Source organism: Pelobates fuscus, chromosome 8 (assembly GCF_036172605.1).
Source record: "Pelobates fuscus isolate aPelFus1 chromosome 8, aPelFus1.pri, whole genome shotgun sequence".
Classification (NCBI taxonomy): domain Eukaryota; kingdom Metazoa; phylum Chordata; class Amphibia; order Anura; family Pelobatidae; genus Pelobates; species Pelobates fuscus.
In genome coordinates, this window is record NC_086324.1 from 8,680,924 (window position 1) to 8,825,102 (window position 144,179).

The 144,179-nt window shown below is 43.5% G+C and overlaps 6 protein-coding genes across 10 annotated transcripts; 2 read left to right on the forward strand and 4 right to left on the reverse strand.

Annotated features, from left to right (window-relative positions):
* Window positions 1-333: 333 nt before the first annotated feature.
* On the reverse strand, window positions 334-10,828 carry NIFK (nucleolar protein interacting with the FHA domain of MKI67). The gene is made up of 6 exons (XM_063428533.1): window positions 10,694-10,828; window positions 4,963-5,091; window positions 4,145-4,253; window positions 1,933-2,144; window positions 1,036-1,092; window positions 334-954 (listed from the first exon to the last, which is right to left on the reverse strand). Exons 1-6 carry the CDS (start codon window positions 10,799-10,801, stop codon window positions 754-756), a joined length of 816 nt encoding a protein of 271 aa, XP_063284603.1. The 5' UTR covers window positions 10,802-10,828; the 3' UTR covers window positions 334-753.
* A 20,250-nt stretch (window positions 10,829-31,078) lies between these two features.
* On the forward strand, window positions 31,079-51,762 carry LOC134571124 (uncharacterized). 2 transcript variants are annotated; one of them, XM_063429225.1, is made up of 10 exons: window positions 31,130-31,145; window positions 35,381-35,578; window positions 37,888-38,009; window positions 41,624-41,879; window positions 42,356-42,435; window positions 43,717-43,795; window positions 45,285-45,325; window positions 45,734-45,854; window positions 46,253-46,439; window positions 50,069-51,762. In XM_063429225.1, exons 4-10 carry the CDS (start codon window positions 41,678-41,680, stop codon window positions 50,679-50,681), a joined length of 1,323 nt encoding a protein of 440 aa, XP_063285295.1. In that variant the 5' UTR covers window positions 31,130-31,145; window positions 35,381-35,578; window positions 37,888-38,009; window positions 41,624-41,677; the 3' UTR covers window positions 50,682-51,762. The 2 variants fall into 2 exon arrangements, with proteins under 2 accessions (XP_063285297.1, XP_063285295.1); XM_063429227.1 differs by lacking the exon at window positions 35,381-35,578 and having other exon boundaries at window positions 31,079-31,145.
* Window positions 51,763-54,493: 2,731 nt separating this feature from the next.
* EPB41L5 (erythrocyte membrane protein band 4.1 like 5) lies at window positions 54,494-101,395 on the reverse strand. Of its 4 annotated transcripts, none has more exons than XM_063429229.1 (26): window positions 101,337-101,395; window positions 94,798-94,984; window positions 86,361-86,465; window positions 84,619-84,661; window positions 82,661-82,739; window positions 79,928-79,972; window positions 79,484-79,536; window positions 77,440-77,560; window positions 76,678-76,765; window positions 75,411-75,499; window positions 74,187-74,256; window positions 73,717-73,886; window positions 73,370-73,482; window positions 71,941-71,968; window positions 71,680-71,722; window positions 71,019-71,134; window positions 65,373-65,539; window positions 64,698-64,759; window positions 64,121-64,252; window positions 63,916-63,977; window positions 63,305-63,400; window positions 62,636-62,717; window positions 62,027-62,104; window positions 61,910-61,951; window positions 58,214-58,347; window positions 54,494-57,092 (listed from the first exon to the last, which is right to left on the reverse strand). In XM_063429229.1, exons 2-26 carry the CDS (start codon window positions 94,975-94,977, stop codon window positions 57,035-57,037), a joined length of 2,256 nt encoding a protein of 751 aa, XP_063285299.1. In that variant the 5' UTR covers window positions 94,978-94,984; window positions 101,337-101,395; the 3' UTR covers window positions 54,494-57,034. The 4 variants fall into 4 exon arrangements, with proteins under 4 accessions (XP_063285299.1, XP_063285298.1, XP_063285300.1 ...); XM_063429228.1 differs by having other exon boundaries at window positions 64,662-64,759; XM_063429230.1 differs by lacking the exon at window positions 63,305-63,400 and having other exon boundaries at window positions 64,662-64,759.
* Window positions 101,396-113,201: 11,806 nt separating this feature from the next.
* On the forward strand, window positions 113,202-116,879 carry TMEM177 (transmembrane protein 177). Its single transcript, XM_063428534.1, has 2 exons — window positions 113,202-113,263; window positions 115,766-116,879. The coding sequence occupies exon 2, from the start codon at window positions 115,777-115,779 to the stop codon at window positions 116,710-116,712; it is 936 nt and encodes a 311-aa protein (XP_063284604.1). The 5' UTR covers window positions 113,202-113,263; window positions 115,766-115,776; the 3' UTR covers window positions 116,713-116,879.
* Window positions 116,880-120,310: 3,431 nt separating this feature from the next.
* LOC134570768 (fibrinogen-like protein 1-like protein) lies at window positions 120,311-121,524 on the reverse strand. Its single transcript, XM_063428736.1, has 2 exons — window positions 121,371-121,524; window positions 120,311-120,980 (listed from the first exon to the last, which is right to left on the reverse strand). Exons 1-2 carry the CDS (start codon window positions 121,522-121,524, stop codon window positions 120,331-120,333), a joined length of 804 nt encoding a protein of 267 aa, XP_063284806.1. The 3' UTR covers window positions 120,311-120,330.
* An 11,248-nt stretch (window positions 121,525-132,772) lies between these two features.
* LOC134570769 (fibrinogen-like protein 1-like protein) lies at window positions 132,773-136,483 on the reverse strand. Its single transcript, XM_063428737.1, has 3 exons — window positions 136,441-136,483; window positions 135,162-135,346; window positions 132,773-133,473 (listed from the first exon to the last, which is right to left on the reverse strand). Exons 2-3 carry the CDS (start codon window positions 135,343-135,345, stop codon window positions 132,773-132,775), a joined length of 885 nt encoding a protein of 294 aa, XP_063284807.1. The 5' UTR covers window position 135,346; window positions 136,441-136,483.
* Between the last annotated feature and the right edge of the window lie 7,696 nt (window positions 136,484-144,179).

Genomic DNA, 144,179 nt, shown 5'->3' on the forward strand with positions numbered 1-144,179 from the left:
CCAAGCCAGAGAGTCTAACTCTCACCAATTTTAGGCAGACTGTTGCTAAAAATATATAATGTTCATATAACCATTACTGTAACATGCACACTTCAAAACACAACTTGACTTTCCAGATTGACTTTTGAAATCCTGGGTGAATGGACGTTATTTAGGACAAACACACAAAAAAAATGTTTTGCTTGTGTCTGATCTGAAAGAAACAAAAACACCAGACATTGGGAGAGTAATAGGGGAGGATGGGTGGATTAGAGATATAGGAATGGAATGCATAAAAATAATTAGATTCACATCAAAGTAATTTCCAGGAGGAATTTATGTTCATTTTACAAACAGATCAGAGGAATCACGGCTTTACATGGTTAAGCATATTTCCCTGCAACACAAAAGATATACATTTTCTTTATTAGAATGTATATATTGTACAGAGATCACCGCAGCGATCGCATAATTCGAGCTAAAAATAGACGAGAAAGGTTAATAGCTTTCCTAATAGATTCACTGTATCCCAAGTTCTATTTCCCAAACGCAGAGTTTATAGTATCCGGTGATCAGATGAAGGCACCCACGAATCAATACAATGAGCACAATGCGTGAACTGGATTAATTTGGGGTTCAGTACCGGCTGCCATGAAAGCCGGTGTAGAAGGAAGAGCGATGGGCTGTAATGGGGGGAATATGACGATGCACAAGGAATTGGCTGTACAGATCAGTCTGTTCAAGGTGTTAGTCAATGGTTAATACTCGATAACACTAATTTTTGGGGACTTTCTTTTTCTTGATCTTCATTTTTTTCTCCGGTTTTGCCAGTTTTGGTTTTGTTTTCTTTTGTGGCAATGATTTAGTTTGCGGCATCTTTAGCACGATTTCGTCATCTTCACTTTGATCCTCATTCTCCAATCGCACAGACTTCCTTCTCTCTAAGATGGAGGGAGTACACACAGGCGTGGCGTCCTAAATGTAAATAAAGGCACTTAGTACTGCGACAAGCAGAGGTCTGCCAGTTCCGTAACGGATAGAGTGGTATTTACTTACCTGACTATTTACAGAAAGGTCCAACGTCCGGTCCAGATTCTGCTTCTTCTGCGCAGCCTGCAAAATAAAACGTGAGTAAAGTATGAAACTTGCCATTTATTAAAAAATGTATTCAGAAATGAGAAAAGCAATTCCAAGACTGGATTGAGAAAGATCTCTCTCACAATGAGTCAGAGATTGACCGGTGCAGGGGGCCCTTCCTTGGAATCACTGTGTCGGTAGACAATGTTATTTGTGCAGTGCAGCCAAGAAGCACATGGCCTCTTGTTCCAGATTGTAGGAAGCCACTAACAGCATGCAGGAGGGAATAAACTGCCCCATATTTTCTGACCAAATCAGTTTCTAATGATTGCATAAAGCGATGTATGCAGAGGTCACAATAAAACATGTCTAGGCATGCCGTATACAAAATGCCGGGGAACAGGAATTATTTACACAAGGCCTAGAGAAAAAGCAATTTGAGGTAGAAATGGCTTCTTTTTGATCCGTGACAATCCTGCTGGCACAACACACAATTCTCTATTCTCATCAAGACTCTAGGCAGCTTTGCCATCATTCCTCACTTGGACACAAGTAGCGCCCTGACTGTCTGCTCTCTATCGGGAAACGAAGAATTCCAATGGATCACAGCATAATATGGGAAAGCGGAAAATTCTCCAGGCTCTGCTAGAACCAGGATGAAGCATGCAGTTTGCATATTTACTGTTTCACATGAATAAGGACAGCTGGACAAAAGGAAGGATTTCCTCTAAGTGGGGGTAAGAAATATAGGATTTCATTACCTGAATTTTATTTAACTTTTTTGGACAGAATAGTTATCTTTCCTTTGGTTGCATACATGCAGAAATAGAGCCACATAAACAAAACAATCACATAATAAAAAAAATCCAAACATACAAATCCTGGGAAGTCGTAGTCTATGCCCTTCTGCGCTAAACGTTTCCTCAGTCGCGTCTCCTTTTCCAATAACCTGGACTCCATTTTGGTTTGCTCCTCAAGGCTCCATTTCCGGTTGTAGCGTGTGACGGCTGGTAGTGAAGGCTTCTTAAAGATCGTTTCACTTCCTATAAACAGCCTGGGGGGGACTTTCTCGGGTGGTATGAATTCACCTAGTAACAAAATTTAAAAAGCCCACATGAAACTTGAAAGAAAAATCAAAGTCCAATAAAGCAGGGAAGGGATAAATAAAATCCTACGTTTATGTAAAGAATAAAGTGTCTTCATTACGTCACTGCGAGTGTCAGATGCATTACCCAGAGATTAATGGCGAATCAGGATGTTACAACTGTATAAAACCAATTAAAGGAGCACTATAGTCAAAATATAAAAAGCAAGAAAGACAGGTCCCCTAGCCTACTTCCTTGCTTTTATATTAATTTCCCCTTAAAATTTTTTTTTTTTTGAGTGATAATCTAAACTTTTTTCCGTTCCAGCGCCAAGATCCTCGGCAGGCCGCGCACTCCTTTTCTCTGGGAGAAGCGTCATAGCGATCTGATGTGCATGCGTGGCTTCGCGCTGCACCAATCACATTCTTCATAGAGCGGCATGCGTGTTTGCGAGCTGACTGACAGCTCAGCACGCTGTCTATGCCCGCCCCCCTCCTAAGCCCAGTTTGTGTGTACAAACATTGTGTATGTATGTATATATATACATACATATACATACATATACATACATATATACATACATACACACACACACACACACACACATATATACATACATATACACTGTTTGTATAACACAAAAATAAAAAAAATGAACACTATCCATCCCTCCTCCCTATCCACCAATTTTCCTGTTTGAATTCGCCAGAATGCAGCCGGCAGGACAATTTCGAATTTTGCCTCGCATGTAATGCGCATTCAAATTTTGGAAAATTATTATTAAATATATATATATATTTTTTTAAAAGGTGCACATTAGATTTAAGTAAATACGGTATTTTCCCACTACTTAGTAAATAGCTGCAGGAGAGCTGATTGAGAAGTGAAGATAGTCGTGCCAATTCCATTAGCTTTGTGGAGGTAACGAAACCAGAAGCAAGCCTCACCAGTGTTTTGGCACGGACTTATGAAAGTGCCTATTTCCACTGAAATTGACAGATCCCAGATACACAAAAGCATTTCACTACGCTGCGATTCCTTGTGTGCTTGAGTGTCGGTGGCAAAATCTATCTAGAATTTAAAGGGACATTATAGTTACCAGAACAAATACAGCTTGGTGCACGGCACACAGCTGAATGCAGTTGTTTTGGTGTCTATAGCCTGTCCCTGCAGGCCTTTTTGTTGTATACACTGCTGTTTTCATTGCTGCCTCGAGACACCTCCAGTGGCAGTCAGACAGCTGCTAGAGGACCTTCGTGGGTCACACCAGCATAGTGCATGGAGACGCTGAACATATTCCAAAGAGATGCAATGATTCAATGCATCTCTATGAGGAGATTGCTGATAGGTCAGAGTGGCTTCACCAGATCATCAGAATTGACAATCTCAGCCAATCCAATGCTTTCCTATTCTGTCAGCCGGGGCAGGGCCTGCTAGAAGCTGGTATTTTACTGTATTTAGCAGGAGGGGCGGGGGGGGGGGGGGGGAGAGAGGGGGTGGCAGGGGAGTAAATCATGGTTTTACACATTTTACATCATGCACATTTGTGTTCCTTCCTGACCCTATAGGGTTAGGGTTCCTTTAAACATTAAACAGAAATCTAGATTCCAAATTAAAAACCAAATAAACTTGGATGATGGGGAAAATCGCTTTGCATTACAGATCAGGCAAGTGATATCTGATGGAATTCCAACCAATACTCTGAAGACTTAACAGTTTGACTTCGTAATCAACCTAACGGCTGAGCTATATCCACAAATGTCTGACCGCAATGTGAAACATCCATAGCAGCCTGGTTACAGCAGGTCTAAGTATTTATTGAAAATGGAAGAAATCCCCAATGATTTAGGCTGCAGTTACTACTGGCATTTAGTGTGCCCCTTTATACTACTTATAATGCACCGTTCTTATTTTGCAATATATCTATGTCTATATATAGCCGTACAATTTCAGCCAGAAACACTTGCGAATTTAAGAAAATGTACAAGTGAAAAAATACTTACATTTTAAAAGTCGTTCACAAAACAGGTAATTGTTCATCGTACTTGCAACAATTTTAGCAACTTCATCACATTCAAATTCCACAAAACCGTATCCTTTGCTTCCTCCGGTCTGAAATGAAAGGCCGTCAATACCATTAACAGTGTTTTCAGCTCAGCAGAGTGCACCGACCACTTACAGTCTCCAACAGACAAACCTACCTTCAATCTGAAGCACAGGACATTCTGTACAAATTATATGCATAAAAAAGACAGCAAACTCAATAACTGGGCTCAACGACAAACATCTAATCCATCGCTGGAGAATTTTACAAAAAAATAATATGATCTCACGTGTTTATATCAACAGATTACTGATTGCATCGTTTGGCTTGTGTTCTTGCTCAGTGCACGTTTGTCACAAAAGGTGACAAGTCAAAGGGACAATAAGCAAAAATGAAACTTGGCTTAAAGGGACACTATAGTTGCCAAAACAGGTTTATCTTAATGAAGCAGTTTTGGTGTATAGATCATGTCCCTGCAGTCTCACTGCTCAATTCTCAGCCATTTACAAGTTAAATCACTTTGCTTATGCAGCCATTGAGCTGAAGCGGTGGGTGCCTATAGTGGTCCTTTAAGCTAAAGTTGTTTTGTTGAATATAGGGTCCCTTTAATTAAGTTGTGTTGGTGTATACATGAAGCTCTGTCCCTTTAAATAAAACTATACTTTTCTCTCCCTGAAGTTGCTGCAGTTGTAGACCGCTTTGTGCAGTTAGAGACTACAAAACACAACGCACCATATATGCAGTGAATGACATAACTTCTAAAATGAATTGACATACCTTCTTACTGCGGGAGAGGCGTAATCGTGTGACTGTGCCAAACTGATCGAAATATTCCCTGAGCTGCGGCTCATGGAGAATTTTGGGAATATGGCCGAGATAAATGACTCCAGGGGTGATCGATTCCACCTGTAAGATGGGAGAAAGCCAGGAGCCATGCGTTTAGCTGCAGAGGAGACTATTAATCCTAATTAAGTCATTAACAAAACATTTAGTAAATTTAGTGTTTAAAACAGGCGTCCAACACGCGTTATAATGGACACACATTTAATGATGCAATAAAGATGTTACAGCAGGCAGAGTCTTATGGTATTAAACTGAAACTGCAAATTATTAGAGGGTGCATGAATCAGTGTGATGAGAGTGAGCGTTTGGGGTCTGGCATGCAGTATAACATGGAATAAGCTAGAAACGCAAGCATACAGCAAAGGGCAGACATCGTCTGTGATACCGACAGTGGGAATAAGAAACAGTAACGTGTATAGAAACAGTGACGCCGGGCCAGGTTGGCACTTATATGTGTTAATGTCAATATGTGAAATGTGTAAACTTGCAGTATAAAGAATTCAACTCTGCAAGTACTGTGTCCACACATACAGGGAACTGACAACACTAGCAAAAAGGAGCGATATATAGTAATTGGGCAGAAAGAGTATCTCACAGTAAACAAGGGGCAGTAAGGAGGGTGGGTACACGGGGTAACGCTGACAGTGAGGAGGGGGCTACACGGGGTAACGCTGACAGTGAGGAGGGGGCTACACGGGGTAACGCTGACAGTGAGGAGGGGGCTACACGGGGTAACGCTGACAGTGAGGAGGGGGCTACACGGGGTAACGCTGACAGTGAGGAGGGGGCTACACGGGGTAACGCTGACAGTGAGGAGGGGGCTACACGGGGTAACGCTGACAGTGAGGAGGGGGCTACACGGGGTAACGCTGACAGTGAGGAGGGGGCTACACGGGGTAACGCTGACAGTGAGGAGGGGGCTACACGGGGTAACGCTGACAGTGAGGAGGGGGCTACACGGGGTAACGCTGACAGTGAGGAGGGGGCTACACGGGGTAACGCTGACAGTGAGGAGGGGGCTACACGGGGTAACGCTGACAGTGAGGAGGGGGCTACACGAGGTAACGCTGACAGTGACGAGGGGGGCACACGAGGTAACGCTGACAGTGACGAGGGGGGCACACGAGGTAACGCTGACAGTGACGAGGGGGGCACACGAGGTAACGCTGACAGTGACGAGGGGGGCACACGAGGTAACGCTGACAGTGACGAGGGGGGCACACGAGGTAACGCTGACAGTGACGAGGGGGGCACACGAGGTAACGCTGACAGTGACGAGGGGGGCACACGAGGTAACGCTGACAGTGACGAGGGGGGCACACGAGGTAACGCTGACAGTGACGAGGGGGGCACACGAGGTAACGCTGACAGTGACGAGGGGGGCACACGAGGTAACGCTGACAGTGACGAGGGGGCTACACGGGGTAACGCTGACAGTGACGAGGGGGCTACACGGGGTAACGCTGACAGTGACGAGGGGGCTACACGGGGTAACGCTGACAGTGACGAGGGGGCTACACGGGGTAACGCTGACAGTGACGAGGGGGCTACACGGGGTAACGCTGACAGTGACGAGGGGGCTACACGGGGTAACGCTGACAGTGACGAGGGGGCTACACGGGGTAACGCTGACAGTGACGAGGGGGCTACACGGGGTAACGCTGACAGTGACGAGGGGGCTACACGGGGTAACGCTGACAGTGACGAGGGGGCTACACGGGGTAACGCTGACAGTGACGAGGGGGCTACACGGGGTAACGCTGACAGTGACGAGGGGGCTACACGGGGTAACGCTGACAGTGACGAGGGGGCTACACGGGGTAACGCTGACAGTGACGAGGGGGCTACACGGGGTAACGCTGACAGTGACGAGGGGCTACACGGGGTAACGCTGACAGTGACGAGGGGGCTACACGGGGTAACGCTGACAGTGACGAGGGGGCTACACGGGGTAACGCTGACAGTGACGAGGGGGGCATACGAGGTAACGCTGACAGTGACGAGGGGGCTACACGGGGTAACGCTGACAGTGACGAGGGGGCTACACGGGGTAACGCTGACAGTGACGAGGGGGCTACACGGGGTAACGCTGACAGTGACGAGGGGGCAACACGGGGTAACGCTGACAGTGACGAGGGGGCTACACGGGGTAACGCTGACAGTGACGAGGGGGCTACACGGGGTAACGCTGACAGTGACGAGGGGGCTACACGGGGTAACGCTGACAGTGACGAGGGGGCTACACGGGGTAACGCTGACAGTGACGAGGGGGCTACACGGGGTAACGCTGACAGTGACGAGGGGGCTACACGGGGTAACGCTGACAGTGACGAGGGGGCTACACGGGGTAACGCTGACAGTGACGAGGGGGCTACACGGGGTAACGCTGACAGTGACGAGGGGGCTACACGGGGTAACGCTGACAGTGACGAGGGGGCTACACGGGGTAACGCTGACAGTGACGAGGGGGCTACACGGGGTAACGCTGACAGTGACGAGGGGGCTACACGGGGTAACGCTGACAGTGACGAGGGGGCTACACGGGGTAACGCTGACAGTGACGAGGGGGCTACACGGGGTAACGCTGACAGTGACGAGGGGGCTACACGGGGTAACGCTGACAGTGACGAGGGGGCTACACGGGGTAACGCTGACAGTGACGAGGGGGCTACACGGGGTAACGCTGACAGTGACGAGGGGGCTACACGGGGTAACGCTGACAGTGACGAGGGGGCTACACGGGGTAACGCTGACAGCGACGAGGGGGCTACACGGGGTAACGCTGACAGCGACGAGGGGGCTACACGGGGTAACGCTGACAGCGACGAGGGGGCTACACGGGGTAACGCTGACAGCGACGAGGGGGCTACACGGGGTAACGCTGACAGCGACGAGGGGGCTACACGGGGTAACGCTGACAGCGACGAGGGGGCTACACGGGGTAACGCTGACAGCGACGAGGGGGCTACACGGGGTAACGCTGACAGCGACGAGGGGGCTACACGGGGTAACGCTGACAGCGACGAGGGGGCTACACGGGGTAACGCTGACAGCGACGAGGGGGCTACACGGGGTAACGCTGACAGCGACGAGGGGGCTACACGGGGTAACGCTGACAGCGACGAGGGGGCTACACGGGGTAACGCTGACAGCGACGAGGGGGCTACACGGGGTAACGCTGACAGCGACGAGGGGGCTACACGGGGTAACGCTGACAGCGACGAGGGGGCTACACGGGGTAACGCTGACAGCGACGAGGGGGCTACACGGGGTAACGCTGACAGCGACGAGGGGGCTACACGGGGTAACGCTGACAGCGACGAGGGGGCTACACGGGGTAACGCTGACAGCGACGAGGGGGCTACACGGGGTAACGCTGACAGCGACGAGGGGGCTACACGGGGTAACGCTGACAGCGACGAGGGGGCTACACGGGGTAACGCTGACAGCGACGAGGGGGCTACACGGGGTAACGCTGACAGCGACGAGGGGGCTACACGGGGTAACGCTGACAGCGACGAGGGGGCTACACGGGGTAACGCTGACAGCGACGAGGGGGCTACACGGGGTAACGCTGACAGCGACGAGGGGGCTACACGGGGTAACGCTGACAGCGACGAGGGGGCTACACGGGGTAACGCTGACAGCGACGAGGGGGCTACACGGGGTAACGCTGACAGCGACGAGGGGGCTACACGGGGTAACGCTGACAGCGACGAGGGGGCTACACGGGGTAACGCTGACAGCGACGAGGGGGCTACACGGGGTAACGCTGACAGCGACGAGGGGGCTACACGGGGTAACGCTGACAGCGACGAGGGGGCTACACGGGGTAACGCTGACAGCGACGAGGGGGCTACACGGGGTAACGCTGACAGTGACGAGGGGGCTACACGGGGTAACGCTGACAGTGACGAGGGGGCTACACGGGGTAACGCTGACAGTGACGAGGGGGCTACACGGGGTAACGCTGACAGTGACGAGGGGGCTACACGGGGTAACGCTGACAGTGACGAGGGGGCTACACGGGGTAACGCTGACAGTGACGAGGGGGCTACACGGGGTAACGCTGAAAGTGAGGAGGGGGCTACACGGGGTAACACTGACAGTGACGAGGGGGTACACGGGGTAACACTGACAGCGAGGCGGGGGCTACACGGGGTAACACTGACAGCGAGGAGGGGGCTACACGGGGTAACACTGACAGTGAGGAGGGGGGGCACACGGGGTAACACTGACAGTGAGGAGGGGGCACACGGGGTAACACTGACAGCGAGGAGGGGGCACACGGGGTAACACTGACAGCGAGGAGGGGGCACACGGGGTAACACTGACAGTGAGGAGGGGGCTACACGGGGTACCACTGACAGTGAGGAGGGGGCTACACGGGGTACCACTGACAGTGAGGAGGGGGGCTACACGGGGTAACACTGACAGTGAGGAGGGGGCACACGGGGTAACACTGACAGCGAGGAGGGGGCTACACGGGGTAACACTGACAGCGAGGAGGGGGCTACACGGGGTAACACTGACAGTGAGGAGGGGGCTACACGGGGTAACACTGACAGCGAGGAGGGGGCTGCACGGGGTAACACTGACAGCGAGGAGGGGGCTACACGGGGTAACACTGACAGTGAGGAGGGGGGCTACACGGGGTAACACTGACAGTGAGGAGGGGGCTACACGGGGTAACACTGACAGTGAGGAGGGGGCACACGGGTAACACTGACAGTGAGGAGGGGGCTACACGGGGTAACACTGACAGTGAGGAGGGGGCACACGGGTAACACTGACAGTGAGGAGGGGGCTACACGGGGTAACGCTGACAGTGAGGAGGGGGGCACACGGGTAACACTGACAGTGAGGAGGGGGCACACGGGTAACACTGACAGTGAGGAGGGGGCTACACGGGGTAACACTGACAGTGAGGAGGGGGCTACACGGGGTAACACTGACAGTGAGGAGGGGGCTACACGGGGTACCACTGACAGTGAGGAGGGGGCTACACGGGGTAACACTGAAAGTGAGGAGGGGGCTACACGGGGTAACGCTGACAGTGAGGAGGGGGCTACACGGGGTAACACTGACAGTGAGGAGGGGGCACACGGGGTAACACTGACAGTGAGGAGGGGGCACACGGGGTAACACTGACAGTGAGGAGGGGGCTACACGGGGTACCACTGACAGTGAGGAGGGGGCTACACGGGGTAACACTGAAAGTGAGGAGGGGGCTACACGGGGTAACGCTGACAGTGAGGAGGGGGCTACACGGGGTAACACTGACAGTGAGGAGGGGGCACACGGGGTAACACTGACAGTGAGGAGGGGGCACACGGGGTAACACTGACAGTGAGGAGGGGGCTACACGGGGTAACACTGACAGTGAGGAGGGGGGGCACACGGGGTAACACTGACAGTGAGGAGGGGGCACACGGGTAACACTGACAGTGAGGAGGGGGCTACACGGGGTAACACTGACAGTGAGGAGGGGGCACACGGGTAACGCTGACAGTGAGGAGGGGGCTACACGGGGTAACACTGACAGTGAGGAGGGGGCTACACGGGGTAACACTGACAGTGAGGAGGGGGCTACACGGGGTAACGCGGACAGTGAGGAGGGGGTGATTATTGGGGTACATATTATTGATGCGGACAGGGATGGTACCTTCGATTTCTGCCGAATATTCTGCACTTTCCGCTTGAAATCCTCCTGCAGTTCGGGCTCCAGAGACAGGAGAGGGGCCACGACATCCGCACCGTCCGCCATATTCATCTCACTGCGTGCGGGGACCACGTGGAACTAACCGGAAACAGCGCCACCTGCCGCCTGCAATACACCGGAAACAGCGCCGCCTGCAGACTGTAATACACCGGAAACAGCGCCACCTGCCGCCTACAGACTGTAATACACCGGAAACAGCGCCACCTGCCGCCTGCAGACTGCAATACACCGGAAACAGCGCCACCTGCCGCCTGCAGACTGTAATACACCGGAAACAGCGCCACCTGCCGCCTACAGACTGTAATACACCGGAAACAGCGCCACCTGCCGCCTGCAGACTGCAATACACCGGAAACAGCGCCACCTGCCGCCTGCAGACTGTAATACACCGGAAACAGCGCCACCTGCCGCCTGCAGACTGTAATACACCGGAAACAGCGCCACCTACAGCCTGCAGACTGTAATACACCGGAAACAGCGCCACCTACCGCCTGCAGACTGTAATACACCGGAAACAGCGCCACCTACCGCCTGCAGACTGTAATACACCGGAAACAGCGCCACCTGCCGCCTGCAGACTGCAATACACCGGAAACAGCGCCACCTGCTGCCTGCAGACTGTAATACACCGGAAACAGCGCCACCTGCCGCCTGCAGACTGTAATACACCGGAAACAGCGCCACCTGCCGCCTGCAGACTGTAATACACCGGAAACAGCGCCACCTGCCGCCTGCAGACTGTAATACACCGGAAACAGCGCCACCTACCGCCTGCAGACTGTAATACACCGGAAACAGCGCCACCTGCGGCCTGCAGACTGTAATACACCGGAAACAGCACCACCTACCGCCTGCAGACTGTAATACACCGGAAACAGCGCCGCCTGCCAACTGCAGACTGCAATACACCGGAAACAGCACCACCTACCGCCTGCAGACTGTAATACACCGGAAACAGCACCACCTGCTGCCTGCAGACTGTAATACACCGGAAACAGCGCCACCTGCCGCCTGCAGACTGTAATACACCGGAAACAGCGCCACCTGCCGCCTGCAGACTGTAATACACCGGAAACAGCGCCACCTGCCGCCTGCAGACTGTAATACACCGGAAACAGCGCCACCTACCGCCTGCAGACTGTAATACACCGGAAACAGCGCCACCTGCGGCCTGCAGACTGTAATACACCGGAAACAGCGCCGCCTGCCAACTGCAGACTGCAATACACCGGAAACAGCACCACCTACCGCCTGCAGACTGTAATACACCGGAAACAGCACCACCTGCTGCCTGCAGACTGTAATACACCGGAAACAGCGCCACCTGCCGCCTGCAGACTGTAATACACCGGAAACAGCGCCACCTGCCGCCTGCAGACTGTAATACACCGGAAACAGCGCCACCTACCGCCTGCAGACTGTAATACACCGGAAACAGCGCCACCTGCGGCCTGCAGACTGTAATACACCGGAAACAGCACCACCTACCGCCTGCAGACTGTAATACACCGGAAACAGCGCCGCCTGCCAACTGCAGACTGCAATACACCGGAAACAGCACCACCTACCGCCTGCAGACTGTAATACACCGGAAACAGCACCACCTGCTGCCTGCAGACTGTAATACACCGGAAACAGAGCCACCTGCCGCCTGCAGACTGTAATACACCGGAAACAGCGCCACCTACCGCCTGCAGACTGTAATACCCCGGAAACAGCGCCACCTGCCGCCTGCAGACTGTAATACCCCGGAAACAGAGCCACCTGCCGCCTGCAGACTGTAATACACCGGAAACAGCGCCACCTGCCGCCTGCAGACTGTAATACACCGGAAACAGAGCCACCTGCCGCCTGCAGACTGTAATACACCGGAAACAGCGCCACCTACCGCCTGCAGACTGTAATACACCGGAAACAGCGCCACCTACCGCCTGCAGACTGTAATACACCGGAAACAGAGCCACCTGCCGCCTGCAGACTGTAATACAGCGGAAACAGCGCCACCTACCGCCTGCAGACTGTAATACCCCGGAAACAGAGCCACCTGCCGCCTGCAGACTGTAAGACACCGGAAACAGCGCCACCTGCCGCCTGCAGACTGTAATACACCGGAAACAGCGCCACCTACCGCCTGCAGACTGTAATACACCGGAAACAGAGCCACCTGCCGCCTGCAGACTGTAATACACCGGAAACAGCGCCACCTACCGCCTGCAGACTGTAATACACCGGAAACAGAGCCACCTGCCGCCTGCAGACTGTAATTCACCGGAAACAGCGCCACCTACCGCCTGCAGACTGTAATACACCGGAAACAGCGCCACCTGCCGCCTGCAGACTGTAATACACCGGAAACAGAGCCACCTGCCGCCTGCAGACTGTAATGCACCGGAAACAGCGCCACCTACCGCCTGCAGACTGTAATACACCGGAAACAGCGCCACCTGCTGCCTGCAGACTGTAATACACCGGAAACAGCGCCACCTGCAGACTGTAATACACCGGAAACAGCGCCACCTACCGCCTGCAGACTGTAATACACCGGAAACAGCGCCACCTACCGCCTGCAGACTGTAACACACCGGAAACATCGCCGCCTGCCGCCTGCAGACTGTAATACACCGGAAACAGCGCTGCCTACAGCCTGCAGACTGTAATACACCGGAAACAGCGCCACCTGCCGCCTGCAGACTGTAACACACCGGAAACAGCGCCACCTGCCGACTGCAGACTGTAATACACCGGAAACAGCGCCGCCTACCGTCTGCAGACTGTAATACACCGGAAACAGCGCCACCTACCGCCTGCAGACTGTAACACACCGGAAACAGCGCCACCTACCGCCTGCAGACTGTAACACACCGGAAACATCGCCGCCTGCCGCCTGCAGACTGTAATACACCGGAAACAGCGCTGCCTACAGCCTGCAGACTGTAATACACCGGAAACAGCGCTGCCTACAGCCTGCAGACTGTAACACACCGGAAACAGCGCCGCCTGCAGACTGCAATACACCGGAAACAGCGCCACCTGCCGCCTGCAGACTGTAATACACCGGAAACAGCGCCACCTGCCGCCTGCAGACTGTAATACACTGGAAACAGCGCCACCTACCGCCTGCAGACTGCAATACACCGGAAACAGCGCCACCTGCCGCCTGCAGACTGTAATACACCGGAAACAGCGCCACCTGCCGCCTGCAGACTGTAATACACCGGAAACAGCGCCACCTACAGCCTGCAGACTGTAATACACCGGAAACAGCGCCACCTACCGCCTGCAGACTGTAATACACCGGAAACAGCGCCACCTACCGCCTGCAGACTGTAATACACCGGAAACAGCGCCACCTGCCGCCTGCAGACTGCAATACACCGGAAACAGCGCCACCTGCTGCCTGCAGACTGTAATACACCGGAAACAGCGCCACCTGCTGTCTGCAGACTGTAATACACCGGAAACAGCGCCACCTGCCGCCTGCAGACTGTAATACACCGGAAACAGCGCCACCTGCCGCCTGCAGACTGTAATACACCGGAAACAGCGCCACCTACAGCCTGCAGACTGTAATACACCGGAAACAGCGCCACCTGCCGCCTGCAGACTGTAATACACCGGAAACAGCGCCACCTACCGCCTGCAGACTGTAATACACCGGAAACAGCGCCACCTGCCGCCTGCAGACTGTAATACACCGGAAACAGCGCCACCTGCGGCCTGCAGACTGTAACACACCGGAAACATCGCCGCCTGCAGACTGTAATACACCGGAAACAGCACCACCTGCTGCCTGCAGACTGTAATACACCGGAAACAGCGCCACCTACCGCCTGCAGACTGTAATACACCGGAAACAGCGCCGCCTGCCAACTGCAGACTGTAATACACCGGAAACAGCACCACCTGCTGCCTGCAGACTGTAATACACCGGAAACAGCGCCACCTGCCGCCTGCAGACTGTAATACACCGGAAACAGCGCCGCCTACAGCCTGCAGACTGTAATACACCGGAAACAGCGCCACCTGCCGCCTGCAGACTGTAACACACCGGAAACATCGCCGCCTGCCAACTGCAGACTGTAATACACCGGAAACAGCACCACCTGCTGCCTGCAGACTGTAATACCCCGGAAACAGCGCCACCTGCCGCCTGCAGACTGTAATACACCGGAAACAGCGCCGCCTACAGCCTGCAGACTGTAATACACCGGAAACAGCACCACCTACCGCCTGCAGACTGTAATACACCGGAAACAGAGCCACCTGCCGCCTGCAGACTGTAATACACCGGAAACAGCGCCACCTACCGCCTGCAGACTGTAATACCCCGGAAACAGCGCCACCTGCCGCCTGCAGACTGTAATACCCCGGAAACAGAGCCACCTGCCGCCTGCAGACTGTAATACACCGGAAACAGCGCCACCTACCGCCTGCAGACTGTAATACACCGGAAACAGAGCCACCTGCCGCCTGCAGACTGTAATACACCGGAAACAGCGCCACCTACCGCCTGCAGACTGTAATACCCCGGAAACAGAGCCACCTGCCGCCTGCAGACTGTAAGACACCGGAAACAGCGCCACCTGCCGCCTGCAGACTGTAATACACCGGAAACAGCGCCACCTACCGCCTGCAGACTGTAATACACCGGAAACAGAGCCACCTGCCGCCTGCAGACTGTAATACACCGGAAACAGCGCCACCTACCGCCTGCAGACTGTAATACACCGGAAACAGAGCCACCTGCCGCCTGCAGACTGTAATACACCGGAAACAGCGCCACCTACCGCCTGCAGACTGTAATACACCGGAAACAGCGCCACCTGCCGCCTGCAGACTGTAATACACCGGAAACAGAGCCACCTGCCGCCTGCAGACTGTAATACACCGGAAACAGCGCCACCTACCGCCTGCAGACTGTAATACACCGGAAACAGCGCCACCTGCTGCCTGCAGACTGTAATACACCGGAAACAGCGCCACCTGCCGCCTGCAGACTGTAATACACCGGAAACAGCGCCACCTACCGCCTGCAGACTGTAATACACCGGAAACAGCGCCACCTACCGCCTGCAGACTGTAACACACCGGAAACATCGCCGCCTGCCGCCTGCAGACTGTAATACACCGGAAACAGCGCTGCCTACAGCCTGCAGACTGTAATACACCGGAAACAGCGCCACCTGCCGCCTGCAGACTGTAACACACCGGAAACAGCGCCACCTGCCGACTGCAGACTGTAATACACCGGAAAATGCGCCGCCTACCGCCTGCAGACTGTAATACACCGGAAACAGCGCCACCTACCGCCTGCAGACTGTAACACACCGGAAACAGCGCCACCTACCGCCTGCAGACTGTAACACACCGGAAACATCGCCGCCTGCCGCCTGCAGACTGTAATACACCGGAAACAGCGCTGCCTACAGCCTGCAGACTGTAATACACCGGAAACAGCGCTGCCTACAGCCTGCAGACTGTAACACACCGGAAACAGCGCCACCTGCTGCCTGCAGACTGTAATACACCGGAAACAGCGCCGCCTACCGCCTGCAGACTGTAATACACCGGAAACAGCGCCACCTGCAGACTTTAATACACCGGAAACAGCGCCACCTACCGCCTGCAGACTGTAATACACCGGAAACAGCGCCACCTACCGCCTGCAGACTGTAATACACCGGAAACAGCGCCACCTACCGCCTGCAGACTGTAACACACCGGAAACAGCGCCACCTGCCGCCTGCAGACTGCAATACACCGGAAACAGCGCCACCTGCCGCCTGCAGACTGTAATACACCGGAAACAGCGCCACCTGCCGCCTGCAGACTGTAATACACCGGAAACAGCGCCACCTAACGCCTACAGACTGTAATACACTGGAAACAGCGCCACCTGCCGCCTGCAGACTGTGATACACCGGAAACAGCGCCACCTACCGCCTACAGACTGTAATACACTGGAAACAGCGCCACCTGCCGCCTGCAGACTGTGATACACCGGAAACAGCGCCACCTACCACCTGCAGACTGTAATACACCGGAAACAGCGCCACCTGCCGCCTGCAGACTGCAATACACCGGAAACAGCGCCACCTGCCGCCTGCAGACTGTAATACACTGGAAACAGCGCCACCTACCGCCTGCAGACTGTAATACACCGGAAACAGCGCCACCTACCGCCTGCAGACTGTAATACACCGGAAACAGCGCCACCTGCCGCCTGCAGACTGTAATACACCGGAAACAGCGCCACCTACAGCCTGCAGACTGTAATACACCGAAAACAGCGCCACCTACCGCCTGCAGACTGTAATACACCGGAAACAGCGCCACCTACCGCCTGCAGACTGTAATACACCGGAAACAGCGCCACCTACCGCCTGCAGACTGTAACACACCGGAAACATCGCCGCCTGCCGCCTGCAGACTGTAATACACCGGAAACAGCGCCACCTACCGCCTGCAGACTGTAACACACCGGAAACATCGCCGCCTGCAGACTGTAATACACCGGAAACAGCGCCACCTGCTGCCTGCAGACTGTAATACACCGGAAACAGCGCCACCTGCCGCCTGCAGACTGTAATACACCGGAAACAGCGCCACCTACCGCCTGCAGACTGTAATACACCGGAAACAGCGCCACCTACTGCCTGTAGACTGTAACACACCGGAAACATCGCCGCCTGCAGACTGTAATACACCGGAAACAGCGCTGCCTACAGCCTGCAGACTGTAATACACCGGAAACAGCGCCACCTGCCGCCTGCAGACTGTAACACACCGGAAACAGCGCCACCTGTCGCCTGCAGACTGTAATACACCGGAAACAGCGCCGCCTACCGCCTGCAGACTGTAATACACCGGAAACAGCGCCACCTACCGCCTGCAGACTGTAACACACCGGAAACAGCGCCACCTACCGCCTGCAGACTGTAACACACCGGAAACATCGCCGCCTGCAGACTGTAATACACCGGAAACAGCGCTGCCTACAGCCTGCAGACTGTAACACACCGGAAACAGCGCTGCCTACAGCCTGCAGACTGTAACACACTGGAAACAGCGCCACCTGCTGCCTGCAGACTGTAATACACCGGAAACATGCCACCTACCGCCTGCAGACTGTAAGACACCGGAAACAGTGCCACCTACCGCCTGCAGACTGTAATACACCAGAAACAGCGCCACCTACCACATGCAGACTGTAATACACCGGAAACAGCGCCACCTACCGCCTGCAGACTGTAATACACCGGAAACAGCGCCACCTACCGCCTGCAGACTGTAAGACACCGGAAACAGCGCCACCTACCGCCTGCAGACTGTAAGACACCGGAAACAGCTCCACCTGCCGCCTGCAGACTGTAATACCCCGGAAACAGCGCCACCTGCCGCCTGCAGACTGTAATACACCAGAAACAGCGCCACCTACCGCCTGCAGACTGTAATACACCGGAAACAGCGCCACCTGCCGCCTGCAGATTGTAATACACCGGAAACAGCGCCACCTGCCGCCTGCAGATTATAATACACCGGAAACAGCGCCACCTGCCGCCTGCAGACTGTAATACCCCGTAAACAGCGCCACCTGCCGCCTGCAGACTGTAATACACCAGAAACAGCGCCACCTGCCACCTGCAGACTGTAATACACCGGAAACAGCGCCACCTGCCACCTGCAATACACCGGAAACAGCGCCACCTGCCGCCTGCAGACTGTAATACACCGGAAACATGCCACCTACCGCCTGCAGACTGTAATACACCGGAAACAGCGCCACCTGCCGCCTGCAGACTGTAATACGCCGGAAACAGCGCCACCTGCCGCCTGCAGACTGCAATACACCGGAAACAGCGCCACCTACCGCCTGCAGACTGTAATACACCGGAATCAGCGCCACCTACCGCCTGCAGACTGTAATACACCGGAAACAGCGCCACCTGCCGCCTGCAGACTGTAATACACCAGAAACAGCGCCACCTACCGCCTGCAGACTGTAACACACCGGAAACATCGCCGCCTGCAGACTGTAATACACCGGAAACAGCGCCACCTACCGCCTGCAGACTGTAACACACCGGAAACATCGCCGCCTGCAGACTGTAATACACTGGAAACAGCGCCACCTGCTGCCTGCAGACTGTAATACACCGGAAACAGCGCCACCTGCCGCCTGCAGACTGTAATACACCGGAAACAGCGCCACCTACCGCCTGCAGACTGTAATACACCGGAAACAGCGCCACCTACCGCCTGCAGACTGTAACACACCGGAAACATCGCCGCCTGCAGACTGTAATACACCGGAAACAGCGCTGCCTACAGCCTGCAGACTAATACACCGGAAACAGCGCCACCTGCCGCCTGCAGACTGTAACACACCGGAAACAGCGCCACCTGCCGCCTGCAGACTGTAATACACCGGAAACAGCGCCGCCTACCGCCTGCAGACTGTAATACACCGGAAACAGCGCCACCTACCGCCTGCAGACTGTAACACACCGGAAACAGCACCACCTACCGCCTGCAGACTGTAACACACCGGAAACATCGCCGCCTGCCGCCTGCAGACTGTAATACACCGGAAACAGCGCTGCCTACAGCCTGCAGACTGTAATACACCGGAAACAGCGCCACCTGCCGCCTGCAGACTGTAATACACCGGAAACAGCGCCGCCTGCCGCCTGCAGACTGTAATACACCGGAAACAGCGCTGCCTACAGCCTGCAGACTGTAATACACCGGAAACAGCGCCACCTGCCGCCTGCAGACTGTAATACACCGGAAACAGCGCCACCTGCCGCCTGCAGACTGTAATACACCGGAAACAGCGCCACCTAACGCCTGCAGACTGTAATACACCGGAATCAGCGCCACCTACCGCCTGCAGACTGTAATACACCGGAAACAGCGCCACCTGCCGCCTGCAGACTGTAATACACCAGAAACAGCGCCACCTACCGCCTGCAGACTGTAACACACCGGAAACATCGCCGCCTGCAGACTGTAATACACCGGAAACAGCGCCACCTACCGCCTGCAGACTGTAACACACCGGAAACATCGCCGCCTGCAGACTGTAATACACTGGAAACAGCGCCACCTGCTGCCTGCAGACTGTAATACACCGGAAACAGCGCCACCTGCCGCCTGCAGACTGTAATACACCGGAAACAGCGCCACCTACCGCCTGCAGACTGTAATACACCGGAAACAGCGCCACCTACCGCCTGCAGACTGTAACACACCGGAAACATCGCCGCCTGCAGACTGTAATACACCGGAAACAGCGCTGCCTACAGCCTGCAGACTAATACACCGGAAACAGCGCCACCTGCCGCCTGCAGACTGTAACACACCGGAAACAGCGCCACCTGCCGCCTGCAGACTGTAATACACCGGAAACAGCGCCGCCTACCGCCTGCAGACTGTAATACACCGGAAACAGCGCCACCTACCGCCTGCAGACTGTAACACACCGGAAACAGCACCACCTACCGCCTGCAGACTGTAACACACCGGAAACATCGCCGCCTGCCGCCTGCAGACTGTAATACACCGGAAACAGCGCTGCCTACAGCCTGCAGACTGTAATACACCGGAAACAGCGCCACCTGCCGCCTGCAGACTGTAATACACCGGAAACAGCGCCGCCTGCCGCCTGCAGACTGTAATACACCGGAAACAGCGCTGCCTACAGCCTGCAGACTGTAATACACCGGAAACAGCGCCACCTGCCGCCTGCAGACTGTAATACACCGGAAACAGCGCCACCTGCCGCCTGCAGACTGTAATACACCGGAAACAGCGCCACCTAACGCCTGCAGACTGTAATACACCGGAAACAGCGCCACCTGCCGCCTGCAGACTGTAATACACCGGAAACAGAGCCACCTGCCGCCTGCAGACTGTAATACACCGGAAACAGCGCCACCTACCGCCTGCAGACTGTAATACACCGGAAACAGCGCCACCTGCTGCCTGCAGACTGTAATACACCGGAAACAGCGCCACCTGCCGCCTGCAGACTGTAATACACCGGAAACAGCGCCACCTACCGCCTGCAGACTGTAATACACCGGAAACAGCGCCACCTACCGCCTGCAGACTGTAACACACCGGAAACATCGCCGCCTGCCGCCTGCAGACTGTAATACACCGGAAACAGCGCTGCCTACAGCCTGCAGACTGTAATACACCGGAAACAGCGCCACCTGCCGCCTGCAGACTGTAACACACCGGAAACAGCGCCACCTGCCGACTGCAGACTGTAATACACCGGAAACAGCGCCGCCTACCGCCTGCAGACTGTAATACACCGGAAACAGCGCCACCTACCGCCTGCAGACTGTAACACACCGGAAACAGCGCCACCTACCGCCTGCAGACTGTAACACACCGGAAACATCGCCGCCTGCTGCCTGCAGACTTTAATACACCGGAAACAGCGCTGCCTACAGCCTGCAGACTGTAATACACCGGAAACAGCGCTGCCTACAGCCTGCAGACTGTAACACACCGGAAACAGCGCCACCTGCTGCCTGCAGACTGTAATACACCGGAAACAGCGCCGCCTACCGCCTGCAGACTGTAATACACCGGAAACAGCGCCACCTGCAGACTGTAATACACCGGAAACAGCGCCACCTACCGCCTGCAGACTGTAATACACCAGAAACAGCGCCACCTACCGCCTGCAGACTGTAATACACCGGAAACAGCGCCACCTACCGCCTGCAGACTGTAACACACCGGAAACAGCGCCACCTGCCGCCTGCAGACTGCAATACACCGGAAACAGCGCCACCTGCCGCCTGCAGACTGTAATACACCGGAAACAGCGCCACCTGCCGCCTGCAGACTGTAATACACCGGAAACAGCGCCACCTAACGCCTACAGACTGTAATACACTGGAAACAGCGCCACCTGCCGCCTGCAGACTGTGATACACCGGAAACAGCGCCACCTACCGCCTACAGACTGTAATACACTGGAAACAGCGCCACCTGCCGCCTGCAGACTGTGATACACCGGAAACAGCGCCACCTACCACCTGCAGACTGTAATACACCGGAAACAGCGCCACCTGCCGCCTGCAGACTGCAATACACCGGAAACAGCGCCACCTGCCGCCTGCAGACTGTAATACACTGGAAACAGCGCCACCTACCGCCTGCAGACTGTAATACACCGGAAACAGCGCCACCTACCGCCTGCAGACTGTAATACACCGGAAACAGCGCCACCTGCCGCCTGCAGACTGTAATACACCGGAAACAGCGCCACCTACAGCCTGCAGACTGTAATACACCGAAAACAGCGCCACCTACCGCCTGCAGACTGTAATACACCGGAAACAGCGCCACCTACCGCCTGCAGACTGTAATACACCGGAAACAGCGCCACCTACCGCCTGCAGACTGTAACACACCGGAAACATCGCCGCCTGCCGCCTGCAGACTGTAATACACCGGAAACAGCGCCACCTACCGCCTGCAGACTGTAACACACCGGAAACATCGCCGCCTGCAGACTGTAATACACCGGAAACAGCGCCACCTGCTGCCTGCAGACTGTAATACACCGGAAACAGCGCCACCTGCCGCCTGCAGACTGTAATACACCGGAAACAGCGCCACCTACCGCCTGCAGACTGTAATACACCGGAAACAGCGCCACCTACTGCCTGTAGACTGTAACACACCGGAAACATCGCCGCCTGCAGACTGTAATACACCGGAAACAGCGCTGCCTACAGCCTGCAGACTGTAATACACCGGAAACAGCGCCACCTGCCGCCTGCAGACTGTAACACACCGGAAACAGCGCCACCTGTCGCCTGCAGACTGTAATACACCGGAAACAGCGCCGCCTACCGCCTGCAGACTGTAATACACCGGAAACAGCGCCACCTACCGCCTGCAGACTGTAACACACCGGAAACAGCGCCACCTACCGCCTGCAGACTGTAACACACCGGAAACATCGCCGCCTGCAGACTGTAATACACCGGAAACAGCGCTGCCTACAGCCTGCAGATTGTAACACACCGGAAACAGCGCTGCCTACAGCCTGCAGACTGTAACACACTGGAAACAGCGCCACCTGCTGCCTGCAGACTGTAATACACCGGAAACATGCCACCTACCGCCTGCAGACTGTAAGACACCGGAAACAGTGCCACCTACCGCCTGCAGACTGTAATACACCGGAAACAGCGCCACCTACCACATGCAGACTGTAATACACCGGAAACAGCGCCACCTACCGCCTGCAGACTGTAATACACCGGGAACAGCGCCACCTACCGCCTGCAGACTGTAAGACACCGGAAACAGCGCCACCTACCGCCTGCAGACTGTAAGACACCGGAAACAGCTCCACCTGCCGCCTGCAGACTGTAATACCCCGGAAACAGCGCCACCTGCCGCCTGCAGACTGTAATACACCAGAAACAGCGCCACCTACCACCTGCAGACTGTAATACACCGGAAACAGCGCCACCTGCCGCCTGCAGATTGTAATACACCGGAAACAGCGCCACCTGCCGCCTGCAGATTATAATACACCGGAAACAGCGCCACCTGCCGCCTGCAGACTGTAATACCCCGTAAACAGCGCCACCTGCCGCCTGCAGACTGTAATACACCAGAAACAGCGCCACCTGCCACCTGCAGACTGTAATACACCGGAAACAGCGCCACCTGCCACCTGCAATACACCGGAAACAGCGCCACCTGCCGCCTGCAGACTGTAATACACCGGAAACATGCCACCTACCGCCTGCAGACTGTAATACACCGGAAACAGCGCCACCTGCCGCCTGCAGACTGTAATACGCCGGAAACAGCGCCACCTGCCAACTGCAGACTGTAATACACCGGAAACAGCGCCACCTACCGCCTGCAGACTGTAATACACCGGAATCAGCGCCACCTACCGCCTGCAGACTGTAATACACCGGAAACAGCGCCACCTACCGCCTGCAGACTGTAACACACCGGAAACATCGCCGCCTGCAGACTGTAATACACCGGAAACAGCGCCACCTACCGCCTGCAGACTGTAACACACCGGAAACATCGCCGCCTGCAGACTGTAATACACCGGAAACAGCGCCACCTGCTGCCTGCAGACTGTAATACACCGGAAACAGCGCCACCTGCCGCCTGCAGACTGTAATACACCGGAAACAGCGCCACCTACCGCCTGCAGACTGTAATACACCGGAAACAGCGCCACCTACCGCCTGCAGACTGTAACACACCGGAAACATCGCCGCCTGCAGACTGTAATACACCGGAAACAGCGCTGCCTACAGCCTGCAGACTGTAATACACCGGAAACAGCGCCACCTGCCGCCTGCAGACTGTAACACACCGGAAACAGCGCCACCTGCCGCCTGCAGACTGTAATACACCGGAAACAGCGCCGCCTACCGCCTGCAGACTGTAATACACCGGAAACAGCGCCACCTACCGCCTGCAGACTGTAACACACCGGAAACAGCACCACCTACCGCCTGCAGACTGTAACACACCGGAAACATCGCCGCCTGCCGCCTGCAGACTGTAATACACCGGAAACAGCGCTGCCTACAGCCTGCAGACTGTAATACACCGGAAACAGCGCTGCCTACAGCCTGCAGACTGTAACACACTGGAAACAGCGCCACCTGCTGCCTGCAGACTGTAATACACCGGAAACAGCGCCACCTACCGCCTGCAGACTGTAATACACCGGAAACAGCGCCACCTGCAGACTGTAATACACCGGAAACAGCGCCGCCTACAGCCTGCAGACTGTAATACACCGGAAACATGCCACCTACCGCCTGCAGACTGTAATACACCGGAAACAGCGCCACCTGCCGCCTGCAGACTGTAATACACCGGAAACAGCGCTACCTACCGCCTGCAGACTGTAATACACCGGAAACAGCGCCACCTGCCGCCTGCAGACTGTAATACCCCGGAAACAGCGCCACCTACCGCCTGCAGACTGTAATAGACCGGAAACAGCGCCACCTACCACACACAGACTGTAATACACCGGAAACAGCGCCACCTACCGCCTGCAGACTGTAATACCCCGGAAACAGCGCCACCTACCGCCTGCAGACTGTAAGACACCGGAAACAGCGCCACCTACCGCCTGCAGACTGTAATACACCGGAAACAGCGCCACCTACCGCCTGCAGACTGTAAGACACCGGAAACAGCGCCACCTACCGCCTGCAGACTGTAATACACCGGAAACAGCGCCACCTACCACATGCAGACTGTAATACACGGGAAACAGCGCCACCTACCGCCTGCAGACTGTAATACACCGGAAACAGCGCCACCTGCAGACTGTAATACACCGGAAACAGCGCCGCCTACAGCCTGCAGACTGTAATACACCGTAAACATGCCACCTACCGCCTGCAGACTGTAATACTCCGGAAACAGCGCCACCTGCCGCCTGCAGACTGTAATACACCGGAAACAGCGCCACCTACCGCCTGCAGACTGTAATACACCGGAAACAGCGCCACCTGCCGCCTGCAGACTGTAATACCCCGGAAACAGCGCCACCTACCGCCTGCAGACTGTAATACACCGGAAACAGCGCCACCTACCACATACAGACTGTAATACACCGGAAACAGCGCCACCTACCGCCTGCAGACTGTAATACCCCGGAAACAGCGCCACCTACCGCCTGCAGACTGTAAGACACCGGAAACAGCGCCACCTACCGCCTGCAGACTGTAATACACCGGAAACAGCGCCACCTACCGCCTGCAGACTGTAAGACACCGGAAACAGCGCCACCTACCGCCTGCAGACTGTAATACACCGGAAACAGCGCCACCTACCACATGCAGACTGTAATACACCGGAAACAGCGCCACCTACCGCCTGCAGACTGTAATACACCGGAAACAGCGCCACCTACCGCCTGCAGACTGTAAGACACCGGAAACAGCGCCACCTACCGCCTGCAGACTGTAAGACACCGGAAACAGCTCCACCTGCCGCCTGCAGACTGTAATACCCCGGAAACAGCGCCACCTGCCGCCTGCAGACTGTAATACACCAGAAACAGCGCCACCTACCGCCTGCAGACTGTAATACACCGGAAACAGCGCCACCTGCCGCCTGCAGATTGTAATACACCGGAAACAGCGCCACCTGCCGCCTGCAGATTATAATACACCGGAAACAGCGCCACCTGCCGCCTGCAGACTGTAATACCCCGGAAACAGCGCCACCTGCCGCCTGCAGACTGTAATACACCAGAAACAGCGCCACCTGCCACCTGCAGACTGTAATACACCGGAAACAGCGCCACCTGCCACCTGCAATACACCGGAAACAGCGCCACCTGCCGCCTGCAGACTGTAATACACCGGAAACATGCCACCTACCGCCTGCAGACTGTAATACACCGGAAACAGCGCCACCTGCCGCCTGCAGACTGTAATACGCCGGAAACAGCGCCACCTGCCAACTGCAGACTGTAATACACCGGAAACATGCCACCTACCGCCTGCAGACTGTAATACACCGGAAACAGCGCCACCTGCCGCCTGCAGACTGTAATACGCCGGAAACAGAGCCACCTGCCGCCTGCAGACTGTAATACGCCAGAAACAGCGCCACCTACCACATGCAGACTGTAATACACCGGAAACATGCCACCTACCGCCTGCAGACTGTAATACACCGGAAACAGCGCCACCTACCGCCTGCAGACTGTAATACACCGGAAACAGCACCACCTACCACCTGCAGACTGTAATACACCGGAAACATGCCACCTACCACTTGCAGACTGTAATACACCGGAAACAGCGCCACCTGCCGTCTGCAGACTGTAATACACCGGAAACAGCGCCACCTGCCGCCTGCAGACTGTAATACACCGGAAACAGCGCCACCTGCCGCCTGCAGACTGTAATACACCGGAAACAGCGCCACCTACCGCCTGCAGACTGTAATACACCGGAAACAGCGCCACCTACAGCCTGCAGACTGTAATACACCGGAAACAGCGCCACCTGCCGCCTGCAGACTGTAAGACACCGGAAACAGCGCTGCCTACAGCCTGCAGACTGTAATACACCGGAAACAGCGCCACCTACCGCCTGCAGACTGTAACACACCGGAAACAGCGCCACCTGCTGCCTGCAGACTGTAATACACCGGAAACAGCGCCACCTGCCGCCTGCAGACTGTAATACACCGGAAACAGCGCCACCCGCCGCCTGCAGACTGTAATACACCGGAAACAGCGCCGCCTACAGCCTGCAGACTGTAATACACCGGAAACAGCACCACCTACCGCCTGCAGACTGTAATACACCGGAAACAGCGCCACCTGCCGCCTGCAGCCTGTAATACACCGGAAACAGCACCACCTGCTGTCTGCAGACTGTAATACACCGGAAACAGCGCCACCTGCCGCCTGCAGACTGTAATACACCGGAAACAGCGCCACCTGCCGCCTGCAGACTGTAATACACCGGAAACAGCACCACCTGCTGTCTGCAGACTGTAATACACCGGAAACAGCGCCACCTGCCGCCTGCAGACTGTAATACACCGGAAACAGCGCTACCTGCCGCCTGCAGCCTGTAATATACCGGAAACAGCGCCACCTGCCGCCTGCAGACTGTAATACACCGGAAACAGCGCCACCTACCACCTGCAGATTGTAATACACCGGAAACAGCGCCACCCACCGCCTGCAGACTGTAATACACCGGAAACAGCGCCACCTGCAGACTGTAATATACCGTAAACAGCGCCACCTGCCGCCTGCAGACTTTAATACACCGGAAACAGCGCCACCTGCCGACTGCAGACAGGGACAAGGGTCTCCCAGCCAGTCTACGTGCCCCCCCCCCCCCTCCCCCCCCAATGCTGAATTAATGCTTTCCTATGGGGGAGAAATCTGACACTGGAGGTCCTCATGGAGAGCGTGGATTCCGGAAGCCCTCTAGTTTCTTTCTGATAGAGCTTCAATGTAAATATTCTAGTTTCTCTGGAACTGCAATGTTTAAGTGCAAAAGGGACACAGCACCCAGACTACTTCAATGAGCAGAAGAGGTCTTGGTGCCTACAGTGTCTCTTTAAAATTCACATAGAATTCTCAGTTTAGTAAATAAATCTGCATATTGTTTATTAAACCTACCATGGGCTATTATCAGGGTTAGATTCAATTAGATGAGATAATCTTATGAATTAAAAAAATGATTAGCATTTCGTCATATTAGCCATTTTGGTTGGCTTTACTGCCAATAAGTATCACTAGGGGGCGCTGATCTTTACGTTTTTATTACATTAGTTACTCTGTATTATCCAGTAGATTACCTCTGGGTATATTGGTCACTCTTGGCACCATTTCTACTACAGCGCTCTGTAGTGGTTATGGTATTTGGAGAATTCCCTTAAAATATTTATTTAACAGTTTTCCCCTGTCTGAATAATATCCTATTGGACAGTATTCTTTAGGTTCAAGCCACCCCCTTAAAAGCCTTTAAAAATATTTTAAGAATAACTTGTACTTACCTTAATCCAGTGACATGCAAATCTCCCGGCGATACTCGACATGCCCCAGTCTGACGACACAGGGGCCGTGCAGAGGTCCAATCAAAAGCTTCTCATAGCGACGCCTTTGATTGGACCATTTAACCAGCTCCAAGTACATGCGCGCTCTCTGAGAGGGCGGGAGCAAACAAACAAAAAACAACATGGGACAGGATAGTGAGCAGGAAGGAAGTGGTTACATGAGCATTTCTTGCAAAAACAGTGAACGTCTGTCGTCAGCACAGAATTGACATTAGGCAGTCAGGAACAGAATTCCGGGTTTCCTAAATTGCATTTGTGCCCGGGGTGCAACTAGCCAATTGACAGTAACTCTGGATGTGCAGTATTTCAAACTGGAACACTGCACATCCAGACTCCTACAACCATGACCACTTCAAAAAGCAAGGAGTGGTCATGGTGATTTAAGCAATACTTCAACTTAAAGAACCCCAGTTCTGGGAAGAATCTAGTGTTTTAAATGAACGTTGTTTCTGTTTTGCGTAAAGATTCTTTCAGCTTCATTTTACCCCTAATATTTGTGCTTCCCATCTGATTCCTCCTTTTTAAATGTATTTATTTTTAATTCTTTATCTTATTTGTGCATAGGTTAAACAAAGTTAGTTTTCACTGCAACAACAGCTGATGCAGAAAGAATTGTGGGACGTCAATAAACATTGCACATTTTTGGTAACGGCAGTAGTGATTATTCACATGCTGATAAACAGAGGCTATAATAACGCAGTGGAAGTGAAGATGAAAGATTGCCGGTATATGCCTGTGTTTTACGCTAGGCGCTAGAGTTTCTGTGGAGGACAGAGCCAAGCTGAACGAAGTATTAAAACATACGAAACAGGTAAGCCGATAGTCAGTGTGATAGCTCATTTTTAAATTCCTTGTTGGTACATGAATAATCATAATTTAGGGATTTCTTATTTGATTCATATTTGGTTTTATTTATTTTTTTTATTTACTTTTTTGTTTGTTTTTTCTTTTTCTTATTTTTACTGGCTGATAAAATTAATCAGACTACACAGAGCAGAATATTTAGTGATATAATTCCATTACTGAATTATTAAACCATTTACTCCAAGCTGATTACTACCTTAAAAAAAAAAAATTGTATAAGCGCTTGAAAGTAATAAAGAATATGCAGTACAGCTGGAGTGCCCCAAAAGTGACACTACGTGATACGCAAATACGAATATATACCAAACACGGAGCGCGCTAGCAACTGCAGTAAACACAGTATTCTCAGTATACAATCTGAAAAGAATGATAATAATATATAGTGCAGACTATCTGAAAAATAAAAAATAAACAGCAGTTTGTAAACCCATATGGACAATTTTGTGATTGTTCTTTGTAAAACAGAGCCCTGTCCAGTCTACACCAGGATGGGATTAATATAATGATAATTAATTACTATATCATGGGCCGTATATTACCGTACCTTCAGCCATTTCTGACCTCTCCGTGCCTGAGTGGGGCAACAACAGGCAGTAATGGCGGTACGGAACTTATTGGCGCTTTATAAATAATAATAATAATAATGGCGGATTGGTGGATTACAAACTCTTGTCGCTGTATTGTTCTTTGTAAAACAGAGCCCTGTCCAGTCTACACCAGGATGGGATTAATATAATGATAATTAATTACTATATCATGGGCCGTATATTACCGTACCTTCAGCCATTTCTGGCCTCTCCGTGCCTGAGTGGGGCAATAACAGGCAGTAATGGCGGTACGGAACTTATTGGCGCTTTATAAATAATAATAATAATAATAATGGCGGATTGGTGGATTACAAACTCTTGTCGCTGTATTAGGCGTATCCCTGATTAAAGCGAGGTGGTCACCAATCCAACCATAGATATCAGAGAGCCACCGCCATTTTGTTTGGTACATATCAGGAGAGCTATAGCAGGGCAGGGCTGAGGAGGGATTGGCAAATATTTAAAATAGAGCGTTGGTTTACCGGGGCCCAATGGAGGATTTTAGAAGGGGTATATGGAGGACAATATGGGCTGCTGAATGATGGTACGCTGTGGATGGCTGAGCTGGTGGGAGTTGCAGTAGTCGTGCCTGATGGTGAGGGGAAGGATAGGGTGAATGAGGGTTTATATGGGGAATAGGGCAGCAATGAGATTTAATATGACATATAACATAGCAATGGGGTCAGGGGATATGAAATCTAGCACATTATTACATATCATAATATAATATAACATATTATTATATTTTATATTGTACGGTTAGAGTTACATTATGGAATCGTTTGCAAATGAGTGCAAATTAAATCCAATTGGCAAACATGAGGCAAAAATAGCCAATACGGAAAATGGTCCATCTCCGCCATAGACGCAGCGTGACGGGTTTTAACTTGCGAGAATTCACTGTAAATTCAAGGTAAATCTCAACATTTAGGGCGATATAGCCATTTTCCAAGTGGATTCTATGGTCATGTTTGGCTCTGCTGGTCTGAAATTCACTTTAAATGTAATTTGAACACAGCAAATCTCACTTATTCCTGTTTGCCCTCATCAAACATGGCGCCGGCTGCTTCAAGCTGGCAAACCTTGTCCGACGCTGAGGCCATCCCGCTCGCTTGCCATTGGCCGGCGCCCCTGCTGACTTATGATTGGCTGCGGGTAAAGCCCTGCTCCCGTTATTTGTATTACCGTAAATACTGCAGGAAGTGCGCAGCTCAGCGCGCAGGGCGGCCGGGTTCAGCGTGTGCTGCGCCTATACCAGCAGGTGGCGGTAGGTGTAGTGGGTGCGATGATGTTCGGACTCGGAGTTCCAGCGAGCGGTGAGTGTGATCGCGATAATTCACGACACATATCGCAATATCACTCCGAGTGTCGCCGGGCGGGGGGATTTACTAACCTGGGATCGCTGGAGAGATTTCACGGAATGTCTGTCATTCTACAGAATTTTCTATCGATTATCTATCAGTTATCTATTAATCTGTCTATCGGGTATTTATAGATAATGTCTGTCACACATTCTGTCTGTAAGTCCCTCTATAAATATCATCCTTCTATCTATCATATCCTTCTATCTATCATATCCTTCTATCTATCTATCCTTCTATCTATCCTTCTATCTATCCTATCCTTCTATCTATCTATCCTATCCTTCTATCTATCATATCCTTCTATCTATCTATCCTTCTATCTATCCTTCTATCTATCTATCCTATCCTTCTATCCTTCTATCTATCTATCCTATCCTTCTATCTATCATATCCTTCTATCTATCTATCCTTCTATCTATCCTATCCTTCTATCTATCTATCCTTCTATCTATCCTATCCTTCTATCTATCTATCCTATCCTTCTATCTATCTATCCTATCCTTCTATCTATCTATCTATCCTATCCTTCTATCTATCTATCCTATCCTTCTATCTATCTATCCTATCCTTCTATCTATCCTATCCATCCTTCTATCTATCCTATCCTTCTATCTATCTATCTATCTTCTATCTATCCTATCCTTCTATCTATCTATCTATCCTTCTATCTATCCTATCCTTCTATCTATCTATCTATCCTATCCTTCTATCTATCTATCTATCCTATCCTTCTATCTATCGATCCTATCCTTCTATCTATCTATCTATCCTTCTATCCATCCTTCTATCTATCCATCCTTCTATCTATCCATCCTTCTATCTATCCATCCTTCTATCTATCCTATCCTTCTATCTATCCTATCCTTCTATCTATCCTATCCTTCTATCTATGTATCCTATCCTTCTATCTATCTATCCTTCTATCCTTCTCTCTATCTATCCTATCCTTCTATCTATCCTATCCTTCTATCTATCTATCTATCCTATCCTTCTATCTATCTATCCTATCTATCTATCCTTCTATCTATCCTATCCTTCTATCTATCTATCCTATCTATCTATCCTATCTATCTATCCTATCCTTCTATCTATCTATCCTATCCTTCTATCTATCTATCCTATCCTTCTATCTATCCTTCTATCCTTCTCTCTATCTATCCTATCCTTCTATCTATCCTATCCTTCTATCTATCTATCTATCCTATCCTTCTATCTATCTATCCTATCCTTCTATCTATCTATCTATCTATCTATCTATCTATCTACCTATCCTTCTATCTATCTACCTATCCTTCTATCTATCTATCCTATCCTTCTATCTATCTATCTATCCTATCCTTCTATCTATCTATCCTTCTATCTATCCTATCCTTCTATCTATCCTTCTATCTATCCTATCCTTCTATCTATCCTATCCTTCTATCTATCTATCTATCTATCCTATCCTTCTATCTATCTATCCTATCCTTCTATCTATCTATCCTATCCTTCTATCTATCTATCCTATCCTTCTCTCTATCTATCCTATCCTTCTCTCTATCTATCCTATCCTTCTATCTATCCTATCCTATCCTTCTATCTATCCTATCCTTCTATATATCCATCCTTCTATCTATCCTATCCTTCTATCTATCCTATCCTATCCTTCTATCTATCTATCTATCCTTCTATCCATCCTTCTATCTATCCATCCTTCTATCTATCCATCCTTCTATCTATCCATCCTTCTATCTATCCTATCCTTCTATCTATCCTATCCTTCTATCTATCCTATCCTTCTATCTATGTATCCTATCCTTCTATCTATCTATCCTTCTATCCTTCTCTCTATCTATCCTATCCTTCTATCTATCCTATCCTTCTATCTATCTATCCTATCCTTCTATCTATCTATCCTATCTATCTATCCTTCTATCTATCCTATCTATCTATCCTTCTATCTATCTATCTATCCTATCCTTCTATCTATCTATCCTATCTATCTATCCTATCTATCTATCCTATCCTTCTATCTATCTATCCTATCCTTCTATCTATCTATCCTATCCTTCTATCTATCCTTCTATCCTTCTCTCTATCTATCCTATCCTTCTATCTATCCTATCCTTCTATCTATCTATCTATCCTATCCTTCTATCTATCTATCCTATCCTTCTATCTATCTATCTATCTACCTATCCTTCTATCTATCTACCTATCCTTCTATCTATCTATCCTATCCTTCTATCTATCTATCTATCCTATCCTTCTATCTATCTATCCTTCTATCTATCCTATCCTTCTATCTATCCTTCTATCTATCCTATCCTTCTATCTATCCTATCCTTCTATCTATCTATCTATCCTATCCTTCTATCTATCTATCCTATCCTTCTATCTATCTATCCTATCCTTCTATCTATCTATCCTATCCTTCTCTCTATCTATCCTATCCTTCTCTCTATCTATCCTATCCTTCTATCTATCCTATCCTATCCTTCTATCTATCCTATCCTTCTATATATCCATCCTTCTATCTATCCTATCCTTCTATCTATCCTATCCTATCATTCTATCTATCTATCTATCCTTCTATCTATCTATCCTATCCTTCTATCTATCTATCCTATCCTTCTATCTATCTATCCTATCCTTCTATCTATCTATCTATCCTATCCTTCTATCTATCTATCCTTCTATCTATCTATCCTATCCTTCTATCTATCTATCCTATCCTATCCTTCTATCTATCCTATCCTTCTATCTATCCTATCCTTCTATCTATCCATCCTTCTATCTATCCTATCCTTCTATCTATCTATCCTATCCTTCTATCTATCTATCTATCTATCTATCTATCCTATCCTTCTATCTATCTATCCTATCCTTCTATCTATCTATCCTATCCTTCTATCTATCTATCCTATCCTTCTATCTATCTATCTATCTATCCTATCCTTCTATCTATCTATCCTATCCTTCTATCTATCTATCCTATCCTTCTATCTATCTATCTATCCTATCCTTCTATCTATCTATCCTATCCTTCTATCTATCTATCCTATCCTTCTATCTATCTATCCATCCTTCTATCTATCCTATCCTTCTATCTATCTATCTATCTATCTATCTATCCTATCCTTCTATCTATCTATCCTATCCTTCTATCTATCTATCCTATCCTTCTATCTATCTATCCTATCCTTCTATCTATCTATCCTATCCTTCTATCTATCTATCTATCTATCCTATCCTTCTATCTATCTATCCTATCCTTCTATCTATCTATCCTATCCTTCTATCTATCTATCTATCCTATCCTTCTATCTATCTATCCTATCCTTCTATCTATCTATCCTATCCTTCTATCTATCTATCCATCCTTCTATCTATCCTATCCTTCTATCTATCTATCCTATCCTTCTCTATATCTATCTATCTATCTATCTATCCTATCCTTCTATCCATCTATCTATCTATCTATCTATCTATCTATCCTATCCTTCTATCTATCTATCTATCCATATATATCTATCTATCCATTTTTAACTTGCCAGAACTCCCTCAGGGTCATTTAGTTAATTTATCTGACGTCTGACAATCCCCACTTCAATAAATAATACCCGTGGCCATGTTGATCTAAAGGCTCTGCGTTTTATCACCCAAACCATTCATTGCTTATATTACAGATAACATTTGGAGAATTTCGATGTCATGCAGCGTCAGACAGGACAAGCTGGTTTTACCATAAAATGTTTTTGTTCTTTTTTCTTGTTTAGAGAATGACAGTATTATTTTATTTCCTTCATTTAAAAGATCACACTTAACACCATAACCACGACAAATCATTGTAAAGGGTCACTCAAACTACCATAATCACTACAGCTTGGTTAATGGGCACTCAAAGTGGCATACCACTACAGCTCATTGCTGAGAGTTTATGCCAAACAGTTTTTAAACTTCGGGTGGCAGTGATAGGTTGGTGGACTGTGCCCAAAGACCCTTAACACCATAACCACAGCAGTGAGACTAGAGTGCCCCTTTAAATGAAATCAAGTTGATTGTTTTTGAAACTTTGACTTAAATCTGAATCTAGATATATATTGTGTAAACACTGGTATCCATCATAATGTAATGCAAAATCACCATTGGTATAGTGATAATGTACTGCTTTTAAAGTGTCCCACTTGATGATTCGTTGGATGCAGGTGGAGACTCGGGTCAGCTAAAAATCGCGTCACAGGGGATGCAGTTTATTTTTGGCCATTTATTGAGCGTCGTGACACCTTCTAACGTTACATATAGAGACGTACGCCTGAATATAGCCCGCAGACGGCAGAGGCACTCGCTGCTTGGTTTAACTCCAGCATTGCTGGTGGAAATTAGGATTTGACTAGACTAACATTGTAAGTAGGAAAGGCTGGAAAAATTGCTGGGTTTTAATGGTATCAAACATGTCGTGTCCCCCAATTCTTTATTTTATGATCTCTGATGGAAACTTCTCTTGAATAACATTTTGCTTAATTTGTCCAATAAGCATTAACTTAAGAATAGACTGAAGTCTTTCAATGCTTTTTCACTCCCTTTGTGATGGTGGCAGAGAATGATAGGAGTTGTAGACATTGAGGGTTCAACCCTTGCTTGAATTCAACATGTACCTATAAACAGTATATATTATAATATACATAACTTTCTATCCAATATTAGTACGTTTTTCTCTACGCCTGTTTGACATGCCCTGTGGAATAGACTCATTAAACATTATTTTTTTTTTTTGTAAATCTGTTTTTATTGAGTTATAAAGAGCTAGAATAGCATTATTCAATGCAACCATAATCAGGTGACGGTCATACACGACCTTTTTGTACCTGTTATTATGTATGCAAATGGCCATCATGTAATACATGCAATATCAGTAGTAGATAATAATCTTCCCAAGTTGAGGTGATTTGAACAAACGTAACTCGACAACTATATGATAACTTTCACTAGACTCTCTCCGTGTCTTCTCAGTGCGCATGTATGTAACGTAGGGGACGCAACACGAGCTCTCCTTGTCATGTGTAGGGCTTAACAATAGAGGCATGACTGCCCGTGAGGTCTGTCAGTTGGCGTGTAGTGATGGTGACGGGTAAGTGCCATTTCAAGTACCCGCAAGTCATTGTGTCGTCTATCTCCGTACGATATCTGCGGTATAGTACAACATGACAGCTGTCTGAGTTACCTTGACACCCTGATCCACATGATTGTGTACGCTTTTGTCTCCTCTGGTGGTTTGTCTATGAGATGCGGTTGAAGTGGTAGCTGTGTGACATGTTTCTTCCCCTTGTCTTGGGCTAGATCGGAGCGGAGTTGTGTCTCTGTGTTGTGTATGTCTGCGAGCAGGTTGTGTATGTGTGTAGAGCGAAAGGAGTGTGGCTAGTAGGTAGGTGAGCAGAGGGTGAAAAGGGGGGGGGGGGGGGAAGGACAAGAGGGGTTCCCTCCTGTCTCTATTTTCGCGTTGCATGTGGCTGGGCATAGTTGCCCTCCAGCCTCCCTGCCCCCTTTTCTTTTCTTTTCTTTATTTTTTTTTTATGTTTTATTTTTTTAAATGTCCGACAATCGAGGTATAGGAGAAGATTGGGTCTCACCCCGAGGGTCCGAAATCCCCCCCTGCGGGTCCTCCCTCCCTTCCTCCCTATCGGACCCTAGACACAAATGCATACCATGGTCGCCACATCTCCGCGTGTCTGTTCCCTCTGCCAAGTAGGGATGCTTGCATCGCCTCCACTCTGCGTATCCACTCCTCCATACCAGGTGTCTCCTATTTTTTCCAATTTATAGGTATCAGGGCTTTAGCTGCGTTGAGTAAGTGGCGTAGGATCGATTTCTTGTATCCCGAGATCGGTGTTTGTGAGATGTGTGACTCATTAAAATTTGAGATACTCGGTCTGCGCTGTAGAATATGTTGTTGCATTAGAAATCCAATAATTAACTCTTTTAGACCCTAAATTGTATTAACAAATCCCATTACTCCTTATTGTAACACAGCAGCCAAATGTGCTATTTGAATTTCAATGCCATCTGATCCAAAGAGACTACAGCTCCCATAATGCACCCTGGGCATGCAAAGCATGTTGGGTGCGTACCAAAGTAGCCTATCCCAGTATATGCCTGTAGAAGGTAATGATGTGTATAGATCTCAGCATTTTATCTTCCTAATGTGGGTTCTAGGAAAGGGTCCTATAGCTCGCACCCTGGGGTGTATTTACTAAACAGTGAATTACTGAAAATTGAAATCCAAATCCCACAATTTATCCTACAATAGCGTACTGGGAAATTCTCGCCAGCTCTGCTAGAGCCACGGGCTACCTATTGTTTGCTAAACTTATTTCCATTTTGATTTCAGTCCAATAAAGGCCTTGATTTAATATTGCTAGATAAACTTTTCAAATTACTTTTTCAAAATAATAAAAAATCTAAATCACATATAAAAAATATCAAAACATGGAAAAAAAAAGTTACAAATAATAAATCATTTGAACAGCTTATCCGATAATATTAAATCAGAGGCGTAGTATGCAGTTTGTTGAATAACCTCGCCTGTGAAATTGTCATTTTTTATTTTTGTTAATTCCGTTTCTTGTTCTTTTTAGATGTAGCTTTAAATGAGTCGCTCTGTCTCTTTCTGCATTATCTCACATTTCTTTGTTCTGTCTGTTTTTTTTCTGCACAGCTTATCTGACACCAGGAGGTTTCTGTGTGAGATAATCCACCTTGATTGTAATAAAATGTTTTTCTGTATGTGACTCGTGGACACGTGTGCCTGTAGGAGCAGCTAATGGAATTTCTTATCAGGTAAGTGATTGGCTAGCGTCCTTATCTCCCCAGGTGGCAGGTTCAGGATTTCTGTGATGTCACTACTTGCCTCTGGAAGGAGTGGTGCTGCAGTCACATGCCATAACACTATGTATTGTCAAAGGGCAATCCGGGTCCTGCACACGTAGTCCTGAGATGTCTCGCTGATGACAGTGACACTGTTTAGGGGATTTTCTGCTACAGGAACCCAGCTACCATTAGACATTACAGCACACGAAGACCATCCATTGCTACATCAGGTAACCTCTTCATTTCATGTCACCCATTGGTTTGAAATCCTCCCCTGGGACCCCATTTTTAGGATCCTGTCACAGATCAATGTGTCCTGAATGAGATCTGACAACACCCGGTGAGAGGATTGTGACATGCTTTACATACAGACCTCGGCAGAGAGGAATTTGGGGTAAAACACGTTAACAATGCCTGCTTTCTCCGTTCTCAGTATGTGTTGTCTTGTTGTAAAGAAGGGAACGCATTATTAATGTCCAGGCATATGTCCAAAATAAGAATCTTGTTTAACGTTACAAAATTAATTATACCGGTAATATTTATATGCAAAACTTGATTTTCTGAGTAATGTCAATTTAATCTGATAATTACCCAGACTGTGGATTTATCAGTAATGTCTAGGCAGTGATTTGGGTTATACCAGTATTGCCCAGGCAGTAGGTTTATCAGTAATGTCTAGGCAGTGATTTGGGTTATACCAGTATTGCCCAGGCAGTAGGTTTATCAGTAATGTCTAGGCAGTGATTTGGGTTATACCGGTATTGCCCAGGCAGTAGGTTTATCAGTAATGTCTAGGCAGTGATTTGGGTTATACCGGTATTGCCCAGGCAGTAGGTTTATCAGTAATGTCTAGGCAGTGATTTGGGTTATACCGGTATTACCCAGGCAGTAGGTTTATCAGTAATGTCTAGGCAGTGATTTGGGTTATACCGGTATTGCCCAGAGAGTGGATTTATCAGTAATGTCTAGGCAGTGATTTGGGTTATACCGGTATTGCCCAGGCAGTAGGTTTATCAGTAATGTCTAGGCAGTGATTTGGGTTATACCGGTATTGCCCAGAGAGTGGATTTATCAGTAATGTCTAGGCAGTGATTTGGGTTATACCGGTATTGCCCAGGCAGTAGGTTTATCAGTAATGTCTAGGCAGTGATTTGGGTTATACCGGTATTGCCCAGGCAGTAGGTTTATCAGTAATGTCTAGGCAGTGATTTGGGTTATACCGGTATTGCCCAGAGAGTGGATTTATCAGTAATGTCTAGGCAGTGATTTGGGTTATACCGGTATTGCCCAGGCAGTAGGTTTATCAGTAATGTCTAGGCAGTGATTTGGGTTATACCGGTATTGCCCAGGCAGTAGGTTTATCAGTAATGTCTAGGCAGTGATTTGGGTTATACCGGTATTGCCCAGGCAGTAGGTTTATCAGTAATGTCTAGGCAGTGATTTGGGTTATACCAGTATTGCCCAGGCAGTAGGTTTATCAGTAATGTCTAGGCAGTGATTTGGGTTATACCGGTATTGCCCAGGCAGTAGGTTTATCAGTAATGTCAAGGCAGTGATTTGGGTTATACCGGTATTGCCCAGAGAGTGGATTTATCAGTAATGTCTAGGCAGTGATTTGGGTTATACCGGTATTGCCCAGGCGGTAGGTTTATCAGTAATGTCTAGGCAGTGATTTGGGTTATACCGGTATTGCCCAGGCAGTAGGTTTATCAGTAATGTCTAGGCAGTGATTTGGGTTATACCAGTATTGCCCAGGCAGTAGGTTTATCAGTAATGTCTAGGCAGTGATTTGGGTTATACCGGTATTGCCCAGGCAGTAGGTTTATCAGTAATGTCTAGGCAGTGATTTGGGTTATACCGGTATTGCCCAGGCAGTAGGTTTATCAGTAATGTCTAGGCAGTGATTTGGGTTATACCGGTATTGCCCAGGCAGTAGGTTTATCAGTAATGTCTAGGCAGTGATTTGCGTTATACCAGTATTGCCCAGGCAGTAGGTTTATCAGTAATGTCTAGGCAGTGATTTGGGTTATACCGGTATTGCCCAGGCAGTAGGTTTATCAGTAATGTCTAGGCAGTGATTTGCGTTATACCAGTATTGCCCAGGCAGTAGGTTTATCAGTAATGTCTAGGCAGTGATTTGGGTTATACCAGTATTGCCCAGGCAGTAGGTTTATCAGTAATGTCTAGGCAGTGATTTGGGTTATACCGGTATTGCCCAGGCAGTAGGTTTATCAGTAATGTCTAGGCAGTGATTTGGGTTATACCGGTATTACCCAGGCAGTAGGTTTATCAGTAATGTCTAGGCAGTGATTTGGGTTATACCAGTATTGCCCAGGCAGTAGGTTTATCAGTAATGTCTAGGCAGTGATTTGGGTTATACCGGTATTGCCCAGAGAGTGGATTTATCAGTAATGTCTAGGCAGTGATTTGGGTTATACCGGTATTGCCCAGAGAGTGGATTTATCAGTAATGTCTAGGCAGTGATTTGGGTTATACCGGTATTGCCCAGGCAGTAGGTTTATCGGTAATGCCTAGGCAGTGATTTGGGTTATACCAGTATTGCCCAGGCAGTAGGTTTATCAGTAATGTCTAGGCAGTGATTTGGGTTATACCGGTATTGCCCAGGCAGTAGGTTTATCAGTAATGTCTAGGCAGTGATTTGGGTTATACCAGTATTGCCCAGGCAGTAGGTTTATCAGTAATGTCTAGGCAGTGATTTGGGTTATACCGGTATTGCCCAGGCAGTAGGTTTATCAGTAATGTCTAGGCAGTGATTTGGGTTATACCAGTATTGCCCAGGCAGTAGGTTTATCAGTAATGTCTAGGCAGTGATTTGGGTTATACCGGTATTGCCCAGGCAGTAGGTTTATCAGTAATGTCTAGGCAGTGATTTGCGTTATACCAGTATTGCCCAGGCAGTAGGTTTATCAGTAATGTCTAGGCAGTGATTTGGGTTATACCGGTATTGCCCAGGCAGTAGGTTTATCAGTAATGTCTAGGCAGTGATTTGGGTTATACCAGTATTGCCCAGGCAGTAGGTTTATCAGTAATGTCTAGGCAGTGATTTGGGTTATACCGGTATTGCCCAGGCAGTAGGTTTATCAGTAATGTCTAGGCAGTGATTTGGGTTATACCGGTATTGCCCAGGCAGTAGGTTTATCAGTAATGTCTAGGCAGTGATTTGGGTTATACCGGTGCAGATAACAGAAAGGAGATAATTTGTTTGAGGTACTGCTAGAAGATACGTGAAGGCTGACTCTCTGATAATCTGCAGACGTTCTATGTGACTAACCGCAGTTTATGGTGTTTGGCTGTCAGTTGCTTTGTTGGCACCAATACAAGAAAAGGTGGCCAAATTGCCCTTGTCACTCTGATTACACAGCTGTAACTATTATTACACAATTTGGCTGCGGTTATTACCGTTATAACTTTCCATAAGTGGCAATAATGCACACTGAAGTTAGTCTATAAAATGAGTGAAATATGTTGATTATTTTATTCTGGTCACAAAGAGAGCACTTTGAGACCAATAACTGCTCTATGTCCTCATGTGTCATATAACTGAGAACGGTGTTTTTTTCCAGCCCCAGAAGTAAGCATGGCATTGTGTGAGATTTGGGGGATGTGCCACCACAGCAATGCACGCACAAGTGGACACATTGGACGGACCAGCTAGCATGAAAAAAGAAAGTGGAGATTGTGTGTTGGAGCCCCTACTACAAAGGGGAAACGCTCCATGTGATCGCTTTAAACACGCATGCGTTTCGTACAATGGATACGTTTATATCCACGGTGGCCGACGGGACTGCACCTTGGGAGACTTTTGGAGATACAGTATAAGTAAGCTTCTTTTTTTTTCCCTCACTTCTAATGCGATCTTTGAGAAATGAATTTCTATTGTATAGACTGCGAGATTAACAGACCAGTATTGGGTCTATATCCTAATCTAATGGGTGCAGTAAGACGTCAGGTCAGTCATTCTGTTACCTATGCTCTCGGCAGTGTGTGCATTAACCCACTGAGCCATCTTATATGTTCACATGGTACGCCTATAATTACAGATAGTCATGGATTCCATCCCTGGCATTTTACATAGAATATCTGGCCACGATGAGGCAACTTTCAGTGATATTATTAAGGAAACAGATGCAGCTCCCAGCTTTTCCGTTTGTTCTGCATTGCATCACGTGAACGTGTTTTCTGTGAATTCATAATAAATTGATGCTTTTTGAATTCACTGTAGTGGACAATGTATTGAGGAGGAGGGTTAAACTCATTCTATTTGGATATTTCTCTCACCGATACTTTTGTTCCAGGTCTGGACCAATGGGAGCAGCTGCCGTGTTTGCTGGGAGCGCCTGATAGGCTGGAGGGGCATTCTATGGTGGCGTATGATGTGAGTAAAAGATTGGCTCATATTCTGTTACTTGCCACAAGTTACCACATTCCACGGTTGGTATGAGGAACTGCTTCCTTTAACCCCTTAAGGACACATGACATGTGTGACATGTCGTGATTCCCTTTTATTCCAGAAGTTTGGTCCTTAAGGGGTTAAATACCTGGGATGGAAGGTCTCTTCAGGTATCTACTACCCTTTCCTCCCATTACTCCTGTCACTCATTTAAATCATGCCGTGTTATTCTAGCACATCTTGGCTTTATTTTTATTTCACATTTCCTGCCTATATCAATGGCTATCCCGAATTAGACAGGAACCTAACTAAAACAAAAGGTATAAGTACCCCCTCTTACTCCTCCCACTCTCAGTCATTTTGTTCCTGTCCAATCCCTAGGACACACATGGTCATTCGAAGACTAGAGAATGTTTCCTTTTGGCTTAGCTGAAGGTTGTTACCTTCTGCCTCTAAGGATTTCAGCCTCTCTTCCTTAGGAAGTCTTCAGTACATGGCCCTGTGCAAAGGAGTCCCGCTTAAGATACTGAATGTATACCACGTGTTCAGTTTGGTGGATAGCACCCCATGATGGCAACAGAGGGATTTCTGGGTAGCGGTTGTAGTTTAATTGAGGGTTTATTGTATTTTTCATGTTCATTTTTATTTTGGAACTTGTGTTTAAAAATTATGTCTTTGCTTTTTAGGGTTTTTGGGCTTCCCTGGGAAATATATTCTCGTTGGCACGGGCTCTGTGATTTGGGTTTTATTGCTGTGTATAACATGATCACTAGTGAGGACGTCACAGCAGCCAGTGATTGTATAACATTTGGGGGACATTCCATTCAAACAGAAGGATTTCGGATGTGGCTGTTTTCTTTGTGGCTTTGACAAAAAAAACTTGGTTTCCAGTTAAACTGTTTGTGAAGTGTTAGCACACTAAGCATTAAACTGTGAGTTTCTGATTTCCCCAGGACCCGTAACCTATTAATAACAGGAAGCCCTTATTGATTATCTCATAGATCACAGTTAGAATGCGTAGTTTTTCCTAATATCAATTCATGTGGTGTTTAGTTTGGGCTTGCCCGTGCTTGGTTTACTTATAGTGGACACAACGGAGTCACGTGTAGCCGCTCCCCAGCAAGGTGTTTAATCTTATTTTCTGCTAATTTTCTTCCTGTTTGTTCACATTCCTGGCCGTTGATATTATTGGCATGCAGCCCTGTTATTTTTTAATATTTTTGTTTAAAAATAATAATGAACGTTGTAATTTGTTTAATCAAACAGGGTGTCCTCTATGTGTTTGGGGGAATGATTGACTCGGGATCAAACAGAGAGATGATCCCGCTGTGGATGTTTGACGTTGGTAAGTACCAGCCACGCAGAATGCATTTCTAACATTGTGATTGGCATCGCTGCCGGTAAAGGCAGATACAGGATGATGTTATGGCGCAGTAATCTGACCGGTAAACATCCCACTTTTTATATTTTCATACAATAATTCCGCTCTATCGAGATTGTATTTCTGTTACTTCTGGTATTCCTTGTGTTGTGCGCGTTCACATATAAAGATGATCATTCGCCATGGAAACCAGTGGAATGTTCCATATGATTGCTTTACCTGGTCACACTTTGTGCGACGCCCACAATATGTCAGTGTTCTGACATTGCTCACGGCAGCCTTTTCATGTTAAACTCTTATATCATTACATGGCCGTGGAAAGGGAAGGAAGCCGGTTGGCATATATCGGGCAGCTAGTGCCTCCACCCTGTGCTCTTCCTGCTCCATCTTCCACACAAACTGGTATGGGCAGTGTATTGTGAGAATTCGTTAGCTATAAATAACCGCTATACCCAATCTTCAGAAACTTTCAGAAAATGTAATGCATGCAGTGTTGAGCTCAGTGTAGGCGATGGAACGGTGAGATTTGGCAATATTAAGTGCAATCAGCCCTTTTCAGGAAGAGTTGAACAGGGTGTCAGAGGCTTGTTGTACAAAAAAACAAAGCAAGCCTTTTTAATACAAGCATTTCTTCTTTGGCAGGTTGCCAGTGGAATTGTGTGTATTTACTTTATTCGAACATTATTTGTCTTTCTGCTATTCTGTTGGCCTGCATTACACTGGTCACATTTACAGCACTTTTTCTATCCGATTGCCGTGATGAGGTCAGATGATGGTAACGGATATCTGTGTTGTGACTAATTGGTAGTTGTGGGACCTACAGATGGCTAATGGTAGCCGTGAGACCAGTTAGTCCTGTTCTGTAAATACAGCTTTAGGAATTTACTCTATCATTATTTCCCATTTTCTGTGCAGTGTGCGATTATTAGAATTGATGTATATTTATCTTTATTTGTATATTATTTTGCTGTTGGAGTTGGTTCTAGGTTTCGTATAACTACATTTTTTAACCGGTGCGTTTAAGTGACTTTCACTACCTATGTTGCTCGATATAGGGGCGTTCTTCCTAAATGTGTTCCTGTTAGTGGCCAGGCCTCCATTGTCAATCCAATTAATAAAGCTAGAACGTTTTAGCTGAAGAGTTTACCTTAGTCGCTCGGTTTTCTGTTTAGTGGAATAAATGGCAATGTTAGTGTAATGGTAAGCCCTTCTAACCGTTTTTTCAGATGTTCGCTGTGAGTCCTTGGTTAGTTTTGGGGTTATTTCATATCCATTTCCAAATCGAGCAGCTTGGGGGCTCTGTAATTGTTGACTTTATTCCTTCCAGGTGGGTAGCATGGTTTGCTCTGTGTGGCTGGAGCACCGGGTCCCTTCCTGCTGTCACATTGTCTCCAGATTTATCAAGGTGATCACTAATTCTGATGCTATTTCTGATTTCCTTTTCCCTATTCAGATTCCAGGAAGTGGTTTACTGGGAATACAGTGGAAACAAAGGTGAATGAGAACTTTCTATATGATTGTCAGCTTGTTTGTACCATGTGAATGCCCTAATGGAATCGAAGGAAAACATTAACACTGACCAAGGCAATCTATAACCACCCTAAAGCGTATTCTCCAAAGTGAGAAGTCAAAGTGAATTTTAAATTTAAGGCCAAAATAGATGAGCTGGAAAAAAGCCAGATATGCTTCTAATTCGTCTGTTTTGGTCTACAATTTAAAAATCCAGTTTCTAAGGCGCTAGTGTAAGTAAGTGTTGTATATTTCAGTTTGGGAATAAATAAAGAATAGTTTTTTTCAGTAACCGTGACTATAATGTTGCTGTTTTGTTCTGTCCAGCTGGGTTTCTGGTAGTGAAGATGGGGGGATGTTGTGTCTCTCTGATTGTGTGTGTGTGTCTTGCAGGATATTAAGCCAAGGAACAGAAAGGGGCACAGTGCAGTGATCTATCAGTCCTGTATGTACATTTATGGTGGCTATTTTGATATCAGTGGAGCCATTGAAGAATTTTGGGCGTTTTATTTTGGTAAGTTTCAACTTGGTGAACATATCTCACACAGTCATGCTTTTAAAGTGAATCATTTATCCCCCAAAAAAGGTAAACCGCGAAGTCGGCATTAGCTAGATGTACTATGTTAATGTATACATTGCACTAGTCACGGGGTTTGCTGAGAATTGTACAGATTCAGTTACGTTTACCTGAGGTTCGCTTTGAGATCATGCTTCTTTGGCTGCACAGAGTGAACTTTGTTCTGTAATACGGAGTGCAGTATCTGCACCTTGAGATATTCACTGTGTCATATTAAAATGAAATAGATTTTCCATAGCTCTAGGTGAAATCTTCTTTCCTGTAGTCCTATTGGATGCTATTTGTAGTGTTCTATTAAAGAAGAAACTTGTTGGGTTTTTTTTTTTGTCCACTAGATGCAAAAAAATGGTCCATTCTAAGTACCCGCCGACAGGGTTTGAGTCCTGGGCCGCGCCACGGACACTCTTGCGTTACTCATAACGCTGCCATGTACCTGTTTGGGGGACTAAAGCACATGACGGAGCAGAACGATTTTTGGAGGTTTGATTTCCGGAGGCACAACTGGACCAGCATTAAAACCAGGCAAGTTGGCAAGTTAGACATGTCAGGCGCTAACACATTTAGCAGGATCACTAGGAGTTTGTTTCTAGCTCTAAAAAGTTTGCCAAAAAAACATCTAAACAAACAAATCCAAACCTTTTTTCCTTTTTAAATAATGCCATTTTGTAAACTCTGTATTGGTCAAATAAACATATTGGTACTAAAATACCTCCTGCAGGGTGAGATCATGACAAGTATAATCTGCATGTCAGGCCCTGACACACCTCTGCCATCCTTCTGTCTGTCTCAATACTGCATGTCCGACCGTCTGATACAGTATAAATATAGACAAGAAAGGAAGAGATGGAGGATGCAACAGAGAACAGAAACCAATAAAGCACTGGACAGAACCAGATCCTAATTCCTATATATACAACTTAACATAATGATACCTCTAATGATACCTCCTCCCCTTGCCCTGTCTCAGTTGGCGTTCCCCAAGGCTCCGTCCTTGGTCCCCTTCTATTTTCGCTTTATACTGCCTCTCTTGGCAAACTTATTACCTCTTTTGGATTTCACTACCACCTGTACGCTGATGACACCCAGCTATATCTCTCCTCCCCGGACCTCTCCCCTGCCGTCCTGCAACGTGTCACTGCTTGCCTTTCTTCCATCTCTGACTGGATGTCCTCCCGCTTTCTGAAACTCAATCTCTCAAAAACTGAGCTCCTTGTCTTTCCTCCTCCTAATACTGATCCTCCTCTTTCGCTCTCCCTCCAAGTTTGTGGTACCAACATCAGTCCATCCTTGCAAGCGCGCTGTCTTGGCGTCATACTCGACTCTGGTCTCACCTTTGAGCCTCACATCCAGCATGTTGCCAAATCCTGTAGATTCCATCTTAAAAACATAGCCCGCATCCGCCCCTTTCTTGCACCAGATACTACCAAGGAGCTTGTCCATGCTCTAGTAATTTCCCGCATGGATTATTGTAACCCTCTCCTGATTGGTCTCCCCAATAGCCGTACTGCACCCTTACAGTCCGTAATGAATGCTGCTGCTAGATTGATTTTCCTCTCTAGTCGTTTCTCTCACACCTCACCCCTCTGCCAGTCCTTACATTGGCTTCCTGTATGCTATAGGAGTCAATTCAAGGTACTAACTCACACCTATAAAGCACTGAACAACTCTAGCCCCTCTTATATCTCCTCACAGATCCATAGGTATGTCCCTTCTCGGTCTCTCCGTTCTGCCCGTGACCACCTCCTGTCCGTTGTCCGCACTCGTACGGCCAACTCGCGCTTGCAGGACTTCTCGCGGGCGGCTCCCTTCCTATGGAATAGCCTGCCTACCGCCATCAGACTCTCCCCTAGTCTTGCATCTTTTAAGAAGTGCCTTAAAACCCATCTCTTTAGGAAAGCTTATGGCCTCCAAGACTAACCCTTACCTCACATACCTGTCTCTTGCCCTCTCCTAAAGGGCAGCCCACCTTATTTGATTGTAAATTCCTGTCCTAATGTGTTTTACACCCCACCTCCTATAGAATGTAAGCTCGTTTGAGCAGGGTCCTCTTCAACCTATTGTTCCTGTAAGTTTATTTGTAATTGTCCTATTTATAGTTAAATCCCCCTCTCATAATATTGTAAAGCGCTACGGAATCTGTTGGCGCTATATAAATGGCAATAATAAATAAATAAATAAATAACATTTAATCAATAAGATAAAAAGTCCACTGGATGGACTAAAAGGAACAAGACTAACCACAAACAAAATAAATAAAAAATGTACAAAGAAAAAAAACACACAAAAGAATAAATGTATTGGCTAAAATGGCCCACTGAAACGGGTGTAGGCTGACACCTTCATGCGCTCTCTGTGTAGGTGTCAGTTCTCTTTAATTGTTTGGTGCAGAGGTTAGTGTAGAAACGCACTCTTATAACTAGCGAGTAAATGTAGACAGCTGTTTAAATAGTCCTGCAAGGAGTAAAAAATGGCTAACCAGGCCAAACGCACATCAAGGGTAGCTTCGCTCTTACTAGCTATCGATCATAGAACTGATACCAGGCAGTTAAGTGATTGAGACATTTCTGTGACGATGTCCTCAGCAGAAATCTGTTGCAGGGGACAGCCTCAGGAGCAGCTTAGCTTTTACTAGCTATCTATCCTAAAACTGATACCAGGCAGTTAAGTAACGGCGTCCTTAGCAGAAATCTGTTGCGGGGACAGCCTCAGGGGCAGCTTAGCTTTTACTAGCTATCTATCCTAAAACTGATACCAGGCAGTTAAGTAACAGCGTCCTTAGCAGAAATCTGTTGCAGGGGACAGCCTCAGGGGCAGCTTAGCTTTTACTAGCTATCTATCCTAAAACTAATACCAGGCAGTTAAGTAACGGCGTCCTTAGCAGAAATCTGTTGCAGGGGACAGCCTCAGGGGCAGCTTAGCTTTTACTAGCTATCTATCCTAAAACTGATACCAGGCAGTTAAGTAACGGCGTCCTTAGCAGAAATCTGTTGCAGGGGACAGCTTCGCTCTGACCAGCACCTTGTCTACACAGTGCGACCAGGCAATATACTACCGTATGTCTATTGAATATCACCAAGTACTTGGTTTTACTCCTGGGAAATTGAGGGGAGGTTTTACCCATTACACTGGCCACTATAGGGCGTCTTTACTGGAGTAAGGGGTGCCCTCGAAGGCACATATAGGGTGAGAAAGCCGATATCTGGGACATTCCCCTTTCACTATTCCCCTAGGTTTGCAAGTTACAGTTTACGACACTCTGTATTATTTGTAACACAGTGTCTGGATTGTTAACATCATTCTGCAACTACTTAACCATAAGCACTGTCATTTCACATTCAATGTAGCCGATTGGTCAGAGATACAAGTGGTCACCCGGCACTGTTGCACATTGGCTGGTAACTCTGGACGCCTGTCCAGATATAGGGACAGCGACATTGTGATCATTCTGCTTAGTTAGCCATCTTTCACTTTTATATTTATATTTCACTCCTTGCAGGACTATTTAAACAGCTGTATACATTTACTTGCTAGTTATAAGAGTGTGTTTCTACACTAACCTCTGCACCAAACTATTATAGAGATCTGACACCTTCACCCAGAAATCACGTCTCGTGTTTTTACGAGAGCGCATGAAGGTGTCAGCCTGCACCCGTTTCAGTGGGCCATTTTAGCCAATACATTTATTCTTTTGTGTGTTGTTTTTTTTCTTTGTACATTTTTTATTTATTTTGTTTGTGGTTAGTCTTGTTCCTTTTAGTCCATCCAATCCTTAACGCTGTGTCAAGATTGAGACCTTGAGTAGTTCTGGGAAAAATGCCAACATGTCTTATTTCTTTCCATTCAATGTAGAAAGATGTTTGTTTTTCTTTTTGAGACATTTATGTTACTCCATGTCATACTGTTTAGAATCATTTGAAATGTTATTGATTAAATGTTAAGTTTTACATATATGAATTAGGATCTGGTTCTGTCCAGTGCTTTATGCCTTTCTGTTCTCTGTTGCATCCTCCATCTCTTCCTTTCTTGTACATTTACACCAGGGTTAACCCCCATTAGGAGGGTATGCAACTTTAGGCTCCATTTGTGTTCTTTTTCTTTTCTTTTTATTAATAGCTCCCAGATCTGCTAACTCTTATCGGATTTTATTCTAGCTCTGGGCCCCCTAAACTAATAGGACACAATTCCATAATCCATCAAGGCTGCTTGTGGGTAATTGGGGGAGGATTACCGTACCGCAGCCCCACCAGCAACTTGTGGAAATACAATTTCAACTCTCGGACGTGGAAGAAAGTGTCAGCCGGGAAAGAGAACAGCCAGCATGCAAAAATGTATCACTCGGTTATAGGAGTGGACTCCAAATTGAATCCAGATCTGCCAGAATCCCGAGGTGCACTATTTAATGTCCATGACAATTTTTGTGAAGAGCTAAAGCCATATTCTTTTTTTCAAAAAAGAGGCCTGAATAAAGTGGCAAGTATTTCAACCGGAGACCTTTTAGAACTGGACAATATGAACGCTTACCCCCCGCCACCAGTGCTTTGTGCCTGCCCTTTTTCCAGCAGCGAACATACGGATGAACGGCGTTTGCTTGCCAGCTACGAGAATGAAACTTTTGTATGGGAAATCGAAGAGAAGGATGCAGATTTACACAGCACTAACACGCTGGACAAACAGGATGAAATTAAGGCTGTCTGCCTGATCTTCGGTGGAAAGCCTCTCTTGTCGTCTTCCACCATTTCTGTATGGCAGCTTAAATTGGACTAATGCTGCAATGAATAGAACAGCTGATATGATATAATCTTTAGTATGTTTTACAAGCCTTTCTATTTTTAGGAAGTTTACCTCGAAGTCTAAAAGTTGGATTTATTTGGAACGAGGTTACTGCCAGTTTACCTCCGTTTCCACCAGTCACTCCCAGCTGTTTATAGCTTTCTGTCACTCCTGGCTGGCGGCTGCGCACTCTTTGGTGACTTTCTATCACTGCTGGCTGCACACTTTTTGGTAGTTTTTCTCTCTCTCGGCTGCCGAGTGCATACTGGTTTTGTGATCACTCCGGCCGCTAGTTGTGCACTATTTACTTTCTATGACTTTTCGAGGTGCTATACCATCTGAAAATGCGTAACATTTCTGATACATGTAACCAATCTCAGGTGTAATCACAGCTTGTGACATGTTGTGGCAGCACTAGAAAACCTTCGGTATTACGTGAATACAGCCCTTTGCAGACACTCATTGCCATAAGTTACTACCTGAGAATTTATTTTATTTTATTTTAAATATGGTATGTTGTGAAATTATACCAGCTTTTTGTAACTGCAATGAAATAGCCCAAAATGAATTCAATTCTTAAACAGCATTTTATTACAGAAACCCAGCACAAGCACTTACTCATAGAGCTCCCTCTAATAAAGGATAACAATTCTATCTAGCTACAGGAGAATTATGTACGTCAATAGAAATTCGATTTTATTTAACAATTCAGAATTGCTGGAGACTCGAAACACGATCCCAGAGATTGTTGGTCCCTGAAATAACGTATTTTACGGAGACACCTAATGAATGGACTTTATTCTCCTGTTTTATACTACGCTTCATCTTCTGCAAGTTTAGTAAGATTTCTGTAATTTGAAGAATACTCAATTAGCATATTATGATCAACAATAGGCTCACTACAATAAAAAGGGACGTTTCCCCTTTAAGTAAATCCAGTGTACGCTTTTATAGTATTATACATTTTGTTATACTGAAAGTTTATATGTATTTTTAACAATTCTGTACGTATATTGGTTTTCATAAAGTTGCAAATATATATTTATTTGTACAATAGTTTTATTACATTTTATGTATTTTTACAACATGCATAAATAAAAAATAAAGATATATGGCTTTTATTTTTTTTATTCATTAGTGGAATATTCCATCTGGCGTCCGATTTAGCTGCGGTAATATCATAGTTTAATTTGTCTTGTTTTTTTGTTACGTTGGTTAAGAGATTGCCTCAGTGTTTGACGTCCATTCATATTAGATTCATAAAATCCATCAATTATATCATAATCCAAAATATGCAATCAACAAGCCAGCAAGTAAAAAACTCTGTTAAAAGGATTACTCCAGACACCATGACTGCTTCCGTTCTTTGTAGTGGTCATGGTGTTTGCAGTCCGTAGGTGTAGCGTTTCACATAAAGAGTAAAATCTGCCGGGGGTATAACACTTGCGGCAGTAATTAGCGTAAGTGATGTCACTGGAGAAGAATCGGGCGAAGGGGCGTGATTTCTCTAACCAAATACAATGCTTTATTTAAATACTATTTGGTTTTTGTTAAACAAAACAATCCCCCACCCCCCACAAAAAACAAACCGTTGTGTCGGCTTTGTCACCAGCTATTTTGCTTTCTTTCGAGGCTGCTGTTGTACATTTCAGATCTATACAGCTGTGGTCTTTTAATTATAGCTTTAACTTTGTGAATGGTGTTTAAAATGAGCCGTCAGTAGGAGGGAATACAGATAAATTGAGGTAAATGTTTTATTCAATTAAAAAAAAAAAATTATTGTTGCCGTTACTATGAAAGGCTGTAAGGAATTAAACGTATTGCAGTGTTAAGGTCACATAACCCGTGGGAACAATAATATTAACAGGGTTATTTACAAAAAAGTCAGACTTGTCAGGCAAGCAAAGTGAATTCAAGTTTGAGGCCAAAGTAACCGAACGGGAAGCACAGCTGACTTGGTTACACTTTCATTTTGGCTAATTTTCCCTAAATTTAAAAAAAGCTTTTATTTTTTTTTTACTAAAAAACATGTGCAACATTTAGTAATGTCACGTCAAGGGGATGCGATCAGCATTATAACTATTTTAGCTTAATGAAGCAGTTTTGGTCTATAGATCATGCCTATATAGTCTCACCGCTCAATTCTCTGAAATTTAGGAGTTAAATCACTTGTTTCTGCAGCCCTATTCTCACCTCCCCTGTCTACATTGAAATCAATCAGATGTTAACTTGCTTTAGAAGTTTCTAAATACTGCTCTGTAAATTGGCCTTTGATCACACAAAGGTGGCTGCTGCAGGATCTACAAGGCGATTAATAGAGCTGGGTTAAACAGAATGTGCAATAACGGAACCTAGATTATCTAATTTCATTTTCTGGAAGTATTTAGGAAGGCGTGACTAGGGCTGTATAAACAAAGTGATTTAATTAATAAATGGCAGTGAGACTGCTTGGGCATGATCTGTACACCAAAACTGCTTCATTAAGCTAAAGTTGTTTTGGTGACTCTATTGTCCCTTTACCCCTTGCCGGAGTAAGATTATCTGCATTCCCACAAATTGCTAATACAATCTGACACCAGGAAACGCACACAGCTCAAGGACGTAACGCTCCATTATTTACATTTTATTTTCTAGCTATTTGCGTATAGCTCTTACAGGTTGCCTGCTGGCGTGGTCATGTGTTCTGAGCGCAGATTAAGGAGAATGTGGTGTATTGTAACGTCACTAGTCAGACAGGTTTCCCAAATCAGGTTTTATTTTACACAGGAGAATAAACTTTAATTCCCAGTCTTTTAGCAAGTCCGACACACACCGGGGGAGCCAGATAGACATACTGTGCCAAGGACACTTCCAGAAAATATATACCATGCATGAACATTTAAACTCAGTGTGAATGTCACTTCACAGAGTGTCGTCACCACCCTTATCCCTCTATTGCCCATCCCCTATTTTTATTATTATTATTATTTTACAATCTTTTTGTTATGCATAAGAAAGTATGTAAGTAAGTCTTTTTACAGGGAAGGTGATATTTGGCATTTTTACTGCTTAATGGTAGTTTACCCACAATGCATCAGACAAACAAATCCCACAAACAGACAAACTACCAGAATCAGAGGAGCTAAAAATATGTCAGCCCCCAGCCATGGAGATCAAGGAAGGAAGTGCCACGGAAGGAAATATAAACATTGGGCCCAATAAAATGAAAACTGGGAGAGGAAAAAAAAAAAAAACAGAATGGGCCACATTAACCTATTCACCGCAGAGAATTCCCCATGAGTGTCACAATATGAAGGTGTAATCACATGCCCTGAAGGGGTTAAATGTTTCTGCATTGTAACACTTTGATGAACCAGAATGTTCCGTGCTGTAACGACCGGTTCCATTATGCCATTTCAGATTAGCAGCTCTGTACAGATGTGCGCTCTGTGACTGAGCAGGGTGCTTGGCTAAACAGTCGTTTTGATATATGCGCTTACAGGTCCTTAAGGGGTTAAATTGTTATTAATGATAAATGTTCCCCCTGCCAGCAGTTTAATAAACACCTTCTATAACCTGTGTCGGAACGACAATGAGGATTTGTTCAATAGATCAGAGACGTTTTACAGCCCTGGCAGGGAAATTTATTACAAAGACAAACAAAACAAAAAAAGAACGTGATCACACTCAATTTAAAGACACAAGTTTCATTAATCACCATCATGACTGCATGTTTATAACTAGATGTATCTTGTGATTTACACTGGATTCCGGTGAAATATGAAAATTCTAGATCGATAATGTGGAAAATGAGAACAAGACAGACATAAGTGGTTTCTTTATGTATTTCAGAGCAGGAATTAATTCACAGTGTGTACAAAGCAAAAAATCTCAGTGCGGCTAATCGTGTACGCAATAAAAAATAACTTACATTTCATCTACAGCAATGCTTTACATAGCAAATACAAGAAATCCAGCGTTTAGTGTTACACAAGTAAAAAAGAGCTAAAATATATATTATATATATTCAGATTTAAGGATACATTGTACAACCTGTGTCTTTAAATACAAACAGGTTCTGAGGTTAAACAATATTAGTGTAGAGGGAACAGTGGTGTATTATTAGATAAAAACACATCATCATGGAAGAATTCTGGAGGCAGTGAATCTGCAGTGCTGGTATCGTAGAGTAAAACTCACTAAAAAGGGAATTGTAGGAAATTCGTGTAGAATTTTAGGCTAAAAGTAGCTGAGCAGAAGCCATGGAATTGTGAGAATTGCTCCAATGTAGCCATTTGTCCTACAATGTAAAAGTCTCTTTAAATGAGTTTTGATTTCCCAGAAGTTCCGTTTAGGGGGTAACCCAGACATTTGAAGACCTCATGGTTTGTTGTGGGCATTACCACTTCGTTCATTCACCACCGCAAGAGTTATGAGGAATTTACCAAGGAATTATTCAATTCAAAAACTTCCCCAATTTAGCTTTTTTTTGCCTGGCTAGTCTCATCTAAAAGCTACAGGACCCTGCCAAATTTTCCAGAACTCCACATTTTGTAGATAAGTACTGTTGTATGCTTCTAGCTTTCTCCTGCTGTGTTTGCTTTCCGTGAATCAGTAACGGTAGAGCCCCCTATTCAGAAGTACGAAATACGCGACAAACTGCCTCCTGTAAAACCAACTAAACGTATTCAGGGGTGTTCAATAGAAACCCACCACCCCAACTGCTGGTTAGGAGAGTTGCAGTTCAACTCCAACGCAAGAGACTTACATTTTTACACCCCAAAATTCATTGGAATTTAGACCCAAAACCTCCTTTTCAAGTCATATTAACAGTTTATGTGCATTGTGAAGGTTGGTTTGGCTATGAGATCCCTGGTGGTAGGGGGGCTGACCTTTAACAGTGACAGGAGTGATGGGGGGCTGCAATGCTCCCTAGTACTGTGGTGAACACAGCAGATACAAAGTGTCTGGTGCATCCCTAGGCAGTATGTTATTCACACTGCATGGTAATTGACGTAAATCAACCATTGCAGTATAAACAGGCAATTTGTTACAGTAGATTGTGCAGTCTTAAAATTGGTACTCTGTCATTTCATTTACTTGTCAGTAACTGGCAGGAACTGACCGATACACCCTGGCAGAACTAGTTAATGAAACCCTGTTCTACTAGCGGTGTAGGCGGAAGCATGGCGCAAGTTAAGTTAGGAGGATTTGGGGAATTCTGTCCCTAACCACGATCTCCATCGCCCTACCTGAGTTACTGCAGCTGTGTAGTCACATTCAATACCCATATTAAAACACATGGCTGTAAGGGAACACATTAAAAATGTCACCCGCGTGACTTCTAGGTCTCTCAGAGCTGGAATATTTTAAAAACCTTAACCCACCCTATGTATCCTTCGTACCGCAGCCCGTACAATGCACACTGTACTGAGACACCTATATAAGAGTACAGGAGATAAGAGGTAGTGGTACATATAGCAGCTGCCAAAGGAGAACATGGCAGCTATGAGAAACTGGACCCAAGAGACCGATTATTTATTAAAATTACTCCAAATCAGCTGGGACACAACCACACACTAACCTCGCACTTCCAGCAGCAGCCAGTCCTGTGCTACGCGGCTCAGCTGCTGGAAATGGCAGTGAGAAATGGAAATTGTACAAATTATTACAGGGCTGGCTCTACCTGTGATCCCTGCAGAGGCCTCGATACAGAATCCTGCCCATGGTATTAGCTGCCAAGGATACAATCAATATTGAAACATTTTTAAAACTCCACTTTTTAACTAACAAAAGGAACATTTGAAACTTCCAATGTTTTTAAAATGATGGCTGCAGAAAGTGTTCTCTCATATTTTTGGGGAAGAATCTTCCATTTGTATTTAAAGGGATCAGACCAGAAACATTACGAGGTTTACACAGCAATTATTAAACAGTATCACCTTTAAGGAGAAAGATTTGCCAGCACAGGACAGTTGTAAGCAGTTAACTGCAGCCATAGGAGTAAAATCCTTGTTGTCATCTGTTAAACATTAACTGTACTAAATCCTATAATTACACTATAAAATCTGACGGATGATGGTACAATAATTTAGTAATGTTTAAGGCAGTCGTTTAGCTAAGGAGTCACACTGTAATTGTCTTTTAGATAAACATGGAATGTTTTGGGATGTGTCTGTCCCGTTAAAACCATCACAGTTCAGGTATCAGTAGAAAAGAAAAATCTTCCAGTGTAGAAAATATAATCGTGAACCTACTAATACAGTCAGTCCTGTTACCAACAGGACCGGCTAAGAGCAATCCAACCTCGCTCCCAGGATCCCATTATTTAGTGGAGTCCAGTGATTCCCAGGAAGGCAGAAGCAGTTTCACAGTTCGGTGGTGAGCAGACATTTCGGCCTGATCAGCTCTTCACAAATCACAGTGCTTGAAGGGAACACAAGAGAGGTACACATATTTAGCATTGGACTGCCCTCCACCCACAGATACTAATAACAAGTGGTGCTATTGTTTCCTGGGCACAACATGCAGGACATAAAACGTGATACCACGTAACATTCACATGACTCAGGAAGAGGTGAGCTAACTCAGGCAGTCATTTTGCTTTCTTCTGGGTTAAACGGATTTCCTTGCTACAGCACACGGATTGTACATTCTGCAGGGCAGCATTATTCATTTAATTACCATCAGCAGGAGGATGTTCTATGTGTCCAGGATGACATGGTGGGTCTGCCAGCAGTTCTTAGTGCTAAGGGTGGTTGGAAAAGGCAGACTGAGCTCTGTATAGAACCTCATTCTCTGGGCCCCCAATTCTCACATGAAAACATGTATCGGTCTCCTACCCTCATTAACGCAGTTCATACCAGAAGACTAAATCAACGACAGGTTTCCATTAAAAACGATTAATTTAATCGGAAACACAATGGACTGAAGCTTTTAGAGCCTAAATGACGGATTAAGCAGAAGCAAGTCTGCAGATTCAATTTAGCCACTTTTTGCAAGAAACTTAAAGAAATCTGCTATATCTGCCCTCGGCAGCACATGCAGCCATAAAACAAACCTAAATAAATGTTTTAAATAATTGGGCATATTGGACCCGTCTATACGGTTAACGCTTTCTCTGATAGTCCGCTATCATGCTTGTGCTTATTGTAATGATTCGATTAGGATTGGTAGCTGTCTGCCAGCAAATTTAGTCGAACCAACCTCTGCCAGTTACGTTTAACAATCAATGTATCTGAGTGTTATTCACTCCTGGTTCCAGTCATTTGGTTGTGTCCGGCCAGCTGAATTCTTAATAATTACCATTGTCCGGATTCTCCAATAAAGCCTTAGAATTGCAATGTATGGAATTCGCAGCTCAAATGCCCCAGATTATCTTTAGATCATTTGAACAGAGGGAATTCGGCTTTCAGTAAATAACAAATCTGCTGAGATGTTAATCACTAGGAAGTTTGGGTTATAGTAATTGTACTATGGTGACTATGATGACATAGATATCCAAAATGGAAAACAGAGATGAATGATGGGAAATGAAAGCCTCTTACCTTGTGTTGGCCTCAGCAGGGTGTGGGGGATCGACAGCGTCTACAGTGGTAGAGAAAGTGTCTCCAGAGGGGCTTATTGCTTTAACAGGCAGGTTTGTGTCCCCAGTCAGGTGTCCATTGGATGTGGTGGAAGTCTACAGAATAAAGGACACGGGTTACAGGGACCACATTGTGTAGTAGCAACATATCAGAGAGTTGTCAGTGAATATTGAGATAATATGCAGTCTGGCAGCTTATACAATCATGACATGAACTGGACAGAAAGCCAGAGAGGAGCATCCGTTCCCTTTATTTATATAAAGGTACGTGTATACCTTCTTATAGCGCTCAACTGAACTTGCTGGGGGGAATGTCAAGTTAAGCCACTCACCCCGTCTTCCCTCTGCATTTTAGTGTGTACACGTTAGAGAGATACTTGCACTTTTGTGGTAGCAGCTATTCTAAAGTAATATTTTTATTTATTTTTTTAATGTAAGCGCCTTTTTTTACAGAGCACTTGTTTTTTGTTCGCAAGCAAGTACCTATGCTTACAGACACAATCGATCTCCTACATCTGCAGTTCCCAACTTGTGGTGCACGTACCCCCAGGGGTACACGAAAAAATATCCGTAATGGCGGAACCACTGCCTATGCAGCAGCACCGGGGCCAACAAGCTGGAAGTATGGCACCAGGTGTCCCTAATTGCTGTTTCTTGTCGTCTCGCTTGTGGTACAACACAGTACATTGAGGGAAAAAAGTATTTGATCCCCTGCTGATTTTGAACGTTTGCCCAGTGACAAAGAAATGATCAGTCTATAATCTTAATGGTAGTTGTATGTTAACAGCGAGAGACAGAATAACAAAAATAAATCCAGAAAAACGCATGTCAAAAAAGTTATAAATTGATTTGCATGTCAATGAGTAAAATAAGTATTTGACCCCTTCAACTTAGGACTTGGTGGCAAAACCCTTGTTGGCAATCACAGAGGTCAGACGTTTCTTGTAGTTGGCCACCAGGTTTGCACACATCTCAGAAGGAATTTTGTCCCACTCCTCTTTGCAGATCCTTTCCAAGTCATTAAGGTTTCGGGCTGACATTTGGCAACTCATACCTTCTGTTCCCTCCACAGATTTTCTATGGGAGTAAGGTCAGGAGACTGGCTAGGCCATTCCAGGACCTTAATGTGCCTTCCCTCTTGGCTGTGTGTTTTGGGTCATTGTTATGCTGGAATACCCACGCACGACCCATTTACAATGCCCTGGCTGAGGGAAGGAGGTTCTTACCCAAGATTTGATGGTACAAGGCCCCGTCCATCGTCCCTTTGATGCAGTGCAGTTGTCCTGTTCCCATTAGCAGAAAAACACCCCCAAAGCATAATGTTTCCATCTCCATGTTTGACGTGGGGATGGTGTTCTTGGGGTCATAGGCATTATTCCTCCTCTTTCAAACACGGCGAGTTGAGTTGATGCCAAATTAGCTCGATTTTGAACTCATCTGACCACAACACTTTCACCCAGTTCTCCTCTGAATCATTCCGATGTTTATTGGCAATCTTTAGACGGACCTGTAAATGTGCCTTCATGAGCAGGGGGACCTTGCAGGCACTGCAGGATTTCAGTCCTTCACAGCATAGTGTGTTACCAATTGTTATGGTCCCAGCTGCCTTGAGATCACTAACAAGATCCTCCCGTGTAGTTCTGGGCTAATTGCTCATTGTTCTCATGACCATTGAAACTCCACGAGGTGAGATCTTGCATGGAGCACCAGACCGAGGGAGACTGGCAGTTATTGTGTTTTTTCCATTTGCGAATAATCACACCAACTGTTGTCACCTTCTCACCAAGCTGCTTGGCAATGGTCTTGTAGCCCATTCCAGCCTTTTGTAGGTCTACAATCTTGTCAATGACATCCTTGGACAACTCTTTGGTCTTGGCCATGATGGAGAGTTTGGAATCTGATTGATTGCTTCTGTGGACAGGTGTCTTTTATACAGGTAACAAGCTGAGATTAGGAGTACTCCTAATCTCAGTTTGTTACCTGTATAAAAGACACCTAGGAGCCAGAAATCTTGCTGATTGATAGGGGCATCTGTGACAAACTGCCATTTGCCACTGGGCATTGGAGAGGATTGATCGCTAGCCTCCTGCCCTGCGACTATGGCCCTGGGATGTATTGCCCTTTAAGAACTGCATTTGGGCATAATGGATTTTTGTATGCTGTTCCTGGCCCTTTAAATACTTTGGAGCAGTGTTACAACTTTTAAACTGGCACTTCGGATGCATTCGGAGTGCCGAAGTCGTCGAAGTGGCTGCCATTCGACAAACGAACATGTGGCGGCGGCCATTTTAACTTATTCGAACGCGGTCAGCGGTGTGTGCAGCCAAATCTATGGAACTGTTTGCGGCTGCCCAATTGCACGAACACCGCTGACCCGTACCTTCTTCGACACCGCGGCTGGAACGCCCGTTCGAATGGGACTTAGTCATTTTCTCGGTGTAAAATAGACCGACCGCACAGCCCAAATCCATGGAACTGTTTTGGGCATGAAAATGTGCTTGCGGTCGGTCATAAAGGACTTCCAGCTAACTCTTTAACCCCTGGATGGAATTGGCTGAATTTTTGACATGTTTGTCAGTAAAGTGTGCTGATTAACAATATGTGACTTTTATTAATATTGGATGTATAGTTTGGGAGTTATAAAAATGCATAAAAAATTATAGATTTTAGCTTGGAGATAATTGAGTAGATACAGTAAGAAACTCAATTATCTCCCAAGCAGAGGGGAGGGAATCTGTGGGATGTAAACGTTATCTGGTTGGTTAATGCCTAATTGCCTGTGGGCGTCTCCCTTGCAGGGGAGCACTGCATAAAAGCAGAGTACCTGCCATTAAACATCAGTTCTTCTTTTACCCTCAATCTAGAGTCCTGTCTCTTATTGGGGGAATCGCTATATCACTACAAGGGATTTTTTATGCTCTGCATGCTCCCTTAGCTAATCACTTCTAAGCTCTTGTAAGAGCTTGCTCCTGCTTCACTCTCCCGGAGGAGAGGTTCACCCACTGGAACCTGGAGCCTTGTCGTAGGTCCAGGGTGGGTAGGAGACGGCGAGACCCCAACCAAGCTGCGGCGGTTCCTGGGGTCTACGGTGGTTGTGGTGTCTGGCGGAGCACTTGGAGCCCTCTGTAAGCGCTAGGAGCATCCTTCAACGGAGGTACCCAGTCGGGGTGCCAGGTGATCCGTTACAGGATCAACTACTTATTACACTCTTAAATAACATGCAAATCAATGTATAACTTTGACATGCATGTTTCAGGTTTTTCTTTTTATTTTGTCTCTTTACTGTTAAAATACACCAACCATTAAAATTATAGACTGATCATTTCTTTGTCAGTGGGCAAACATTCAAAATCATTAAGTACTTATTTCCCTCACTGTAATTCTGCAAGTTACATGTCACTTTTTATAGGTGTTTTATTATATTTTAATCATTTATTATATTTTTCACATCATTTTACGTTTTGCATACCAAGACCTGATTAAATGTCCCCGGTTAAATAAGGGGCTGTCTGTAGCTGCTCAGACCTACTAAACCATGCATTTGGAGGGAATGTAAAAATAAATAAATACATTCAGAAAAAGATCCCTTTCTCTTCTAGATATCTAAACAATGCAATAAAACATATATGGGATCAATTTATGAAATAGTCATACTTACTGGTACAATCCAACGTGGAGTAATTGTGGTGTATGAGGGCACCTGGAAAGATAAAACAAATTCAGTTCTGATTTTTAATAGATATTCTCTAAATTCACTCAGATGGTGCTGCACTACCTGTGGAGGTTTGTCTGAAAGGTCAATAAGATTCTCTGTGAGTGAGGCTAGGAGAACGTCAAGATCGTCCGTGGCGCTCTGCACAAAGACATTACACACATTATAAAACACCCAAACCACAGCCGGAAAGGAAGGAACAGTCAACACAGCAAAACCACATCACTGTACACAAACGGCAGATTAGCATTAAAGTGCACTTTTCATGTAAATATGGAAAGGATGGCGTTAACAAGATAAATCAATTAACCTTATTTTCTGAATAAAGCGTTTTCTATTTATATCTGTGTGCAGAAATTGTGTTCTGCGTGTGCATTCACTATGATTGTGCACAATGCACGGTCGGAAAGTGACAGAGTGCACAAACACACTTTCTCCTATCCCAGAATTTGTCTTTCCCTATCTGAGAAAGAAAAAAATCTTTAGCACTATTACACCTGGTCCTAAAGATTAATAACAATGAGTGTAGGCTTTGATGGAGGCAGCGATACATTTTAAAAGCTATCAATATGAGACTATTGTAAAAACAAGTTTGTTATCTTATGAACATACATTAGGAGAACCTGAATGAAAGATAGAGAGACACACACACACACTAGATCCAGCTGCTACCTTAATCCCCGAAGCCTCCTCTACTGCAACAGAGACGGACGGAATCACAGGGCTTTCGAATCTGGGGACATCTTTCTCTGGACTTAAAAAAAAAAAACAGTAAAAATTGGATGTGTCACGTTTATTCTTTCAAGTCAACAACAACACCCCAACAATAAGGACCGATATGAGATGAATGGGGCACAAAGTGGAACACACAGACACACCCTTACTTTTAAACATTGTACTTTTTTTTAGTTTATTCTTTAAACTTGCTGTTATTTTGCTAAACATTTTTTAAAATTTGATTAAAGAAAGACCAGACCACAAACTATGAAAATATCTTAAATTTGCCATTGTTGCACCATCATGGCCAACATAATGTATTATTATTTCTACAAAGCAGATATATCCGATAATGTAACTCCATATTGCTTACAGTTTATAGAGTTTACAATAATTCGTATAATGGCGTTCATAAAATCAGACTGTGGTTACTTTGTACATGGCAGTCAGTGATGGAGACCGCACAATAATTATTAAAGATTTAATGCAAACTGTGCATTAATATTCAATTAACCCTTTCAGAACCAGCATGGAGGCATGGTATACCTAAACCCATGCTTTAACCCAATCACTGAAAGGGTTAAGAGGTAGGGGTATATCTTAATTGGGGTTGAAGACACCTACATGAGGAAAGAACATGAACCTGGAGACTCCCCCGACTCGGCACATTCCTGGTTTAAGTTTGTTAATGAGAGGTTATTCATTTTCACAGTTACGTTCCTAAAGGATGAGAAATTGAATAAGTGCCTTCAGTAAATGAAAGGCAGGGGAGGGGAAAGTAAAGAGAGGACCTGGCGACTGATGGGTATGCGGGCAAGCTGGGGTAAGGACAGTAGGAGGTGGGCAGGCATTAAGGGTTTGGGTAGGTGACTGATGGGCAAGCCGGCAGGCAGGTGTGGGGTAGGCATTAATGCAGTCAGGGGAGAGGCAAACATGGATGAAGTAAGGAAGGGGATAGACGTGCAGACAGGGCAGGTGTGCAGCCCGAGGGGGAGGGGCAGGTGTGCAGCCCGAGGGGGAGGGGCAGGTGTGCAGCCCGAGGGGGAGGGGCAGGTGTGCAGCCTGAGGGGGAGGGGCAGGTGTGCAGCCTGAGGGGGAGGGGCTGGTGTGCATGAAGTAAGGAAGGGGATAGACGTGCAGGTGTGCAGCCCGAGGGGGAGGGGCAGGGGTGCAGGCCGAGGGGGAGGGGCTGGGGTGCATGAAGTAAGGGAGGGGCATTTGAGTTGCTTGGTTACCTGGTCAGATGATCGTCTCCAACGCAGTTCTTGTCAACAGTCACCAGCTCATCCTTTGTGATCTGCCACACAAAACATAAATCACAGATAAAATCTACTAAGCATTTAACACTACAAGGTCTCTGCACAATTCTACGACAAACAACCAATTAATAATAATACAGTGGTTTGGATCCAAAGCCGGACACAGGAGACGCAGCATTACCTTGTGCTGTCCAGCTTCCAGCTGGGCCTTTAATATATTGCTCTTTATGTCGGCTGTGATCCAGGCCGGTGATGTCTGCGCGCTCTCTCTAGCATTATTCAGACATTTCTCGGTCAGCTTTTCAGCACCATCCTAGGGAAAACAGGCCGTAGGGTGTTTAGCCTAATGGGTTACTTATGTAGCGACAACATATTCCATAGCGCGGTACAGTGATGGGGATCTACGAAATCAGTGTAGTGAAGAGACGTGCCAGTAATCCAGCTCTGAGAGTCTACTCACTACACGGATTTCGGATTTCCATAGATAGATAGATAGATAGATAGATAGATATCTTGTGATATATTTTAGGGGATGTTTTGTGTAATAAAATTGGAACTTGTGGTTTAGTTATGGCATAGCTCGCCGTGGCGTACTCACATACCTTATTATAATAATATTTTATCCATACCGATAATAGCTAGAGAGTTACCACTAAAAAGGCACACAGTTGGTAACTAACAGACTAGGAGGGGGTTATCAGGGCGGGGTCTATCCCTGGTACCTGCTTGTTCACACTGATGTTCATATTTGCCCGTACCGGACACACTGACGCTCCATTGGCTTCCAGATTATTCAGTTTTACTGCTATGCCGTCAAACACTGAAACAAAAAAGAACACACATGAATTTTTTTTATTTTTATTTAAAGTACATTGAGAGTGGCATTTTAATGTAATTTTAATTGTGGCACTGACTGTACTCAGGGGAGAATGTCTGACAGGTTAGTGGTGAGTTTTAGGGGTGGCATTGCCTGCACTCAGGGGAGATAGTTGGGCAAGTCAGAGGTGAGTGTCGAGAGTGACATTATCTGCACTCAGGAGAGATTGTCGGGCAGTTGAGGCGAATGTCTAGAGTGGCATTATCTGCACTCAGGGGAGATTGTCGGGCAGGCCAGGGGTGAGTGTCAGGGGTGGCATTATCTGCATTTGGGAGAATGTCGGGCAGGCCAGAGGTAAGTGTCGAGAGTGACATTATCTGCACTCAGGGGAGATAGTCGGGCAGGCCAGAGGCGAGTGTCAGGAGTAGCATTGCCTGCACTCAGGAGAGAATGTCGGGTACTTGAGTCCTGATCAATAGGATCTCTCTGTCCCAAGCAAGGAGGCCCAGAGACGATCGCACGGAGACTTTGCTACAAATTTACTCACGGTTGAATCCACTAGGACCTGCTAACTCTGCAATAAACTGATTTTAATTGCAATTCAGGGAATTATTACCTGATGGGGAATCCGCAAACTCAGTCTTCACCTCCTCCAGGCAAGGGTTGGAGAATCCCAAACCAGTGGCATCCAAACCTGGAACGTAGCCAGTAGGGACCTGCAGGGCCAACACTTCATCAAGGCCGCTTTCCAGCAAGTCCTGGCTATCCAGTAACCCGATAAAGCTGTGGAGATAATAAAGCAGAACTCGAGTAATTGCTCACACCTCACGGCCATGTAGGGCTGTATGACAGGTTCATAGCTAATTCTAATGACACGTTACTCAGTGCTGGATCATGGCGCTGGTATTAGGGCTCACCTTCATAGTTGGTGATATAAAGACATGTTGATACATATAACACCCCTCCAAGGGTAGCTTCTTCATATTGGAAGCACGAAGACCAGAAAAATGTCTTTGAGAAATACCCCCAGACAGTCAGAACACAGATTCACTAAATCGGGAATTGTGCAAAACGGATAAGAAAATATTTTTTTTTTTACCAAAATGGTAACATGACTGAAATGGGGATTATATTTTTTTCCAGTTTGCAATTTGCCTGAATTCCTGGTTTATTGAATAAACAACTTGTTTTCTGCAGAACTTACCGGTAACAGACGCGATAACTGGGGAGCTTGACTAGCGGCCAATCAGTGCAGAGCGAGAGGGAATACAGAATACACACATCCAGGGGTTAGTCGCAGGGTTGAGAGTTCCAGATTCATAGAAATATTCCAGTCCTGGCCGGATGTCTACAGACTACTTGAAATGTAATAAATGCTGGCTATCCAGATCTTTAATACATAGCTCAATACATTGACACAATCACATTGATAAATTCCATCACTGGGCTGAGACTTGCGGTCAAGGATGTGGAAACATTAAGGATAGAGGTGCGCAATCATTGTCCTCCGTTTGACTGGGTGGAGGAAGCTGGAGGTTTGGCCTTTTACACTCTATTCAGCGGTCTGTGTAGTGTATGATGGATAGTTTTACCTGCCGGCCCAATTAAGTACGTTTCTGGGAAGCCACGCTGCTGGCCATGCTCACAGAATGCTTCACCCTCTCTACAGGTGTTTACACAGTCAGGTTCACTCATGTTCCTGCACACTTGGTCTGCGGCCTGGCTCTCTTTCCACGGAGGACCTAGTGCAGATCAATGCATACTACATGCACACAGGTAATACAGGCAGTCAGAACAGAGCATTCAGCCTGCCTGATTGACAGCTCCGAGGGGCTGGTTTACAGCGGTGTGAGTTTTCAGCCACTCTCAGCACTGAGAGCGAGGGTTGCCATGGTGCTTAAAATGACCGTTTAAAGGGAAACCCTTCTCGGAAACTATTCCACAAATCCAAAACAACCAAAAATGCCAACAATGGATTCAAAGTAAATCTATAAGTCATGTATTTGTGTCTATTTGTTAGATACCCAGAGACTGTTACATTTTATTCACGTAATGAGGGCTGTTTTGCTCTTGGTCTGCAAATTGAAATTCAACAAGTAAATAAAAATCTTTGGTACAAAACGCATAGGAACCTGACTTGTTTTGTAGATTGCCAGGGTGAGATAAAATATATTTTAATCAGAATTTCTTGAAATAAGGAGAGGGAACCAACACATTTTGTAAAAACAAAATAAATCCATTTACAACTTTTGTGATGTATGCAGGAGTCAAATTCCAGGAAGAGATGTTTGTCACGTACCAGGACCATGAACGGCTAAATCAAGTCAATTTCCTGAACACGGGTGTAATACGCCATCCTACAGGGGTGTCTTGCAGGGAAAGATCTGCACCAGGTGGAACACACCTCCCACAATGGGGATAAGAGGCTAATTACGTGTGTATATAGGTTTACAGATGTGAGGGATGTGGATCTAGTGTGTGTGTCTCTCTCTCTCTCTCTCGTTACGAATTTACCATAAAATCCACCTTTAAAATCTCTTTATAGAGCATGATTCACCGTGTCTAAATTCTGACTTACATTCCCCTTTTGCAGTTTTAAATATTTAACCTGGTTTTGCCCTCTGGCTGTCAGACAACTGGTCATGCTACGTCCTGGTTTTGTTAGCTCATTGGAGCTTAATTCAAGAGGTAGCAATTGCCCAGAGCACATATCTACAAGTCTTGGAAAGATGTCTCATTGAGCTGCATTGGGAAGTCTGTGATTGGACAGCCACAGAAAGTCTGGGCGGGGTTTGAAGGGGAGGGCTTGCTAAGACTGTACACAAGAGATCTGCAGCTTTTGAAAGCAGTATTTAGATATACCCACAGTGAAAATATACATAATTAAATGCAAGCATTTTTTTTTATTGCCGGAGTATCTAAACAGCATTTTTTTTATTATTTATGTATTGTATATGGGCAGTGGAGTGTCCCTTTACTTTGTAAAAAACAGCTACAACATGCAATTCCTAAGATCGCTAGCAGTATTCGCCATCCTCTTTATCGCAACAAGTACTCCGAGTAAGGAATGTAACCTATAACAAGTAGCAATATGTGTACGTGAGGTTTGTCCATTTTAGTGTGGTTGTGAAAAATTATTCTTAGATGGAACATGGGTCACAATACTCCGTGCCTTCTTACACATGTTGCATTATTTAAACCACCTCCCCCCCAAAAATAATAATTTGCATTGATTTCTCTTACCTAGATAGTGTAACAGTAAATTATCTTTCAGCTTTATAATGTAGTACAGCTGTCAAGACTTAGAATGCATATGCAGGTATTTAATTGAACATTAAAATGGAAATTTTCTTTTAACAATTTACAGATTCTTAACCTTTGACATCGGTAAATAGAAGCACCTTTTAAAGATAAAAGGTAGACTTTTTTAACCTTTGTGTTTAGAACTCTACGTGAGAAACAGAACGGACCCTTTTAGAAGAAGTTAATGTTACTACGACATTCATATTGACCTTGAGAGACGTTTGAAGAACAGAAATTGCTTATTTTCAATTTACAAATTGGACCCTTTGCTACGCTTGTTCCGGCAGTGAGCGTATCTTAAAATGTCCAAAGTCTGCTTAATTAATACTTGTTTTATCATGCTGGGTTTACCAGAAACACTGGAGGAAGGGGGGATTGTTTGACACTCGGCAAGCAGTTAAGGCCTCTGTTTTCTCTGCGTCACAGATTAGTCATGGTTGCCCCAGAGGTAAAGTTTTGAAGTTCGACAGGTTTCCCAGCATTCTGCTCATACACAAAATGAGTAAAGCTCCGGTGCCCCACCAGTGAGGAGGGTGGCATTTGCGTTTTCCAGACATTTCCATCCTGCGTGACCCCCGAAACATCACTATTCCTGTGTCAAGGTAAAATAATTACTATGGATGGGTCACGGCACCCACACAGAAGAGAAACAAGGAACAAACAGAACTTATCAAAGTTATTTTGCTCACTGACAATTTCGAGAGATATCGCGGTTTAGAAAAATGCATTCAATCAAATTTTGAGTAAGATTAAAAGTGTAGCCAAAGGAAGCTTAGTCAGATAAAAAAAAAAAGAGATAAAAAGATATATTTAACCAGTTTGGCATTGCATATTAGTTTACTGGATTAAAAGTAGAGAAGCAGTCATTTCTAATTTTGATTTTCTGATCACATGACCAGAGATGGCGCAGACTTTATTTCCAGACTCCTGGTTGTGTGGGCAGATTTGGCCACAATTTTCATGCACAGATGGAAGTGGCACACGTTGCGGAGCCTTTAAAGGGGGTTTTCCCGAGGCTGAAATAAAGTCAATGCGCGGAAAATTCCCCAGTGACAGTTTGCCAAGCAAATCACCCAGTAGTAATTGGCAGTTTGATTGAGAAGAACGCAGGAAGTACTTAAGACGCAAAATAAATCAAAACTGTAAAACAGTCAGAAATGGAAAGAAATCCAGGGGTTGATGCAGATCACCGCAAGATGATTTCAGTGTAGTCCAAGCACAGCAATAATCACAGAACGAAAAGGAAACAGAATCCAGACGATTCAAGATGTGAACCCCGATTTCCCAGAAGCGCAGTTTAAGCAAAATTTTGTGCGAGCGATACAATATATGGATACTAGACCGCCACGGACAGATCCATATTGGAAAGACTTAATCACTGAAACTTAGTGAAGCACTGGGCCACCAAAATCGGAAAACCCATCACCAGAGGACGCAAATCACCAAATTATTTTACATAGCAGAATGATTCAGATCACATTTGATTTAGAAGAAAAAGCAGCGCAGCAGCAAGTGGGGAGATCACCACGTAGATTGTTAATAAGCACGATACAAAACCCATTACATTTAACCTATGTATTGCATTACACACAGTTTTTTGTTTATATATATAGGGTGAAAATCTTAACATTTTATCTAACACTCCGGCACGTGCAGTTATATATAAAATATGTAACCGAACTGTCAGGGCCTTGGCTTTGTGTGGCATACACCTTGCTTTCATAGCAGAACAAATGTTAAAAAAATTCTTAAGAATTAGATCAGATCAAGAACTTGGTTATTATATGGCGGTGGTTTATTCTACCCTTTTAAAAAATTATTTTGTCCAATAATTGGTTTATTTACAGTAAATGCAAGGCCAATTAGGCTAATGCATCATCAGTAGAATATGTCCAACTTTTGAATGGTGGTAGGTTCAAATCAGTGCAGGGATGAATCAGCCCGTAATCCTTCCGAGGTAGATAAAAGGAGTACCATTAAATTGGGTAATAGTAACATCCCCAGGACGTACTTGGAAACCAGAGTAATCTGGTTAAATACATTGATATCATCATTATTAAAAACAAATCACAATTTTCATCAAATGTGATCTGAAAGGAAATGGCCGCCACCGTCACTTTTATTTTTGCGGTTACTATTCTTTAGGATATAATTGCAAGTGCCGAAAAACTGTTCTCAGGACACTCAGGATTTACGGACTAAACTGAGAAATGCACATTTAAAACAATGATCTCAGTGCAGACGTCTCCTAAAACCTGCATTGTCCTTGTTAATATTCCACAATAACCAGACAATTTTATAATAGGAAACAATGAAATGAACTGAGCTGAAATATAGCTTAAGAATCTCTATTTAACCGACCTGCCACACATTACCATTCGATTCAAATGGGTTTAGTGTGAGGGGTGACAAAAAAAAAAAAAAAACATTTCCACATACAAAGGCTACAAGGGAAATGCATGTTGTAGGTCAACATAGCAGATTTAAACAGCAAAGTTAGAGAACTTTGTTCTAAAATTAGGATTATTCTTTCACATCTACAAAATGTTAAATAAACTCCATTTTGACAGATTTCTCCCATAACCTGAGCCTCACAATCCTGAGCCTTAACACTCAGACCTGGAATCTTCGATATATAAAAAGGCTCATGTTAGTTGCCAGGAACCATAAGATTTTGGGAAGATTCTACATAAACAGGTCTATGAAGGATGTTTTATAAATGTATTTTTAGTAAATGTTGTCAGATACACCATCTTTCTGTCTTCATATTAAAAGGCAGCACTGGCCTGTACCCTCTGCAGGATTGCAACCAATTGGTTAATTACAGAGGAATTCCTGGGTGTGTGCAGTGGGTGGGCTGGCTGTTGAAATATTTCAATGTAGACAGGGTGGAACTGATAACCCCAGGGAGGGAGAGAATTTGGATAATAATCGTGTTATTACAATCTTATAGACAAACCATTTCTTCTCTCCCTGGCCAGCTCCGGGGCTCCTGGGAAGGTTCTCGATTTCCACCAACACTGGCCCTGAAGGTATATTGCTGACGACAGGAAGGGTTGGCTTCCCTGTCCAAACCTGGTGAATAAAATAAATGGGTCAATATGGGGCTGACAAAAAGGGGAAAATATCCCTCCCCCCTAAAATAATCTAGATTTAAAACCCCAAATTATCATGAAGATATGCCTTAAATAAAGAAGGTTCCTTAAAGGCACCTGAACCACCATAGCTCAATGTAATGATTATGCGGTCTAAAAGCCCGTCCCTGCAGACTCAGCAGTGTAAACTCTGCCTTTTCTAAGGAAAGCCCATATTTACAATGCTGCAAAGATTACAGGACCAACGTTTGACGTGTCCACACTCTGCATTAAAGGGGCACTGTAGGCACCCAGCTCATTGAAGTGGTCTGGGTGCTGTGTCCCGTTTGCACTTAGTGCTACAATGTAAAACATTGCAGTTCTAGAGAACTTTTAAACAGTACCTTGTCCTCCACAATTCACATTTCTCACAGAGTTATTTACAATTTCAGCCACATACGGAGACATATTAGACACAGTTTCACTATCACAGAATAAGGAAACCCTCAGCCCATGTGTAATAGGAACAGATTATATTGAACGTACTTGCTGAGATCCATTGGTTTGGGATGCAGGATCGCTACGGGTACTGCAAGTAAAACACAAGAAAACACGTTATATTTACTATCATTTCTTTGTGGCCCTAATTATTATTGTTAATGAATCAGTCATTTGTGAACTATTCCTATACATGCAGAGATTAGCAAGCAAATGGAAACACTAACTGGGAACGTGCTAATTGTGTAATAAAAGACTTTCAAATGACTAATAATTATTAATCTGTCACATCACTTTAACAGAACTTACTGTGGCTGTTCGAGTTTTGCGGCCTGCGCTGTAAATAAAAGAAAAGGGTATGTGATTAATAAACTGCTCAGAACTCCCCCAGTCACTCTGGCCATGGTTTCAGTAAACGTTGAATTGTAGTAAAATAAAAACTGAAGAGCAAAATTTAAACAAATATAGCAATCAGAGACTAAAGTAGAGTTACGCAATTTTACCAATTTGCTGTAAAAGCCACAATTTTATAATTTGGGGTTTATTTAATTTATATCAAATGTGTAGAATTTCTATAACATCCAAAAATAGACAAAATATGACTAAAAATCCCATAGCAAAACTGTCTGTTGGCGGTCCAACTCCTTTTTTTGTAATAGGTTTTATAGTGTGTCAGGAAATATTCTTCTTTAATACGGCAGAGGGATTTAGATAGATTGGGGGACTGGGCGCTCAAATGGCAGATTCAATTAAATTTAATAAAAAAAAAAATTAAAAAAAAAAAAAAAAAAAAAAAAAAAGAGAAGAGCTATGCACCTTGGGGTTATGAATGCACTAGCCATTTATACCCTGAAAGGTAGTGAATTAAGGATAACTACACACGAGAAGGATTTGGGAATTGTTATAGACAACAGACTAGGCAGCAATGTGCAATGCCAATCAGCTGTGGCCACTAAGGTATTGTCATGTATAAAAAGAGGCATTAATTCTCAGGATGAGAATATAATTTTGCCTCTTTATAAAAAAATAAATTAAAAAAACAGGGCTATACATAGAACACGCGTTTAGACTGGAAGAAATGAAAGTTAGTCTAATGCAATGGAAAGGGGTTTTTTTTTTTTACAGAAGGAACAATAAGGATGTGGAATTCTCTGCCTGAATAAGTGGTTTTATCAGAGTCTGTACAGATGTTTAAACATCAACTGGATGGATACTTGCAAAAACAGAATATTTAAGGACATCATTTCTAAATTGTGGGGCAATAGCTTCTTGATCCAAGGATTAATCTGACTGTCATCTGGAGTCAAGAAATATTTTTTCCTAGTCTGCTGCAAAATTAGAAGCGCTTCAAACTGGGTTCTTTGCCTTCGTTTGGATCAAAAGCAAAAAACAGATGTGAGAAAGGGTGAACTTGATGGATGCACGTCTCTTTTCAGCCTGTGTAACCAAGTACTGTTCCCCTGTGTCACTCTTTGCTTTGTAAACATTGGAGTGTTGTGGCAGAAACACAAATCACTGTGAAATTAGACACTAGGATTATGAAATAGTTTTAGTATTGTTATAGGTCACAAATACTTTGTGTTCTTAGTGGTATATAATATTGTGGGGGTGACATTGCTTCTGTAGGGAGGGGTAACAGATTGAATAGGTCACAGGGATTGGGGTTAGCAGTTCTTTGTTTAAAGCCTGTGGCCCTGGAGTGTGAAACCTTATTCTCGATATGGCTGTTTGTTAGTACCTCTCGTCTGCATCTGCAGTGTTCGCCGTGAGTAGCGTTTACTTGGTCTACGTTCAAATGTAGATGACCGTCTCGGTTTACTGGACTTTGTGGTTTGATATTCAGTCTTCCCACTTAAAATAAAAATATAAAGACATCAGCACAATTATGGACCCAATGAATCTATAACATCTCTGCTTAACATAGATTGCCTGCGAATGCTCTGAATATCGCCAAATCTAAGCAGTGTACTGAGAAAGCACTGCCATTCTATCCACACCAGACACCTTCCCATTTAATCCACTGCATTTGCTTCATTCAGACAACTAGTTGGCTCTTGGGCGCCAGCTGGACGAAAGAATTCTGACCTGTATCTAAAACGTGATCCAAACCGGATAAACCCAGAGCGACTGGAGCTTTTATGAACTGGGCCACGGAGACGGAAAAAGGCGTGATGTTCTATGGCGCACTTCCATAGGTGCTTGCATGCACGAGGGTGATCCATCTTAAATACAAATGTGTGTTCCTGCTCCTTCCCCTTTAGGAAGAAAAAAAAAAGAGAACAATTTAGTCAGGTACTCACAGACACAAAGAACTCAACTAGCACAACTCGGTACACGGCAGACACACGGCTGGTGACACAGGGTCAGGTATACACAGACACACTAAAATCACCAACATTGTGGAATTATTAGAAACAGACTATATTCTCCCACCACAGTCTGTGTCTACAACATTTTGTGTGTTTCACTTTCTTCAAAGTGATATTTAAAACACATTCCTTATATTAACTCCTTAAATGTCATTTCCGATTGTTAATTGATTGTAGCCAACTCACCTGTTCGTCATCTTCCACTACAACCAGCGTCAGTTTGCTTTTCTTAAAATCCAGCCTGGTGATTTTGGGCCTAAAGAAATAGATGAGAGATATGAAAGTCCATGGCAGGACCACACATTTACACGGACCGCAAAGCTGGAAACATGGGTCTAAAAAGTAACAAGTATATAACTTTACTTACTACATTTAAAACTGCTGCCTGCCCCGTGTGAATTTGGGGTGTATCTGCAATGGCTAGGAGACAACTTCAATGATTTGCTCTTCATTGAATTAACCCCTTCACTATATGTCTGGTTCCATATTACAAAGGTTGCTACCACCTCTCTCAGAATGATATATTTTGTGATACATTATATCAGCAGACCCCTTCCTTCCAGAGTGCTAGGCATCAGTGACAACACTGTTACACCAGCTGGTATTCCAAAGGGAAGAGGTGACCGGGGAGCCGAGGTTTAAAACAAATATTGGGATTTAAAAGAAACAAGTTAAGACCATGTAGATACCATGAAAGGTTTCCAGTGATCTCTCAACATGCTGTACTGCCCCCTGCTGTCCACATGTGGAATTACTACTACCACCAACAGATGCAATTTTGTTCTCTAGAAATTGCCGCCATAGTTTGCAAGATGGGTGCGCACTCAGAAGAGACGATACAGACAGAAATATGAGATAAATTAAATTGTGGGCTTTGTGTGTTTATTGAATATGCAGTGCAGCATTCGGCTGAAATGTAACCATGGAAATACATGAATAAAACCACTCAGCAAGATAATAAGCTTACTTTCTTTTATGATTTGTTTTCTGAATTACCCCAGCTGCAATGGTAAATCTATCCACAGCCTCTCGCAGAAGCGATGATAGCGCCAGTAAAAAGAACCGTGATGCTGTATGTGGCATACGCTGTGATATAAATAACTGGAAGGGGTCAACTTGGAGTTACAGAAATTTAGCAAAAAAGTAAAGCCAGACATACGATGACCTATATACAATGCGTATGTGGTTATGGTAGAAAGTCCTGAAGAGGTTACACTGTATAGCAGATTGCAGCCCTGTGTGTGAACGGATCTTATCAGACTGAGTCTAGGGGGCATACAGGGGAATTTACTACACCGGTAACTGTTTGCTGTTTGGATAAATGTGTCAGAAAATGTAAAAATACCTGGGAAATAACCCACTATTTCCTATTTAGTGAATACATTGGATTTGTCTTTAAATGGGTCTTACCAGAAAAATAATCCGATCTTTGTTTCACCTTCAAAAACCAGAACCCCAGTTGGTGTCAGCCCAAGCTGGTAATCGTTCCCATCTCTGGCCTGTTTGCAGAAAAAAAAAGAAGATTTGAGCACTGAATTTTCAGGGTTAAATGAGGGGTTAAGAATTCCAGTAACCAGCAAATTGCAATGTCAAACTACCGACAACCTTTCATTCCACCCAACAACGCACACCCTGATAAAACCAGCATTACAGTGAACGTATGTATTGTACAGCGCTATACAATATGATGCCATTTAATAGAGGACGATAAAGGGGGAAATAATATTTTTGCCTCCTACAAAATACAGAATTGGTAAATTAATTTTAGAAATGTGTATTGTGGACATATTTGGTCTCTTTCTTATTTTAAATCTGAGCAGGAAATCATTCTCTAACTGGGAATCTTGGGGCTGAACCCAGGAATTTGGCGATTTAGGAAACTCTGCAGTGATATAACGAGAGATATTCTGCCTTTAGCTGGAAGGATCAATCACCAGTCCTGTTCGGGTTTTATTCCACAGACAGGAATCCATTCTCATTACCATCATATAACATAACTCCAGTCAAGGCTACAGTCACTGGCATTACCAGATGTACACATATCAGCAAGTGCTGTTGATTTTGGACATTTTTTTTTGTACCATTTTTACAAAAAAAAAAAAATTTATTAAAAAATAAATTAGGTAAATAATACATAGAATCTAGAAATAACAGTAAACGGACAGGTTTGCTTAACAGAATCTAACCTAAAAAAAAAGTGGCTCTGTGCTGTAGATGCGCAACCCCCAGCTGCGCTTTAAATACTCTGTTCATACAGCTCAATACCACAACTTTCATACCACATGTGGCCGTGCAGTTGGAAGGAAGACCAGAACGAGAGATATCATGGACCATGCTTAAGGTCTTACTTGGCTAAAGCCACGGTTTGGCCCGCGAGGGATGGACCGGCTAAACGCACAGCCCAGCCCAGCTGAAGATCTGCAGATTGATCTATACCAAGAGCTCACAGGATATCTCTGGTTCTATATATGGTCACAGTTGTAACATCTCCATCTTGGAAATGGAAAGTTTACAATAACGAAACAAACTGATTCTACACACAGCAGTCTGAAGGTGTTGCATGAGGACCCACAAACCAACGGTGGCCAACAGGCAGACCTCCTAAAGGCTGACTAAGCATCATTAGTGTTGGTTCTAAAACTGTTGGATAATCTACCAGTGCGTTAATATCACTCACCTTCACAATGTGCATGTCCACTCCATACATCTCCAACCACTTCGCTTTGTTCAAATAATTTGTCTCGGCTTCTCCGGGAGTCTGTCCCCTGGGAGAACAAAAATCACAATGATTTATTAGAACATTGTACAGTGCTGCTGCTTATGTTGGGGCTTTTTAATGCCAGTGATGATTAGAACCAGCAGCTTATCCAGCCAGAGTCATCCTTGGGCATATTGCAGTCTCTCTTAATTTAATACACGTAAGGAACCAGCCACAAATTGACGAGCTTTAAACATTAACATCATATGTATAACTAGAAAACATCAGAATAAACTCTGAGTAAACACTATCCGTCTCTCCCGGGAGCAATCGCATTCAGGTTAATCAGAGAACACACTCACACCAGGCTGTATAAGGTTATAGCTATGCTGCACGGTAGCCAGGCAAGGCTTTTTTTAATGCAGTATATGCTCATATTTGATTGTGTGTAATGTGAGTGGGTAACACGCAGTAGACAGTTTGGAAATCACTTCACATTTATAAAGCACCAACAGAGTGGTGCTGTACATTGGGAGTACACCAGGAGAGGAGGAATAGGTACCCAAATAATGTAACAGAACAAGTGTGTGAATGTGAATCCTGCACAAGGGAACGTGCGATCTGATTGTAACCCCAGGAGAACTGGATAGAATCTCAGGGGGGCACAATCAACAGCCACCACCCCCTTTTTATTCTTGAAGATGTGGCCGTATGTTGGGAAAGCAAGAGACAGGAAGTTACCGGAATTCTTTCCACTTTTCAAACACTGCAAGTTCCATATCTTCAGTCTGCGTCGGCACATACCGGAACTCTGAGACCAGCTCTGGAATATGCTCTGTAGGGTCGTAATCGCCAAGCTCACCTGGATTACAAAGAGGGTACATTGGCAAAAACAAAATATACAAATTATGCACAAAGAAAATAAACATTTTTATATAAAAAACAGATACATTTTTGGATGGAATGGGACACTTTGTTTAGGATTTACTTGCGGTTGTCTGTCTGGAATTATCTAAAAGCCTGATACACATGTTTATGACAAACTGAAAACCAGGCTCAGAATGACAGGCAGACTGCCCCCATGAGAATCCCCTCCTCCCCTTATGGAGAAACAAGTTGCTAAATCCAGCTTAGCTCCAATCTCCTTATCATTGCAGCAGCTGGAGGCGAACATTACTGTCCCATCATAGGGCGCTCACCAAACCTTCACTAGCAGCAGGAAAACACTGCACTATAAGCAGGATCATTAATACACACAGCAGTGCCACAAAGCTCACAGACGGCAGTGTCGCACGCACAGGATATTAACTTGTTAAATGGCATCACAGATAGTGAAACGCAGCACATGGCGTGTTTAGATCTTATATAAACACAGCAGCAAGAAATTCTTAAGATGTACGAGGGAAAACACTTAAATTTTTACCTTAACTACAGAAAAGTACATGCAGGTGTGGACACCGTGGATACTACACATATCGGGTAGACCGACCCTACCACCTGCACCAGCGACCGACGCGGATCCGGAACTTGGGCCGCACCGGGTGACAGAACTGTGAGGGACCTTCTCCGGACCCCGAGGAGGCGTGCGGCTGGATATCGGTGTGGGTTGTGGGGGAGCCGCGTTCCCTATGGCGACTGTAACCTCTCACCCCCTTCCCTCCCCCTCTCCCCACCCTTAGAAACGCCCCGACCCTAGGTCAGGCGCCTAGGATCGGCCAGTCTAGTTGGTAGCTAATTCCTGACAATACAAGGAGAAACATGGAAATATGGGATGTCCATGGGCGCATACTGGGAGGCATAAAGGGCCCTAGACCACACAAGTGGCTGACGGAGGATGGACCCTTGAAATCCACATAGGTACTTCCTCTACACCTTACCGGTCACCAGATAGGGATCTCAAATCTTACAGATATTGAAGCCAGACAGACCGGAGACAGTACATCTAATAATGCCTACTGATAGCGCCGACAATTGAGATCTACATCCTGAGCGGTACCTCCCAATCCCCACATAGTTAAACTAACCAAGACCCCGTACGATTATCCGATAAGCACATAACATGACATATTGATGCTCAATACACTGCTTAATTATCTCAGTATGTTCACAACAAGTCCGACTACTAGGCGGCACACCTGCAACCCATTACACGAGACCTTAGACATGCGTAGTCAGACTACTTGCTTACAGCAACACTCGACAGTCAAGCTTAGCATATACACGTAAATTGGACAGCTGTTACCCTATAGCAGCCTCACGTTCACCGAACCTGTATTGTGATGGGATAACCATGCCATGCCTAGATGTACTATTACTGTACCTGCATTTTTTCTGAATAGCATACCTACTCAGTTATACTGTACGCATGTAAACTACTGTTGGAGCAAACACAGACCAACCCTTATACCATTTCTTGAAACATGGCTTGTGTTGTAGCGATATGCGCATCAAACATAAAATGAGGATGTAACGCGCTGGAAAAGCTATGTTGTAATATTAGACCCCAAATTGTATGGAAAACGTACACTCCATCTTCTTCATTTTGTACCCCATTTCATAAATGTCTCAAAAAAAGATTGACAAAAAATATTTTTTTACCTTAAATATAATAACTTCAGACATTTTGACTGCTACACTAAATGTGAAGACAGCGATCGCTATGGTAGCTCCTCATAGACAGCAACTGCAATAGTAACCACGTACAGACAGCGCCTGCTACAGTATTCACGCAGAGACAGCGATAGATCCCGTGTCTCTATTTACTAACCATGGAGTAAACTCTTACCTTGCAAAGTATAGGCTGCCAGCTGCACCGCAGTGTCAAACGGACATTCTAACCTTAAATAAAATATATATACATATATTAATTATTGGATACTTCTATGTTAAACACCTAAACCCAGAAACAAGAACAGTCTGGATACATATACACAGTGATATACAGGGACCCTGCAGAGGAGTTTCATTCTGTAATCTTTCAAACAACCACATGGTGATAGTGGAATACGGTTTTATTTCAAAAAGTTGGATGTCAGGGTAGTTAATTCTAACGATAGGGTCTATTAAAATAGATTACACAAGAGTGCACTACCGCGTGACGTTTATATAATGGATCTTCTAAGGACTACAGCACCCATGATATGGGGAATTGTAGTCTGTAGAGCAGGGATGCTGGGTTATGCAGTCCCTGCACTAATAGTAGCTAATAAATAATATTGGCACATCTTACTTTCCACTCAGAATGTCTTGTTTCAGTTGTAGAACAAAGAGGTATCTGTGGGAGAAAAGAACAGAATGTTATAAAACGATGTGAAGATTAATAATTCGAACTGGTGCGAGAATCAGAAGAAGGTTGTGCTAAAAGATCAGAGCACAGCAACTTCCAAAGCATGCTGGCGATTTACCCTACTTTTCTTATTAACATCATGTAACTGCAAACGATGCTAGCGAGAAAAACAACTAATACAAAAATAAAAACGAAACTGCTTCTTGAATTATACAACGGGTCGCTCACAAAAATGAGAAAGATATTAGAATACTGTGGTATAAGGAAACTGTGTGCTGGAGACACGTACGGATTATTTTAACAGAATATCTAACAACACGGTCTGAGAAATTGGAGCATATACCATAAGGCAGTTTGGAAAATCTTTTTAACGGGTAGATATGAGGGCGTGCAAGGAGGTAAGACCATCACGCCATATTTGTAGCTTGCTGCATGGCCAGTCAGACAGTTTCCAAAAATACGGTTCTGATTTATATCCATGCTACCAATTCAGATCCTCTGACTCAAATTTTGCAATTCCTTTCTCAGATCTCTACAATGAACCATGATACCAACTCCATTACTAGAATGACTGCGCAAGGATTAGCGTAAAGCTGCAATAATCACAGCGAAGGTTAGATCAGGTCGGGCGCAGACAATCTAATGTCACTATGCTGATGCTGTCTGAACGAACCCTACCTTTAATTACTTATTTTGAACCAAAAGGTGTGCAGGAGAACTGTTAAAACTTTACTTAAATCAGATTAAGTTGGAAAATAAAGAAACACTGTGCTTCTTCCTTTAGCTACGTCTTCTCCTCTAGTCTAGGGTGTGAGGGGGGGTAACTATCGCTTTAAGGCAAATTGAGGCCAAGCCGTCATTGATAATCTAAACCAGACAGAGCAACAGAGTTCACTAAAACCCAGGTCAGGAGAGGCCAGGCTGCCCCCAGCTAGTACCGCAGCTTTTTACTATTCACAAGATATGTATAAACAGATACTGTAATTACATTACACCAATACTTAACCCATTCAGGATGGAAATGAAGATGCTGAACATTCCCAATACTGAGGCATTGATTCAATGCAACTTTATGAGGAGATGCTGATTGGCGGTTTGCTGCACACGCGCAACAGCCTCCCAATGCTTTCCTATGGAAAAGCATTGGATTGGCTGAGATAGGTCAACTGTGATGATCTCAGCCAAAGAGGCGACGTATCACGCAGCGCTGGAATAAAGGTATGTTTAATAGTTTTTTAAAGAGTGCCAAGGGGAATCGGGGACGAAATTGCAATAAAAAAAAAAAAAAAAAAAAAAAAAAAAAGGTAATTTCTTATTTTACCATGCATGAGAGTACAGAGAATCTTGCAGGTACAAGGTTAACATTAGATGTATAGAAACAGTTTGAAACTGCATTTTTAACACGTCTGAATTCCTGACACTACAGTGTTCTTTTAAGTAGAATTTTCAAGTTAAAGGACCACTCTAGGCACCCAGACCACTTCAGCTTAATGAAGTGGTCTGGGTGCCAGGTCCAGCTAGGGTTAACTAATTTTTTTTATAAACATAGCAGTTTCAGAGAAACTGCTATGTTTATCAATTAGTTAAGCCTTCCCCTTTTTCCTCTAGTGGCTGTCTCACTGACAGCCGCTAGAGGCGCTTGCGTGATTCTCACTGTGAAAATCACAGTGAGAGCACGCAAGCGTCCATAGGAAAGCATTATGAATGCTTTCCTATGCGACCGGCTGAATGCGCGCGCAGCTCTTGCCGCGCGTGCGCATTCAGCCGACGGGGAGGATCGGAGGCGGAGAGGAGGAGGAGAGCTCCCTGCCCAGCGCTGGAAAAAGGTAAGTTTTAACCCTTTTCCCCTTTCCAGAGCCGGGCGGGAGGGGGTCCCTGAGGGTGGGGGCACCCTCAGGGCACTCTAGTGCCAGGAAAACGAGTATGCTTTCCTGGCACTAGAGTGGTCCTTTAATTTTACTGGATTCAGAGGTTTTATTTTCTGAAAACCATTACTTGTGATTTCAAAGCAAAGGGCACAAAATACTGCTACAAACGTAACATTTCCTGCATAAAAGGAACATGAAAAAAGAGTGATTTCCTACGGCAGCAATAACAGCACACATAGGATATAGGTCTATAAAAAAAACGTTTCAGAAAAGAGAAACTAAATGTGACATGTAGGAATAAAAACTACAATAAAATGTTATAATTCACACAGTAACTTAACAATAGTCTAAGATGAGAGGTTGTATAGTGGAATCCAGTTGATCCCATCTGCCCTAAATTAACAAGTCTATTATAATTTCTATGCAGTAATAAACTCAGAAAATAGTTAGGATTCCACTGGCAGATACAGGCTGAGAATGGGCAATCAGCAGTATTTGCACCAAGCTTTTCTATTTCTTTACAAAAAACTAAAAAATTGAAAAAAAAGTTACAATGTACAACGATTTTAATTGCAATGGTATATTTTTGAAAGTTCACCAAGTGTAATGTTGTAAAGCAGTTTTGAATAGTTAGCAAAGGGAGCGCTGAACACTAAAGAAGTGTTACGCCTCCTGAAGAGGATCTCTGTAGTGAGACCGCAACGTGCAATAGAACGTACTACCCACAGGTAAGCAGGTGGATTCTGGGAAACACTATTGGTCTTATTGTCAGTGAGCAGCTGCAGTTGTAGTAGCGCTGTACACTTACCGGGTGAGTTCTTCCCGAAGGTTATTGGGTTCGGAGGAGTAGAATTTTACTCTGAGGTGAAGGCAATAAGGGGATCCAACTGCAAGTCAAAGGGAAATTTTTATTTAAGAATTAAAGTTATGCATTTACCTTGAAAACAAGAAAAACTTTTCAATTGTAAATACAAATTATGTTTAATAAAATGCATTTGTCCAGAAATGGCACAACACTGCGTGGTACCCAGAGACTGGTGGAAACCAAGGCCCGGACAAGGTGTGAATCATCGCTGTGAGAAAACGCCACAGCTCATGTAGAAATCTAGAATATATATAATTTATAGCTGAAAAACAACTTCAAAATTAAGTTTTTCATTGAAGAGAATCCAGATGGAATAAAACAAAAAAATAGTTATTACGGGAGCAAAAATCCACTTCTAAACAAAATAAATGGTGGTTTGTGTGATTTGATTTCCTATCGCTAACCAACCAATTTTGCAGTCTGTTATTTTAGCATCCATTTTAAGTTGATGGTATGGCTCACATACCATTCTTGCTAATCTCGCGTGAGGAATGCTGGGATATATTTTTTGCAGACACGGCTCCCTGTCCTTCACTCTGTGTCTCTGTGCAGCACCCCAATTAGAGCAATTACTGGATGCCATCACACTGTCCCCCACAGGGACACTCATTGTGATAAATCTTGATCGAGCACAGCTTCTGGGGTTTCTACTTGGCCAGGAGAACATATGGAGCAAGGGATTATGTCAAGTTCAATGTTTCAGAGACGCACACTGGGCAGACTTGTCACAGCGTGGTCGCTGTCTGTATGCGCACAGATCCTCTTAATTTAACCATTCCAGAGATTGCCCAAGGAGCCGATGATTATCTAAATCTGCCAAGAGAAGCCAATGTATTTTGCAGCCAAAAAATATACAATTCTAGCAGCAAAACAGTCACCAGCAGCGTCTGACTGCGCACATTTAGTGAAAATTTTCACATATACATATTAACTAGAGCAGGAGGTGCCGCCATGTAAACGAGGGAGATTTACTAAAGACTACAAGAAACATCACCCCAGCTGCTTGTTTACTGGAATAGATAGAGAGCTATTATAATGTATTTATATTGGCATTATTTAAATAATCTACGGTAAGTATTTAAAGAACACTGGGCAATCAGAGGTCTCTTAACTAAGTTTAACACAAGAAAGATCTAATAGTAAAAATCAGGTACTTTGTGTTAAAAGACGCTTATATAAAATAATTATAAAAAGATCGAATAGTAGGTCAGCATTTTAAACAGGGACATTATAGAAGGAGTTGGCCCAGTGCCCCTCACTTTTCTTTTTAATGTTTTATGTAGGTAGTGCATAACAAATATAACTCCATCCATAATGTAATAATGTGCTTAGTGGACATTTCTGGGATATGGAGCATCTACAGTGATCTCTTCCCAAAATCACTTGTGGCTCAACCAATCCTGCTGCCTCTGTGGCAGCATTGAACCTTATAATCTCCTGCTGAGCGGTTTTATTGGTTCCCTGGAAGTCTGCGCGCATTTCATTTCTTAGTGAAAGCTTCCAGCACACAGTTGTCTTGAGTCATAAAACCTACGAATTAAGTGGGTAACTTGAGTGGGTAACAGAAACTAGGTAACCCACCCATAACAAACATGAAACTTTATTCTGCAGATAGCAAGTAATAAACACCATGACCACTACACACCTTATTGTGCCAGAAAGAAAAACTAAAATCAGCCATTAATGTGCACCCACATTACTGGACTCATACAGCTAGTGACAATGGTTAGATCAATAAATGATTATTTTTACAGAACATTAATTAGAAAGGAGTAATAAAATCAACATGGACTTTCTTTTTAATACATTTACAGTATTTTTACCAGTCGCTGTGTACACACACACACACACTCACACACACAAAACGTACACCCCAAAAAAACAAAAACAAAACAACTTACTTTTTACTTGTTTTTTGATGCTCTTGGTGTGATCCAACCAATGCTAAAACAAACAGATGTAAATATTATTTAAAAAGATGAATTTGACCAGGCTAAATATTAGCTAAAATCTGAATTTTACATTTGGAATATCTTCTGGGGATTGCCAATTCAAATTGCCACCTGTATGCAAAATACCATCATGTTATTACGTTCTAATACAAGCACAGCCTCGCAGAAAACACATCAGGACATGCACTAGTAAACACAGTCTCTTCAATATTCAGCGGTGTATACCGGACAGTAATTTCACTGCCAGGCTGCACAAGCTGAGCTGTATTCTTAATTAAGGGTCTATTACGGCAAAACCAGAACCACAAATAACTGAAATTGTTACTATTGCTACTAAAGCAGACCGCTGCCTGCAAAACGTGTGTGTACATGCTATTTAATATCACGGAGATCAAAACCAGAAAGAAACAGTTAACATTTACAAACATGAGTTTCACTAAGGGCCAATGTGCACGAAAAGATAGACATACCACTTGCAGCAAACGAATTAACCTTCACCTGATTTAATAAAGTAGATTTGTTTCCTACACGGGTTTCTCTCAAAGAAACCATTAAACAGTAAGAATGCAGAGGGAAACAAGTAATCTTTTAACGCAGTTCTTGATTTAGAAGATTTGAAACCTTTCTAAATGACGAGCAGTCAGTAATAAAGGCAATCATGTTGGGTTTTCACCAACGAGAACTTGGCAGTATCAGCAGGCGGCCAGGTTCCTGCTGAGTTCAATGCAAATGATCTAAATTTGTTACAATTCCATTTCGGACTCCGTTCACATGCAAATTCCATATGCACCTGACCCAGCATGCTTTGCAATCTGCCCCATAATCCTCTGCAATAGTGCCTGGTGGCGAATATATTCACAGAAAATGTACAGACAGCTATAACAGTATGAACTAATACAGAGGGGTTTTTAGTTCTCGGCTTGCCTATACATTGGCTAAGACAGTGCATTGGTAACATAACTGAATTAACAGGATTGTCCTGTTATTCCAGACAAAGTCTCTTTAACCCTTAAAGGGCTGGTTAAATCCCCCATTAATGTACAGCTGTATAACTTTCTCACTAACATGATAGATCTATAAAATTCTGCACACAAGGCAAGATGTGGGCCTTTTAAAACAATATTTATTTATTTCAAACATCTTGGAGTAACCCTTCGCATGCAGCGACTGATAAATAGAGGCAGACATGTCGGAGAGACATATGGTCCAGTATTAAGATTCTTTCGTTCTCCGCAGACAGAGGCTGATGGGGCAGGGGTGGGTGAGGAACTAGCTGTGCCTGGCTCGGAGACCGCTCAGCCTCCAGTCTGGAATGTGGAGGAGAATGAAAGAAAACAGACTCTGGGATGAACAAAAAAACACAGCTCTAACTTCTCAGTGACAGCTCCCCCTCCCCAAACAGCCTTCACCTTCCACATGTGGCCCCTCTCCCCCTGCTTCTGCTGTGAGACGGGCCCCTGGCACAGACATGACAAACAGGCTGGCACAGCAGCTATAAGGGGAATATACTTTGTTAAGTTCTGCCACTGCCAGGACAATCCATGCTTAAGTTTCTTAAGGGGTGGCAGGAAGCAATGTAACTGGTCCTTAAGGGGTTAAAGAACACATCAAACCAACAAGCACCAGATCTAGTTATAGTGGGTGGGTGGGTGCAATGGCAGTGATGAGGTGTGGAATCCCCCACAACTTACAGGCACTTGCGCGGAATCCATGAACTGCAGGCCGAAGTAGTCCTTCTCGATCAGGTCCAAGTGGTACATGATCTGATCAAACAGCTCCTGCCCTTTCGCCTTTTTCTGGAAAAAAAAAAAAAATCAACAGGTTTACATCCGGCATTCACATAAACGAAGCCATAGACGGTCTATGGAATTTATTTACTAAATTGTGCATTACAGAATAAAATAAGGGAACAAACTCTGAGATTTAGCTTTTTTCCTTCAGACTTTTTGTCCCACCGTTTGTTATTTACTGAATAATGTTATTAGTTTGTGAAAATGCTATAAAACATTTATCCGCCCATTACCTAGGTGCGCCAGTTTGTATCCAATGATCACTGTTTGGTGTAATCGTACTTTAACAACTGTACCTATTGCAATTATTTCAGGGTTTATTCACTGAACAGTGAGCTGAATTTTTTTAATTAAAATAAAAGAGGTAAAATGTATGTTAAGATAGCTGATAACTCCGTTACTGTCACAGCATGGATATTTTAAAGTCTGATTTTCAATTCACGGTTCAGTAAATTAACCATTTACTTCACGCAGATACATTAGCAATTCTAATCTATCCAGCCATCAAAAAGTATCATGTTAATAGCGAGTTCTCTAAACTGTAAATTTGTTTGAGTAGGGTCCTTGTCAACATAGTTCCTGTAACATTTTGTAATGGTCTCATTTATAGTTAAATTTCTCCCCTTTTTATAATATTGTAAAGCGCTGGGGAATAAGTTGGCACTCTATAAATGCCAAAAATAATTATAAGTAAGAAGTAGCTGTGTGTGATTTGTTTACCCCATTTATCAATTACCTGAGGGAGTGTGTTTGTGAGGGGGGGGTTCATCAACTCGCATACCCATCAAATTTAGGTGGGGATTTTGATTGGCCAGTTATATAAATGCAGCCTAGGCAAGGGAGATTTTTATTGGCCCTTAAACCAACGAACTTTAAATTGCCCTATACACCAACAAACCATAGGCAGGAGAAATAATACCTGCCCCCATATACAGAGGCTCCCGCACAGTGCCAGCTGTAAACCACTCAAGGATAATATTCTGTATTTAATTCTGAAAAGATATTTGGATTTGGGCAGCTATACGATTTCAAAATGTGTAATATTGCAAGATTTTCTGGGCAGTGTCCTCAGCCACCTATTGTTCCTGTAACATTTTGTAATTGTCCATTTGTTAAATGTCACCCTTTATAATATTGGAAAGTGCTGCAGAATAAGTAGGCGCTATATAAATGCTGATCTTTACATTTTATTATATACAAAATATATTATGATGTTGAACACATTTTATACGTTAAAGAATTATAAATCTCTATGGAAATGGTTGAGCAAGGTTAATTCCTGGTTTAAGATAACTAGAAGGCGGACACAGAGGACTAAAGTCCCAATGTTAAGTGGTCACATGCGGCAGACAGCGAGATACCCCTCCCCATCCCCCATTCCAAGCATTAGAGCTGGGTAAATATTTATCTTGGTCAATTGTGCTTGGATGGGATAGAGGAATTCCTGCAGCAATCCGCACTCTCAGTCTTCACTCTCTGCAGAACAATGTCTGTTTCAGGGCAGTGCTCATTAGCCCAACAAAGAGGCTTTTTAAGGCAGCCAAAAATCACAGAAATCAGCCCATCTCCATTTACTGGGGTCTGAGCAGCGATTCCAAGAGCACAGAGGATTCTGGGAACGCATGTCCTCTGCAGTAAAATATTGTAATTTCTCTGGGGTGAGGCGCAGATCTAAGCAAACGGGAGAGTTCATTGCCAAGTCTTGTAGGGTACTTCACCTCGATAAGGGATCTCTAAGGAATGCAACCAGCTGTGTATCAAGAGGATAAAGGCCAACATTAAACCCTCCACTGCTTACATTAGATCTGCTGTCTTAGTACAGTTCTATCACACCTGACACTTTCATCAAATTTCAACAAGTACAGACATTCTAGAGGGAGGCATTCTAATATCTAAAATGTGGCCATTTATCACCCTGTAAACAAACCCCAAACGTCTGTTTGCATTAAATACTTCGATGTTTTGGCATCCAGTTACAAACATGCCAGATTATCCATAAAGAAAGTCAATGAACATTGTGAGAACTACAATATCCAACTTTCTATGTTTTACGCAATATTCAGAACTATCTTACTTACGGATAACATTGATACGAGAAAATAAAACATGTTGGAAGAACAGAATGTGCCATGACACTGCAAATACACAAGGTCACGCAGGGAATCATGACAAACTGTAAATGTGCGTAGAGGGTGTTGTTATCACCTAAAAACACCAGCAGCTTATTCCGTAGAGATATTCAGAGGGTTAAACCATTAGCAGCAACAAATCTAAAGTGACCAAAGGAAGAGGAGGTGAGGGGTCTGATGTGGCAAAGTACGGCACTGATCCCCTGCAAACCACCAGATATAATCTCTATGAAATACGACCATTGACTCGTATTGGAATCACTGACATTCCAACTCAGTGAAAATTTACCAATTTGGGACTACTTTACCTCGTGCCTTTTTCCTACACCTGACAAAAGACAATCTTTGTCAAGTCCCCAGTCTATTGGTGAGGGGGTGGAGGGGGACCTTGCAAGATCCTCCATACATATCAGTTTTGTACTCTTGCCTGGCTGAGAGAACAGCATTGATATTGGCTCCTGACCGATGAGCTGCTAGGGGCTGATGATAATCCACCAGACGGACATCATGCCAGCAGTTGTGATGGAAAATTTCAGGTAAGTAAAACACGTACCTTTCCTTGCACCCCGGGGCCATCACAATGCAAGCAGTGATAGAGCCACTTTAACAGACTAAACAGGATTGGAAGATTGTTACACTGTGAGCGCAATCCTAGTGTGATTTTAAATAATAGTTCAAAAACACAGAGCGAAACGCAACGATTCTATTTAGAGCTTATTCTGTGAACCCCTAATTGTACAGAATGGAGCAGGGAAATCATACCTTTCCACTAAATATAGGAACTGGAAAATGTGTCCAACCACTAGTTTTCTAATTTTGTGATTTTGATCTAAAGGTGGAAATGCTTTGTCTCATTCTTCACAATTCCCAGATTTGTAAATAGTGAAATTCCATTTCCTGAATGAAGTCTGTGAGCCACAATGTTTGATCTGTACTGGAGAAGATATGGCCGCGTATAGAGAACATTCATTAATAAACCTTTTAGCCTTGATAGGTGAACAATCTAAGGATTTATATCTCACGTAACGATGGCAAGCTTGAATAAAGACAAGGGGAAACTTTACGACGTAACAAAAAAAATTCCCACGAAATTCCAGACACCGAGAACCACGTTGTCAAGGAGCTGCGTACCGTCATGTGTAGGGGCAAATGTGTGCAATATCAGGACAAAAGGAGGTTCGTTCACTAAATTGGGAAGTGTGCAATGGAAGTCAAAATAGCTAGGCTGATAAAACCAGATAAACTGAATAAAATGCTTCAATGTATTATTATATTTTAATCCAACCTCACTCCCCCCAAAAGAGAACGCAGAAAATAGATGGATAAATTAAAAATGCCATATTTACATGAGGTTCAGGCTTTAGCTTTTAATTGTAATATATACAAACAAAATAGAACTGTTAAAGAAACACAGTCTTTGTAAAGGTCAATGGCCCATCCTTCCATCCCAGAGATGATATTTCCAGTTATTAACACGGATTGGAAAGGTTGATCAAAGTACATAAAAGACCACCAGGTAACTGTGTATTCACACAATTTGCTGCGGTCAGTCACATGTAGAGTGCTAGCCAGAGGAAGTGCGTACAGAACAGCGAGCGTTAAATGGAAACATAGGGAGTAACACAAAAAAAAAACAACAACAAAAAACGAATTGTTGCACTAAATCTTCCAAATCTAAATTAATTAAATGGAAGAAGGGACTGAAATAGACAACAATGAGTTTGTCACTGTGTACACAAATCAGTCTGTGCCGAGAAACATCTCTGGGAGATTTAGAAGGGAAATAATGATCACATTTGACATATCTAGCAACAAAATAGAAAATAAATAAAATTAACCTTCTTAAAAGGGACATACCAGACACAACATCACACTACGCATTTTCTATATTTAGGCTCAAATAATTAGCTGTATTTTTTGTATTGCCAGTTTCGTACAGTTTTTTGTTTTGTTTTGTTTGTCATGTGCTATGGTTGAGAAAAGACTGAATGCTCTGATAAAAGCCAACAGGCTTTATTCATCTAGGGTTTAATCTTCTGTATTTGTGCCCCTTGCCCTAATTGAGACCATTTTAGCTGTGTGAAATATTGAGGTTTTATGGAGTTGGAACGGTTGGAGCAGAGTGTGATCTGTCTAGAGTCACACGGCCATTATTAGTAACACACTTGGTGTGCAGGGTAACTAATCGAGTCCAGAACCCATTATATGTACCTGATGACCCCATCAAATCTCACAATTTCACTTAGACATGCGCATGTTAGTTGTCATTTTAAAATTATCTTCATGTTAAAAAAAATGTAAATATTTATAACTGCTGGATAAAACTCTCCTTCTTTCTCCTTCACAAGAAATTACTTTCAAGATTAAAATCAACTGGGACTTCTGATCCGCAAATCCAAAATCCTTTTAAAATAGAAATGTCTTCACTACAAATTGGGAGGATTTTGAATTTGGAGCTTTACAAACCGTCCAATAAAACACACACAACGCGTTTCTATTACACAAAGAGTCCTGAAAATAAAGACTGCTGGTCTTGGCTCAGCAGATAAGATGGACTGCCCCCACCCCCTCTGGCAGACAATGAGAGAATGAAGGGATTTAGCAGGAGATACATTGTTACAGAGGAAGATTCTCCCTTTAACTCTTCGTTAGTGGACACCTTGAAGCTGTACGCACACTGTACGCACACTATGTGAACTAAACACTCTCCCTGAAAGAGACTGCAGGACTGGAGGGAGCTGGAAGGACAGTCAACGGTTTTCATTTTTATTCATTTATTTATTTATTTCCTGTATTTGTAACATTTCATTCAACGGCCCTGGATTGTTAGACACAAATAAATGTTTCTAATAAAGAATTCAGATTATCTACAAACCCAGTGAGATGAAAGGATTTTCTGTGCATACAATACACAAAGATCAACCAGTGGGGAAAAAAACAAACAAACAGAAAATAAAACAAAAAAATGCTCCGTTATTGCGGCAAAGTATTTTCAGATTGGTAGTAAAAAATTATAAGATTATAAATAGATTATAAGGAGACATAAAAGTGAAATGCACTATGATTGCAAGTCTACTGGGCCAATACGAACAGCCCAACCCAGTGATTCTTTAAAGGGACACGATAGTCACCTGAACAACTTTAGCTTAATGAAGCAGTTTTGGTGTATAGAACATGCCCCTGCAGCCTCACTGCTCAAGCCTCTGCCATTTAGGAGTTAAATCCCTTTGTTTATGAACCCTAGTCACACCTCCCTGCATGTGACTTGCACAGCCTTCCACAAACACTTCCTGTAAAGAGAGCCCTATTTAGGATTTCTTTATTGCAAGTTCTGTTTAATTAAAGGAACACTATAGTCACCTAAATTACTTTAGCTAAATAAAGCAGTTTTAGTGTATAGATCATTCCCCTGCAATTTCACTGCTCAATTCACTGTCATTTAGGAGTTAAATCACTTTGTTTCTGTTTATGCAGCCCTAGCCACACCTCCCCTGGCTATGATTGACAGAGCCTGCATGAAAAAAAAACTGGTTTCACTTTCAAACAGATGTAATTTACCTTAAATAATTGTATCTCAATCTCTAAATTGAACTTTAGTCACATACAGGAGGCTCTTGCAGGGTCTAGCAAGCTATCAACATAGCAGGGGATAAGAAAATCTTAATTAAACAGAACTTGCAATAAAGAAAGCCTAAATAGGGCTCTCTTTACAGGAAGTGTTTATGGAAGGCTGTGCAAGTCACATGCAGGGAGGTGTGACTAGGGTTCATAAACAAAGGGATTTAACTCCTAAATGGCAGAGGATTGAGCAGTGAGGCTGCAGGGGCATGTTCTATACACCAAAACTGCTTCATTAAGCTAAAGTTGTTCAGGTGACTATAGTGTCCCTTTAAGATTTTCTTACCCCCTGCTATGTTAATAGCTTGCTAGACCCTGCAAGAGCCTCCTGTATGTGATTAAAGTTCAATTTAGAGATTGAGATACAATTATTTAAGGTAAATTACATCGGTTTGAAAGGGAAACCAGTTTTTTTTTCATGCAGGCTCTGTCAATCATAGCCAGGGGAGGTGTGGCTAGGGCTGCATAAACAGAAACAAAGTGATTTAACTCCTAAATTACCATGAAATTGCAGGGGAATGATCTATACACTAAAACTGCTTTATTTAGCTAAAGTAATTTAGGTTACTATAGTGTTCCTTTAACTGGGTCTACCCCAAGATGTCATTAGAGGGGACACTGCTATGTGTAGGAAGAATCCAGTGTCTCCTTCCCAATTCTCTTGCAGCCCTGCCTGTGTCTCTTTTGCAACTGTATTTACATAAACCCTGCTGATTATATATTAACCAACCATCACATGGATGACTGGCTGTCACACAGTATGTGCAATAACTCCAGACACTGTCTGCTGAATTGCACTCAAAGGGAACGTTTCCCAAAGGTGCAGGGAAGAAGCACAACGTCTTACAAAAATGCTCTTTTGCATGGATAAAGGAAATGATTTAATGGCTCCCCACCCTTTTAACCACAGGCTAATATTTATACGCACACCAATATAAATAAATAAAGTGGGAGAGGGGTGCCTCTACTTGTTCTTATTTGGTTAATTAAATAAGATATATAATTAAAAATTAATGTAAGACATGCAGCACTTTTTCTTTTTTTAATCTGGGTGTTAAAGGGACAATATAGAGTCAGGAACGCAAATGTGTATTCCTGACTGTATAGTGTTAAAAACACCATTTAGCCCCCTGCCCCACTTAAATACAGTAAGATTTTTTTTTATGTCTCCTTATAATCTATTTAACCTTATTTCCAATGCAGCACGGGTCCGCTAGCACTGGCCCAGCCTTAATTCAACTCCTTGGCTGACATGACATCATCCCATAGGAAAGCATTGGATTGGCTGAGATCGTCAATTCTGATTATCTCAGCTAAGAAGGCAGGACAGGAATGGAGCCAAATGCTACCTTGGCCAAGCAGCATCTCCTCAATCAATGCATCTCTATGGGGAGAGTGTGGAGACGCTGAACGTGCAGCACTGACCCAGGAAGCACCTCTAGTGGCCGTCTGAATGACTGCCACTTGAGGTGTCCCTTGGGAGCACTGTAAACACTGCCAGCATGTATAGTGCTACCACTGCAGGAACTGGCTATAGACACCAGAACAACTACATTAAGCTGGTCATGTGTCATGTAAAGGCTAGAGTAGGAAAACTCAAATCATAGTTGACAGTTTTTCCAGTTTGGCTATTTTTACTTGAATTTGAAATTCACTTGGAATTCTCACTTTGGTAAATAACCCAGTAAATGTGTCATTAATGGATAAACGTGGCCCAGGAATGAGATCTACATTCACGGTCCCTGCAGTGGCTCCTGAGACTACGGTAAGAGCCACACTGGTGAATACTGAAAGTTAAATATGACGGTCTACAAAGTTTCGCTATCTTGACCTTTTCCATAACATTTTGATGGAATCAGCTGGTGGCTAATAAATCTGTACGGATAATTGGTTTTTATAGGGCAATATGCCAGGCACAGCACATTTCTGGGAACTTGTCTGCCCTTTGTAACTTTGGCACATTATAAATAAACTAATACTGATTATGGGGCAGCCTGGCACAGCACAAAACAATTATCGCTATTCAGATTTTATTTTGTGCCTTAAGTGCCAAGCACATAATGCAATGACGAGACTCGGTTAGAATTTATCAATCTGCAATTAAAATAAAAATGTTTGTAAATAAATAAAAAGACATGCAATTTAACGTTATTTATTTTTAAACACAGGAATGATTAATTGATTTATCCAACAGAGCTTGTGCAGTAGCAGTGGCTATCAGATACTCATGGCTTTTCAGAAATGACATTCCATAAAACTATCGCACCCTCAGTGCGAGTCCTGGGCCGGCTGGAATCGGCTGATAAATCCAGGAGATGCAGCAGATTTGCATTGGCAAAAAGGAATCAACTGTTGCATCTATTTAACCTGTGGAATTTACAGGAATATATGAAAATATCTATCATGAAACAAAGGTTGGAGATAACAGGGTAACTAGATCTCATTCCCACAGACATTGAGGGGTCTTTGCACATTCTTATAAGGGGTCTGCAAAAAGTTTCAAATAATCTGCATGAAGTCTAGTAAATAATGTGCCTTATTTTGGACACTTCACACCTGGCGTGTATAGTGAGATCCGTGAGAACACTTACTGGCAGATCCACACTGACATCACTCCCATCAAGCAGTGAAACTCGGCAAGTGATAATCGACTTTGCGTCTCCAGCTGCAGGGATGTGGGTAGTTGCCCTCTGAGCGTCACGCAAACGTTCCTTGTCAGCATGCCGGCGCATGGACCGGCGGCCCAGCGTGCGCCGGAAAAAGCTGAACATTTTTGGGCTGCAAAAAGAATGAAAAAACATTTACTTTATACATACACATTAAGAATTGGTTGGCAGCTAAAATGCAGTGTCAAAATGATAAGGGTTTTAACAGAAATGGACTCAAAAAAGCACAAACCGGTTTCACCAAAACAAGTGAGACATTTGTCTGAACATGAACTCATGTCGTCACACGTTTAATGAAAAAAATATATATATGTTTGCTCCCATAGAAATGCCAGTAACTTTTAAACTGCCTGTGGGATTGGGACAAGCCTCTAGTTAAAATGTGTTTATTAATTAGCCAGGATCCATGGAGAATACACCAGGAAATTTCAAAACAAAATACTCCAATTAAACAAAAGGTCAGATACCCTTCCACTGCACCTAATTTGTCCTTATACAATTACACACAAACCTCAGTCTACAGAACACACAATGTATTCAGGGGATTTATGGCTCGAAGTGAAGATGGAGAGATTTCACTTTATAACATTATTTAAAATTAAAATGATAAAATACACACTACTTACAAGTTTTACCATGGTAATGGGCTGCAGATTTCGAGCTTAGGAAAATGATGTAGTAAACGTTATTTTAACATTGCGGTAGACAATAATTTTACCCAGACAGAGCGCAGTTTTTATTTTTTTGGGGCATCAATTTACCATTTACACTCGTCACAACCCAGTCACCGATGTGTTAATATTTGTCAACACCTCATGCAATTAACACAGGAATGTGGAGGAAACAGACAGTGGGTCAGACTCCTGATAACACCCTCTGCCCCTGGGCTTCCATTTTAGGAAACCAATACGATAATTGGCACATAAAGACAGACCAAGCCCCCTCATTAATTCATTAACTATGGAGCTCCTTCCATGATGGGGGCAGATGATTTAACGCTTTATTATTATTATTATTGGTATTTATATAGCGCCAGCATACTCCGTAGAGCTTTACAATATTATCAAAGGGGGAGATTTAACAATAAATGAGACCATTACAAAAACAGGAAGGAACAATAGACTGAAGAGGGCTTCATGCCCCAAGCAGACCCAAAACCCCATGTACTACTATACTAGGTTTACCAGACCTACCAAGCTGAAGGGCACTACATGAGAAGTGCTGCCTTGTGCTACAGGACACATGTCCATACATTAAATCAGGAAAATATCGAAAGGTCTTGACTAATTCTTTCCTTTCCGGAGCATATGAAATCTTCATGCTGTCAGCAGTTTTCCTGTACTGTGCCACACGGTGAAAGCATACGTGTCCCAGAAAACATGGAGAATTGAATAATTACATGTCATACACAGAGCGAATAATAAAGGGCGCTACCTGAACGTACTCTCTAAACCAGAGGTGGGCAAAAGGAGGCTCTCAGATATTGTACAACTGCCATTCCCACAGGGCTCTTCCATTTTACAGACAGGCAAGCAACACGGCACTTGTAATAGTTCTACAATGTCTGGGGATCGACCATTTGCCCAGCCTTAAAACGTCCATCAGCTCCTATTCACCATTTATAAAGAGAGTCCTTAATGGTGCTTTAACAATAAACCTGCAATAGTTATAGGTGGCATTCCATGCTGGAACACTACAGACAGAGTCTGTACGGTCATGACTCCAAACAGCCATACGAGGGACCTGTGGCATGGTGGCCGATTGAAAGATGATAGCAATAAATATTTTATAGAAACAGATCCTTTCAACTGTGTGATAAAAGCTAGAACGACTTAAAGATGAATGAGATAGAGTTTATGGATATATTATTGTTGGGCACGAGGGCTCGCCATATTAGTGCAAACTTAGTAAATATTTTTAACGGGACAAGGAGCTCTGCCTCCCCAGTTACGGTCAATGAGTATCAGTGGCTGCCTGAGAGTAAAGCTCACACTAAACTTGAGCAGACCAGAACAGTTATATCTTATTCTATCTCAGATTAAAGGAACCCTAACTCGTTTGCAGAAACAAATCCTGCAATATAGTTACAAAAGATGGTATTGTGTAATAATGCCATCTTTGGGTTCCGTTTCATCTCGCAGGCTGAATTTGTGGGGTAGCTGGAAGGGGTGCTGGTCAGAAGACCTTAACTTTCATAACCCCAACTCTCCCGTCACAGACCCCCCCCGACCCCAACTCTCCCGTCACAGACCCCCCCCCGACCCCAACTCTCCCGTCACAGACCCCCCCCCCCGACCCCAACTCTCCCGTCACAGACCCCCCCCCCCGACCCCAACTCTCCCGTCACAGACCCCCCCCCCGACCCCAACTCTCCCGTCACAGACCCCCCCCCGACCCCAACTCTCCCGTCACAGACCCCCCCTCCCGACCCCAACTCTCCCGTCACAGACCCCCCCTCCCGACCCCAACTCTCCCGTCACAGACCCCCCCTCCCGACCCCAACTCTCCCGTCACAGACCCCCCCTCCCGACCCCAACTCTCCCGTCACAGACCCCCCCTCCCGACCCCAACTCTCCCGTCACAGACCCCCCCTCCCGACCCCAACTCTCCCGTCAGAGACCCCCCCTCCCGACCCCAACTCTCCTGTCAGAGACCCCCCCTCCCGACCCCAACTCTCCCGTCAGAGACCCCCCCTCCCGACCCCAACTCTCCCGTCACAGACCCCCCCCTCCCGACCCCAACTCTCCCGTCACAGACCCCCCCCTCCCGACCCCAACTCTCCCGTCAGAGACCCCCCCCTCCCGACCCCAACTCTCCCGTCAGAGACCCCCCCTCCCGACCCCAACTCTCCCGTCAGAGACCCCCCCTCCCGACCCCAACTCTCCCGTCAGAGACCCCCCTCCCGACCCCAACTCTCCCGTCAGAGACCCCCCTCCCGACCCCAACTCTCCCGTCACAGACCTCCCCCCGACCCCAACTCTCCCGTCACAGACCCCCCCCCCGACCCCAACTCTCCCGTCACAGACCTCCCCCCCACCCCAACTCTCCCGTCACAGACCCCCCCGACCCCAACTCTCCCGTCACAGACCCCCCCCGACCCCAACTCTCCCGTCAGAGACCCCCCCTTCCCGACCCGAACTTTCCCGTCACAGACCTCCCCCCCCCCGACCCCAACTCTCCCGTCACAGACCCCCCCCCCCAACTCTCCCGTCACAGACCCCCCCCCCCCTCTGGACCCTAACTCTCCCGTCACACAGACCCACTCCCGACCCTAACTCTCCCACCACACAGATCCCCTCCCGACTGTAACTCTCCCATCACAGACCCCCTCCTGACCCCAACTCTCCCATCACAGACCCCCTCCTGACCCCAACTCTCCCATCACAGACACTAAGGTCTAGTTTTCTTATCATAACCCCCACAACCCTAATTTTCCCATCCTAAACAAGCTACCCCAAATTTCCAAAATCGATATCTTGAGTGCACGCTATTGGGCTTTGCAATACAATACAGGTATCTGCCAACATGGTCTCCATTGTACCACACACACTTCACTTGGGTAAACCAGATGTAATGCGCCTGGTGGGGGTGCACAGCCTGCCTGATGCAAGTCGTTACTAAATTTGTGAATAGCCCCATGAGTACCAGAGCTTGGCTCAGTGCCAACCAAGATTTAACAGATCCATAGATTAAAGCATTAACCATACTTCATTATCGTATCATGGAACAATAAGGCGACACAACCAATGAGTAAAATGCCAAAGGACCCTCGGTGCAGCTACAAGTACTTGGCATCTGCTACTCAGTTCTGGAGATTTAGTTAATATAGAGAATGCTACGCCATGACATCATCAGGTACCTGGAATGGCTAAAGGGACATCAATGACTGGTCGAACAGAAAGGGCACAATTATTAAGTGATGAGAATGTGAGGGGAGAATATTTACCATTACTGCTAAAATAAAAAAAATATATAAACAAAGTTATTTATTCTATACCAAGGGTGCCCAAAAGGTAGATCCCCAGATGTTGTAGAACTATAACTCCCATGATGCTTTACATGCCTTTGCATGCTTTTAGACTGGCAGTGCACCATGGAAGCTGTAGTTGTAAAACACCTGGGATCTATCTTTTGGGCACCACTGCTATAGACACAACAATCCTCTGTGAGTCTGTCTATTTACGCTTCACACATTAGTGGCACTCAGTGTGGGCTCTACCTCACCACCCTTGTGAGTGGCACTCAGTGTGGGCTCTACCTCACCACCCTTGTGAGTGGCACTCAGTGTGGGCTCTACCTCACCCTACCAGTGGCAGTGTGGGCTCCCCCCTACGAGTGTTACTCATGGTAAGCGCGACCTCCTCCCCTCCCCCCCTAAGGGGCACTCAGTGTGGGCTACCTTCCCCCCCTTGTGAGTGCCACTCAGTGTGAGATCTACCTCCCCCTCCTGTGAGTGGCACTCAGTGTGGGCTTTCCCTCCCCCTCCTGTGAGTGGCACTCAGTGTGGGCTTTCCCTCCCCCTCCTGTGAGTGGCACTCAGTGTGGGCTCTCCCTCCTGTGAGTGGCACTCAGTGTGGGCTCTCCCTCCTGTGAGTGGCACTCAGTGTGGGCTCTCCCTCCTGTGAGTGGCACTCAGTGTGGGCTCTCCCTCCTGTGAGTGGCACTCAGTGTGGGCTCTCCCTCCTGTGAGTGGCACTCAGTGTGGGCTCTCCCTCCTGTGAGTGGCACTCAGTGTGGGCTCTCCCTCCTGTGAGTGGCACTCAGTGTGGGCTCTCCCTCCTGTGAGTGGCACTCAGTGTGGGCTCTCCCTCCTGTGAGTGGCACTCAGTGTGGGCTCTCCCTCCTGTGAGTGGCACTCAGTGTGGGCTCTCCCTCCTGTGAGTGGCACTCAGTGTGGGCTCTCCCTCCTGTGAGTGGCACTCAGTGTGGGCTCTCCCTCCTGTGAGTGGCACTCAGTGTGGGCTCTCCCTCCTGTGAGTGGCACTCAGTGTGGGCTCTCCCTCCTGTGAGTGGCACTCAGTGTGGGCTCTCCCTCCTGTGAGTGGCACTCAGTGTGGGCTCTCCCTCCTGTGAGTGGCACTCAGTGTGGGCTCTCCCTCCTGTGAGTGGCACTCAGTGTGGGCTCTCCCTCCTGTGAGTGGCACTCAGTGTGGGCTCTCCCTCCTGTGAGTGGCACTCAGTGTGGGCTCTCCCTCCTGTGAGTGGCACTCAGTGTGGGCTCTCCCTCCTGTGAGTGGCACTCAGTGTGGGCTCTCCCTCCTGTGAGTGGCACTCAGTGTGGGCTCTCCCTCCTGTGAGTGGCACTCAGTGTGGGCTCTCCCTCCTGTGAGTGGCACTCAGTGTGGGCTCTCCCTCCTGTGAGTGGCACTCAGTGTGGGCTCTCCCTCCTGTGAGTGGCACTCAGTGTGGGCTCTCCCTCCTGTGAGTGGCACTCAGTGTGGGCTCTCCCTCCTGTGAGTGGCACTCAGTGTGGGCTCTCCCTCCTGTGAGTGGCACTCAGTGTGGGCTCTCCCTCCTGTGAGTGGCACTCAGTGTGGGCTCTCCCTCCTGTGAGTGGCACTCAGTGTGGGCTCTCCCTCCTGTGAGTGGCACTCAGTGTGGGCTCTCCCTCCTGTGAGTGGCACTCAGTGTGGGCTCTCCCTCCCCCTCCTGTGAGTAGCACTCAGTGTGGGCTCTCCCTCCCCCTCCTGTGAGTAGCACTCAGTGTGGGCTCTCCCTCCCCCTCCTGTGAGTAGCACTCAGTGTGGGCTCTCCCTCCCCCTCCTGTGAGTAGCACTCAGTGTGGGCTCTCCCTCCCCCTCCTGTGAGTAGCACTCAGTGTGGGCTCTCCCTCCCCCTCCTGTGAGTGGCACTCAGTGTGGGCTCTCCCTCCCCCTCCTGTGAGTGGCACTCAGTGTGGGCTCTCACCACCCCCCACCACTCCTGTGAGTGGCACTCAGTGTGGGCTCTCCCTCCCCTCCTGTGAGTGGAACTCAGTGTAAGCTCTACCTACCCCTGTGAGTGGCACTCAGTGTGTGCTCTCCCTCCCCCTCCTGTGAGTGGAACTCAGTGTAAGCTCTACCTACCCCTGTGAGTGGCACTCAGTGTGTGCTCTCCCTCCCCCTCCTGTGAGTGGAACTCAGTGTAAGCTCTACCTACCCCTGTGAGTGGCACTCAGTGTGTGCTCTCCCTCCCCCTCCTGTGAGTGGAACTCAGTGTAAGCTCTACCTACCCCTGTGAGTGGCACTCAGTGTGTGTGCTCTCCCTCCCCCTCCTGTGAGTGGAACTCAGTGTAAGCTCTACCTACCCCTGTGAGTGGCACTCAGTGTGGGCTCTCACCCCCCCTCCTGTGAGTGGCACTCCGTGTAAGCTCTACCTACCCCTGTGAGTGGCACTCAGTGTGGGCTCCCCCTCCTGTGAGTGGCACTCAGTGTAAGCGCTACCTACCCCTGTGAGTGGCACTCAGTGTGGGAATTCGCACTCACCTGGCTCAGTCTCTCCCTCTGTGCTCGGCTCGCACTCACTCTCCGCCCTTTCTCCGCCCTCACACTCCCAGGAAATGGCGTCTGAGCCGCGACTTAAAGCGGCAACACCGAGCTGGTCCCCCTGGCAGGGGGCGATACTGGGCAAAAAGCTGACAATCTAACACAACCTGTCCATAATACATCACTACTATGTTACCAAAACCTAACCCCAAGAGCTGACAATCTAACACAGCCTATCCATAATACATCACTACTATGTCACCAAAACCTAACCCCAAGAACTGACAATCTAACACAGCCTGTCCATAATACATCACTACTATGTTACCAAAACCTAACCCCAAGAGCTGACAATCTAACACAGCCTGTCCATAATACATCACTACTATCTTACCAAAACCTAACCCCAAGAGCTGACAATCTAACACAACCTGTCCATAATACATCACTACTATGTTACCAAAACCTAACCCCAAGAGCTGACAATCTAACACAGCCTGTCCATAATACATCACTACTATGTTACCAAAACCTAACCCCAAGAGCTGACAATCTAACATATACAGACCCATAATACTGTAAATCACTACTATGTTACCAAAACCTAACCCCAAGAGCGGACAATCTAACACAGTCTGTCTATATTACATCACTACTATGTTACCAAAACCTAACCCGAAGAGCTGACAATCTAACACAGCCTGTCCATATTACATCACTACTATGTTACCAAAATCTAACCCCAAGAGCTGACAATCTAACACAGCTTGTCCATAATACATCACTACTATGTTACCAAAACCTAACCCCAAGAACTGACAATCTAACACAGCCTGCCCATGATACATCACTACCATGTTACCAAAACCTAACCCCAAGAGCTGACAATCTAACACAGCCTGTCCATAATACATCACTACTATCTTACCAAAACCTAACCCCAAGAGCTGACAATCTAACACAGCTTGTCCATAATACATCACTACTATGTTACCAAAACCTAACCCCAAGAGCTGACAATCTAACACAGCCTGTCCATAATACATCACTACTATCTTACCAAAACCTAACCCCAAGAGCTGACAATCTAACACAGCCTGTCCATAATACACCACTACTATGTTACCAAAACCTAACCCCAAGAGCGGACAATCTAACACAGTCTGTCTATATTACATCACTACTATGTTACCAAAACCTAACCCCAAGAGCTGACAATCTAACACAGCTTGTCCATAATACATCACTACTATGTTACCAAAACCTAACCCCAAGAGCTGACAATCTAACACAGCCTGTCCATAATACATCACTACTATCTTACCAAAACCTAACCCCAAGAGCTGACAATCTAACACAACCTGTCCATAATACATCACTACTATGTTACCAAAACCTAACCCCAAGAACTGACAATCTAACACAGCCTGCCCATGATACATCACTACCATGTTACCAAAACCTAACCCCAAGAGCTGACAATCTAACACAGCCTGTCCATAATACATCACTACTATCTTACCAAAACCTAACCCCAAGAGCTGACAATCTAACACAGCCTGTCCATAATACATCACTACTATCTTACCAAAACCTAACCCCAAGAACTGACAATCTAATACAGCCTGCCCATGATACATCACTACCATGTTACCAAAACCTAACCCCAAGAGCTGACAATCTAACACAGCCTGTCCATAATACATCACTACTATATTATCAAAACCTAACCCCAAGAGCTGACAATCTAACAGTCTGTCCAGTATACATAACTCCCTTATCATCTCTTAGCACCAAGAGCTGACTATCCAACACAGTCTGTCCATTATACATCACTACTATGTTACCAAAACCTAACCCCAAGAGCTGACAATCTAACACAGCCTGTCCATAATACATCACTACTATGTTACCAAAACCTAACCCGAAGAGCTAACAATCTAACACAGCCTGCCCATGATACATCACTACCATGTTACCAAAACCTAACCCCAAGAGCTGACAATCTAACACAGCCTGTCCATAATACATCACTACTATGTTATCAAAACCTAACCCCAAGAGCTGACAATCTAACACAGTCTGTCCAGTATACATAACTCCCTTATCATCTCTTAGCACCAAGAGCTGACTATCCAACACAGTCTGTCCATTATACATCACTCCTATGTCACCATCACCTAACCCCAAGAGGTGACAATCTGACACAGTCTGTCCATTATACATGCCTACTATATCACTATCACATTACCCAAGAGCTGAAAATGTAACACAATCTGTGACAATATGTCAATCCTATCACCATCACCTAACCCCAAAAGCTAACAATCTAACAGTCCATTAAACGTTACTGCTACCCAAGAGCTGACTATCTCACACAGAGTGTGTTCATAATACAGCGCACCTATACCTCCTACTAATCTTATATACATGGCTAGCCCCTGGTTCTGGAGCTGAAAGGGTTAATAGAAACTGAAGTCAGATTGCGATTCAGAAGCTCCTGGCTAGGAGTCCCCTTGTGAGTAATAATTCACTTTTCATTAAAGCAGGCAATGTCACAGATATGAACCCAGGGTTAATACTCCAAGCAACAAGTGGCTATTGTAGAGGCATTAGGCCCTAGGCGAATCTGGAGTCCCTGTATGTCTGTGAATGCACTATTATTACTATTATTATTATTATTATTATTTATTATTTATATAACGCCAGCAAATACCGTAGCTCTATACAATGGCATTAAACCTCACCTGCCAGTCCAATATAAAGCAATAATGAGTTTATGTCACTAAGTTTGAAACAATTGCTATCACTATACTGTACTATACTGTACTGTACTATACTGTAATAGTGCCATACTACACTATACTATACTGTAATATTGCCACACTATACTGTGCTATACTATACTGTAATATTGCCATACTATACTGTGCTATACTATACTGTAATATTGCCATACTATACTGTACTATACTATACTGTAATATTGCCATACTATACTGTGCTATACTACACTGTAATATTGCCATACTATACTGTGCTATACTATACTGTAATATTGCCATACTATACTGTACTATACTATACTGTAATATTGCCACACTATACTGTGCTATACTATACTGTAATATTGCCACACTATACTGTACTATACTATACTGTAATATTGCCATACTATACTGTACTATACTATACTGTAATATTGCCATACTATACTGTGCTATACTACACTGTAATATTGCCACACTATACTGTGCTATACTATACTATAATATTGCCATACTATACTGTGCTATACTATACTGTAATATTGCCATACTATACTGTGCTATACTACACTGTAATATTGCCACACTATACTGTGCTATACTATACTATAATATTGCCATACTATACTGTGCTATACTATACTGTAATATTGCCATACAATACTGTGCTATACTATACTATAATATTGCCACACTATACTGTGCTATACTACACTGTAATATTGCCATACTATACTGTGCTATACTATACTATAATATTGCCATACTATACTGTGCTATACTATACTGTAATATTGCCACACTATACTGTACTATACTACACTGTAATATTGCCACACTATACTGTACTATACTATACTGTAATATTGCCACACTATACTGTACTATACTATACTGTAATATTGCCACACTATACTGTACTATACTATACTGTAATATTGCCATACTATACTGTGCTATACTATACTGTAATATTGCCACACTATACTGTACTATACTATACTATAATATTGCCACACTATACTGTGCTATACTATACTGTAATATTGCCATACTATACTGTACTATACTATACTGTAATATTGCCATACTATACTGTGCTATACTATACTGTAATATTGCCACACTATACTGTACTATACTATACTGTAATATTGCCATACTATACTGTGCTATACTATACTGTAATATTGCCATACAATACTGTGCTATACTATACTGTAATATTGCCATACTATACTGTACTATACTATACTGTAATATTGCCACACTATACTGTACTATACTATACTGTAATATTGCCACACTATACTGTACTATACTACACTGTAATTTTGCCACACTATACTGTACTATACTATACTATACTGTAATATTGCCATACTATACTGTGCTATACTATACTATACTGTAATTTTGCCACACTATACTGTATTATACTATACTGTAATATTGCCATACTATACTGTGCTATACTATACTGTAATATTGACATACTATACTGTACTATACTATACTGTAATATTGCCACACTATACTGTACTATACTACACTGTAATTTTGCCACACTATACTGTACTATACTATACTGTAATATTGCCATACTATACTGTACTATACTACACTGTAATTTTGCCATACTATACTGTACTATACTATACTGTAATATTGCCATACTATATTGTGCTATACTATACTGTAATATTGCCACACTATACTGTACTATACTATACTGTAATATTGCCACACTATACTGTACTATACTATACTATACTGTAATATTGCCATACTATACTGTACTATACTACACTGTAATTTTTCCACACTATACTGTACTATACTATACTATACTGTAATATTGCCATACTATACTGTACTGTAATATTGCCATACTATACTGTACTATACTACACTGTAATTTTTCCACACTATACTGTGCTATACTATACTATACTGTAATATTGCCATACTATACTATACTGTAATATTGCCACACTGTACTGTACTATACTATACTGTAATATTGCCACACTATACTGTATTATACTATACTATACTATACTGTAATATTGCCACACTATACTGTATTATACTATACTATACTGTAATATTGCCACACTATATTGTACTACACTATACTGTAATATTGCCACACTATACTGTACTATACTATACTGTAATATTGCCATACTATACTGTACTATACTATACTATACTGTAATATTGCCACACTATACTGTACTATACTATACTGTAATATTGCCACACTATACTGTACTATACTATACTGTAATATTGCCATACTATACTGTATTATACTATACTATAATATTGCCATACTATACTGTACTATACTATACTGTAATATTGCCACACTATACTGTGCTATACTATACTGTAATATTGCCACACTATACTGTGCTATACTATACTGTAATATTGCCATACTATACTGTATTATACTATACTATAATATTGCCATACTATACTGTACTATACTATACTGTAATATTGCCACACTATACTGTACTATACTACACTGTAATATTGCCACACTATACTGTGCTATACTATACTGTAATATTGCCATACTATACTGTATTATACTATACTATAATATTGCCATACTATACTGTACTATACTACACTGTAATATTGGCACACTATACTGTACTATACTATACTATACTGTAATATTGCCACACTATACTGTATTATACTATACTGTAATATTGCCATACTATACTGTACTATACTACACTGTAATATTGCCACACTATACTGTACTATACTATACTATACTGTAATATTGCCATACTATACTGTATTATACTATACTATAATATTGCCATACTATACTGTACTATACTACACTGTAATATTGGCACACTATACTGTACTATACTATACTATACTGTAATATTGCCACACTATACTGTATTATACTATACTGTAATATTGCCATACTATACTGTACTATACTACACTGTAATATTGCCACACTATACTGTACTATACTATACTATACTGTAATATTGCCACACTATACTGTATTATACTATACTGTAATATTGCCACACTATACTGTACTATACTATACTGTAATATTGCCATACTATACTGTACTATACTACACTGTAATATTGCCACACTATACTGTACTATACTATACTATACTGTAATATTGCCATACTATACTGTATTATACTATACTATAATATTGCCATACTATACTGTACTATACTACACTGTAATATTGCCATACTATACTGTATTATACTATACTGTAATATTGCCATACTATACTGTACTATACTACACTGTAATATTGCCACACTATACTGTACTATACTATAGTATACTGTAATATTGCCCCACTATACTGTATTATACTATACTGTAATATTGCCATACTATATTGTGCTATACTATACTGTAATATTGGCACACTATACTGTACTATACTATACTATACTGTAATATTGCCACACTATACTGTATTATACTATACTGTAATATTGCCATACTATACTGTACTATACTACACTGTAATATTGCCACACTATACTGTACTATACTATACTGTAATATTGCCCCACTATACTGTATTATACTATACTGTAATATTGCCATACTATATTGTGCTATACTATACTGTAATATTGCCATACTATACTGTACTATACTATACTGTAATATTGCCATACTATACTGTACTATACTATACTGTAATATTGCCACACTATACTGTATTATACTATACTATACTATACTGTAATATTGCCACACTATACTGTATTATACTATACTATACTATACTGTAATATTGCCACACTATATTGTACTACACTATACTGTAATATTGCCACACTATACTGTACTATACTATACTGTAATATTGCCATACTATACTGTACTATACTATACTATACTGTAATATTGCCACACTATACTGTACTATACTATACTGTAATATTGCCATACTATACTGTACTATACTGTACTGTAATATTGCCACACTATACTGTACTATACTATACTATACTATACTGTAATATTGCCATACTATACTGTACTATACTGTACTGTAATATTGCCATACTATACTGTACTATACTATACTATAATATTGCCATACTATACTGTATTATACTATACTGTAATATTGCCATACTATACTGTACTATACTATACTATAATATTGCCATACTATACTGTACTATACTATACTGTAATATTGCCACACTATACTGTGCTATACTATACTATAATATTGCCATACTATACTGTGCTATACTATACTGTAATATTGCCACACTATACTGTACTATACTATACTGTAATATTGCCATACTATACTGTGCTATACTATACTATAATATTGCCATACTATACTGTGCTATACTATACTGTAATATTGCCATACTATACTGTACTATACTATACTGTAATATTGCCATACTATACTGTACTATACTATACTGTAATATTGCCACACTATACTGTATTATACTATACTATACTATACTGTAATATTGCCACACTATATTGTACTACACTATACTGTAATATTGCCACACTATACTGTACTATACTATACTGTAATATTGCCATACTATACTGTACTATACTATACTATACTGTAATATTGCCACACTATACTGTACTATACTATACTGTAATATTGCCATACTATACTGTACTATACTGTACTGTAATATTGCCACACTATACTGTACTATACTATACTATACTATACTGTAATATTGCCATACTATACTGTACTATACTGTACTGTAATATTGCCATACTATACTGTGCTATACTATACTGTAATATTGCCACACTATACTGTACTATACTATACTGTAATATTGCCATACTATACTGTGCTATACTATACTATAATATTGCCATACTATACTGTGCTATACTATACTGTAATATTGCCATACTATACTGTACTATACTGTACTGTAATATTGCCATACTATACTGTATTATACTATACTGTAATATTGCCATACTATACTGTATTATACTATACTGTAATATTGCCATACTATACTGTGCTATACTATACTATAATATTGCCATACTATACTGTGCTATACTATACTGTAATATTGCCATACTATACTGTACTATACTATACTGTAATATTGCCACACTATACTGTGCTATACTATACTATAATATTGCCATACTATACTGTGCTATACTATACTGTAATATTGCCACACTATACTGTACTATACTATACTGTACTATTGCCATACTATACTGTGCTATACTATACTATAATATTGCCATACTATACTGTACTATACTATACTGTAATATTGCCATACTATACTGTATTATACTATACTGTAATATTGCCATACTATACTGTACTATACTATACTGTAATATTGCCATACTATACTGTGCTATACTATACTTTAATATTGCCATACTATACTGTACTATACTGTACTGTAATATTGCCATACTATACTGTGCTATACTATACTATAATATTGCCATACTATACTGTGCTATACTATACTGTAATATTGCCATACTATACTGTACTGTACTATACTGTACTGTAATATTGCCATACTATACTGTACTATACTGTACTGTAATATTGCCATACTATACTGTATTATACTATACTGTAATATTGCCATACTATACTGTGCTATACTATAATATTGCCATACTATACTGTGCTATACTATACTGTAATATTGCCATACTATACTGTAATATACTATACTATAATATTGCCATACTATACTGTACTATACTATACTATAATATTGCCATACCATACTGTACTATACTATACTATAATATTGCCATACTATACTGTATTATACTATACTGTAATATTGCCATACTATACTGTATTATACTATACTGTAATATTGCCATACTATACTGTACTATACTATACTATAATATTGCCATACTATACTGTACTATACTATACTGTAATATTGCCATACTATACTGTATTATACTATACTGTAATATTGCCATACTATACTGTACTATACTATACTATAATATTGCCATACTATACTGTACTATACTATACTGTAATATTGCCATACAATACTGTGCTATACTATACTGTAATATTGCCATACTATACTGTACTATACTGTACTGTAATATTGCCATACTATACTGTGCTATACTATACTATAATATTGCCGTACTATACTGTGCTATACTATACTGTAATATTGCCATACTATACTGTACTATACTGTACTGTAATATTGCCATACTATACTGTATTATACTATACTGTAATATTGCCATACTATCCTGTGCTATACTATACTATAATATTGCCATACTATACTGTGCTATACTATACTGTAATATTGCCATACTATACTGTACTATACTATACTATAATATTGCCATACTATACTGTACTATACTATACTATAATATTGCCATACTATACTGTATTATACTATACTGTAATATTGCCATACTATACTGTACCATACTATAATATACTGTAATATTGCCACACTATACTGTACTATACTATACTGTAATATTGCCATACTATACTGTGCTATACTATACTATAATATTGCCATACTATACTGTACTATACTATACTGTAATATTGCCATTCTATACTGTGCTATACTATACTGTAATATTGCCATACTATACTGTATTATACTATACTGTAATATTGCCACACTATACTGTACTATACTATACTGTAATATTGCCATACTATACTGTACTATACTATACTGTAATATTGCCATACTATACTGTATTATACTATACTATACTGTAATATTGACATACTATACTGTACTATACTATACTGTAATTTTGCCACACTATACTGTACTATACTATACTGTAATATTGCCATACTATACTGTACTATACTATACTGTAATATTGCCATACTATACTGTACTATACTATACTATACTGTAATATTGCCATACTATACTGTACTATACTATACTGTAATATTGCCACACTATACTGTGCTATACTATACTGTAATATTGCCACACTATACTGTACTATACTATACTGTAATATTGCCATACTATACTGTACTATACTATACTGTAATATTGCCATACTATACTGTGCTATACTATACTGTAATATTGCCACACTATACTGTACTATACTATACTGTAATATTGCCACACTATACTGTGCTATACTATACTGTAATATTGCCACACTATACTGTACTATACTATAATATTGCCACACTATACTGTACTATACTATACTGTAATATTGCCATACTATACTGTACTATACTATACTATATTGTAATATTGCCATACTATACTATACTGTAATATTGCCATACTATACTGTGCTATACTATACTACTAATATTGCCATAATATACTATACTATACTATACTATACTGTAATATTGCCATACTATACTGTGCTATACTATACTGTAATATTGCCACACTATACTGTATTATACTATACTGTAATATTGCCATACTATACTATACTATACTATACTGTAATATTGCCATACTATACTGTGCTATACTATACTGTAATATTGCCACACTATACTGTACTATACTATACTGTAATATTGCCACACTATACTGTACTATACTATACTATACTGTAATATTGCCATACTATACTGTACTATACTATACTATACTGTAATATTGCCATACTATACTATACTGTAATATTGCCATACTATACTGTGCTATACTATACTGTAATATTGCCACACTATACTGTACTATACTATACTGTAATATTGCCATACTATACTATAGTATACTATACTGTAATATTGCCATACTATACTGTGCTATACTATACTGTAATATTGCCACACTATACTGTATTATACTATACTATACTATACTGTAATATTGCCACACTATACTGTACTATACTATACTGTAATATTTCCACACTATACTGTATTATACTATACTATACTATACTGTAATATTGCCACACTATACTGTGCTATACTGTGGTGGAATCTCGGTAAAAATAAATTTAGTAGGCTGAGATTACCACGTGGCATGTGTACGTGCATATGCTGACGTATCGATCAGTTGGTTGCACGAGGCAAGATACGATCAGTAGTGTACGGAGCATGTGCAAGAATACAGGATGTAGTATTCCCCTCCTCCATTGTGCTGGACAAGCCATGCGGTCAAGCAGGAAGTTAATTCTTATTTGTGTTGATTGGTCAAGAGAATATGCGGGTGGAGCTTAATATGGGAGGAGTTATGTGCCTATATAAGGAGCCTGCACTATTGTCTGGGGCTCAGAACTTGCTGTATTTTGGTGACATTAGTCCCTCTGAGTCCCGATCGGTGATCCAATAAAGAATCTCTTCCTTCCTGAAGAAACCTGTGTCCATCTCTCTGTGCTTCGCTTCCGTCAGTTTCTCCGGTATCAATACTATACTGTAATATTGCCACACTATACTGTACTATACTATACTGTAATATTGCCACACTATACTGTATTATACTATACTGTAATATTGCCATACTATACTGTATTATACTATACTGTAATATTGCCATACTATACTGTGCTATACTATACTGTAATATTGGCACACTATACTGTACTATACTATACTATAATATTGCCACACTATACTGTACTATACTATAATATTGCCACACTATACTGTACTATACTATACTATAATATTGCCACACTATACTGTGCTATACTGTACTATACTGTAATATTGCCATACTATACTGTACTATACTATACTATACTGTAATATTGCCATACTATACTGTACTATACTATACTATACTGTAATATTGCCATACTATACTGTATTATACTATACTGTAATATTGCCATACTATACTGTACTATACTATACTGTAATATTGCCATACTATACTGTATTATACTATACTATACTATAATATTGCCATAATATACTATAGTAGTTTGTTCAGTGACTGATGGCAGACTCAGCTCATTTCCATTCAAATATGCCTCTTTACTTCCTGTACCATGTGACCTCTCCAATCATGTGATATTAGTGACATCACGTGTCCTTTGTCTGGCAGGAAGTAGCCCTGCTCCCAGCATGCCCCACGTGCTGGAGGTCAGTGAGAGCACCAGGTTCGTGTGTGTGAGCATGGAAAGGGTTAATAGCCCAGTATTCTATCACATAGTGTGTTTATTACAGAATCATAGTAACAATGTTTAATTATTATACACAGTGTAACAATGTTTAATTATTATACACAGTGTAACAATGTTTAATTATTATACACAGTGTAACAATTATTATACACAGTGTAACAATGTTTCATTATTATACGCAGTGTAACAATGTTTCTTATTATACACAGTGTAACAATGTTTCATTATTATACACAGTGTAACAATGTTTCATTATTATACACAGTGTAACAATGTTTCATTAATATACACAGTGTAACAATGTTTCATTAATATACACAGTGTAACAATGTTTCATTATTATACACAGTGTAACAAGGTTTCATTATTATACACAGTGTAACAAGGTTTCATTATTATACACAGTGTAACAAGGTTTCATTAATATACACAGTGTAACAATGTTTCATTAATATACACAGTGTAACAAGGTTTCATTAATATACACAGTGTAACAAGGTTTCATTAATATACACAGTGTAACAAGGTTTCATTAATATACACAGTGTAACAAGGTTTCATTAATATACACAGTGTAACAAGGTTTCATTAATATACACAGTGTAACAAGGTTTCATTAATATACACAGTGTAACAAGGTTTCATTAATATACACAGTGCAACAATGTTTCATTAATATACACAGTGCAACAATGTTTCATTAATATACGCAGTGTAACAATGTTTCATTAATATACGCAGTGTAACAATGTTTCATTAATATACGCAGTGTAACAATGTTTCATTAATATACGCAGTGTAACAATGTTTCATTAATATACGCAGTGTAACAATGTTTCATTATTATACACAGTGTAACAAGGTTTCATTATTATACACAGTGTAACAAGGTTTCATTATTATACACAGTGTAACAAGGTTTCATTAATATACACAGTGTAACAAGGTTTCATTAATATACACAGTGTAACAAGGTTTCATTAATATACGCAGTGTAACAATGTTTCATTAATATACGCAGTGTAACAATGTTTCATTAATATACGCAGTGTAACAATGTTTCATTATTATACACAGTGTAACAAGGTTTCATTATTATACACAGTGTAACAAGGTTTCATTATTATACACAGTGTAACAAGGTTTCATTAATATACGCAGTGTAACAAGGTTTCATTAATATACGCAGTGTAACAATGTTTCATTAATATACGCAGTGTAACAATGTTTCATTATTATACACAGTGTAACAAGGTTTCATTATTATACACAGTGTAACAAGGTTTCATTATTATACACAGTGTAACAAGGTTTCATTAATATACACAGTGTAACAAGGTTTCATTAATATACACAGTGTAACAAGGTTTCATTAATATACACAGTGTAACAAGGTTTCATTAATATACACAGTGCAACAATGTTTCATTAATATACACAGTGTAACAATGTTTCATTAATATACGCAGTGCAACAATGTTTCATTAATATACGCAGTGTAACAATGTTTCATTAATATACGCAGTGTAACAATGTTTCATTATTATACGCAGTGAAACAATGTTTCATTATTATACACAGCGTAACATTATTAGTTTATTGTATGTTATATTAACCCATTGTCACATTATTTTATTAACTGATTTAATTGTCACAGTATTATAATAAATAGTTATTATATCATACAGCAGGGCATCAAACTATATGGAATATTTATTTGCATTTTTATACTTTGATAATTATTAAGCAATATATATTATTTCATTGAAACTTTATAAAGTGAATAATATGTCAGTCAGATTGTGTCACAGTGCAGGGTGAAGCATGGGCACGCACTAGGCCATTTTGTAAGGTGTTACCTCAATACATATCTAAAAAAAGAAAATGTTAATCAATAAACTAGGAACTGTCGAGACTGGACTGGAAAATCTTATGTCAAAAAAAGCTGATTTGGAGAAATTACCAATATAACTCAGGATATATCTAATTGTAGTGAATCTTGAAAAGCTTATATATGTAAAAAAAAAAAAAAATTGCGGATTTGGACAAATTCTTGGGTAATTCAGTTTTCAATTTACTACAATTTGACATTCAGTGATCCAGTATCTGAACTGGAAAATTCTTCAAATCAGCTATTTTCATCCGCAATTCACTTCTCAGTTCTGTACAATTATTGGTTTAGTGAATAATGTCAGAATATGGTTATATTAGATTTCAGGATTCAAACTTTCAAATTTGTCACAAAATCTATTTGTACACTTTCTATTGTTCTCTGGTTTGCCACACTGTTTACAATCTACTGGACCTAGTATATCATCATTATTTACATGTTCTAACTGGAGGAATGTGCGTGATTAACTTCATCATAGATAAATCATCTTCATAGATAGATCACTCCTCCCAAGAGCTTACAATCCAAAGTTTGCATGTTTTTGATAGCTAGCCATGACTTTACTAATAGCATTTTCTGTCTATCAGGTGCACTGAACATGGCGAGTCCATTTATATCTCGGTTACTTGTTTTCACCCAGAGGTACAGAGGGAGGCTTCTAGCCATTTCTTGCGCCGGTCTCTTTACTGCCAGTATATCATATCATGTGTTTCCGGAGCAGACCTTTCGGAGGCTGTATCAGAGCTGGTCCAAAGGTGAACCAGTAGAGCTCAGTAATAAGCTTCAGACACTTTTCCAGGATGTCCTACAAGAAGCCTGCATTGCATCCCCATCAGGTTACAAGCCATTTGCAGCCTTTGGATTTCACCCGGTGAGTGCTGGCCTGCCCTTGCTTCCAGGCAGATGTTTAATTGGAATACCCGCTAATTATAACACAAACGAAGCAGGTGGGCCAGGTATTGTAGACCGCGTCCTGTTGGTGAACGGGAAGGAAGTGGTCTGGGACAGTGAGACTGGGGCACATCTAAAAGACTCCTTAATTTTATCAACAGAAGCTCAGAAGTTTGCGCTGGCACGGGAAGCATTTTATGCACAAAATTACAGTCCTGTTATAAAAGCTTCAGTGGCGCCTGCTTGTTTATCGGGTGTCTGTCTTTTTGGCGTGGCAGTAAAACAACTTCTCGGCATCTATTCTGGGCCTGTGGTATTACGGGGACTTTTCAATATGGGTGCACTGTTGCTTGGATTCGTTGTTTACTTTCTTTGCGATGATGCCATCTCTCAGTGGTTAGACTACAGGACTGACCGACAAGTGGCTGCAATTTCTAAATCCTATGCCCAGGGCGGACTGGAGTTTTATGACAAAATACTGGCTCGTAATAGGAGCTTGAGGACTCTCATGGGGAAGCAAGGAGAAACCATGTATGCGCCAAGTGGCAACTTGTTTCCCAAACATTATTTTAGGGTAAAACACACCCCCTACACTGCCAGACGACATCGTATTCAGCAAGATTTGAACGTTCAAGGAGAGTGATCCCCACCAGGGACAGTTAATCCGCTGTTGGATGATCACACCTAACTCAAAAACTCAAGAAGTAAAGTGGATGTTAGTCATGAAAGAAATGTAAATGTGTACATTGCACAACATTTATTTCTTCAGCAGCTGTGATTCAAATGTAAACCATGTTTATATCTATTAAAGCTTTTTTGGGTGATTTTTTTTATTTATTTTTTGAACTGCACATATATAACATTTTACATTTAATATAAAATGTTTATTAAAGGAACACTATAGTCACCTAAATTACTTTAGCTAAATAAAGCAGTTTTAGTGTATAGATCATTCCCCTGCAATTTCACTGCTCAATTCACTGTCATTTAGGAGTTAAATCACTTTGTTTCTGTTTATGCAGCCCGAGCCACACCTCCCCTGGCTATGATTGACAGAGCCTGCATGAAAAAAAAACTGGTTTCACTTTCAAACAGATGTAATTTACCTTAAATAATTGTATCTCAATCTCTAAATTGAACTTTAATCACATACAGGAGGCTCTTGCAGGGTCTAGCAAGCTATTAACATAGCAGGGGATAAGAAAATCTTAATTAAACAGAACTTGCAATAAAGAAAGCCTAAATAGGGCTCTCTTTACAGGAAGTGTTTATGGAAGGCTGTGCAAGTCACATGCAGGGAGGTGTGACTAGGGTTCATAAACAAAGGGATTTAACTCCTAAATGTCAGAGGATTAAGCAGTGAGGCTGCAGGGGCATGTTCTATACACCAAAACTGCTTCATTAAGTTCAGGTGACTATAGTGTCCCTTTAATTATGCTTTTTTTTTTGTCTTTCTATTAAGTGTTAAAGCCTCTCCTCTCTGTGCTGTTAGTTGGAAGCCTGGCAAGGGAGAAGCAGGAAGGAGTGTTTAGTGGCTGTGCATGGCTCCCCTGCTTCCCTATCCCTAAACAGCAGGAACATTGCATGGCCATCTCTTATCCCTGCTGCCAATAGAGGTAAACTGGAGCAGAACAGGGAGGTTTGATCAGCTTGTGACTGACTGTGTCTGTATGTATATCACTTTATTGTCCGTCTATGTGTGTGACTGTGTTATGGATAGCGTGGCCCCCGGCATTATCTATATCTGTGGTGGCCACTTCACCTCGTGCCCAGCAAATATTTAGGAGCTGGGAAATGGAAAGCATGTCTTCCCCCAGGAGACAAGTGTATTTCATTAGCTGGGCAGGAGATACATCTGCTTTCTCGTGTGATGTCTGTAAAGGTGGAAATCTTACAGGTTTGCAGTTATTGATAATTGCTATATTTATCATACAGTGTTCAGAGAGACAGAAAAGGCATTGTGCTATAAGTTCCAGTTATAGTGCGTGGAGTGTCCACATTTATTTATTTAATTCTATACCCCTTCCATATTCGTTTACTTCCCTTGACTGCATTACCCTTAAATTTCACATTCTCCGTGTAAATCCCATTCTCCCTCCATAACAGCAGAGCTGCTCCCCATCACACCTGTTGACATCTGCTGCTTGCCCATTAGAATTGGCCGCTATTTTCCTTCTTGATTCTCTTCCTCCTGATAAAATTCCCTTTCCCTTACGTGATATAAAGTCTGTGAATTAAGGTGCCAGGTGTTTTCTGTAGTTGTCATGTCTCCTCAAACTACATAAGCATTATTTGGGCTCCCCAGCTTAATGACTGCCATATGGCTTATTGTAATCAAGTGTAACTAGTTATAGGCGTGTTGCAACTGTATCATTCATTTACACTTACATGCCCAGGATAATGGGAGAATGGCATCACTGGTGGCACTCTCTCCACAGCTTTGCCATCACGCATCCTGTGTGTCTCCCATAAGCATTAATTTTCGTGAGTGCATTACCCCTTCATCCATAAAGAAATCAAAAGGGCAAAATGTATTTAGACCCTGCAATTCAGTTTATCCTTTTACAACCCAGAAAAACAGTAAGTGGGTGGCAGAGATTTCTGGGAGTAGATGTTCCCTAACTGTTGGATGGCTGATAATGGAATACCCCTGGAACAGTCCGTAATGGAGAAAAGATTTCTGTAAATACCCTCTCAAGATAAGACAAACTAACGGCTCGTGGCAGTGTCAGTATGATGTAAAGTATTCATTCATTAACTGGAAGAGGGAGACTTTATAGATTCTAGAGTAACTGTATTTCTGAATGAACCGTGTGTGAATTTTTAAAAAAAAATTTTAAAACACATTTTCCCTCGGATTTCTCTACTTGTGTCGGTGTGCTGACTGACATCTCGGAGTTTATCTATGATATTGTGTATTTTTATAAAATAGTTAATCTTCAACATGATAAATTGATGGAAAACCAAGGTAAACCGAGTCTCTTAGTGAATTCGCCACGTGGTAGCCATAGTTTTGTTAATCTGTGTTATTTTCTGGTTACTGACCAAACTCAAATTCTAGCTCTATTGTCATTCGTTAAATACCTCTGCAGACAATCAAAATACAGGTTTAATACGAATCACTAACTGTTTGTTTTTCTTTCTTTTTTTCACCCCAGTTTCTCCCAGCAGTCTGGCAGTAAAATGCATAAAGACCATATATTTTAATGTGTGAACATGTCTCGGTGTCACGTTTAATAAGTCATTACTACCTCTCAAACTCAGACCGTTTTACAGTATTTACAACTGAATAAAAAATATATATTAAAATTGTAACTTCATTATTACAGATCTAACCAGCATCACTTTCACTACTTGACTGCTGGTTAGACTGTTTGTTTTTGTTTTTTTTAAATTATTATTAGTTTAAGAAATAATCACTCTGGCAATTACCCCGAGGTTTTAACGGAAGAAGTGCTATCCGGTAACCAGTGTGACGTTTATCTCTGTATTAGAATCCAGTCCTCGGTGAAAGCAGTAGAAAGCCTGTATTTATTAACCAGTAGCTGTATAAAGATATATTCTGACATCACAGTCTCTCATCACTCATTGACTCCTGTGTGTCATCCGTGCTTTTAGCAGGATGGAAGCAGAGCACGGGTTAAGAAACAAAAACTATTAAAATCCATCTATGATGAGAACAAATCCGTTGTGCTTATGTTTTTGTAATTTAATTTTTTTGTTTGCTTTTTCTAATACATCCCATTTCTTGGGTATTGTGTAAACAGAGGCCCATATTGTACAGTAGTCTCTAATTTGCACATCAATTACTATAACTAATGATCAATACCCTATCTGAAAGGAACAGAACCACTTTCACCCTTTCAATGTCAGGAATATTGTTTATATAATTAAAGAGTACATAGGTGTATATTTTATTATTTATTTTATTGCTCTATAAATCGGCATTTTATATCAATTAATTTACTCACTGATTTTGATTTAGATCAGTAGTTCTTAACCCAGTATTAAAGGCACACCAAGAGCCCAGTATTTTCCTAGCTCTGTTCCAATCCTGAGAAAACCTGGAGTGTGCCTTGATGACTGGGTTAAGGACCACCGATTTTGTTTGTATCTCCCAATTAAAATGCACCAATAATTTTTGCTGGGGCAATTAGAGCGTTGGAGTTTCTCCCAGATCTATTGGCACTGAGATTTTACTATTAATGACTGATGCTCTCAACCACTTTCAGTCCTTTGAGATACCTCCTTGACTTATCACCTAGACCCGATAACAGTGCATTTGGATAGGTGCTATCATAATAATGGACTGTCTGCAGTTATGGTCACATAACGTTGCCCAGTGGATTCCGTTTTGCTTATTGAGTTGGGCAACATAGCACGAGTCATACCACCAACCTCCTCCCTCTTTGTCAGCACAGTTCTTATTGTAGCTTCGATCATTGTCGCGGTCGTGGGTGGAAAACTTCATGTTGTCATGCATGTTTCTGAGGGAATTGGAAGTCATAGAGTCACCGGCATCACCGCTGTAGGTGCCTAGTCGCAGCTGGTACCCGTGATCTTCATCCTTCACATAGATACTGTCATACTCTGCGTACCTGGTTGTGTTTTTAGAATCGACCAGAATAATCTTTACTTTGTTCCATTTCTGCACTGTTAGCAGGTGTATATAGTAATGGCCGAGCCAATGGTCAGATGCCATGTTGCCGAACGTGAATTTGTATGTTTTCCAAGCAACAGTCCACGTGATCTCCGTGTTAAAGCTATTCTTCTGGATAACCGTCCACCCACCACAGTCATGCATGTAGCACTGGACCACAATCATGATGGAGTTATCTGGCCGGATTATATAAAGACCGTGTTTACGGTAGCCCATCTGGTAGAGTTCATCGCAGTCCCTGGCGAAAAAGACTGATATAAAGATGAATTTAGGTTTTATTATGCTTGATAAATCTTAATAATTCATGAATGTAAAACAATTCAATCTTGCAAGATGTATAATCTAAGCATTATTTATATGTTCTTTGTGTTGTCTCTAGCAAAATCCAAACTATATATCATCCATAATATTAAATAATTTATTATGGGAAATAATGCCATTGAGGGGTCTGGAGACATCATGATAAACCACGAGACCGAGGGTGAATTCTTCAGAACTCTGAAAGAGCATAATCTTCTCATAATACATTATTCACCATTATGCATCGTGTCTGTGTGTGTGTGTGTGTATATTTGTCATTCTTTTAGGATTAGTGTTCATGATTTTGGTGCATAAAGCAAAACATTCATTGGGAAATATACCTTTTCTCGCATACACATCTTTTAAGTTGACGATTTTCGTAACGTCTGGCACGTTCTCGATATTCTCAATATCCAAAGCTACCGTCCTGTTTGTCACCTCCTGAGCTGCTGCATAAAACATGCTCAAAGCAAAGACTGTGCATGTTACCCACATCCTGCAAAGGGTTGCGTTTCTCACCTGGGAAACATTATTAATATTGTTATTATTTTGAATACACCAGCCTATGCTTTAGCGTTGTACAGCGGTTTTGCTCTGTAAAAATGTCTTTATTACTGGGCAAGTTCCGTGAGAGACTCCTGCATATTACAATATTGCGTACACGTTGAGGAATGGATCGTGAAGGTAATTCGAAAATTGCAAAACGCGTTGAAAGTATTTTTGCCTAAATGTTTGCAAGTTAATTCTCATTTTACCATAATTCTCTGTATTAGCTGAAAAATAAAACATTTGCAATGTACTTTTTTTTGGAAGCAACTGATTCACAGGGTTATCAGGAAGTCAAAGCAAATAAAGAGTGATTTTAATATGTAATCCAAGGTATCCCAAATGAACACAAATCAGGGTTGGAGAATATGGAAATTGTGACCTAAATTTTAAGTAAATTTTCAATTCACTGTGATTCCTGACTGTACATACCTTGGTGAAGAACCCTGAGAGTGACTGACTAACTCACAAACACATCTTACATGCATTCAGTATCACCAGCCAATTAGAAAGGGACAGTAATCAATTAAACAATATACGGTACAATGGAACCTCGGAACTCGAACAATCCCTTACACAAACAATTCAGTAGTTGAACAAAATAATTTGAGTAAAAATGTCTCGGTACATGAACGGTTCTCGGTACCTAAACAAATAATGCCTCAAACATGTTCAATTATAAAGCTATGTCTCACTTTAGACACATTTTAAATGCCAGGAGAACCGTAACCTATCCACATCCAACCAATTATATCTCTTCTCTTTTCCACTTACCCCATCAATTCTCATCATTTCTTTTAATTTACTGTACATTGTGTTTATTTTGTTTTTTATATATGATTTTATGCATGTAAGGTATTAACCCCTTAGTGACCAGACCGTTTTTCAATTTTCGTACCGTTAAGGACCAGGGCCGTCTTTTACATTTCTGCGGTGTTTGTGTTTAGCTGTAATTTTCCTCTTCCTCATTTACTGTACCCACACATATTATATAACGTTTTTCTCGCCATTAAATGGTCTTTCTAAAGATACCATTATTGCCATCAGATCAATGGAGATCTATTTTTAAAAGAAGACAACCTAAGGAATTAAACTTGGGGTATTTTGACTCATTTAATGCAACCATTTTACCACCAATCTGTGCCAAATTAAAAAAAATAATAATAATAATTGGCAAATTCTTTTTGGCACACTTAGAAATTTAAGAATACTTGTACTGAGAACTTTAAGGGTTACTGCCGAAGAACACCCCAATATGTGTTCACCATCATCTCCTGAGTACAGGGATACTCCCCATATATAGATGTGTCGGGTTCTCTGGGGGCTTAAAGACCTTATTTGGAGGGTGCGCATTCCAGTTTTCCAACTTGGAATTTTCACAGCTGTCATCATGCACCCATGTTCTATTTGGGACATTTCTGAAGCCGGCCAATATAATTTACCCCATCAAACCATATACTTCTGAAAAGCAGACATCCTATGGTATTTCAAATGGTGGTATTTTAACACTTTCCATGCACTTATTCTACCACCAGTCTCTGTCAAACGTTTGGGTAGTCATTTTTTGTGTTATTTTTCTCCCACATTTTACTTTAGGCATGGAATCTCAGTTCCTATTATGTGTTCAGCAACATCTCCAGAATACTTTATTCTGTTTGTTTTTGTTTTATTGATTTTATTTAAGTGTTCACTGAATGCCTTGACACCTTGAGGCACTCAGCACACAGGCAGAGCATCGGTTGCCTGCCCGATGGCTTCCGATGCTCTGCTACACTGCCGGGCGCCATGCGGGGCAACCCGGGAGTGATCACTAAATCGGCACCCCGGCAGTCAGGAGAGATACTGTAGGATGCCTAGTACATCCGCGGTCCTTAAATGGTTAAACTGTAAAATTTGTGTTAAAATGCTTTAACTTTGGGTGTCTGGAACAGATTCATCAAATTTACATTAATTCTTATGGGAAACGTTGATTCTGTTCTAGACCAAATCGGAACTTGAACAGCCTTCTGAAACAGATTAAGTTTGAGTTCCGAGTTTTCACTGTACTCTACACACAATTCAAGATAATAAAGTTACCCTCCATACACATCTTGTTATTTAAGATGACTTTTAGAAATATTTTATAAAGACTAGTTCCATATAGACTTTTCTGACAGTTTAATACGTAAAATCTGGAAAAAATAAGCAAAAACAAACCAAAAGGTCTACAGCATTTGGCCACATTGTAAGAGAATGAAGTGCATGCAGATCATATTCTTTATTTAATTGTCATTAGTAGACTATTGGGGTAGTGTGGAGAGCTAATCAGGGATTTACACCTTGCATGCGATAATAGCCAGATAGGACACATTGCTGCAGTTTATATGATTGTCAAATAGTGTGAAGTTTGTTTTTAATCTGAAGTTGGGAATTATACTTTTTTTTTATTACAGATTCACTGTTATCCTGATTATTACTATTTTTTAAAATCAATTTATAAATTCAAGAAATAAGAATATTAAAATATGAAAATAATTTTGCTCCTATGGGCTTACAGTCTGCGGTGATCTTATTTAATCCTGGAAAAGTGAGATACAGATACAAGACACTCACCTCGGGGACAATTCTGTGAAGAAAGATAAGAAAGTACCTGTGATTTCCCTTTATATGGAATAATTCAACTTTCCTCATCGTTTGTTTACTTGAAATTGTCTGTTTGTCAAGGAAACTGGTCCCCGAGCAGCTGGCTGGTGTGAATTTATTGTGTTTTTACAAGTTTACACAAAGGGCTATCAAGAGTATGCACAAATATTGCAAAATTTATATTATAAGTGACGTGACTTTCATTTTGCTCATTAATCACTGAAAGAGTGGGACGAAAATCAATAATAAATATTTTTATTAGTGAACATTGTTATATAGCATTTAAAGGAACAGCAATATTTCCTATGGGCAAATTACTTAAAATAGGATTTTAGAGTATATAATGTAACAGAACGTGATTAACATACCCCATGTCAGCACTGCACGGACGTCATCTAAAACACCCCTAGGCAAACAGGCCCAAATAAATCTAATTATGAAATATATCCTCGGCCTTCACTCTCCGGGATGATAGATATATAATGCATTATACTGTATGTATGTTACAATGTGACGTCCTGTGCTGCTGGCCAAATTCATACTTAGCAGAGTGACGAACATCTGACCAAATTGCTTCATATTATTATAATTCCTTCTGGATAATTTATTTAAATCAAAACAGTGATGTATCAAGCTGCATGTATATCGCATTGTGTTATTTAATCTGTGTCATATTTCATGATAAGAACATTCACTTCTTAAAGGTACATTCAATAGGTTTTATTTTTTAATTGTTCAGTAGATTTCTTCCCCATCCAATGAGCTGTGTTACACCGTATAACAGTTAATTGAGAAGTGTGTGAATGGCGAGTGCTGCGATCGGCCTTCAGCCTCACTTCTGTTTACAATCACAAAATGAACGAGGCAGGAGGCCCTCCAGTTTGTCTGACTGGCACGCCGGTTTATCGTGATTGGCACTTTTCTAAGATAAGTCTGCAGAGACAGGAACATTATATGTAAAAACCCAAGGGCAGAGTACAGAACATTTAATAGAGTCCTAACCTCAACATCTGAGGAAAGGGATTTAGGGGTGATTATTTCTGAGGACTTAAAGGTAGGCAGACAATGTAATAGAGCAGCAGGAAATGCTAGCAGAATGCTTGGTTGTATAGGGAGAGGTATTAGCAGTAGAAAGAGGGAAGTGCTCATGCCATTGTACAGAACACTGGTGAGACCTCACTTGGAGTATTGTACGCAGTACTGGAGACCGTATCTTCAGAAGGATATTGATACCTTAGAGAGAGTTCCGAGAAGGGCTACTAAACTGGTTCATGGATTGCAGGATAAAACTTACCAGGAAAGGATAAAGGATCTTAACATGTATAGCTTGGAGGAAAGACGAGACAGGGGGGATATGATAGAAACATTGAAATACATAAAGGGAATCAACACAGTAAAGGAGGAGACTATATTTAAAAGAAGAAAAACTACCACAACAAGAGGACATAGTCTTAAATTAGAGGGACAAAGGTTTAAAAATAATATCAGGAAGTATTACTTTACTGAGAGGGTAGTGGATGCATGGAATAGCCTTCCAGCTGAAGTGGCAGTGGTTAACACAGTAAAGGAGTTTAAGCATACGTGGGATAGGCATCAGGCTATCCTAACTATAAGATAAGGCCAGGAACTAATGAAAGTATTTAGAAAATTGGGCAGACTAGATGGGCCGAATGGTTCTTATCTGCCGTCACATTCTATGTTTCTATACATACGGCTTTAGGTGCTGTGAGTATTCTTATATGGTTTCTGGAAATGAAACTGCTTAACAAAACACTGAAAGTCACCTATAACGTGTGATGACCTTTTTCACGTGACACTATTTTCTTTCTTTTAAAAATTAGCAAATTACATCACAATCCAGTTCAGTCCTGACTCCTGGGACAGCCAGGGTACATATTGTACAGGAGAAGGAAAAACTGCAACATTGTTTTATGTCTCCTCTTCTCTTTATCCTCTCTCTATACTGACTGCCAGGTGTAAAGGGCGGAGCTTATAATGATTGACAGGGAGCTAAGATGGAGGTGGCTCTCTCTATACTGACTGCCAGGTGTAAAGGGCGGAGCTTATAACAATGATTGAAAGGGAGCTAAGATGGAGGTGGCTCTCTCTATACTGACTGCCAGGTGTAAAGGGCGGAGCTTATAACAATGATTGAAAGGGAGCTAAGATGGAGGTGGCTCTCTCTATACTGACTGCCAGGTGTAAGGGGCGGAGCTTATAACAATGATTGACAGGGAGCTAAGATGGAGGTGTCTCTCTCTATACTGACTGCCAGGTGTAAAGGGCGGAGCTTATAACAATGATTGACAGGGAGCTAAGATGGAGGTGGCTCTCTCTATACTGACTGCCAGGTGTAAAGGGTGGAGCTTATAACAATGATTGACAGGGAGCTAAGATGGAGAGGGCTCTCTCTCTGCTGACTGCCAGGTGTAAAGGGCGGAGCTTATAATGATTGACAGGGAGCTAAGATGGAGGTGGCTCTCTCTATACTGACTGCCAGGTGTAAAGGGCGGAGCTTATAACAATGATTGAAAGGGAGCTAAGATGGAGGTGGCTCTCTCTATACTGACTGCCAGGTGTAAGGGGCGGAGCTTATAACAATGATTGACAGGGAGCTAAGATGGAGGTGTCTCTCTCTATACTGACTGTCAGGTGTAAAGGGCGGAGCTTATAACAATGATTGACAGGGAGCTAAGATGGAGGTGGCTCTCTCTATACTGACTGCCAGGTGTAAAGGGTGGAGCTTATAACAATGATTGACAGGGAGCTAAGATGGAGAGGGCTCTCTCTCTGCTGACTGCCAGGTGTAAAGGGCGGAGCTTATAATGATTGACAGGGAGCTAAGATGGAGGTGGCTCTCTCTATACTGACTGCCAGGTGTAAAGGGCAGAGTTTATAACAATGATTGACAGGGAGCTAAGATGGAGGTGGCTCTCTCTACACTGACTGCCAGGTGTAAAGGGCGGAGCTTATAACAATGATTGACAGGGAGCTAAGATGGAGGTGGCTCTCTCTATACTGACTGCCTGGTGTAAAGGGCGGAGCTTATAACCATGATTGACAGGGAGCTAAGATGGAGGCGGCTCTCTCTATACTGACTGCCAGGTGTAAAGGGCGGAGCTTATAACAATGACTGACAGGGAGCTAAGATGGAGGTGGCTCTCTCTATACTGACTGCCAGGTGTAAATGGCGGAGCTTGTAACAATGACTGACAGGGAGCTAAGATAGAGGTGTCTCTCTCTATACTGACTGCCAGGTGTGGAGCTTATAACAATGATTGACAGGGAGCTAAGATGGAGGTGGCTCTCTCTATACTGACTGCCAGGTGTAATGGGCGGAGCTTATAACAATGATTGACAGGGAGCTAAGATGGAGGTGCTCTCTCTATACTGACTGCCAGGTGTAAAGGGCGGAGCTTATAAAAATGACTGACAGGGAGCTAAGATGGAGGCGGCTCTCTCTATACTGACTGCCAGGTGTAAAGGGAGGAGCTTATAACAATGATTGACAGGGAGCTAAGATGGAGGTGGCTCTCTCTATACTGACTGCCAGGTGTAAAGGGCGGAGCTTATAAAAATGACTGACAGGGAGCTAAGATGGAGGCGGCTCTCTCTATACTGACTGCCAGGTGTAAAGGGCGGAGCTTATAACAATGACTGACAGGGAGCTAAGATGGAGGTGGCTCTCTCTATACTGACTGCCAGGTGTAAAGGGCGGAGCTTATAACAATGATTGACAGGGAGCTAAGATGGAGGCGGCTCTCTCTATACTGACTGCCAGGTGTAAAGGGTGGAGCTTATAACAATGATTGACAGGGAGCTAAGATGGAGGCGGCCAGGGCCGGTGCAAGGATTTTTGCCGCCCTAGGCAAAAGTAAAGTTTGCCGCCCCCCATCCCCCCCCCGATATGACATCACAATGCCCCATGTTAACTAACGCAAGTGCTGCAGTGCCGCCGTGTTTACATTAAAAGGCCTGCAGGGACAGGCTATAGACACCAGAACCACTACATTAAGCTGCAGTGGTTCTGGGGACTATAGTGTTTCTTTAATGTGAGATAAATTAGAGATTAGTGCCACGAATAATATACTAGATTGCCTACTTACAATCAGATGAGGATGGTGATGGGCTCTACCTGCAGTCTGGCTCCACTGGTCTGGTGTAGAACAGGCTCTCTGGAGGCTGTTTGTGTTCTGGGAGAACAGGAAGAAGGCTCCATTTTTTTTAAGGCCCTTTACACAGCTCAAGGTCTGGACCCCAGGGTCCACCTTCATGTTCCACCAATTACTTTGTTCACAGGAGTAGGGGATGTCCTGATACGTGTGTAAGGAATGCATTGTGTGAATCTGTGTTTGTATGTGTAAGGGCTGCAATGAGTGTTTCTGTGCATGTACGGGATGCAGTGTGTGCGTCTGTAAGGGGTGCATTGAGTGTGTGTAAGGAATGCATTGCGTGTTTCTGTGTGTGTAAGGGATGCATTGTGTGTAAGGGTTGAATTGCTTGTGTGTGTGTGTCTGTGTGTGTAATGCATTGTGTGTTTTTCTGTGTGCAAGGGGTGCATTGTGTGTGTGTGATGATGTCAATCTCTCCCCCCTCCCTTGTCACTCTCTTCTCCCCCTCTCCCTCCCTCGTCACTCTCTTCTCAACCCCCCTTGTCCCTCTCTTCTCCCCCCCATGTCCCTCTCTTCTCCCCCCCATGTCCCTCTCTTCTCCCCCCTCTTGTCCCTCTCTTCTCCCCCCTCCTCCCTTGTCACTCTCTTCTCCCCTGCGTGTCCCTCTCTTCTCCCCCTCCCTTGTCACTTTCGTCTCCCCCGTTGTCACTCTCTTCTCCCCTCCCCACTCTCATTCCCCCTCCTAATCCCGTCAATTCCCCTCCCTGTCAATTTATCCCCCCTTTCAATTTATTCCCCCCACCCTGCCTGTCCATTTATTCCCCCACCCTGCCTGTCCATTCCCCCCCCTCCCTGTCCATTTATCCCCCCCTCCCTGTCCATTTATTTCCCCCACTCCCTGTCCATTTATTTCCCCCCCTGTCCATTTATCCCCCCCCCCTCCCTGTCCATTTATTCCCCCTTCCCTGTCTGTCCATTTATTCCCCCCTCCCTGTCTGTCCATTTATTCCCCCCATCCTGCCTGTCCATTTATTCCCCCCTCCCTGTCCTCCCCCCCTCCCTGTCCATTTATTTCCCCCCTCCCTGTCCATTTATTTCCCCCCCTCCCTGTCCATTTATTTCCCCCCCTCCCTGTCCATTTATTCCCCCCCCCTCCCTGTCCATTTATTCCCCCCCCCTCCCTGTCCATTTATTTCTCCCCCCTCCCTGTCCATTTATTTCTCCCCCCCCTCCCTGTCCATTTATTTCTCCCCCCCCCCCCCCCTCTTCATTGATTTCTCCTCCTCCCCTCCCTGTCCATTTATTTCTCCCCCTCCCTGTCCATTTATTTCTCCCCCTTCCCTGTCCATTTATTTCTCCCCCCCCCCTCTTCATTGATTTCTCCTCCTCCCCTCCCTCTCCATTTATTTCTCCTACCCCCCCCTCTCCATTTATTTCTCCCCCCCCCTCCCTCTTCATTGATTTCTCCTTCTCCCCTCCCTCTCCATTTATTTATCTCCCCCCCCCCCCCACCTCTCTATTTATTCCCCCCACCCTCCCCTACCTCTATAGTAGCGTGGCCGAGCTCTGTATCATGGTCCGCGGGTACAGGGAGCTTTTGTTTCCTGTACCCGGCGGACTAACAGGAAGTGAACACCAGTGTTCACTTCCTGTTAGTCCGTCCGAGTACAGGAGACAGATGCTCCCTGTACCGGCGGACTATACTGCGCTCGGTCACGCTACAGAGAGGGAGTGACAGGAGGGAGCGCTGAGCGCTTCCCTCCTGTCAGCCCCCTCCCTCTCCTCATGCTGTGCCCGGGCGGTGCGCCCTCATGGACGCACCAGCCCGGGCAAAGCTGCAGCCGCCTGAGGCTCTCTACAGAGCGCTCGGGCGGCTGCAGCATTAGGGGGGCCGGCGCTCCTGGCGGCGCCCCTTCCCAAGGGGCGCCCTAGGCGGCTGCCTAGTCCGCCTTACAGGTAGCGCCGGCCCTGGAGGCGGCTCTCTCTATACTGACTGCCAGGTGTAAAGGGCGGACCTTATAACAATGATTGACAGGGAGCTAAGATGGAGAGGGCTCTCTCTACACTGACTGCCAGGTGTAAAGGGCGGAGTTTATAACAATGATTGACAGGGAGCTAAGATGGAGGTGGCTCTCTCTACACTGACTGCCAGGTGTAAAGGGCGGAGCTTATAACAATGATTGACAGGGAGCTAAGATGGAGGTGGCTCTCTCTATACTGACTGCCAGGTGTAAAGGGCGGAGCTTATAACCATGATTGACAGGGAGCTAAGATGGAGGTGGCTCTCTCTATACTGACTGCCAGGTGTAAAGGGCGGAGCTTATAACAATGATTGACAGGGAGCTAAGATGGAGGTGGCTCTCTCTATACTGACTGCCAGGTGTAAAGGGCGGAGTTTATAACAATGATTGACAGGGAGCTAAGATGGAGGTGGCTCTCTCTATACTGACTGCCAGGTGTAAAGGGCAGAGCTTATAACAATGACTGACAGGGAGCTAAGATGGAGGTGGCTCTCTCTATACTGACTGCCAGGTGTAAAGGGCGGAGTTTATAACAATGATTGACAGGGAGCTAAGATGGCGGTGGCTCTCTCTATACTGACTGCCAGGTGTAAAGGGCGGAGTTTATAACAATGATTGACAGGGAGCTAAGATGGAGGCGGCTCTCTCTATACTGACTGCCAGGTGTAAAGGGCGGAGTTTATAACAATGATTGACAGGGAGCTAAGATGGAGGCGGCTCTCTCTATGCTGACTGCCAGGTGTAAAGGGGCGGGGCTTATAACAATGACTGACAGGGAGCTAAGATGGAGGTGGCTCTCTCTATACTGACTGCCAGGTGTAAAGGGCGGAGCTTATAACAATGATTGACAGGGAGCTAAGATGGAGGTGGCTCTCTCTATACTGACTGCCAGGTGTAAAGGGCGGAGTTTATAACAATGATTGACAGGGAGCTAAGATGGAGGTGGCTCTCTCTATACTGACTGCCAGGTGTAAAGGGCGGAGCTTATAACAATGATTGACAGGGAGCTAAGATGGAGGTGGCTCTCTCTATACTGACTGCCAGGTGTAAAGGGCGGAGTTTATAACAATGATTGACAGGGAGCTAAGATGGCGGTGGCTCTCTCTATACTGACTGCCAGGTGTAAAGGGCGGAGTTTATAACAATGATTGACAGGGAGCTAAGATGGAGGCGGCTCTCTCTATACTGACTGCCAGGTGTAAAGGGCGGAGTTTATAACAATGATTGACAGGGAGCTAAGATGGAGGCGGCTCTCTCTATACTGACTGCCAGGTGTAAAGGGCGGAGTTTATAACAATGATTGACAGGGAGCTAAGATGGAGGCGGCTCTCTCTATGCTGACTGCCAGGTGTAAAGGGGCGGGGCTTATAACAATGACTGACAGGGAGCTAAGATGGAGGTGGCTCTCTCTATGCTGACTGCCAGGTGTAAAGGGCGGAGCTTATAACAATGACTGACAGGGAGCTAAGCTGGAGGTGGCTCTCTCTATACTGACTGCCAAGTGTAAAGGGCGGAGCTTATAACAATGACTGACAGGGAGCTAAGATGGAGGTGGCTCTCTCTATACTGACTGACAGGTGTAAAGGACGGAGCTTATAACAATGATTGACAGGGAGCTAAGATGGAGGTGGCTCTCTCTATACTGACTGACTGGTGTAAAGGGCGGAGCTTATAACAATGATTGACAGGGAGCTAAGATGGACGTGGCTCTCTCTATGCTGACTGCCAGGTGTAAAGGGCGGAGCTTATAACAATGATTGACAGGGAGCTAAGATGGAGATGCCCAGTTATATTTATTTATTGAAAATATGAGAGACAGATAAACTTAAAATAAATATTGGAAGTTACATTTTCTCTCGACAGAAATTATATTTTTATTCTTTATTTATTTTATTCAGTAAATGTTTTTTCCATATCCCCACATTCCCATACATGTAATTTTGTCTGGGTTGTGTATGTTGTAATAACAAGCTTTGTGTAAAATGTATGCTCTAAAAACACGAGATATGAATGCATATCTTTCTCTATTAGAAAATGCAGTGTTTAGATATTACTACCCCAAACTTAACTCATTTTCTCTATTATCATGAAAAGCAGATATGCCTCAGTTATTTATTTGTTTTTGTTTTATTGTGTGTTATTTTAACCATGAAGGCCCTAATGATTGTTTGTGCCTTTATAGAGGCAACTTCTCCCACAGATGATTCCCTGATCATTGAACACAAACTGCTATTTTACTGCCCCCTAGTGGACAAAACAAAAACTGCAAGGTGCACTCATTTCAACTGGTGATGTGGTGAAAGGAACAGACACATTGTAAAATTCTGCAGATTTATTGAACGCTTGCAGAGCTGGAGATAACAATACAAATGACAATATGAAACTTAACATTTTAATTAAAAGTGTTTATATTATCATTCTTGAGCCGTACTCCAATTCAAATTACATTATAGGATTAGGGTAAAGGTCACCAGGTCGAGGAAATGAGACAGGGTAGCAGTTTTTCCTACTGGGTTTTATCATAATGGTGGATGAGACACACGGGCTGTATTGGTCACAAAGGCCTCTCCAGAATATGTTTTGATAGCTATTGAGGTGGGTGGAGCCACAACTGTCAAACCACCAACCTCCACCATACTCTTCAGCACAGTTCTTGGACCACCTGTCATTGTCTTGGTCTTTAGTGGAGAACCTCATATTGTCATTGATTCCTGTCTCGTTCATGATGGTCATAGCATCGCCAGCGTCTCCAAAGTAGTCTCCTAATCTCAGGGCATAGCTTTCATCTTCACTATCCACCCTAAAGCTACTGTAGTCCGCACGGTATTCATTCCCCAAAGCATCCATTAGAAGGAACCGGACAGTGAAAGCATTATGCCTTGTAAGAAGATATATTAGTTCGTTGCCCAGCCAGTGGTCACCGGCCAGATTACCAAATCCGCTCCTGTATTTGTTCCAGTCGGTAGGCCCAAAGAACACGTCATTCTTTCCAGTGTTTCTCTGTAGGACAGTCCAACCTCCACCTTCTTGACGGAGGTCACAATATACCACCATTGGTGGTGAGTCTTTGGGCAGGATCACATATAAACCGCTCTTTCTTCTGCCATTGAGGAAAGCAGACCGACAGTCTTTTGCCAAGAGTTCTGCAGAAAAGACACATTTAGGGAATGTTATAATCATTTCATTCATTATTTCCTGGTGTTTTACACAATATTTTGGAGTAATTAGGATCTGGATCTGCATCAACTAACAAAACACAACTGTTTATTTTTTTTATTTTATTTTATACTTATATGTAAAAAAAAAAAAGAAATCTTTTAACTTCCTGTGATTTCAGTACATCGGTTCTGGACGAATATTCTTCACTTAAATAGAAAAGAAAGTTTAACTTTCTTGCCACAGAATTCATTAGATCATATTTAGCAAAGCCCATCTTACTCTGCTCCTCATTAATGGAATCTTGTCCTTGTTTTGAACCACGTCACAAAGATTTAAAACAAAATACAATATGAGCCAAGTAGAGGAGGCCAGGTGCATGCTGGGAGATATTCTGATCGAAGCTATTAAAATATATTTAACACGGCAGATGTGTTGAAAACACAGTAGTTTTTAATATTGTTGTATGGTTCTATTAAAAAAAGGAAAACGCATTTTTAAAGTTCAAATGTCACAACTGAGATCTTGGCACATCCAATAGCATAACTTATAAACAACTTTTAAGTAACTTACCTTTTTTTTTTTTTTTTTTTTTTAATCTTAACCATTGAATTTCTTATATTTACATTATATGCCTGCCATTGTGACATTGCCATGTACTTAGAAAATTGAAAGGGCTTTGTGACCTATTTCCGACCATAAATCATATAAACAGCATTCCCATCAAATTCATATTTTTGTAAGCAAGCTTTAGTTCCCATATGAAGATATTTGTTTCCGTGTGGAAGCAGCCATCTTGTAATTGCAACAAACTTTCAACCTGTTCACATCCATTACAGTTACAGTGATCTCAGCAGCCAATCAGAACATGTTTCTGAACGTGACTGACTGTTTGGGATTTGTCTAGATATTGGGTATAAATGTGCTCTCTGTGCGGCAGTGTTAGGCTTGCATGAGGCTGCAAATCTCTTCTTTCTGGTTTTTAAAAACAAAATAAAATCACCAGATTTAAAAATCATCTGTGTAATTACTAAACAAAAATAGCAAAATTCAGGCTTTAATACCAAGCTATGCTTATATCTAAAATGGAGGAGAATTTAAACTCCACTTTTGTTGTATAGATTTAGCAAATTGGTCTTCAGTTTACTACCAATCCTTGCTCGGTGAATAAACCCCACAGATTTTTTTTTTTTAAAGTGGTACACAGCAAAATTATTGTGATAGTCACATCAAAATCCAAAATGATGTAATTTAAAAACATTATCAGTGGGTTTTCATCAGAAATAGTTGGATATGACAAACATTGATGGTTCTGTCTAGAAGATAACCAGCTGGTTAGGGCCCCTGTTTGTTTAAAGTGCAATGAATGGAATGACCCATGTTTGTGTAAAAATAATTTATCAGAATTACTACAACACAATAAAAACTATCCCGTTAATATGTACTAAATGCATTGGACCCTCAAATCTTTTCAGTTAGAGCCTCATATTAAGGGTCTTTTCAGTCGCTGCTTCTGACATTTATCCTATGGGTGCTACAAATTAAAAATTTGAATATGCTCAAAGTGGCAATGTCTTCAAAATGATTATATATTTTTTATTATATATTTTATATTTATTTTGTACTATATATTTTATACTGCGATGCAAGCAATTTATTGAAATTATCAACCCACCTGGGGAGACCCCCATGCGTGGCACATTCAGTATTTTCTGCAGTTGGCTTTCTGCCAGCATGCCCCTGTTGGCGAGACTGTCGTACAGTTGCTGACGGCTCAAATGTGTCAGGTTTTTTGTTTCCGAGGTAATAAAAGTCAAGGTGAACAGGAAACACAATGAAGGAGCCCAGCGAGGAAACATTCTACGAAAGAAAGCAGAAACAAATGTTGTGAAACTTCTAAATAGAACATTGTGTTTTCCTTTACTCGTAAAGTCCTAACATATTCTGTAGCGCAGTATGGTCTGCCATGGCTATGTAACTGCAAGTACGGCTCGGAGATCTGCGACCATGGAACTGGAGAAATCTCCAACTCAGAAACATTGGTCGAAATTGTACTCATTTATTTTCACTTCACTTTGTATAAGCCAAACCCAAGGAGTTATTCACTACGCTGAACCTTGTGGAACACTTTAAGAAAATTGTGAGATTTGACCAAAATAATCTTATTGGGAACATTTCTACCTCTGGAATACTTCTCCAATTCTCCAAAATGGCCGTCTCAGTTATGTTTTTAATTTTGCCTGAAATTTATCATTCCCTTTTTAATTCTCCCCCAATTCGAGCCCTTGCTGCCCTGCTAATATTTCATATCTTTCATTGAAATTAAAATGATTAATATATTATCTATAAGCAAAGTATGTTTCCTTTACCCCAATACTGTGTTATGTATAAAGATCCAAATTTATTGCCAGCTCATTATTATTTTACTATTAAAATGGTTTTTAATAGCCCCTTCAGTACCAACAATTTGTCACAAATAAAGCGTCACACATATATAAACATATACCTCTCGCATTGGCCCAAGGCTGGCCGTCACCTGGGAAACAGATTTCTTTGGAGTTCAGACTCAGTTTAGCCCGGTATTGACTTATGATTAAGTACTTCATTTTTAATATAAGGCCCTGTGGCAGCCTAAGGGTTGATTTAATTTGCTGTAACAGCGTCGGTTTCCAGTCTGAATCCCAGAGAAATATGTTAATACATTCACTTGGAGTCTATTCACTAAACAGTTAATTATTATGAACTGACAACAGATCTTATAGATTCAGTCTAACATAGCCTTTAATTTTCTTCTAATTTCCAGCAATTTAAAAAAATATTATTTTTAATTTAAATGAAATTGATTTTCTTTCTGTCAGTAAACTGCTAAAATCCCTGGGGTGCACAGAGAATTGCACACTATTAACTGTCTCTGGATTTTGCGTCTGATCTCAGAAGCCGTCACTGAAACTTACCTGGTCTTATGATCCGAAGAAAAGGTCAGACTCTGTCTATGGGTTCGATATGCATCCAGTGAGCTTTAGCCAAGAGCTGGTATTTTATACAGGCATCAAATTAAGGAAGGAGTTGCCTGGGCTGTTTGAATTGCATGAGGAAGGCAGATATAATGATTTGTTTACAGACAGAGAAATTATGAAGACATAGCAAATTGCAGATGGCAGACCATTATGGTTTCGTAACAAAAGTATCATAAAAAAGGGAATGCCCAAGAAATAAACAATAAATCGAATGCGTAGGGCACAAAAAGTGAATAAAAATCCAGGCATGATCATACTGTCGGAGGAACAAGGTAGCACATGAGCAAGATTAGTTATTGAATAGAACGGGCTACTTGTATCGCCTAAATGCCTGTCCTTGTTTAAAATAAAAAAACCTCAGTAGACGGCAGGTGCCAATGGTTTTTAAGGAATGGGCATGTATTGTATTTGTTGAACTGCATTATGTTTCCAAGAATTGTATTCAAGTTGGCTTCTGGGTAAGCCCAAAAGTGGATGTACACTTGCGGTGTTTATTGAGTAAAAAATAAAGAATATAAAAAAAAAGTGAATAAAAAATAAATATATAGAAAATAAGCACAAAAATATAAAGTGTCAAATTAGAGGCTACCAATGGGAGCAAATGTGACAGACAGTCCGAACCAGTACCTTCCTCAAAAAATAAATATATTCACCCTGAATTACCTCTCTAGCCCATGCCTTCCAGCCTAGGGCCCTTTCCAGCAGCCCAAGATTCACTGTAGACTCGCATGGAGCTATTAGAGGCACGGCGCTCATGAGCAGGAGCAACCACCAAACCCTCTGGAACTCCTGATCGGATTGCAGAGTTGCCGCAGTCCGCCAAAACTTTGTCGAGGGTGCTCTCATTCCCAGAGTCACCAATCTATTTGAAGGGCTGATAGAGGAGGTGGTGAGACATCGAACGACACCAAGGACTTGAGGGAACTCCATGCACCAATGGAAAAGAGTCATTTTTTTTAAAATTCTTTATTTTTCTTGTGCATATTAAAGAACATACAGTTAGTCATGCAGCGCCACAACAGCATCTGCAGGCTTGTCATGAACATCGACTTGTTATGGCATGTGGTTGGCTAGCACATTTTTTAAATATTTTATCACGAGAAACAAACTATTACAAACTGTTCTATAACGTATAGGTTATACATTAGCAGGAGCATTAGTGGATTTCGTATACGAACTGTAAGATAAGGACCATTAGTTACATGCTTTACAATTTTTACACATCGGAGAGTCAAGTGTTAGTCAGTTGCTATTCTCCCAAAGCGAGCTCAGCTAAGCGTTTTGCTAGGTTGGCTATTCTCGTGTAGCGATAATACAATACTATGGTGCACCATATAACTATTGCTGGGCTCTGTGCAACGCATAGGTGTGTCACGCTCTACAAACCTAGGCTATAAGGAGTTAAAGAGTGTGTAATTTCGCTAAGTCATGCCTATAGCGCTAGGTAAAATCGTTGAAACTATCTAAAAATAAGAAAAAGTACAAGTTGTTAAGTCAAGAGTTAACCAGACGTTAAGCCACCGGGAGTTGGTTTCAACATGGTTGATAGTCCCATGACCGCTGAGGATAAAAGTAAAAAAAAAAAACGGGAGCATAGTCTACTTGGGGTATGCATCAGGCCTCTGTGTCTGGGTACTTAGCTGTTGTGGGGACTCTGAACGGACCATGCGAAAGACAGCAATACCCTTGGGAGGCTGCATGGTGGGCGCTTCAGCCTATGCCCAGCGCTGGAGTGTCCCAGAGGTTGGCGTCAGTGTCTCTGCAGTGGAATCTAGCTTTATCCATAAGCTGTGTGGTGTGCTCTTGTGTTGCGACCCGGTTGGAGGTTGTAATCCCACGGGGCAGAGGTGCGCCATGCTGGTTTCTGGGGCTTGGCTCCTGTGAGTTGCGTGTGTGTGGGGCTTGCCCCGGGCTCCAGCGTGTGTGGGAGCAGGTGTTTATGTCCGAGCCTCTTGGCGCCATTTCCCGACTTATCAGTCGCTTGCCTCTGAGTAGCCGGGTAACTGTTCTGGGGGCTTGAGGCAGGGGATCGTAGTGGCGGCGCCGGGCGTCCGTGCGGATCAGCTTTGCTACTGCTCTCACCGCTTGGCTGTGGGTCATTCCTTGGTTGCAGAGTGTCGTTCAGAAGCTTTTACAAATTTTGTCAAACTGCTCCAAGCGCTGCGTTGGCGGCTGGTTGTTTGTGCCGATTGGTTTGGACCTTTGCTGGGCCGCCATCTTGGCTGTGTCTCGTTCAGGTGGTATCCCTGTTAGCTGCCCGGCCGGTAAGTCCATTAGTGGGTAGTCCGATCCGGTAGGCCTCAGTCTGGTTAGCTGGGCTGAGTTATATGCTTCTGCCATTTTGGAGGCCCCTTCCCCCGTTTTGCTTGGAGTTGTCGCGGGCTCATGCGGAAGGTGCCAGGCGCGGGGTGCTCCGGCTGGCGGGGACCGGGATATCCCCCACCGGGGGGTGAGGGGGGAGGTAGTGCACCAAGCTTACTGTTGGCTGTGTGCGTCTGGCGGGAAAGCGTCCGCCTTTCTCCGCCGCCTCCCTTGGTAGGCCCTGGTCTGCCAATGCGGTGCCCGGTTACCCCGGACATCGAGTTTGGTGTCTCTGGGTTTGGGCCGCTTTCCCCAGTCCATTGGGCCCTCTAGTAGGAGGATGTGCACATTGTAGCCCGATTCATTCTCTCTTTTTGTGCTCGGTGCATGGGAGCTTGTTCAGAGCACGTCTGCCCTGCTCGCTAGTCAGGCTCCGCCCCCAGAGTCATTGTTTTACGTGACAGGGATTTCCCACCCAGCGCTGTAAAGCTCTTCGCTGGATTGGAGGACGGTCGCAGGCGGTCATAACGTGACATCATGATCCAGCTAACCTGGGCCAACTTGCAATATGTATTGTTCTTCTAAGGACTTGCTGTTGAGTACCCATGAATAAAAGTGTGCCATCCACGCAATAAAAACAGTTCTTCTTCACCCTACCCTAAGCCTCAGCTAGTGCTTGTGGTGAATCTGCTATGATTGCAATAACACTATACCTTGCTGTCTGAGCTATAATCACTTAGGGAAAGAGGAATCCTTGGCGCTGACACTCGGGTCCTCTGCCAGTAAGCTGCCACATACAACAATATATAAAAGGGTCAACTGGTCTATAAAACGAATGGAATAAGGATTTTTCAGAAAATCCCCTAAAATAATACAGGTTAAAACTGCATATCAGAATAATAGGGGTACCCTTTCACAAAATATATCAATCCGCCACCTTGATTGGTAAATGTTATTGAACTTTACAAGTGATAGAATCCATGGACAGTCTCTCTGCAGTTACTCTCCTTTCTTTTATATATATGTATAAAACACATTGTTAATTATCCAGATCTGCACAAACCGTTTCGGCACATTTAAAAAAATACCATAATAAAGACCCTAAGGGTCTGGCATTTCTGGGAATAGAGATAGTGAAGAAATCATGGAGAGGGGGAAATCATATTATTGACATAGGTAAAAAAGAAATGCAATGGGTCCATAGGTTAAAAACGTTAGAACCTAGGGGGCTCAATATAGAATTTGATTTATTTAATTTTTAAAGCTAATTCTGATATATGGTATACTATTTTATTAAGTATTAAAATGAATTGCTCTACATAATATATTGTCTTTTTTCCCCATTTTAGATTTTTTAGATATATATATATTTTTTTTTTAGAAGGAGTTGTTTAAGTAATATGCTGTTTTTCATAAGTTCTTAAGTATCTCTCTTTAAATGTGTCTCTTTAACCCCTTAAGGACCAAACTTCTGGAATAAAAGGGAATCATGACGTGTCACACACGTCATGTGTCCTTAAGGGGTTAAATACATCTTTTTAGGAAATGATGTGTTTGCAAATATATATAATTTCCCTTTTTTTTTTTTTAAATATATCCATATGGTTTTATAATGAAGTATTTTTTTATTATGATGTTTTCACAATAAAGTATTATTTTAGGTTTTTATATATTTAATTGATACCAGCGATAGGGTAATGGACTTTGTATGCCAGCCACCTGAATCCACCCATTAAGATGGGTATATAAGAACAAATAGGACATGGATGGGCAGATCTGATGAAGCCGTGAACACGGCGAAACGCGCCATCTCGCAAGCTACGAAAGTTACGCACCTTACGTCACGCATTTGAGGAAGTCCCTCCCCCCAGAAGTTTTTCTCGGATACAGACGGTAATCACGGCGGCAAACAGAACAGAGGGAACAGTCGACACCCTTAAGCTGCATATTACCGAACGTTTTGATATTTGAAATTGGATGTGGAGGAAGGTGACATATCTATGCTGTGCTGGGCAATAAATATTTTGGAGTATCTTCGTCTATGCAGTCCTATATTTGAAGAAGCTGTCAAAGCTAGAGCAGGCTTATTCTGCTCTACGTTTGTGAGTGCATCTTTTGGCATTTATTATTTATATTTTTAATACGGTTTTACACTATTGTGTTTTTTTTTTGTCTCTCTTTTCTTTTATGTATTTTCATTCGAGAGGACATATGTATGTATATTATTTTATTAATATTACACATTTAAGAGCACTTTATATCACTTTGCACTTTATTATAAAATTTTGCACTTGTTGCACTTTGTAACATTGGGTCTTAAAGACACAGCGCACCTTATTATTCTAGTATAAAATTTAAATGTTCGCCCTCTTCATCAGGGTTGCTTAATTATTGACGTTAGTTAATTTAAAAGGAAATCATACTACTTATTTTGTTATACTTGTTATTACGTCTTATAACGGATAAATAAAGATAGCTACATTAAAAAGAAATTGGAATATCGATAAACTCAAGACATCAGGAGTTTTTAAACCTCTATATGAAGACATAGACAGTGTGCAAAAACATGCCCACGTTATCATGAATATGACTATCTGACGGGGACTGTCTGTGTGTAAACAACGAGTCCTTACAGGGATTGGAATATTTGTCCTTTTTATATTGTTGGAGCTGAATGCCAAGAAAGAGGGATAAAACACTAAATATGATTTTATTGAACCTTTTAGCACCATGAGGCATGACTATTTGGATTTTTACAATGTCCAACATAACATTATAAGATATTTTCATTGACACAGAGTAAACATGTAGATTTCCTGCTGCCAGCAGCTGGTAGACAGGCTGGCACAACTACAGTCACCAATGTATGATATACATGTGCGATAGTACATCATACTACACTCTAGAAATTAAAAGAATATTTCATTATTTGTGTTAAAGGAACTCTAGGAAGAGTTAAACCATTATCCAGGACCGTCTTTAATATTGATTGGACCCTGGCAAGCATTTACTTGGCCCGCCTGCCCCCCACCCCACTCCCTGGCGTGCAGTCACGCCCTCCACCGCAATGTAGTGGCTGAACTAAACTAGAAAGGGTACTGGTGCAATGCTTCTTTTGGGCCCCACTATCGCAAGGGTGGCCATATGGTAGATCCCCATCTATCATGCAATTCCAACAACGCTTTGACAGCTGGGGATCTATCATTGTCCCATGCTTGCAGGGTTGTATTTAGCAATGAGCAGTGTTTGTGTGTTTGTATGTGTGTTTCAGGTTGTGTATCTGTGTCAGTCTGTGTATCTGCATGTGTATCACAGTGTGTGTGGCAGTGTTTGTGTATATGTGCATACATCTCAGTGTTCAAACACACTCCTGCATTGAAACATTAACACTACATACAAACACACCTCTGTGTTAAAAACACCAAACATATATATAAACACACCCCTGCATACACATAAATACATACTTGCATTAAAATGCCAGCACCACATGCAAAGACACCCCTACATTCACACAAACATACACAAACACTGACAGACATACACACATACAGACACTGACAGACACACACACAGACACACTGACAGACATACTGGCACACATACACACTGACAGACTGACATACTGAAACACACATACAGACATATTGACACACACAGACAGCCAGCCATAGTGTAGTTCCCATGCAGTTTCCTCGCCACCTCCGTTAAGTGCCTGCCCGCCCGCCCGCCCAGCCGAGCCGAGCCAAGCCAGCCCAGCAAATTAATTCTATAGGCATATAGGAAATTAAAACAACACACCCAGACCAGTGGCGTACATACCAGGGTCGCAGGGGTCGCGGCTGCGACCGGGCCCGGCCCACCAGGGCCAGCCTCTACTGCTGGGGGGCCCAGGAGCCGGCCACCTCCGGGCCCCCCGAGGCTGGCCCTGCTGTCACCCGGCTGGCGGGCGCGCGAGGGAGCACTGTCCCCTGAAGAGTGCTCCCTCTTCAGCTCCCTCGCGCACCGCACTGAAACCGGAGCCGGAAGATGACGTCATCTTCCGGCTCCGGTATCAGTACGCGGCGCGCGAGGGAGCTGAAGAGGGAGCACTCAGGGGACAGTGCTCCCTCGCGCGCCCGCCAGCCGGGTGACAGCAGGGCCAGCAACACCACTGGACCCCAGGGAATCCCCCCAGCTCTCACACAGGTAAGGAGGCTGGGGGGATTAAATTTAAAAAAAAAACGTGTGAGTGTGTTAGTGAGAGTGTTAGTGAGAGTGTTAGTGAGAGTGTTAGTGAGTGTGTTAGTGAGTGTGTTAGTGAGAGTGTTAGTGAGTGTGTTAGTGAGAGTGTTAGTGAGAGTGTTAGTGTGTGTGTGTTAGTGAGTGTGTTAGTGAGAGTGTTAGTGAGAGTGTTAGTGAGAGTGTTAGTGAGTGTGTTAGTGAGAGTGTTAGTGAGTGACAGTGTTAGTGAGAGTGTTAGTGAGAGTGTTAGTGAGTGAGTGTGTTAGTGAGTGTGTTAGTGAGAGTGTTAGTGAGTGTGTTAGTGTGTGTTAGTGTGTGTGTTAGTGTGTGTGTGTGTGTGTTAGTGTTAGTGTGTGTGTGTGTTAGTGTTAGTGTGTGTGTTAGTGTGTGAGAGTGTTAGTGAGAGTGTTAGTGAGTGAGTGTGTTAGTGTGAGTGTGTGAGTGTGTTAGTGAGTGTGTTAGTGAGTGTGTTAGTGTGAGTGATTGTGTTAGTCAGTGTGTTAGTGAGTGTGTTAGTGTGAGTTAGTGTGTTAGTGAGTGTGTTAGTGTTGGTGAGTGTGTTAGTGTTGGTGAGTGTGTTAGTGTTAGTGAGTGTGTTAGTGTTAGTGTGTGTTAGTGAGTGTGTTAGTGTTAGTTTGTGTTAGTGTGTGTTAGTGTTAGTGAGTGTGTGTGTGTGTGTTAGTGAGTGAGTGTGTGTGTGTTAGTGAGTGTGTGTTAGTGAGTGTGTTAGTGTTAGTGAGTGTGTTAGTGTTAGAGTGTGTTAGTGTTAGAGTGTGTTAGGGTTAGTGTGTGTGTCTGTTACTGAGTATGTTTGTGTGCGTCTGTCACTGAGTGTGTGTCTGTCAGTAAATGTGTGCGTCTGTCAATGAGAGTGTGTGTGTGTGTGTCTAAAGCACTTACCTTTCTCCAGCGCCGGGCTCCCTTGGCGCTGGGGATCTCTCCGCCCGATCCGCCTCTCAGCTCCGAATGCACATGCGTGGCAAGAGCCACGCGCGCATTCAAACCGTCCATAGGAAAGCATTACTCAATGCTTTCCTATGGACGTTCAGCGTCTTCTCACTGTGATTTTCACAGTGAGAATCGCAGAAAATCCTCTAGCGGCTGTCAATGAGACAGCCACTAGAGGCTGGATTAACCCTCAGTGAAACATA

Excerpts from the sequence above, each read along its gene's own strand:
- NIFK (XM_063428533.1), bottom strand. The coding sequence starts at position 10,801 with ATGAATATGGCGGACGGTGCGGATGTCGTGGCCCCTCTCCTGTCTCTG. Across the intron at positions 4,254-4,962 it reads GCCTCTCCCGCAGTAAGAAG|ACCGGAGGAAGCAAAGGATA; the intron begins GTATGTCAATTC and ends CTTTCATTTCAG. Across the intron at positions 955-1,035 it reads ACCTTTCTGTAAATAGTCAG|GACGCCACGCCTGTGTGTAC; the intron begins GTAAGTAAATAC and ends ATTTACATTTAG.
- LOC134571124 (XM_063429227.1), top strand. The coding sequence starts at position 41,678 with ATGCACGCACAAGTGGACACATTGGACGGACCAGCTAGCATGAAAAAA. Across the intron at positions 42,436-43,716 it reads ATTCTATGGTGGCGTATGAT|GGTGTCCTCTATGTGTTTGG; the intron begins GTGAGTAAAAGA and ends TTAATCAAACAG. Across the intron at positions 43,796-45,284 it reads GCTGTGGATGTTTGACGTTG|ATTCCAGGAAGTGGTTTACT; the intron begins GTAAGTACCAGC and ends TTCCCTATTCAG.
- EPB41L5 (XM_063429228.1), bottom strand. The coding sequence starts at position 94,977 with ATGTTCAGCTTTTTCCGGCGCACGCTGGGCCGCCGGTCCATGCGCCGG. Across the intron at positions 86,466-94,797 it reads ATGTCAGTGTGGATCTGCCA|AAAAAGGCGAAAGGGCAGGA; the intron begins GTAAGTGTTCTC and ends TTTTTTTTCCAG. Across the intron at positions 63,401-63,915 it reads GGAGACGATCATCTGACCAG|GAACGTAACTGTGAAAATGA; the intron begins GTAACCAAGCAA and ends CTCATCCTTTAG.
- TMEM177 (XM_063428534.1), top strand. The coding sequence starts at position 115,777 with ATGGCGAGTCCATTTATATCTCGGTTACTTGTTTTCACCCAGAGGTAC.
- LOC134570768 (XM_063428736.1), bottom strand. The coding sequence starts at position 121,524 with ATGTGGGTAACATGCACAGTCTTTGCTTTGAGCATGTTTTATGCAGCA. Across the intron at positions 120,981-121,370 it reads AGATGTGTATGCGAGAAAAG|TCTTTTTCGCCAGGGACTGC; the intron begins GTATATTTCCCA and ends TCTTTATATCAG.
- LOC134570769 (XM_063428737.1), bottom strand. The coding sequence starts at position 135,345 with ATGTTTCCTCGCTGGGCTCCTTCATTGTGTTTCCTGTTCACCTTGACT. Across the intron at positions 133,474-135,161 it reads ACGCATGGGGGTCTCCCCAG|AACTCTTGGCAAAAGACTGT; the intron begins GTGGGTTGATAA and ends TCTTTTCTGCAG.